General features: G+C 45.2%; 1 protein-coding gene across 1 annotated transcript; it reads left to right on the top strand.

The window, feature by feature from the left end:
• Positions 1–28,681: 28,681 nt before the first annotated feature.
• On the top strand, positions 28,682–97,520 carry KCMF1 (potassium channel modulatory factor 1). The gene is made up of 7 exons (XM_066574118.1): positions 28,682–28,778; positions 66,072–66,239; positions 70,875–71,014; positions 71,306–71,407; positions 73,894–74,068; positions 86,639–86,921; positions 95,158–97,520. Exons 1-7 carry the CDS (start codon positions 28,763–28,765, stop codon positions 95,417–95,419), a joined length of 1,146 nt encoding a protein of 381 aa, XP_066430215.1. The 5' UTR covers positions 28,682–28,762; the 3' UTR covers positions 95,420–97,520.
• Positions 97,521–144,179: the final 46,659 nt, after the last annotated feature.

Here is a 144,179-nt window from a genome sequence, read left to right as displayed (position 1 = left end):
AAGGTGACTGCTCAGGCTCATGGAGGACAATATGGCCAGGCTCAGGCTCACAAAGAACAAGATCATAGAATAGTAGAGTTGAAAGGGATCTCCAGGGTCATCTGGTCCAACCCCCTGCTCAGTGCAGGATTCACTAAATCATCCCAGACAGCCTCTGTTTGAACACTTCCTTTGAAGGAGAACTCACCACCTCCCGTAGTAACTTGTTCCACTCATGGATCAGTCTCGCTATCTGAAAGTTTTTTCTAATGTGTAATTTGTGTCTCATCCCTTTCTGTTTCATCCCATTGCTTCTAGTCTTTCCTTGTGCAGATGAGAAAATGGGTTGATCCCTCTGCAGTCTACCTTCAGATATTTGTAGACAGCTATTAAGTCTTCTCCCAGCCTTCTTTTTTGCAAGCTAAACATTCCCAGATCCTTTAACCGTTCCTCATAGGACATGATTTGCAGACTGCTCACCATCTTGGTAACTCTTCTCTGAACTTGCTCCAGTTTGTCTATGTCTTTTTTAAAGTGGGGTGCCCAGAACTGGACATAGCATTCCAGATAAGGTCTGAATAAGGAAGAGTAGAGGGCAATAATTACCTCACGTGATCTAGACTCTATGTTTCTCTTATTACATCCCAGAATTGTGTTTGCCTTTTTCGCTGCTGCATCACATTGTTGGCTCATGTTCAGTCTATGATCTATTAGTATACACAAGTCTTTTTCACTGGGCTCAGGCTCACGGAGGGCCAAGATGACCAGGCTCAGGCTCACGGAGGACAAGATGACCAAACTCAGGCTCACAGAGGACAAGATGACCAGGCTCAGGCTCACAAAGGACAATATGACCAGACTCAGGTTCACAGAGGACAAGATGACCAGCATCAGGCTCACAGAGGACAAAATGACCGGGCTCAGGCTCACAAAAGGCTAAGATGACTGGGCTTAGGCTCACGGAGGACAATTTGACTGGGCTCAGGCTCATGGAGGACAAGATGACCGGGGTCAGGCTCACGTAGGACAAGATGACTGGGCTCAGGCTCACGGATTTTGGCCATGTTATGCGAGCAGAGTCACTAGAAAAACTATAACCCTAGCGACTATGTTAAAATCATACAGGGTAAAAGACAAAATATGTAAGGGACAGATCAAAATTGCTAAGGAGGAGGCAGAAATACTGATCACCACAGAGAGCAAAAATAACCCTAAACTAATCTTCAATTATATTAACAGCAAAATGATTTTTTACTGAGAGCACTGGCCCTTTAACAAATAATGCAGGAGAAATCATAGAAGACGATGGGGGGGGGGGGGGGGGGCAAAACTATTAAATAGTTCCTTTTCTAGTGTATTCACGAATAAAAAGGAAATGTCACACGAGATGCAGGGGAATAAATTGACCCCCCTGTTAAATATTGCATACCTAACACAGGAGGAAGTACAGAGTCGGTTAAAGAGGATTAAAATCAACAAATCACCGGGCCCAGATGGAATACACCCAAGGGTTCTAAGGGAACTAAGTGATGTGATAACTAGACCGCTATTTCTTATATTTATGGACACTATCAAGACCTGGGTTGTACCACTGGATTGGTGCATTGCCAATGTGGTTCCAATATACAAAAAGGGGTCTAAAAGAGAGCCTGGTAACTACAGGCCGGTAGGTATCACTTCAATAACTGGAAAAATATTCGAGGGGTTTCTGAGAGACGCCATCCTAAAATACCTCAAGGAGAACAACAGTATAACCCCTCATCAGCATGGGTTCATGAGGAATCGATCATGTCAGACCAATCTGATCAGCTTCTATGATGAAGTAAGCTCTAGGCTAGACCTGGAAGAGTCTATTGACCTCGTATATCTTGATTTCTCTAAAGCATGTGACACCGTGCCATATAATAGGCTGATATATAAAATGAGACCGCTCGGTCTGGGCAAAAACGTGTATCTGGGTAAAGAACAGGTACAGAGATAGAAAGCAGAGGGTGGTAATAAATTGTTCGTACTCTGATTGGGCCACCGTCACTAGCGGGGTGCTAATGACCTGATAGAGAGACTACACAGTAAAATATCAATATTTGCAGATGATACAAAATTATGCAAGATAATTAATACAACTGAGGACAATGTATGGCTACAAAAGGACCTAGATAAACTGGGGGCTTGGGCAGAAAAATGGCAAATGAAGTTTAATGTGGATAAATGTAAAGTTATGCACGTGGGCAGGAGAAACGGATGTCACCAATATACACTAAATGGGGTACTGCTCGGGAAAAGTGATATGGAAAAAGACCTGGGGTCCTTAGGGATTGTAAATTTAACTGGAGCAACCAATGCCAGTCAGCTGCTGCAAAAGCTAATAAAGTCTTGGGGTGCATTACAAAAGGTATAGGGGCGAGGGATGAGAACATTATTCTTCCACTATACAAGGCACTTGTCTGTTCCCACATGGAATACTGTGTACAGTTCAGGACTTCGGTGCTCAGGAAAGATGTTGCAGTGCTTGAGGGGGTTCAAAGAAGGGCAACTAAATTAATAAATGGAATGAGAGGACTGGAATACCCAGAGAGGCTATTAAAATTGGGATTATTCACCCTAGAAAAAAGACAGCTAAGGGGCGATCAAATAACTATGTATAAATACATGAGGGTACAATACAAGGATCTCAACCATGATCTGTTTATACCCAGGACTGTGACGGTAACAAGCGGGTATCCGCTATGTCTAGAAGAAAGCAGGTTTCATCACCAACACAGAATGGGATTCTTTACTGTAAGAATAGTGAGACTCTGGAACTCTCTGCCTGAGGATGTGGTGATGGCAAAATCCATTGAGGAGTTTAAGAGGGGACTAGATGTCTTTCTAAAGTGAAAGGATATTACAGGATATAGACATTGGGTGACCAGTGGGGTTGTTGTTCCGGGTCTAATAGGTCAGGTAGGAACTATCAAAGGTTGATCCAGGGATTAGTCTGACTGCCATTATGAAGTCGGGAAGGAATTTTCCCTTAAATGGGCTAATTGGCTTTTGCCTCTTGGGTTTTTTTTGCCTTCCCCTGGATCAACAAGGGGCTTGAAACAGGCTGAACTAGATGGACATTGTCTTCATTCAGCCTAACATACTATGTTACTATGTGGATGATCTAGGTCTGTTCTGTGGGGGAAAGAGTAAGGGAAATAAATAATAGATACCTGTTCCTGGTATATTTGTATTTTCAGCTGCATTATACTCCATAATATATATATATATATATATATATATATATATATATATATATAAATATATATATATATATATACAGGATATCGCCCATTTGTTGGAGGTCTTGAGAGTACCAGCGTCATCTGGATGCCAAACTGCAGAATTCAGCCTTACCTTGGGTACAAACAGTATCTCCTGGTACTCTGATACCACTAGGACTTACAGTAGAGTTGAATAGTGTAAGAACTGGACGTCACAAGAAATATAGGTATGAAGCACGTTTCACACAGTAAAAACACAAATACAGCTACAGTTTCACTATTAAATGTCAGGATACAGGGTGATGGTAATTGGATGCTGATACTAATCATAATAAAACTGGAATTGAAATAACAACCAGAGAAATGTTGAACCTATCACTGGCTCTCCTGACGTCTCTCCTTGACATTGTCCCTCAATATCACGCCCCAGTGTCCCTAAACAGCCCTAAGATGTCCCTGTCTAAAACACTATCCCTGAAAATAAGAAAATAGTAGGGCCCAGAATAATGGCTGAAGACGTAATGCTGAAATGACCAAAGGTCAGAAAACACAGACTGGACTTTTCCTGCAGGTGTGAAACCACCAGCTAATAACAATGCAGAAGGAGAACTGCTGATCGTAACACGGAATTAGGATGTATGATATTTCTTTTTATGTCCGTCAACGCGCCACTCAGCTTAAGCAAAGTCAGTCTCATACACATGAATATGTAGTATTTGAAGGCTTGCAGAAAGATATTTATGGTGTCAATGATGTCTATAATGTACCTGCTAAAATGTTCACTTCTTGCAGGCTAGCAGCAATAAGGTAAATACTGAACACAGAGGTTATAAAACTAGCAGATAGCGCAGTAAGATAAAAAAAACAGCTATTGGCCACGTAAATAGTAGCTAGATCAGCTGGATAACATCATAAAGCACCAACATAGATAATACATGGACTGCCCAGATGAATAGTGGTGTACTCTGTGTAGGCAAATGCTGCCATGCATTGCACTAGTAACCAAAGAAAGAGTTTCTCACCTATGCAGCAGGTTATAACAGCTCCCGTCTTATGTTCCGTCCGTATCCTCTCTTCAGCAGAAGCAACCTTTCATCCTATACCGCTCGATCCCAGCGGTTTTTCAATGTAGACAAAAATGAATGGCAGGAGCTTGGATGATTAAAGGTAAAAATTCTTCTGCTTTTATTTAATTTGTGCTCATAATAACAAAGATACTATATACGCCCAGAGGAATTTTTACCTTTAATCATCCAAGCTCCTGCCATTCATTTTTGTCTACATGCATTGCACTGCTGCACTGATGGTATAGTTGGTGACTGTAGGTGAGGCTTCATGACGATCTATGGCCTATACTATGATTGTGCTTCTATGAGGAGAGTATTGAAGAGGGAGGAGAACTTTGAGATCGAAGAGAGCTGCACTGTAGCTTCAAGGTTCTTCTGGAGCTGCACCAGTTCTCTGCAAGGCGCTACCCCAGACAATCAAGTTAACTCCCAGCACTCACAGTTTTAGGGGAGGCCCTAAGAAGACATATTTTGCGCACATAATAGGCAGTCAATAGAGTTTGTTGATTTCAATGGGTTCATTCACAATACAATAAGCCATTGAAGAGAATAGGCTGGCACAGATACGCAGTGAACACCGAGGAAACCTGTGTATTTGTGCAGAAAATACACGTCCCCGTCTGCGTATTTTCTTGTATGTGTAAAAACGCAGGAGAGGACGAAATATGTGGGAGTAAGTTATTTTCAGTCATGTAAATATGCAGCGTATTTATGCAACCAAAATCTGCTTACGTCCGTGTGAATGAGTCCTTAGACCATGTGGGTTTTGGTGCAGATTTCCACTGTAGCAGATTCTGTTATGTGTTGTGGCCAAATTTCATCTGTCTGAAAGGTCCCATATGCTTCCCCCTTAGGAATGTGCCTGCACATATTACACCTGTGCCATACTGACTTCAATACTGGCAAGTAAATGAGTGAACTGGGGGTCCTGGTATGTCCTTGTCAACAAGTGTGAATAAATGTTCCTATTAATTATACTGTCGCTACAATTTGGAAAAAAATCTATGTTTAGAGAATGGAATATTATTTGAATCAAGTTATTTTGTTACAATATTGTTAAAAGAATTGTGTTTTATATTTAAAATTCCATGTCATTATAATTTTTGGTGGGCAGGTGTCAGGGAGCCAGGTGATCGTCGCTGGCTAAAAATCTGACTCTTAGATGCTCGACCAGCGGTTGGCACCGCAGAATTAAGGGAGGAGGTAAGTATGAAAAATACATCACCCCGCTCCCTGTCACCTCACCTACTGGTACGTTAAGTTCGTTTATGGGTGTTTTAGGCAGGTGATGGGTTCCCTTTAATGCAAACTGTTTTATTATTGAGCTCAATGTATAATCTGTGACAAAGTTACAGCCCAATAATTCCAAACATAGTTATGTTTCAATTTGTACTTTATACTTTCCCAGAGCCAATAATTTCTGTTTCTATTTCTACTAGTGATGAGTACAGTAAATAAAACGGTAATTTCTCTAAGTGTTGTTGACATTGGAAATATTATACATTCTGCATTGACTAGTAATACATCATATTTTAGCTTTATTAGAACTATTACTATCAAAGAAAACAGCAACTATACACAACATATCAATAAAGATAACTTTTCCCCCAGAAACAGATACTGTACATACCATGGGCCAGCTAGATATGGCACATAAGTTGCCCAAGAATTACCCAGAATGGGCATAAAAGGGAGGAGACATAGATTAGGTATTAGAAAAAACTTTCTGACAGTGAGGGTGATCAATGAGTGGAACAGGTTACCACGAGCATTGGTGAATTCTTCTTCATACAAGCTTCGTCAGGTTGCAGCTTAGTATACTGTATCAATTTCTCTAAAATACTTGATATCATTTCAGTGAAATGTGCAGAATTGTGCTTTTCACACTAAAAAAATGCAAACTTGAAAAGCACATTATTTAGTCCACTTATGAGGTACAAAGTATCAAATGCTGCGTGAAGGAAATAATTAGCTTGTGGCATTTGATAGTATGTTGTTTGCTGTCTGAAATCCATTTGGATCAAAGTCATGGTCTTCTAAGCAAACATTTCAGAAAACAGCAACCACTTTGAAGTCAACGTCTCAGTGAGCTGAACTAATGATTGTACAGTATGGGTTTATTTGAAAACTTAAGGGAAGAATGATACATTGTTGTGTTACTGAAGGATATTTGTATCCGTATATACAAACAATCAAAGTGTAAGGCTGCCTGCAGATGGCCGGGTCGGATCCGGCTGCGAGAATTCTCGCAGCTGGACCCGACCCGAGCGCCTGCAGAGAGCAGCGCGGAACTCACCCACTCCCGCAGCCCCGACTCTTTCATGTACCGGCTGCTGGGCAGCCGGCGCATGCGCAGAGCGCAGCCGGTGGCCGGTGAGTGACGTTTCTGTGCGGGGCTCGCAGAGCATGCCGCGGTTCGTTTTCTGCTCGTGATTTTGCGCAGACAAACTGCGGTCGTCAGCATAGGATTGCTCATTGTAATGCAATCCTATGCAGGCGTGTACGGGCGGAAATACACTGCAAATGACAACAAATATGCCAACATTGAATATATACATTTTGAATGACATTACTTTATTTACTATATATCAATTTGAGATTCTTAGCGCACATTTTCATCAATGTGATAGCCTATCTGCCGCGGCAAGGCAACATCTTTGGATGAAACCCTGCACTACCGGACTTACCTCTCCTGGGTCTATACCTAAAAAATGAACAGGGCAGGTAGGAGCTAATTAAAAATTGTGTGGGACAAATAGGAAGGAATGTATGTCCAAAATGGAGGAAGTTACAAATGCACAATGCAAGGAAAAAAAAAAGGGTAGACGGCATATCCCCAAAAACTGTGAAATAAATATATATAGGTACACAAAAACACTCATGTTAGCACAACACATTTGCGCAATGAACGATATTACTGTACTTTTTGCGTTCGCAGGGCTAGTTCTCATGGGTGTGGGACACCTCTTCCCCCACTGCGATTTTAAGGCCCAATGTCCACTTGCGGCTTTGATTTGCGGAATCCGCGCGGGTCACCCATAAATCAAAGCCACCCATAGGAATGCATTAGCATCCGCAAACGATTTAAAAGCATGTGGGTGCCATTTTCTCCTGGCATGAGGACCGAACGCTGCGGGAGAAAAATCGCAGCATGCTCCATTCTTACCGCGGATTCCACATGACGGCTTTCATTGAAGTCAATGGAAGTCATCATAGCTGCAGCACAGCCAAAATAATAGCTGTGGCTGTGCCGCGTATATGATGGATTCCGTGGGAGAGCAGGACAATAAAAAAAAAGCACTGCGCATGCGTCCAGCTCGTCCGGACCCATCCACCATGCTGAAGAAAAAAAAGTCCGGCTGGCGCACAGGAGATCCGTGTGGGAGCCGGAATGGTAAGAAAACCTATTTTTCTCCCAATGTCCGCAGGCACGCAGGGATTCCGCTGTGGGATTCAGCAGTGGAATTTGTGCGTGCAAGTGAACATTGGGACTAAATGTGTTCTCTTTCCCAAGGAATTGCACACCTCCCAAAGATTTCTATGGGGTCCTTTGATGCGCAAATGCGCACAAAAATAGAGCATGCTGTGTTTTTTACTCACGAGCGCAAAAGAGAGCAATTAGAATGAACCCACTGACATCAATGATTTCTATTCTCTGCATATTGCGCATGCAAACATGCTTGTGTGAAGGGACCCTAATTGAAGACATCTGAAAGAAGCAAATTGCAGTGTTAGGCCGCCTGCAGACGGCCGGGTCGGATCCCCTGCGAAAATTCTCACAGCAGGATCCGACCCGCATCCTTGCAGGGACCAGTGTGGCTTTCACCTACTCTCTCGGCTCCGGCTCTCTCATGAACCAGCTGCCACCCAGCCGGCGTGCCGGGAGTGACGTTTCTGTGCGGCCTCTGCGAGACCCGCACAGAAGTAGAACTTGCCGCGATTTGTTTTATGCGTGTATTTTCACGTGGACAAATCGTGGCCATCTGCATAGGATTGCGTTTTGTAATGCAATCCTATGCAGGCTGGCACGGGGGGAAATTCTGCAGGAAATCCCGCTGCGGAATTTCCGCCCGTGTGCAGGGGGTCTTAGTCAGATGTATGCTAAAAAGTGGAAACTGCCAATGCAATCGCTCTAGGATGTGGAGCCTAAGGAATCCTCCTGTTCTGCGCCAGGGACCCTGAAAATGAGGTTTGGACTCAACTAGTTGAATACCCAGGTTGTGGTCCTTGGAATAGTTTTCAGTTGGTTGCGAGACACTTAGGCGGTGAGGCAAAGAAATGCAATCAGGTGGCAGCCGTGGGTCAGAACCGGGTGTTTAACAAGGAACAACAAATCCAGAAGGCAAAGTGGGGACAGAGTCAGCGAAATAAGCGAAAGCTCACAGAGGGAGATAAACAGACAAACACAGGCAGGCTAAAGAATACAATATAGGATAGAGTCAACGTCCAGGAATTTTAACTTATATTCATGCAAAGGTCAGGAGTAGAGATGAGTGAGCGTACTCAGTTTAGGTGTTTTTGCACTCGAACACCGCTTTTTCCGAGTAACTGACTACTCGGACGAAAAGATTCGGGGGGGCGGGGGGCAGCGTGGTGGAGCGAGGGGTAGCAGTAGGGAACAGGGGGGAGCTCTCTCTCTCTCCCACCCCACTCCCCTCTGCAACCCCCCGCTCACCCCCGGCGCCCCCCGAATCTTTTTGTCCGAGTAGTCACTCGGAAAAAGCGGTGCTCGACTGCAAAAACACCCGAACCGAGTACGCTCGCTCATCTCTAGTCAGGAGGCCTTTCCCTGCTTTAGATAGGCTGCCAGGATTGATTTCCATCCAGTTGGCACAGCAATGTGGTGTACTCGCCGACAAGCTATAGAGGAGCATCACTGGAGTGGCTAGCAGTGTGGGTAACATAGTACGCACTAAATGAATGCTCTATGTACTCTGCTATTAATTTAATGTGTCAAATGTTCACTTTACGCTATTCACATAGTGTATTTTAAGTCTGTGAATGGCTTGCTCCAAATAAGGAAGATGGAACAATACCTCTGCAGCGCCACCTATTGGATGGCAGCATTCCTGCAAATTAATACGGGTCTAGGCAACAATGATCAGGAATTCAAAACCAAGCCAGAATCCATAAACAGACAGCTTTTTCAGGGTGTCCTACATCAGACAAGATGTAAAATCCTACATCAGACAAGAATGGGACAACCAACCTCTCTCAAAACTCCAGTGATTGGTCTGCTCACAATGGTAGACATGGCCCTGTCCCAACTTTTGTGAGATGTGTTGCTGCCATCAATTTCTAAATGAGTTAATTTTTAAAAAAATGAAATGAAAGAATGTCTCCCTTTAACCTCCTGATATGTTCTATGGTTTATTGTGAATAAAATATGGTTATATGAGATTTCCAAATCATTGCATTCTTTTTTTCTTTATATTTATTTACATTTTACACATCATCCCAACTTTTTTGGAATTGGGATTGTAGTCTATGGGGATCACTGGCCTATGCAGATGTGAACTAAAGGAACAACGATCTACATGGACGCAAACCCAAATAAGGTCTGGAGAGAGGAAAGGGGAGTAAGGAACGTGCATACACAACTGGACACCAACAACAAACATATACCGGAACGTGCATACAAACAACAAGCAACAGATGCCAAAATACTTACCCATGTACCACAACACCCAGACAGATGGAAATATCTAATAATATAGTATGTACGAGGTATTAGTTTGTATTTTGGACAGAATACGCAAGCTCACAAGCCCACCTCAAGGGCTCTCATTGTCTTGCAAGTTCGTACTCTAACAAGACAACTAAAACCCAAAATGGAGCCCTTCATACAAGCAGGGCAATTCTCCCAATAGGGATGGCCCCATGCTGGAACCTAGGGGCCTAGCTTGCCCTAGATGGTAACAGGCAGGAACACTGGACAAGGAAAAATACAACATACACACTGAACAGAACAGTTCACACCTGATGTCTGAATGCCTACAAACAGAAACAACATATCATTGTTCACACCAACAGAGGAGGAAATCCCACGCAGAACCTCATGCATGCAGCTTACCCCAAAGCAGAACATGCATGACTCCAAGAGAATGAGATAATGGATAAATGACCAGCACCCTCTAGTAAGAGGGGCTGGTATTTATGTGCAGAAGGTGCAGAAGCCTGGCGGTTATTGGCTGGGTGGAGCAATACACACCCAGCCAGCTCAATCATCCGAGACATGTGAAGGTGTGCTCCTGGAAACCTATAAAACTACAGGGCCCAGGAGCACAACAATTGTGCTTTGAGAATCTCATTTTGCAATATTTCCCAACCTTCTTGGACATTTCTGTCCTTAAGAACATCCAGCCATTGGATTCTTCCTATCCTCTTTCTGAGTTCGTTAAAATCTGACTTTCTGCAATCCAACCTTGAGGTCTGAGTTTTCTCAGGTCTTCCTCCTCTTTTTATCCAAAATTCAAGAATAGCATGATCACTGCCTCCTAAGGTCCCAGCCACTCTTACTTCCTCAACCATTTCCTCCCTGTTGGTAAAAATTAGGACCAAGATAGCAGATCCCCTTGTTTTCTCTTCTACCTTTTGGAAGATAAAGTTGTCAGCAAGAGCGGATAAGAATTTGTTGGATCCATTACTTTTACCTGAGAGAGATTCCCAACAAATGTCTGGATAGGTAAAATCTCCCATGATCACTATGTCCTGCTTTTTTGATAGCTTGGCCATCTGATGTAGAAAGAGTTCATCCATATCTGCTGTTTGTCCAGGTGGTCTATAGTAAATGTCTACAATAGTGTCCTTTCTATTGTTCTCTCCTTGTATTGTTACCCAAACAGTTTCTACAGAACTACCATGTTCTGAAGCTTGAATCTCTGTGGAGATGAATGTTTTCCTAACATACAACGCAATACCTCCTCCCCTTTTTTTAGGTCTGTTTCTTATAAATAAGTTGTATCCTTCAAGCCTTGTATTCCAATCATGTGTATCATTCCAGCAAGTTTCTGTGATGCCTATGACATCATATTTCTCTTCCTGTGTTAGAAGCTCCAATTCTCCTTGTTTGTTTCCCATGCTCTGGGCATTTGTGTATAAGAGTGGCTGTGAGTGGGACAATTGCTGGGTCTAGCTGCTAGGAAGACCTCACCAGACCACATGCCTAACGGCATGCAAAGTTTTACAATTAGTAACATCTTGTGTGTTATATATCATCAGAGGAATTTTTGACTTGTAGAAGTTTGGAAGTGTAAATCAAGTGACTATGTAAAACATAAAAGGGGAGAGAAATAATATGTTTACAGACCTACCAGAATAAAAGCAAAACTTCACCTCCCAGAAGCTTGTGTCTCTCTCAGAGCGGTGAGACTAAGGAACTCTCTGACTGAGGATGTGGTGATGGCAAAATCCAGAGAGGAATTTAAGAGAGGACTAGATGTCTTTCTGTGGGGTTGACAATCTCAAATGTTCATCCAGGGATTACTCTAGCTGCTATTATGGAGTCAGGAAGGAATTGCCTTCCTCTGGACCAAGAAGGAAAGCGGTTGAAACAGGCTGAACTGGATGGACATTGTCTTCATTCAGCCTAACATACTATGTTATTATTGGAGGAAAAGATGCAAGGTCTTCAGGAGAGAATAACTGCATAAAAATTCATTAAGGAAGATGAGGCTTTCAAATCAATACAGAAGTAACTCTTCAAAGTGTTGAAGGAAAAGAAATTTTCAGAATCAGGAGTCAGTCGGCACCCATACTGCTCAGGAACCAGTACCAGCCTTTCACACAGGGGAATAACGGAGAGGTACATCAAGAAATGACTTTGCCCACAAAGAACAGTCTAGTAAGCACTCAGAAACCTCTTGGATGGAGAAAAAGAAGTGCTCTTGTGAAGAAGAAAAGGAGAGTGCTGGTTGTGGGGGATTCCCTGTTGAGAGAAACAGAGGTCGCTGTCTGCTGACCTGACATAACCCCATGAGCACTTGTGTAACCATAGGGAATGCAGGGGATGTGGCTGCACCTAGGCCCAGGAGCCTTAGGGGGCCAAATGAGGCCTTTCTTTTTTATATAGGGAGCCCAGTACTATGAATGAAGCATTATAGTTGGGGCTCTCTTACAGGTTTTTCATTGGGGCCCAGGAGTTTCAAGTTACGCCTTTGTGTTAAGGGTTTAAGAGAAGTTAGGGGGCCCCAATATAAACTTTTGCACCTCGGCCCATGAGCCTTTAGCTACGCACCTGCTCATGAGAGGTGTGCTGTCTTCCAGGTGCTCAAATCAAAGATGTACCTGATTAAGACTCTTCAGTTTACCTATTCCTACTAATACATGTAGGTACTAAAGACACTGCAAAAAATGACATTGCAACTAACTGCAGAGGCTTTAAAGACCTTGGCAGGAAATTGAAGGAACTAGGAACATAGGTGAGTCTTCTCAGCCATCCTCCCAGTTGATGGCCATGGGATAAGGAGATGGAACAGGATTCTAGAGGTGAATGGACTCCTTGCTGGAGATGTGTTGTACCTTACGAAGACAGGAAAGCATATATTTGGTAGGCGCCCTGCTACACTTATCAGAAGAGCTTTAAACTAGCCCAAGCAAAGATATACAGCTAATAAATACAATTGAGAACCTATTAGACATGGAAAGAAAGAAGAAAAAAAATCTGAAGGAAAGTAGAGGAGCAAGAGACACCGATTTATGTAACACACATTTTTTCCTTGGCAAGTGAGTATTATTTCCTGCTTTCTTACGTCTATAAACCGGCCATTATACCTTCCAAAGTTTCCTTTTGTGCTCAGGAAAATGAGTTTTATATTTTGCATATCCCCATATACGTAAATGGGTAACAATAACAAATTTAAATTTTTTGAACAGAAAACATCTAGATCAAAAGTAATGTTTATTTATACTTCAAAACACAGACAATATTTAGAAATGTGTGGCTTTTCTAGATTTAGGATTGTACTGCACACCACTTTCCCAAATGAATCCCCTTATGCAGTCTCCCATCATGCTCTCATTGTATTGTCCTTGGTATCGACGTGCAAAGGCCATAATATCTTGGCGGAAGCGTTTGCTATGCTCCTCTCAGTATTCTCCCATGTTTCACTTGAAGTGTTCCAAGTGAGCATCAAGGATATGGAGTTTTAGAGACATCCTGCAACCCCTCTTGCCATAGTTCTTAACCAGAGTTTCAACCGACTTCACATAGTTGTGGGCCTTGTGATTCCCAAGGAAACCTTTAACTACTGCCACAAAGCTGTTCCAAGCTGCATTTTCCTTTCTGGTAGGCTTCTTTGGAAATTCAGTGCACTTGATGAGCTTCTCTACCCGTGGTCCAATGAAAACACCGACCTTGGTTTTGGCCTCAGAGAGCTTTGAAAAGAGGTCTTCTAGGTGTTTGAAGGCTGCTGAGTCAATTTTTGTGATGCTTGTACGGAGTACTTTTTCGCTCTTGTCTTGAGAAATTCACCACAGACATAGTAAAAGGAGTAGAGATGAGCGAGTATACTCGCTAAAGGCAATTGCTCGAGCGAGCATTGCCTTTAGCGGGTACCTGCCCGCTCGAGACGAAAGGTTCGGGTGCCGGCGGCGGGCAGTGAGAGCGAAGCGGAACGGAGGGGAGATCTCTCTCTCCCTCTCTCCCCACTGCTCCCTCCTGCTGACAGCCGCTACTCACCGCTCCCCCGCGCCGGGACCCAAACCTTTCATCTCGAGCAGGCAGGTACTCGATAAAGGCAATGCTCGCTCGAGCAATTGCCTTTACCGAGTATACTCACTCATCTCTAAAAATGAGCCTGCTAGATGTTTGCAGCTTCTTGACGCCATTCTATTTACCTAGGTAAAGTATATATGTATCACAGCATGCAAATGTATAACATAATCTCATACATTTAGTGTGAGAATATGCCAATTCCACATATGAATGTCCTGTCCACAACAGCAAACGTTTTACAGCATAATTGCCATTTTCTAGACATGGGGAAACAGGAAAACACAATTAATGCCCAAGGACAGAAGAAAAGTTAAAATTTGTTACATAGTGTTACAAACTAAAAAATGTTTTTACACAAACGGGAGCATAGGAAACAAATAAGGAGCATTGGAGCTCCTAACACAGGAAGAGAAATGTGATGTCATAGGCATCACGGAAACTTGATGGAATGATACACATGATTGGAATACAACACTTAAGGGATACAACTTATTTATAAGAAACAGACCCAATAAAAGAGGAGGCGTTGTATTGTATGTTAGGAAAACATTAGTCTCGACAGAGATTCAAGCTTCAGACCATGGGAGTTCTGTAGAAACTGTTTGGGTAAGAATACAAGGAGAGAACAACAGAAAGGACACCATTGTAGGCATTTAATATAGGTTACCTGGACAAGCAGAAGATATACATAGTAACATAGTATGCTAGGCTGAATGAAGACAATGTCCATCTAGTTCAGCCTATTTTAACACCCTAGTTGATCCAGAGGAAGGCAAAAACCCCAAGAGGCAGAAGCCAATTAGCCCATTATGGGGAAAATTCCTTCCCGACTCCATAATGGCAGTCAGAATAATCCTTGGATCAACCTTTGACAGTTCCTACCTGACTATAAGACCCAGAACAACAACCTGTTGGTCACCTAATGTCTATATTCTCTAATATCCTTCTGCTCGAGAAAGACGTCTAGTCCCCTCTTAAACTCCTCAATGGATTTAGCCATCACCACGTCCTCAGGCAGAGAGTTCCACAGTCTCACTGATCTTACAGTAAAGAACCCCCTTCTGTGTTGGTGATAAAACCTGCTTTCTTCTAGACGTAGCAGATGCCCTCTTGTTACCGACACAGTCCTGGGTATAAACAGATCCTGGGAGAGATCCTTGTATTGTCCCCTCATGTATTTATACATAGTTATTTGATCGCCCCTTAGCTGTCTTTTTTCCAGGGTGAATAATTCTAATTTGGATAGTCTCTATGGGTATCTCAGTCCTCCCATTCCATTTATTAATTTAGTTGCCCTTCTTTGAACCTCCTCAAGCACTGCAAAATCCTTCTGGAGCACCGATGTCCAGAACTGTATGCAGTATTCCATTCCTGACGAGTGCTTTATATAGTGGGAGAATAATGTTCTCATCCTTCGCCCCTATACCACTTTAAATGCACCCCAAGACTTTATTTGCTTTTGCAGCAGCTGACTGGCATTGGTTGCTCCAGTTAAATCTACAATCCACTAGTACCCCCAGGTCTTTTTCCATATCACTTTTCCCTAGCTGTACCCTATTTAGTGTATATTGGTGACATCCATTTCTCCTACCTATGTGCCTAACCTTACATTTATCAACATTGAACTTCATTTACCATTTTTTTGCCCAAACCCCCAGCTTATCTAGGTCTGTTTGTAGCCGCACATTGTCCTTCGTTGTATTAATTGTCTTATATAATTTTGTATCATCTGCAAATATTGATATTTTACTGTGCGGCCCCTCTATCAGGTCTTTGATAAATATATTGAACAGAATGGGGCCTAGTACTGAACCCTGTGGCACCCCACTAGCGACAGTGGCCCAATCAGAGTATGAACCATTTATTACTACCCTCTGTTTTCTATCTCTGAGCCAGTTCTTTACCCAGATACACACATTTTCACCCAGTCCAAGCTGTCTCATTTTATATATCAACCTATTATGCGGCACGGTGTCAAATGCTTTAGAGATATCTAGATATATCAGATCAATGGACTCTCCCAGGTCCAGCTTAAAACTTACTTCATAGTGGAAGCTGATCAGATTGGTCTGACATGATCGACCCTTTATGAACCCATGCTGTGAGGAGTTATTCTGTTGTTCTCCTTGAGGTATTCTAGGATGGCATCTCTCAGAAATCCCTCAAATATTTTTCCAGTTATTGAAGTGAGACTTACCAGCCTGTAGTTTCCAGGCTCTCTTTTGGTCCCTTTTTAAGTAAATTAGAACCATGTTGGCAATGCGCCAATCCAATGGTACAACCCTGGTCTTGATAGTACCCATAATTTGGTCCAGTTTGTTAGTTAGTACTAAGTCCAGAGTGGCCCTCGCTCTAGTTGGCTCCCGCACAAGTTGGGTAAGGTAGTTATCTTTAATTGTTCTCAAGAACTTTTCACACTTGGGAGATTTACTGGTTTCGTTTTCCCATGTTATATCCGGATAATTAAAGTCCCCCATAATAATTACTTCATTGCGGTTTGACACCTCTCCTATCTGCCTTAACCCCTTCCCGCTCCAGGATGTACATTTACGTCCTGGAGCGCCGGGGTATGTATGTAGACAGGTCGTGCGGCGACCTCTCTGCATACAGTGAGGACGTCAGTTGTTTACTACAGCTTACACCCGCAGGCAATAGCCCCGATCGGATCGTGGCTATTAACCCTTTAAATGCCGCTTCAATTCTGACAGCTAGAGCATTACGTCATACTGCAGGAGCAATCAAAGTATCGCATATTGTAGTATCCCCGGGGGGACTTAAAAGTAAAGTGAAAAAAAGAGCAATAAAGTTTTTTCAATTGTAAAAAAAAGTAATAAAAGTTTAAATCACCCCCTTTTGCATTATCTCTAATTAAAAAATCCAAATAATAAAATAAAAATACATATTTGGTATTTTGCGTCCGTAAAAGTCTGAATTATCAAAGTAGCACATTATTTACCCCGCACGGTGAACGTCGTCTGAAAAAAAAAAAGAACGCCAAAAATGCACTTTTTCAGTCACCCTGTCTCCCAGAAAACACGCAATAAAAAGCGATCAAACAGTTGTATGTATTCCGAATTAGTACTAACGGAAACTACAGGACATCCCGCAAAAAATGAGCCATTGCTCAACTATATTGATGGAAAAATAAAAAAGCTATTGTATGCAGAAGATGACCGCAGAAAATAATTGAAAAAAATTAAATGTCTTTGAAAAAAAAAAAAGGGTAGAAGAGTAAAAAAACCTATACAAGTTTGGTATTGTAGTAATCGTACTGACCCATAGAATAAAGTTATCATTTTAAATCTAACATCATAAATGAGACTGAATCCACTGAAAATCATTGGTTTCAAAATCATGCGTTTTCACTCACTCTCGTATCACAGGAAAATCTATCGCCAGGGAAAAAAATCGTGGCATGTTCTATTTTTTCGCGTTCCTTAGAACACATTGCCAATTGATTTCAGTGGGACCTTAAATACTTTGCATGGCTCTCACATGCTGTGTGATGTGAATGTGAGTGTGATGTTACCCACTGAATTCACTGGGAAACACTTGCGATCCTGTATCGCGTGTGAAACCTGCGCGAGACTATTGGAATTTCACAGAAGTGAGGCATTTTTGCCTGAAAATAGCCTTGCATCCGTGAGTACAACGCACGTTGCCGAGGATTTCGGGTTTTGTGCATTTCGAGACCCACTAAACTCGCACAGAAATACAACCCATTATTTGCAATGGGTGTATTTATATGCACGACTTTTTTCTTGCTGTATGGAAAAATCACAGTAAACAGAACATGCAGGTGTGCGGCTCACGGATGGTGTGTCTGTGTGCTGTGCAATGCGAGTCGTGCCTGAGAATATTGGGCACCCTAAGGCCTCATGTCCACTAGGAAATTCTCCATGCAGAATCTCGCAGCGGGTCCCTCCTTTCCCGGGGATATAAGGCCTGAAAAATGATTTAACTTACCTGTCCGGACGCTGCAGGTTCCCGTCCGTCGCGGCCGGATGTTCTTTCCCTCTGCATGGCGGATGTGCTCGGCACGCCGGCAGCGTGCCGCGCGCATGCGGCGTGCACTCATTTTTTTTTTTGAACCCCTGCTCTCCCGCGCCGGAGAGCAGAAATTCAGCTGTGGGTGTGCCACAGGACCGGACGACTTCCATAGGCTTCTATGGAAGCCTGCGGGAGCCGTCCGCGCGGGACACCCACAGAAAATGGAGCATGCTGCGTTTTTTCTCCCGCAGGTGAGAAAACGCAAATCCATTAAAATGCCATCCACGGGTGCAAATTGCAATTAAATTGACCGCGGATGGTCAATGATTCCCTATGGGCAAAATTGAATGCGGATTCGGCAGCGGAATCCGCAATTCAATTTTGCTAGTGGACATGATGCCTAAGAGAGAACGACTCTATGCATCTTTTTTTCTGTTGGATCTGTACAGAATTACTTTACTATTGTTCTAAAAATACCCTTCACAATTACAGACCTCTTGACATGTACGTCCCGTAAGAGCAGATCATGGATCTATGTTTAGCATTACTACAGACATGCTGTGCATCACAGACTAGAGAGCGGTCAGCGACCTCTTACACGGGAAGGAATTACGCAGCAGGACACAGTCAAATCTGTAACTACGGAATTCCATGCCAAAATCCGCAGGTCTAACTGCAGATTTTGATGCAAATTGCAGCCAGGTTTTAGGCCACTTAAAAAAATAGCCCTGTGGATTTGCGAACGGAATTTATCGCTGCTTACGGTGCGACCTATTCTGTCCGGTGTGAAAGGTCCCAGCGGGACCTTTGAACTACACAGAAAATATAGCATTTTGAGCCAACTCTGTATTTAACCCCTTAACGACCAGCCCATAGTGTTTTTACGTCCTCCCGAAGTGGGCTTTATTCTCTGAGGACGTAAAAACATGTGTCCTGCAGAGAATAAAGCCCCTCGGGCTATGGACGTGACAGCTCCATGCTGTCGGTGTCCGCAGGTAGCCGACAGCATGGAGCGGTCATCCCGGGCTGTACGGACCCCCCCCCAGCATTGCGATCGGCGCTATCCATTGGATAGCGCCGATTGCAAAAAAGTAAATAAAAGTTGAAAAAAAGTTACATATTCAGCTGCCCTGATGGATCGGATCCATCGGGGCAGCTGAAATTACTCACCGAGGTCCGCCGCACTGCTCCCCGCTCTCCCGATGCTCCGGGCCCCGTAGCCGTCCTTTTGCGCATGATCGCCAGGCGGCATTACGTCAGCCGCATGCGCAGAAGGCCCGGCGGCGCGGGAAATTTAAAATCTCCTGGCTCCCAGCTCCTGTAGGTAGCCGGGAGGCAGGAGATGTCAGCGGGGACCGCGGTGAGCGGTCCCCGGTACCGCGATCGGATCCATGAGGGAAGGTGAAAATACTCACCCCGCTTCCTCCATGTCCTCTGGCCGGTCTCCGGACCCCCCGCTGGCTTCTGCGATGTGCCGATGTGGCGCTCATGCGCAGGAGGCTGGCGAGGCCGTCAAATTCAAAATCTCCCTGCACCTGGCTGTCACAGTTAGCCGAGTGCAGGGAGATATGACTGGGGAACGCTGTATGCGGTTTCCAGTCATATGATCACCGTTATCCATTGGATAACGGTGATCATATAAAGTTAAAAAGTAAAAAAAAAAAAAAAAAAAAAAGTTTAACGTTTATAAAGTTAAAGTTTCATCTTCCCTTACAGATCATATCCGTAAGGGGGGATGAAATTACATACCCAAGGTCCCTGGATTTGTTCCCTGATGGGATGTTCATCCGCGGACCTTACCCCAGCTTCTGTGCATGCACCCGTCAGCATGATGGCGGACGCATGCGCAAAAGTGAAATATTGCCCAAGAAATTTAAAATCTCCCTGCTCCTGGCTACCAAAGGTAGCCAAGAGCCTGGAGATGTCACGGGGAGCAACGGTATGCGGTTACTGGTCACGTGATCGCCGTTATCCAATGCATAATGGCGATCACCTGGGATTTATTCAGTTCTGCCCTGAAATCCAGCGGGCATTCCCTCCATTATGGGCCTAGCCATGTGTCCTGTAAGTAGATTAGGGCCATAATGGATATGTTTCTGAACACGGGACAAACAGGGGTATCCATTTTGGGGTGAAAGTCTTCATTCCTATGTACACTGTACAAAAAAAACAGTTTTTAAATTGACAAAATTGCCAAAAAATGAAAATCGTTATTTTTTCCTTCTGCTTTGCTTAGATTCATTTAAATACTGTGGGGTCAAAATACGCAGTACACCCCTAGATGAATTCGTTAAAGGGTCTAGTTTTCAAAATGGGGTCATTTGTGGGGGTTCTCTATTGTTTTGGCCGCTCAATGGCTCTACAAGTGGGCAATGGGGCCTGGAATTTATTCCGTTGTACCCTGAAATCCAACGGGTGCTCCTTCCATTATAGGCCTAGCCATGTTTCCTTTAAATAGATTAGGGCCACAATGGGTATGTTTCTGAACACAGGACAAATGGGGGTATCCATTTTGGGGTGAACGTCTTCATGCCTATGTACACTGGACAAAAAAAACTGTTTTTAAATTGACACAATTGCCAAAAAAATGAAAATCATATTTTTTTCCTTCTACTTGGCTTAGATTCATTCAAAAACTGTGAAGTCAAAAAAGTCATCGTACCCCTAGATAAATTCGTTAAGGGTATACTTTTCATAATGGGGTCACTTGTGGGGGTTCTCCATCGTTTTAGTCACTCAATGGCTCTACAAGTGTGCAATAGGGCCTAAATCTCCTTCTTGCAAAATTTCTGTTCCGAAAGCCACCAGTTGCTCCTTTCATTTTGGGCCACATTGTGCATCCAGACATACGATTAGGGCCACAATGGGTATGTTTCTGAGCACAGAACAAACAGGGGTACCCATTTTGGGGTGCAAGTCTTCATTCATATATGTGCTGTACAAAAAAACTGCTTTTAAAATGACAGATTTACCAAAAAAATGAAAATCATAATTTTTTTCCTTCGGCTTGGATTAGATTCATTCAAAAACTGTGAAGTCAAAAAAGTCATCGTACCCCTAGATAAATTCGTTAAGGGGTATACTTTTCAAAATGGGGTCACTTGTGGGCGTTCTCGATCATTTTGGTCACTCAATGGCTCTACAAGTGTGCAATAGGGCCTAAATCTCCTTCAAGCAAAATTTCTGTTCCGAAAGCCACCGATTGCTCCTTTCATTTTGGGCCCCATTGTGCATACAGACGTAATACTAGGGCCACAGTGGGTATGTTTCTGAGCACGGGACAAACAGGGGTATCCATTCTGGGGTGCAAATCCTCATTTTCATGTGTACTATAGAAAAAATTCCTGTCTTTAAAATGACATATTTGTAAAAATATGAAATTTTAGTTTTTCTCTTCTAAATTGCATTGACTCCTAAAAAAAAACTGTGGGGTTAAAACACTCATGACACCCCTCAGTGAATAAGTTAAGGGGTGTAGTTTTTAAAATAGGGTCATTTGCAGGGGGATCTATCATTTTGATTCCTATGAGCCTTTCCAATCTTGACTTGGTGTAGGAAAACAAAGTGTTCCTCAAAATGCTGAAAAGTAATGTTAAATTTGTACGTCTCCTAAATGGTTAAAAAAAAACAAAGTTTTTCCAATGTGCGCCCAAAATAAAGTAAACGAATGGAAATATAAATCTTAGCAAAAATTTCTATATTATGTATGCACATATTTGAGATATTTTTTCAAAATTTTCCCAATTTCAGCACTTTTAATAAATAAACACGAATTCTATTGGTCTATTTTTTCCGCCTAAATGAAGTACAACATGTGGCAAAAAAACAATGTCAGAATCGCTTGGATATGCAAAACCTTTCTGGTGTTTTTCCATGTTAAAGTGACACATGTCAGATTTGCGTAATTTGGCCTGGTCATTAAGGTGCAAACAGGCTTGGTCACTAAGGGGTTAAGATGCGAAGGTGTCGTAAAACGCTAAGTCCGGCCTTACACGGGCGTAAGCGTATTTGTGCATGCATTTGCACAACGGTTGTTACGTTTTCACGCGTCTGTGCGCAAAAAAACATCCAAGCACGCTCCCCTTGATACCAACGTCCAATTAAGTTTAATATGGGCTAATTGGTTCGTAACGTAATACGCACCAAAATCGAACATGCTGCATTATTTTTGAGCAAACAAAATGCGAACAAAAACCGCACGTTACCAAACCCATTGCAATCAGTGGGTTCTATTCACTGTATATTGCGTGCTCAAATTTTGCATGAGTAAAATGAAGCATACATTATTTAATGTGAATACGCCCTTATAGTCATGGCTCATTTGTGAACATTTTCAGCAAGGATGCCAAATGCATCCCTATGTGGTAACCGCGGCAGACAGACCTTTATTGGGGGGGGGGGGGGGGGGGGTGTGTGTGTGTGTGTGTGTGTGTGTGTGTGTGTGTGCGTGCGTGCGTGCGTGCGTGCGTGTAGAATTTCAAGCGCGTCATTTTAGGCACATAATCCGCCCCAGACCGCAGCCAATATACTCCTATGAGGATCCGCAGTTGTCCCCAGACGGACGGATGTGTATCGCGTTTTTTCACGCGAGTGAAAAAAGACCTGTTCTAATTTTGGTCGGATCATGCACGTGAAGCCTCCAATACAAGTGAATGGGTGCGTTTTTTCACGCAGTACATCCACAGTGCAGCTGCGGATGGAGTCACTGGTTGCTATGATTACAGGAAGTAGGCATGGTAGGAGGCGTCCCAACACACAGCACAGAGCTTCACAGGCACATTTCAACTGCAGATCTGTCCTTTCAGTCCCCTCATCTACCAGAGAGCAGCCAGCAGACACCAGCCAGGGTGCACCCAGTACCTCCTTTTTTTCCTGGGGGGCTCTTCCTCCTCCGTTACCGCAGTACGTCCGAAAAAAGTTACATGGATCAACCATGCCCACAAAGACATCTGCTCACCGGGTGAAAGCATGTTGCCAGAATAATTTAACGGTGCTCACACAAGCAAGAGGGACAGAACGGAGTCTGGGTGTTGGTTTTTAAGCTGTTTTCCAGGGAATGGGCAGTTCTCTAGGGGTTGGGTTTACAATAAGGGTGTCTTCCGGATTTTTCTGCGCGTTTTTTTCCGCAACACATCCGCATATATCCGCGCGTGATTTTTCACGCATCCGCACCTATCCGCAAGCACATTTAGGGCTCATGTCCACGGGCAAAATATGATTTAAGATCCGCAGCGGATCTCCCGCATGCGGATCCGCATCCCATAGGGATGCATTGACCACCCGCGGGTAGATAAATACCCGCGGATCGTCAATAAAAGGGATTTAAAAAAAAATGGAGCATGGAAAAATCCGGACCATGCTCCATTTTCGTGCGGGTCTCCCGCGGGGACGGCTCCCGCGGGCTTCTATTGAAGCCTATGGAAGCCGTCCGGATCCGCGGGAGACCTAAAATAGGAATTTAAAGTATTTACCATCCGGCGCGGGCGGGGAAGGTCAGCTGTTCCTCACGGCCGCATCTTCCTTGCTTCGGCTCGGCGGATGTGCCCGGCGCATGCGCGCGGCACGTCGGCGACGTGCCGGCGACGTGCCGCCGGCGTCAGGAATTCATCCGCCGGCCGAAAATGAAGATCCGGCCGTGAGGAACAGCTGATCTTCTCCGCCCGCGCCGGATGGTAAATACTTTTAAATTCTTATTTTCGGCGCTCATGTCCGCGGGGCAGGAGGGACCCGCTGCAGATTCTACATGTAGAATCTGCAGCGGATCTGATTTTCCCCGTGGACATGAGGCCTTAGGTACCATACGCGCGTGAAAATCCGCGAGTGGAATCCGGAACGCTCGTGTGCAGGCGGCCTTAAGCTGAAAGCCCTCACTGACTCACTGAGTGACTGACTCACTGACTGACTGACTGACTGACTCGCCAAAAGTTCTCCAACTTCCCGATATCGTAGAAACATGAATTTTGGCACGAGCATAGATTATCTCCAAAATAGGAAAAGTAATTGGGTCCCAACTCGATTATTCAATTCTAGCGCAAAAGAATTGGCGTCCAAATTTTACATACGTAATCTAAATCTGTCACTTCCCAATGTCATAGAAACTTAAAATTTGGCACGAGCATTGATTATGACATAAATAGGGAAAGCTAATGGGTCCCAACTCAATTATTCAATTCTATGCGCAAAAGAATTAGCGTCCAAATTTTACGTACGGAATCTAATTTTTTCACTTTCCGGTGTCATAGAAACGTGACATTTGGCACGAGCATTGATTATGTCATAAATAAGAAAAGCTAATGGGTCCCAACTCGATTATTAAATTCTATGCGCAAAAGAATTAGCGTCCAAATTTTACGTGCGGAATGTAATTTTCTCACATAGAAACGTGAAATTTGGCACGGGCATTGATTATGTCATAAATAGGAAAAGCTTATGGGTCCCAACTCGATTATTCAATTCTATGCGCAATAGAATTAGCGTCCAAATTTTATGTACGGAATGTATTTTTCTCACTTTCCGGTGTCATAGAAACGGAAAATTTGGCACGAGCATTGATTATGTCATAAATAGGAAACGCTAATAGGTCCCAACTCGATTATTAAATTCTAGCGCAAAAGAATTGGCGTCGAAATTTTACGTGCGGAATGTAATTTCTTCACTTTCCGTTGTCATAGAAACAGGAAATTTGGCACAAGCATTGATTATGTCATAAATAGGAAACGCTAATGGGTCCCAACTCCATTATTCAATTCTATGCGCAAAAGAATTGGCGTCGAAATTTTACGTGCGGAAGGTAATTTTTTAACTTTCCAGTGTCATAGAAACAGGAAATTTGGCACGAGCATTGATTATGTCATAAATAGGAAAAGCTAATGGGTCCCAACTCAATTATTCAATTTTATGCGCAAAAGAATTAGCGTCCAAATTTTACGTGCGGAATGTAATTTTTTCACTTTCCGGTGTCATAGAAACGTGAAATTTGGCACGGGCATTGATTATGTCATATATAAGAAAAGCTAATGGGTCCCAACTCGATTATTTAATTCTAGTGCAAAAGAATTGGCGTCGAAATTTTACGTACGGAATGTAATTTTTTCACTTTCCGGTGTCATAGAAACGGGAAATTTGGCACGAGCATTGATTATGTTATACATAGGAAAAGCTAATGGGTCCCAACTCGATTATTAAATTCTAGCGCAAAAGAATTGGCGTCGAAATTTTACGTGCGGAATGTAATTTCTTCACTTTCCGGTGTCATAGAAACAGGAAATTTGGCACGAGCATTGATTATGTCATAAATAGGAAAAGCTAATGGGTCCCTACTCGATTATTCAATTCTAGCGCAAAAGAATTGGCGTCGAAGTTTTACGTGCGGAAGGTAATTTTTTCACTTTCCGGTGTCATAGACACAGGACATTTGGCACGAGCATTGATTATGTCATAAATAGGAAAAGCTAATGGGTCCCAACTCCATTATTCAATTTTATGCGCAAAAGAATTAGTGTCCAAATTTTACGTGCGGAATGTAATTTTTTACCTTTCTGGTGTCATAGAAACGTGAAATTTGGCACGAGCATTGATTATGTCATAAATAGGAAACGCTAATGGGTCCCAACTCCATTATTCAATTCTAGCGCAAAAGAATTGGCGTCAAAATTTTACGTGCGGAATGTAATTTTTTCACTTTCCGGTGTCATAGAAATGGGAAATTTAGCACGAGCATTGATTATGTCATAAATAGGAAAAGCTAATTGGTCCCAACTCGATTATTCAATTCTAAGCGCAAAAGAATTAGTGTCCAAATTTTACGTATGTAATCTAATTCTCTCACTTCCTGATGTCATTTTATATAAAGAAAACGTCGCATGGTTGCCTCCCCGTGATATTTCCTGGGTAACGCAGAGAACTATGCAAAATGGTGAACATATTTTTTTTCCTCAGTATCTCTAAAGTAACCACGACTTCATAAGCTTTTCCGTGTGAACACCAGATAAACACCAGTACCAAATTAACTCGGGCGAAGCCGGGTATATCAGCTAGTATATATATATATATATATATATATATATATATATATATATATATATATATATATATATATATATATATATGGGATATACTAATGTGTTATATATATATATATATATATACACACACACACACACATACTAGGTGATATACTGGTGCATTGTGTGTATACTGGTGCATTGTGTGCATGTATGTGTGTATATATATATATATATATACTGTATATATATATATATATGTACTAGGTAATATACTGATGCGTTGTGTGTGCATGTATACATATATATCTATATATATATTAGGAGATATACTCATGCGTTGTGTGTGTGTATGTATGTATGTATGTATGTATGTATGTATGTATGTATGTATGTATATATATATATATATATATATATATATATACACACACACACACACCGGTATATATATCACGCCGGCCGAAGCTTTCCATAGCATTGCTATGGAAAGCGCCAGCCCCGTGTCCACGAGTGAACAATCATTGCGAATTGCCCCGATTCTCCACAGTCAGCATATCTATGAGATTGGGCTGACCGGCGGAGGGTTGTTTGCGGCTCCTGCTCCTGGGCGGCGGCTTCCGTGGCAGTGATCTGCTGCGGGACTTCGCAACGCCCGTGGACAGGGGGCCTTATAGAAGCTGGCCAAAAGAAAATCTGTGTCACTCGTAGCAACTAATCACAACGCAGCTTTTTATTTTACCCCAGCAGAATAAGAAATGGAAGCGGAGCTCTAGAAACCAACTTCACTCCAATCGGACCAGAACTGTGGATTTATATATGACACAAACAGATTTAGCATTTTATATATAAGATTTTATTAAAACCAGTAAGAGGAAAACTGGAGAGATACGCCCTTTCATTTCTCTGAGACCTACTTGGTTGCCATTGGCAGCACTGACATTCCACAGTCAATTCAATTACAAAAGTAGATAGAAAAAATCTATCTATCTATGCACAGGATACAGCTATCACGCATGATATAACATCCCATGTGACACGTATACCATGTATGAACACAGTGCCGATGCGTGAGAATTATATACCATGTATGAACACGGTGCCGCTGACTGAGAATTATATACCATGTATGAACACAGTGCTGGTGCGTGAGGAGAATTATGCACTATGTATGAACACAGTGCCGATGTGTGAGAATTATGTACCATGTATGAACACGGTGCAGGTGCGTGAGAATTATATACCATGTATGAACACGGTGCCAATGCGTGAGCATTACATACCATGTACAAAAACGATGCCGATGCATGAGGAGCATTATATACCGAGTATAGACATGGTGTCGGTGCATGAGAATTATACACCATGTATGAACACGTTCTGCTGCGTGAGAATTATACACCATGCATAAACAGGGAGCCAATGCCGGAGGAGAATTATACACTATATATGAACACTGTGAAGGTGGTGGTGTATGAAGAGAATTATACACCGTGTACGAACACAGTGCAGGTGGGTGAGTAGAATTACACACATATATGTACAGGGTGCTGGTGTGTGAGGAGTATTAAAGACATGTATGTACAAGGTGCCGATGTGTCAGGAGTATTACACACATGTATGTACAGTGTGCTGGTATGTGAGGAGTATTACACACATATATGTACAGGTTGTCGGTGTGTGAGGAGTATTACACACACGTATGTACAGGGTGCCGGTATGTGAGGAGTATTACACACATGTATGTGCAGGGTGCCAGTATGTGAGGAGTATTACACACACATATATGTACAGGGTGCCGGTGTGTCAGGAGTATTACACACATGTATGTACAGTGTGCTGGTATGTGAGGAGTATTACACACATATATGTACAGGGTGCCGGTGTGTCAGGAGTATTACACACATATGTGTACAGGGTGCCGGTGTGTCAGGAGTATTACACACATGTATGTACAGGGTGCCAGTAGTATTATACACATATATGTACAGGTTGCCGGTGTGTCAGGAGTATTACACACATGTATGTACAGTGTGCTGGTATGTGAGGAGTATTACACACATATATGTACAGGGTGCCGGGTGTGTCAGGAGTATTACACACATGTATGTACAGGGTGTCGGTGTGTGAGGAGTATTATACACATGTATGTACAGGGTGCCAGTGTGTTAGGAGTATTACATACATATATGTACAGGGTGCCAGTAGTATTACACACATATGTGTACAGGGTGCCGGTGTGTCAGGAGTATTACACACATATATGTACAGGGTGCCGGTATGTGAGGAGTATTACACACATGTACGAACACAGTGCAGGTGGGTGAGTAGAATTACACACATATATGTACAGGGTGCCGGTGTGTGAGGAGTATTATACACATATATGTACAGGGTGCCGGTGTGTGAGTATTATACACATATATGTACAGGGTGCCGGTGTGTGAGGAGTATTACATACATATATGTACAGGGTGCCAGTAGTATTACACACATATGTGTACAGGGTGCCGGTGTGTCAGGAGTATTACACATATATATGTACAGGGTGCCGGTATGTGAGGAGTATAGTGCCGGGCACAGAGCCGTACATCCGTCACTACAGACAGCCATATGTGCCCTGCGTACAGCCCAGCCGTCGGTGCAGTGTGTCAGGCGGAGGAAGAGGAGGAGAGTGAGGAGGAAGCACACACACTCTCTGCTCTCACCAGGAGGAGGAGTCGGAGCAGCAGCTGCAGCGGCGGCGGCCTGAGCGATAGGATGTCCCGACATGAAGGTGAGAGCCGAGGGGAGGACATTGGCGGGACCCGCTCTCCGTGCCCAGCACCCGGCTGTAGCTCCCCGCCGGCACACACACAGTCGGGCTCCGCTGCCTCCCACGGACAGACCCTGTTCTGCTCCCAGGCCCAGGCCTCCTCCCCCCGGTACAACCGGCTCCTCTCACCATGTCCGGGTGGCCTTGTGATCGCGACATATCGCCACGTCCCGCTCCCTCCCGGCCCTGGCCGTCCCCGCGTCCTGTCCCCACCTCCCCCGGAGCTGCTGTTGTGCTGCCCAGGGCCTTCCTTACTGGCAGGCCGAGGCTTGAGGCCCGGCACCGGAGAGCGGCCGCCCCTGTGCCCGTGTATACACGTGTGTTCCAGCCCGGCTTCCTCCTATACATGCCCGTGTAGACGTCGGTGTGGCCGGCTGCCCGGCGGGGACGCTGCGGGCAGGAGGGAGAGGCCCGGGAGGAGGGATTGCACTGTCATCCGAGGGAGGAGGGGAGCCGTGTACACACCGGAGCCTCCACCATGACTGCTGGCTGCATGTGCTGGCGGCCGCCATGGGACACTGCGGAGGGCCACACTGACCAATCACCGCGCGTCTCTCAGTCTGCGCAGGCACGTTCAGGAATGAAAGCTGGGAAGTGATTGGTTGCTAGGGCTGTCATGGGGCTGTCAGGTTACAGTGTCATGGAGGGGGACAACAACATACTGGCAGCACTGACAGCTTACTAGTCAGATCAGCTGCTTCATAAGGTGTTATTAGAAGCCCTCGCGCCGTCCCCCAGAGGTCGTGGCCTACACTTTATTGGGAGGACCACCACCATCATGGCCGACCATACTAATGGTCCTCCATCCAGTGTAGAGATAAGCGGCCACAGGTCGTGTGAAGGCGGTAGGACAGCTCTCTTGTGGGATATATTATGGTGGACGCTAGTACTGTGGTCTCATCTAGTCGGACCCCTGCAGACGTGGTTGGGGGACACGTACACCGCTGCTCTCAGTCACGCTGATCTCTGTTGGTTCCATCTAATACAGGCGCATGGGTGACATAGTATGTAAGGCCGAAAATGGTCATATGCCCATCCAGTTCAGACTATTACCCCCAATGTTGATCCAGAGGAAGGCAAAAAATCCCAATGAGGTCGAAGCCAATTTCTCACATTTAAGGGGAAAATATCCTTTCTGACTCCAATCTGGTAATCGGAATAATCCTGGATCACCGACTGAGTAATCGTGATATAACGTAATATTGCATCTCTCAAGAAAGATGTCTAGACCGCTCTTATACTCTATAAGGCTGAGGGCCCGCGGGCGGGGCGGAATATCGCGAGAGATATTCCGCCGCGGGGGAGCACTAATGTCGTCACGATTTTACGTGCGGAACCTATCTTAATGACAGGTTCATCGAGGCATGCCGCGATTTTCCGCTCATGGACGTCAGACTGCGCTTTCCATAGTTATCCTATGGAAAGCGTGTCATGCATGCTCCGCGTACAATTTATTGCCGAGGATCACACTATGACAAATCGCCCGTGAACAGCCAGCCTTAGTTAGGCCTCATGTCCACTCGCTAAATGGAATTGCGGATTCCGGAGCGGATTTTGCCCATAGGGAGTCATTGGCCATCCGTGGTCCATTAAATTGATTTTTTTTTTGCACCCGCGGATGGCATTTTAAAAGAATTGCGTTTTTCACGCGCGGGAGAAAAAACGCGACATGCTCCATTCTGCCGCGGATTCCGCAACATTGCTATCACATTGATAGCAATGTGTGCGGATATGTGCATGCAAAAAAAAAAAACAAAACATTTAAAGCAAATCCGCAGCGGAATTTTTCTAGTGGACATGAGGCCTTAGTGAGTTTTTCATCACCACGTCCTCAGGCAGAGAGTTCCACAGTCTCGCTGCTCTTACAGTAAAGAACCCTTTACTATGTCGGTGTAGAAACCTATTTTCCTCTAGACATACAGAGTGCTCCCTTACAGTCCTGGGTATAAATAGATGATGGGAGAGATTTCTGTACCGACCCAAGATATATTTAAACATAGTTATTAGAGCGCCCCCTTGTTACAGTCCTGGGTATAATAGATGATGGGAGAGATCTCTGTACCGACCCATGATATATTTAAACATAGTTATTAGAGCGCCCCCTTGTTACAGTCCTGGGTATAATAGATGATGGGAGAGATCTCTCTACTGACCCGATATATTTCTACATAGTTATTAGGTTGCCCCAGAATGTAATTTTGTTTTTCGTTTTTTTTTTTCCCCCTAAACTAAATATCCCCAATTTTGATAATCTCTCTGGGTATTGTAGTCCGCCCATTCCATTTATTATTTAGTTGCTGCCTTTGTACCCGCTGAACCTCTGATATGCCCTTCTTGAGTACGGGTGCCCAAAACTGTCCACAATATTCCATGTGTGGTCTGACCAGTGACTTGTAAAGAGGAAGTATAATGTTCTCGTCATGTGCCCCTAGACCTCTTCTGATACCCTCCATGATCCTATTTGCCTTGGCAGCAGCTGCCTGACACTGCTTGCTCCAGTTAAGCTTCTAGTAACTAAAATCCCCAAGTCCTTTTCCAAGCCAGTGTTTCTTATTTATGGCTGCCTTCAAAGGCCCATTTCTAATTGTAAGACTACAGTAAGTCTCCTACTTGCGAATGTTTGAGTTACAAGCTTCACTAGATGTAAACAAGCCTATCTGTAAGGGGCCTTCATACTTGTGATTTTTGTGAGATGCGTTTTTAACATTAGAAAGTCCTCTTGACATTTGCGTTTAAAAAAAACAAACAAAAACAGCAATATCGTAATCGCAAGTGTGAAGGCCCCCTAAGTATGATGTAATGCTGTAGCATTACATCATACTGTACAGCAATCGGACAGACATGGCACGGCTTGCCATGGCACGGCTTGATAGGCACTTTGCATAGGTAGGGGCCTTTCGCCTGCAACAGCTCCAGAAAGCCACTCCGCTCATCGTAGCTGTTACCTCCTTAAATACCGCAGCCAACAGCGATATTTAAAGAGTTAAGACACGCCATTCATCGGAACTGTTGCAGGCTTGTAAGAAACGGCCGATACCCAACGTTGTATGGAGCGAGATCCACCCGCGATCCCCCTCCATAGAAGCATTTGTTCGGACATACGAACAAAACGCACTTATGAGCAGCTTCCTGTAATGGAATCTGCCCGTAAGTTGGAGACTTTCTGTATAGTAAGAGCTAGGTGGCGATGGGTAAGTGGCCACCCCAGTAGGTAATTTCCTCCCCCCATTCAGTGCACCTAGAGTAGGTAGGTAACTAGTAGTGCTATGACTAAGGGCGCTGGAAATGTGTATGTGGGGTTAAAGCATTTTCTGGTGCATTATGGTCGTTTTTGGTCTAAACAAACTTCTTTTTTTTTATTTTTAGAAGTATGTCAAATTAAAGATTAGAGTTTTTATAAATCCATTATTTTTTCTGCGCCTAATTAAGCGTGTTTGCGTTCCTGTCCTCTGGCGAGATTGGTTGGGGAGTTGTCTTTTTTTTCTTCTCTTTTGTATGCCCCCAATAGGTAAGTAATTGCCCACCTATTAAGTAGGTGCCCCCAGTAGGTAGGTAATTTCCAGCCTTACTGGATTTTCCTTCCGCAACTGCGGCGCGCAGGTACTACTATCAAACTTAAAGTCCTGCTCCTGTGGCGCCGCTGCATGAAACTACCTGATGCAGGCTTTTACATATAGCGGGCCAAATAAAATGAATTGGCGGCCCAGGCGCCTTGTGTTTGACATGTGCGAGCTAATAGATACATCACGTATAGGCGTTTTCTTTATTTGTGGTAGGATGCGTTTGACAGGTTGTTCCTAAGATGTCTGATGCTACACTGCCACACCCAGTACATGGCTGAGAGCGGTAATGCATCTAGTAGAATGCTGTTGACCACTGCAAGCCCTTCGTTCCTGTGATTAGAGATCACGGATCTTTTAATTTTTCATGTAATTTTTTAAGGTCTAAGCCAGGAGTAGACCCTGAAAACAATATAATGAAAACTTTTAGGTCGGTCTCACACGACTGGATTTGAATTGCGGCTTCCGTGGGCGATCCACTGTAATAGGTGGGCATCAAAAGGCATAAAGTTACAAATTTTCCTTCATATTTGCGGGTATGAATCGCAGCATGCTCTATTTTACTATAGAATCCACAAGCATGGGGCCCATTGTGTTCTGTGGTCATGGATATACCCGCAGCCCATACGTAGTTACGTTGTGTACAGGCTGCGGGTACCCGCATCATTGCTAAGTGACGGCGTGGGTAATACAACCGAACAAACCAAATAATCTATACTGCGCATGACCGCCTCCGTGATCATCCACGATACAATTGCTGTACGCAGGGTCACCGCTGCGAGCCTCTCGCACGTGACCCAGTTGTGTGAGCCCGGCCTTATACTAGCCTTCTATCGCACATCCACTCCAGTATTTGATCAGGATTTTGCATCCATTTAAAGGGGTTGTCCCGCGGCAGCAAGTGGGTCTATACACTTCTGTATGGCCATAATAATGCACTTTGTAATATACATTGTGCATTAATTATGAGCCATACAGAAGTTATAAAAAGTTTTATACTTACCTGCTCCGTTGCTAGCGTCCTCGTCTCCATGGTGCCGACTAATTTTCGCCCTCCGATGGCCAAATTAGCCGCGCTTGCGCAGTCCAGGTCTTCTCCTGTTCTCTATGGGGCTCCGTGTAGCTCCGCCCCGTCACGTGCCGATTCCAGCCAATCAGGAGGCTGGAATCGGCAGTGGACCGCACAGAAGAGCTGCGGTCCACGGAGGCAGAGGATCCCGGCGGCCATCTTCACAGGTAAGTATAGAAGTCACCGGAGCGCGGGGATTAAGGTAAGCACTCCGGTGAGCTTTCTGTACGTCCCTGCATCGGGGTTGTCTCGCGCCGAACGGGGGGGGGGGGGGGGGGGGGGGGTTGAAAAAAAAAAAAACCCGTTTCGGCGCGGGACAACCCCTTTAAGTCAAAACCTGAAGTGTGAACGAGGCTTTAATGGGGCGCTTGGGTAATTTTCTGATGACACATTCGCTCTATTATAGAAATCACATTTTTGCAGATTTTTCTTTTTCCCGCGGTCACAATCTATATTAAAAACCCCCTAAAATCCTGCATTTTTCACATGGATCACAGGGCCTAGTAATACTTCGTCACTTCCTGTTCTGTAGGGAAGACTTTGCAGCAGTCATCTCACTTGACAGCATCTTAAATGCCGTGAGAAATAATTTGCACGAGTTAACGATGGCAGAGTTCGCTTGTACAACCTGTTTATACAGGCAGATAAATAGTTTACATTTATCGCTAGATCCTACAGTCTCTGCGCCAGCGAATGTGAACGACTGATCGCTGTTCACAAGCAATAGGTTGCAAATGATTTCTGTAAATGTAATTTTTTTTCCTAAATTGCTGCATACAAAGTCCTATAACTTTTTAGTTTTTCCATGAACAGAGCTTTGGGAGGGCTTGTTTTTTGCGTAACGAGCGGTAGTTTTTATGAGTACCATTTTGGGGTACATATGGCTTTTTTGTTCACTTTTATTGTGTTTTTAGGGAGGCAAAATTAAAAAAAATAAGCATTTTGCCTCAGTTTTGTAGGTTTTTTTTTTTCTTTCTTACACTTTTTGCCATGCAAGATAAAAAGTGTGTTCAATTTGCTGTACGAGGTGTTACGGATACGACGATACCAAAAATGTGGGATTTTAATTTTTAAGAATTTTTAAAATATTTATAGGGGAAAAAGCACAAAAAGGTGTGGGTGTTTTTTTTTTTTTTTTTTTACATTTTTATTTTATTTCCTACACTATTTATGTTCCTGTAGGGGACTTGTACCATAATGCTTATGATCGTTATGATCGCTTGTAATAGCGATCAAAGGCAACGGCAAAGCAGGACGCCTGTATCTCGCATCCTGTTGCCATGCCCCGATTACATTGCGGGGGTCCGATGACTTCACAGACGGCGCGCGCTCCCTCTGTGAGCCCTTTACACGCCGCAAGCTACATAGATCGTGCTGTCCCCATGCACCCCCGCTGTTGCAGCCGGAGGTCAGCTGTTGGTGACAGTTGGCTCCTGCTGCTGGATGGCGCGGAATCTTTTCTGATCTTGCACTATCCACAGGGCGTAAGTGTACGTCCTGTTGCATTACGTACCGTGCAGCCAGGACATACAGTTACGCCCTGTGGCATTAAGGGGTTAAATGTAATGAGAAGTGAAAAAGCCAATGGTTGAAACTGAACGACCGACGAGAAGTGCACAACTCTCGTTAGTCATTCACTCGTTGGCTCACCTTTTAGACATTATGATAACTGCTCACTTTTGTTCGTTTGAGCGACAATCGTTACGTGTAAATGGGCCCTAACACAGGATCCACCATTCACGATAGGCATAAGCTGTGACTATTTACTCACACTCTCTGCATGATGACCCCTGAAGGTCACAGGACTGGGCTAGAACAGTCTCCAATGCAAGTCAATGGGTCACTCCTGCCCATTGTGTGGATGGCCCATAAGGCTGCTGCAAAATGCAGCTCAGGAAAGATGGCTGCCCCCATAGTCCTGGATAGACATCATAATAAAAAAAATTCTACAATCAGAAAATAAAAGCAGATTAGAAAAATACAATATTTTTCTCTGTTATTTTTAAAAAAATTAAATCAAATTGGTGCTCTAGTGCCTTTAATGATCACCCCCCCAGATCCTTTGACAAACAGGACGGTCTGCATACGTATGGTTGAGTCTTTGCCGATTCCTGTAGTGTTTTATACCCATCACCCGCCTAGCCTGACACTAATGTACTTCATGTGGCGCCATCGCCCAGTGTCAGGTGAACATCCCTTCAGCCGTTGACAGCAAAAATAAAAACCCTTAAGAATTCGTCTGGGAGATGGCTGAAAACGTTCACAGCTCGTCAGAGAGGGATGGCAATTAGGCACAACAGAAGATATCAGTAGACCTTGTCCTGTGAGCCCATGGATGGGGCAACACATGGCTGCATCACTCTTGTGCCCCTTCGGCTTACTACTTTGGAGATCTCCGGAGTCTTGAATTCCTGATCGTTCCTGACGGCGCGTGTTACCGGAGAACTTTTATTAGTAGGAAGGTGGCTAGGTACGGTAGACTATGGGCCTACGGTAGACGTGGGGTGATGGGACATGTCTCACTAGTACAAGAGGGGGTATATCGTCACCCTTCATGTACATATTTCATATAGTTTATCTTCATATAAGGGAATCCTAAGTACTGAATAGGAGAAATACCCCATTCATTTCTACATCCTTAGTATATATTAACCCTTTGCAATCCAATTTTGGATTCAGGGTTTCCTAGTGGGCTTTCTCTTTCTGTCATTATACAATGGCACCATCTGCTGGCTAGACCAGTACTGCGGTATGGGACATGCTGGAGAGGCCCCCAACAACAGAGCGGCCAGTAATTTACAGTAAGAATACCCTGCCGGACGTCTTCCGACATCGGAGCTGTACAGCCTTCAATCAGAATGTCTTCAGACATCAGACAGTGGATTGGAAAGGGCTAAAGGGGTTTTCCAGGCAGTACCAGGATACAGCGGGGTCGGAGTGAAAATTGCTGCGCCGGCCCCTTTGTAGAGGGCGGTGCAGCTCCCACTGACTTCATCGAGACTGCAGCCTGCAATTACAGTGGTTTCTGCTCTGACTCCAGTGTATCCCGGCACTGACAGTGCAGCCTGGAAAATTCCCTTAAGGAATTACTGTGTATGCAATTCTCTTATGTGAAAAAAAAAGGTCTTAGCATTTTTAGCTTGTTTTAACAAAAAAAAGAAAATCTATATTAAAATTTAGAAAAGACTAGAAGAAAAGTCTAGCTTTTAGACTAAGGCTGCCTGTCCACGGGCGTTGCGGGAGCCGCTGCCCGGGAGCAGGAGCCGGCAGATTGATCTTCGCTGTCAGCCTATCTGACAGAGAGGCTCACATGCTGCAAATTGCCGGCTGCGAGTGGAGAATCGCAGTGATTCTCCGCTCGTGGGCAGGGGGCCGGCGCTTTCCATAGCAACGCTATGGAAAGCTTCAGACAGCATGATTCGCCGGCGATTTACCGCCAGCAGAGTCACGCCTGTGAACAGGGGGCCTAAATCACCCGGCCGTAACTGCAGGTAATTGGAAAGAGGCAGCAGTCCTGTTCACGTGACATCAGATCTTCACGGCCTTACATGGGCATATGTGCAAAAATGCTCACATAATCACAGCTACCCTTGTGCCATGAACAACGCTTATTGGGCATATTAGGGGAGGAGACTTCTATGGGGCTTTTGGTGTATGGTGCAGTGGAGGGGACACTCCATTTGCTTCAATGGGACCAACTGAGATGGCCAAGTTGGCTACCTCTGGCAGTCCTAATGCACCACACTTCGGACCGGCTGGACTCGCGTGACAGGTAAAACCTGTTGAGACAATCCTTTAACCCCTTAACACCGCTGACCAAATCGAGGGGCGATTCCTCCCTACTGATCCTCCTCGACCTCTCCGCAGCATTTGACACTGTTGACCACAATCTCCTCAGTATGCTACGCTCCATTGACCTAAAGGACACTGCCCACTCCTGGTTCTCTTCCTACCTATCTGACCGCTCTTTCAGTGTCTCCTTTGCTGGCTCTACCTCCCCTCCTCTTTCCCTTGCTGTTGGGGTCCCCCAGGGCTCTGTCCTCTGCCCCCTTTTTTCTCTATCTACACAGCCCCTATTGGTCAAACCATCAGGAGATTTGGCCTCCAATACCACCTGTATGCAGATGACACCCAGCTATACACCTCTTCCCGTGACATCTCTGCACCTTTACTCCAAAACATCACTGACTGTCTGTCCGCTGTCTCTAACACCATGTCCTCTCTCTACCTAAAACTAAACCTCTCTAAAACTGACCTGCTGGTATTTCCACCCTCCACTAACCGCCCTCATCCTGACATCTCCATCTCAGTGTGTGGCACCACCATAACTCCTAGACAACATGCCCGCTGCCTTGGAGTCATATTTGATTCTGATCTCTTTTACCCCCTACATCCAATCTCTGGCCCGAACATGTCAGCTGCACCTCAAGAACATCGCAAGAATCCGCTCTTTTCTCACTGTGGACACGCTAAAAACGCTTACTGTTGCCCTCATCCACTCCCGGCTCGATTTATTGCAACTCGTTGCTGATCGGCCTCCCCTGCACCAGACTCTACCCTCTCCAATCCATCCTGAATGCGGCAGCCAGGCTCATCTTCCTGTCCAGCCGCTACTCGGATGCCTCTGGCCTGTGCCGGTCACTGCACTGGCTGCCCGTTCAATACAGAATTCAATTTAAACTCGCCACCTTCATCCACAAAGCCCTCCACAGTGCAGCGCCCCCCTATATCGCTTCCCTCATCTCAATCCATCAACCAGCCTGGGCTCTCCGCTCTGCTAACGAAACCAGATTGAGCGCCCCTTTAATTCGAACTTCTCATTCCCGCCTCCAAGACTTCTCCAGAGCAGCACCGGTCCTCTGGAACGCACTACCAAAGGCTACCCGAGCAATCCAGGACTCGCAGAACTTCAGGCGTGCTCTAAAAACGCCCCTCTTCAGGGAGGCATACCGAATTCCCTAAATAAAGCCCTCTGTACTCCGCCTGATAACATGCTCCCTGACCTACTGACTGCAATCCCTGCTAGCCATCATAAACCGCTCCTGCAGTCATACTGTTTCTGCCGTCACACGGCTAAATGTCTGACCATTGTCTATGTGTATATCACCCCTCACTCTCCACCTCGCCATACCGTGCACATCTCCAGCCCCTTTACCTTCTGTATCACCCCATTACTTCTAGTATGTAAGCTCGTTGGAGCAGGACCCTCACCCCTATTGTTTCCATCAATTGATTACTATGTAACCGTGGTTCTGTAATCTTTGTACTTTTGTCTTTCTGTATCCCCTGTCTATGTAAGCGCTGCGGAATATGTTGACGCTATACAAAGAAAGTTTATTATTATTATTATTATTTATGTCCTGGGTGTGCAGGGTTTATATGGAGCCGGATCGCAAGCTTATCCCACTCTATACACATCCGGTGCGGCCTGTCTTTGATAGCAGACACCCTCCTGCAAGAGCTGCAATCTGCAGCAACGCTGATCGCTGCTGTAAACCTTCTATATGCCTCTGTCAATTCTGACAACTGCATGTTAATGCCCCGATCGTTCAGCGATCGTCAGGTGCTGTTCTGTTGCCAAGACAGCCGGGGGGCTTTCTGAAGGCCCCCAGGGCTGCCCTGAATAAATGCCTGTGACGTGTGTTCATAGACTGCCTGTCAAAATGCAATTTAATGTAATACTGTGATATTACATTTTACTGTATGAGCGATCAATTGCAAGTTTAAGCCCCTTTTAAAGACTAAAAGTAGTAAAAATAGAAAAAAAATAATTACTGGAAAAAAAAGTAAGTAAAAGTTTAAAAATCCCCCTTATTATTGAAAAAAATAAATACATTCAGTGGGGGAAAAAGTATTTGGTCAGATACCAATTGTACAAGTTCTCCCACTTACAAAGATGAGAGGCCTGTAATTGACATCATAGGTAGACCTCAACTATGAGAGACAACATGAGAAAACACATCCAGAAAATCATTGTCTGATTTTTAACGAATTTTTTCGCAAATTATGGTGGAAAATAAGTATTTGGTCACCTACAAACAAGCAAGATTTCTGGGTCTCACAGACCTGTAACTTCTTCTTTAACCCCTTAGTGACCACCCTATAGTGTTTTTACGTCCTGCAGCTGCAGGACGTGTATGGAGGGAGGTAGCGCCGCTATCTCCCTCCATACAGCGCCGGCGTCAGCTGCTTATTACAGCTGACACCCGCGGGCAATAGCCGCGCTCGGCCGTTCGCGGCTATTAACCCTTTAAATACCGCTGTCAATTCTGACAGCGGCATTTAAATCCCCCGAACGCTGTTTGGGGGTCCCGCACGCCCCCCCCCGCGGTGAGATCGGGGGATCCGTGCAGGTGTCATTGCAGGTGTCATTGCCTAATGAATGGCCCCAGGGCTGCCTTAGCAGACTGCCTATCAAGCCATCCACACAGGGTGGCTTCATAGACTGCCTGTAAAAAAAAAAAGCAGTATGACGTAATGCTATAGCATTACGTCATACTGCAGGAGCGATCAAAGCATCACATGTTAAAGACCCCCAGGGGGACTTCAAAGTAAAGTAAAAAAAAAGATCAATAAAGTTTTTTAAATTGTAAAAAAAAAAAAAAAAGTTATAAAAGTTTAAATCACCCCCCTTTTGCCTTATCTATTATTAAAAAATCTAAATCATAAAATAAAAATATGTATTTGATATCACCGCGTCCGTAAAAGTCCGATCTATCAAAGTAGTGCATTATTTTTTCTGCACGGTGAACGTCGTCCGAAAAAAAAACCCAAAAAAACCCGCCAGAAATGCATTTTTCCCTTCGTCATCATGACAGCATACGCTTGGAGGTTGCTCACCTGCTGACCTGATGGGACAGGAAAAGGCAGAGCATAAAAGAAACCTCCCCTCCACCAAACACCAGTGTTTTTCCTGTCCCTTCAGGACAGCAGCGGCAGAGCTCCAGCGATGCTGTCCCATGCCGGAGGTTCCAGGGCTTACCGGTGAGCGGCGGCATCTCTCCTGGCAACCCCGGCGCCCCAGTGGGAAGGACCTCATCTGGGAGCTTACCGGGGACTGCGTGGGCCTGGGTCCAAGTACGGGCTTTCCGGCACCACTGCGGCCGTCATTTCGGCGGCGGCCGCCATCTCTGGGTCCAGGGCCGAGCAGCAGCGTTCCTCAAGGGGGCGTGGCCTCAGCGGAGCTCCGAGAGTGACGCAGTGACTTCAGACGCTCTGCAAGGGGGCGTGGCCTAGCGCGAAAGTGGGCGTGGCTTAGTGCGGCTGGCGCCGGATTCAAATTTTTAAAGCTCCTCTACACCAGGGAAGCAGCTGGTGTTTCTTCACGCCGGGAATCGATCCTAAGTACAGGAGTTGATCCCATAAGCAAGCGCAGGATGTCGGCCAGAGAGGACCCAGAGAATCTCCAAACTGTAAGTGGTCCAGTGGGCCAACCTACAGACACCTGCACTACATACACTTCCTTACTAACAGAGTTCCCCCTTGTCATTTCGGGACAGGGATACTCAAAAACCTAGGGAGGCTAGGAGGAGGAGTAAAAAGTGTCCAGTGTGCTTGGCAAACTCGACGACTCCTATACCAAAACATTATGTGCCGTTTGTTCTGCAAAAGTTCTGCAGGAGGAAAAATCTTCCCTCATGTCCGAAATTCGGTCGGTCGTCCGGGAAAAAGTTCAGTCCTCCCTCTCGGACCTCCAACCTGGGCCCTCAGGGGTTACACGAAGGTCTGCTCCGGCTGTGTCAGAGTCCGACTCTGACATGGCGGAAGATTTGGAGTATGATAATCTTGGGGAAGTGTTGCAGGAGGAGAAAAAGTACCTTTTTTCCACCGCTGACATGGATCAACTTTTAAAAGCTGTACGTAGAACCATGCAGGTGGAGGAAGATGTGCAGCAACCCCGCACAACACAAGACGATATGTTTGCGGGATTGCTTCCACAACGGAAATCTTCGTTTCCTGTAAATGCCACACTCAAACAACTAATCCTGAACGAGTGGGATTGGGTGGATCAGACTCCACTAATCCCTAGGGAGTTCAAGGAGCGCCTTTTATTTGTGGGAGACGAGGTGGCGTTTCTGGATGAAATGCCGAAAGTAGATGCGGCTATCGCTATGGTGTCCAGGAAGTCGGGATTACCATTTGAAGATATGTCCCACTTAAAGGACTTCTTGGATAATAAAGTGGACATGACCATGCGCAAGGCCTGGTCCACGTCCAGCCTTATTATAAATTCCAATATCGCGGCCACTTCTGTGGCTCGCTCCATGGCGGTCTGGCTGGACCAGCTTATGTCCCTAATCGACCAAAAAGCCTCCAGGCCGCCAGAAGGGCAGTCTGGGTAAAGGAGTGGTCGGGGGACTTAACATCCAAAACAAGCTGTGTGCCCTACCCTTTCGGGGTGCACGCATTTTTGGACCGGACCTGGATCGCCTGCTGGAAAAAACAGCTGACAAGAACCAGGGACTGCCAGCCATCAGACCGCCCAAAAGACCCTTCACTCCACGTCCCTCGTCTACATACGCTGGGAAAGGGAAGACCGGAAGATGGTCTTATCCGAAGGGTGGAAGGGGTAAGACTCTTATTATCATCCCTCAGCCCGCATCTTCGTGCCCGGTGGGCGGTAGACTGGCTAGTTTTTCCACTAGTTGGCGTAACATAACGACTAACGAGTGGGTGCTACACCTGGTGGCGGAGGGGTACAAGATCGAACTGGAATCTCGCCCCCCTGACAGATTTATTGTAACCCCAATCCAGTCTCCAGCCCTAGAGCAGGCTCTGTTGAGAGGTGTACAGAACCTGCTGGATCTCGGCGCGGTTATCCCCGTCCCCAAAAAGGAACAGGGGAAGGGATTTTATTCCCCCCTTTTTCTGGTTCCCAAACCAGACGGCTCCCACCGCACAATAATTAACCTCAAAGAACTGAATAAATTCATTGAGTATAGAAAATTTAAAATGGAGACTATCAGAACTGCAACTCCCCTAATTGCCAGGGATAATGTAATGGCTACAATTGACCTAAAGGATGCTTACTTTCACATCCCTATTTACACCAACACGCAAAAGTTCCTGAGGTTTGCGCTGAGAATGGAAGGGGAAATCTGTCACTTTCAGTTTATTTGCCTCCCATTTGGAATTTCCTCCGCTCCGCGAATTTTTTCCAAGGTGGTGATAGAAATGGTTGCCTTTTTGCGCAATCGTGGGATTATTATCGTCCCCTACTTGGACGACTTCCTGTTGGTGGCAGATTCCCCGACTATTCTGAGGTCACACTTGGGTTCCACACTTCAACTGTTTAAGGACCTGGGTTGGATTATTAATGATCTAAAATCCAACATGGAACCAGAAACCAGGAAAAAATTCCTGGGAGTCATTCTGGATTCCAGTCTCCAAAATTCATCCCTTCCTCCTCTAAGGAAACAGCATATTTTAGAGGAATGCTCCACTCTCTATAAAAAATCTAGAGTAACAGTAAGAGACGCAATGCGGATCCTGGTGCTAATGACTTCGTGTATTGGCGTGGTTCCCTGGGCTCAGTTCCATAGTCACGGTCTCCAGTCACTAATCCTTCAGAATTGGGACAAGTTACAGTCCTCACTCGACCAGACAATCTCTATTTCTGCTAAAGCCAGATCTTCACTCCGCTGGTGGTTGTCATCAGACAACCTGTCACGGGCATCTGAATGGTTCCTGGACCCTGCAATAATAATCACAACGGATGCCAGCGCCAAAGGGTGGGGGGCCCACTTTGAAGGCGGTTATATACAGGGTACTTGGGACGCTCATGAGAGATCTGATTCGTCTAATTTTAGAGAGCTTAATGCGGTGTGGAAATCCCTACGTAGCCTGCAATCGCTCTTAGGGATGAAGCATGTGAGGATCTTTTCAGATAATATGACGACAGTGTCACTCATTCGCCACCAGGGTACCACCAGGAATCCTCTACTGCAGCAGTTGGCGGGAAGGATCCTTCAGTGGGCGGAACTCACAACCAAGTCACTGTCGGCCTTTCACATAAAAGGAGCCGAGAATTCAGCCGCGGACTTTCTAAGCAGGAAAAAAGTGGACCCAGGAGAGTGGGAACTCCATCCCGAGGTGTTCAGCCTGCTCGTGACGAAATGGGGGGTACCGGAAATAGACCTATTTGCGTCAAGCGCAAATACCAAGTGCCGGTTTCTCTTTTCCCGAGGCGCGGAGAAACAGGCCTTGGGCACAGACGCTCTCTCTCACCCCTGGGTTTGGGACTTGGCGTACGCTTTTCCCCCTTTACCATTAATTCCGCTCCTACTAAGGAAATTACTGCGGTCAAGCATGTCAGTAATTCTGGTAGCACCTTATTGGCCCAAAAGACCTTGGTTTCCCCTCCTGAGATCTCTGTCAGTAGGAGAGCCTTTCCACCTTCCACCAAGACCCGACCTATTGCTGCAGGGCCCTCTTCTTTACCCGGAAGTTCACAAGTTCAGGCTTACGGCCTGGATCTTGAACGGGTAAAATTCTTGGGGAAGGGTCTTTCTCCTAACGTAATTTCCACTATTAGTGAAAGCCTTAAACCCTCGACAAAAAAGATCTATTCCAAAGTCTGGGAAAAATTCTCAGAGTGGATAGGCCAGGACATCCAGCAGTTAGATCAGCCAGACATCCGTAAAATCCTAGATTTTCTCCAGGCGGGCCTGGATAAAGGGTTGAGTCCGAATACCCTCAAAGTCCAAGTTGCGGCTTTGGGGGCATTTTTTGATCTCGCGCTTGCGGAGCACAGGTGGATTAGGAGATTTCTTAGAGGGGCAAGTAGATTGCATCCATTTACAAGGCTTACGGCACCCCCCTGGGATCTGACCATAGTCCTTCAGGCCTTCTGCGATCCCCCTTTTGAACCTGTTAGAGATCTATCCATCGCCTTGCTGACGTATAAGGTAGCCCTCCTTGTGGCAGTCACGTCGGCTAGACGCGTGGGTGAAATCCAGGCCCTCTCACGAAGGGCCCCATATATGACTATTCACCCAGACAAAATAGTATTTTCTTTAGACCCGTCCTTTCAGCCTAAAGTCTTGTCAGATTTCCACAGAGGCCAGCCAATAGTCATTCCAGCCTTCTGCCAAGATTTAAAAAACGAAAAGGAGCAGAAGCTCCATAATCTAGATGTCAAAAGACCTGTACTAGCGTACCTTGAGGCAACGGAAAGTTTCAGAAAGACCGATAAACTTTTCGTTCAATTTCAGGGGCAAGCCAAAGGAAGGGCCGCTTCTAAAGATGCGATCGCCCGGTGGCTCAGGAGAGCGGTCCAGGAAGCTTACAAGGCCAAGGGCATCCCTCCTCCAGAAGGATTGAAGGCCCACTCGACGAGAGCGGTGGCGGCATCTTGGGCAGAAAGAGCGCACGCGTCAATCGAGCAGATTTGTAACGCAGCCACGTGGACTTCTGGCCATACTTTTATTAAACATTACAGGCTGGACTTTAAATGTAGTCAGGACGCAACCTTCGGTAGGAAGGTGCTCCAAGCGGTAATCCCTCCCTGAAAAAGCCCATGCCAGTTATTTGGTATTCCTCCAAGCGTATGCTGTCATGATGACGAAGGGAAAACGGGAATTTTTCTTACCGATAATTCCCTTTCTTGAAGGCATCATGACAGCATACGGGCTTTTTCCCCCCCTACCGACATGGTTACCCTTATTTTGTCCAACACATGAGGTAATGTGTATGCTTATGTTTCTTTGTCTGAGGTGTGTGATGTCAACAAAAACACACCTGCTTAAGTATTCTGTCACTGGTTATTTGGAACACACTGGTGTTTGGTGGAGGGGAGGTTTCTTTTATGCTCTGCCTTTTCCTGTCCCATCAGGTCAGCAGGTGAGCAACCTCCAAGCGTATGCTGTCATGATGCCTTCAAGAAAGGGAATTATCGGTAAGAAAAATTCCTTTTTTTTAGTTACCCTGTCTCCCAGAAAAAACGCAATATAAAAAGCGATCAAAAATTCGTATGTATTCCAAATTGATACTATCGGAACCTACAGTACATCCCGCAAAAATTGAGCCCTTGCTCAACTACGTCGACGGAAAAATAAAAGTTATCGCGCGCACAAAATGACCGCAGAAAATAATTGAAAAAAATTAAATATCTTAAAAAAAAAAAAAAAAAAAATACTATATAAGTTTAGTATCGTAGTAATCGTACTGACCCATAGAATAAAAATATCAGGTCGTTTTTGTTGCAGTTTGTGCGCCGTAGAAACAGGACGCACCGAAAGATGGTGGAATGTCGTTTTTTTTCCATTTCTCTCCGCTAAGAATTTTTAACGTTTTTCAGTACATTATATGGTACAATAAATAGTGCCATTGAAAAATACAACTCGTCCTGCAAAAAATAAGCCCTCATACAGCGACGTCGATGGATAAATAAAGGAGCTACGATTTTTTAAAAGGGAGTAGGAAAAAACAAAAATGGAAAAAAGCAAAAAAGCCCGGTCACTAAGGGGTTAAGAGGCTCCTCTGTCCTCCACTCATTACCTGTAGTAATGGCACCTGTTTGAACTTGTTATCAGTATAAAAGACACCTGTCCACAACCTCAAGCAGTCACACTCTAAACTCCACTATGGTGAAGACCAAAGAGCTGTCAAAGGACACCAGAAACAAAATTGTGGCCCTGCACCAGACTGGGAAGACTGAATCTGCAATAGGCAAGCAGCTTGATGTGAAGAAATCCACTGTGGGAGCAATAATTAGAAAATGGAAGAGATACAAAACCACTGATGATCTCCCTCGATCTGGGGCTCCACGCAAGATCTCACCGCGTGGGGTCAAAATGATCACAAGAACGGTGAGCAAAAATCCCAGAACCACACGGGGGGACCTAGTGAATGACCTGCATAAAGCTGGGACCAACGTAACAAAGGCTACCATTAGTAACACACTACGCCGCCAGGGACTCAGATCCTGCAGTGCCAGACGTGTCCCCCTGCTTAAGCCAGAACATGTCCGAGGCCGACTGAAGTTTGCTAGAGAGCATTAGGATGATCCAGAAGAATATTGGGAGAATGTCATATTGTCAGATGAAACCAAAGTAGAACTGTTTGGTAGAAACAAAACTCGGCGTGTTTGGAGGAGAAAGAATGCTGAGTTGGATCCAAAGAACACCATACCTACTGTGAAGCATGGGGGTGGCAACATCATGCTTTGGGGCTGTTACTCTGCAAAGGGACCAGGATGACTGATCCGTATACATGAAAGAATGAATGGGGCCATCTGTTGTGAGATTTTGAGTTCAAACCTCTTTCCATCAGCAAGGGCACTGAAGATGAGACATGGCTGGATCTTTCAGCATGACAATGATCTCAAGCACACCGCAAGGGCAACAAAGGAGTGGCTTCGTGAGAAGCATTTCAAGGTCCTGGAGTGGCCTAGCCAGTCTCCAGATCTCAACCCTAAAGAAAACCTTTGGAGGGAGTTAAAAGTCCGTGTTGCCCAGCAACAGCCCCAAAACATCACTGCTCTTGAGATCATCTGCATGAAGGAATGGGCCAACATAACGGCAACAGTGTGTGTGTGCCAACCTTGTAAGGACTTACAGAAAACGTTTGACCTCGGTCATTGCCAATAAAGGATATATAACAAAGTATTGAGATGAACTTTTATTATTGACCAAATACTTATTTTCCACCATAATTTGCAGATTGGTTAAAAATCAGACAATGATTTTCTGGATGTGTTTTCTCATGTTGTCTCTCATAGTTGAGGTCTACCTATGATGTCAATTACAGGCCTCTCATCTTTGTAAGTGGGAGAACTTGTACAATTGGTATCTGACTAAATACTTTTTTCCCACTGTATTTGGTATCACTGCATACATAAGTCTGATTCTATCAAAGTAACACATTATTTATTTCACACGGTGAACGTCCCGGGAAGGGGAGGGGGAGGGGAACAAAAAAACGCCACAATTGCACTTTTTTGGTCACCCTGTCTCCCAAGAAAAAATGTCTCATGTACTCCAAAATGGTACCAGTACAAACTACAGTATGTCCTCCCACAACTGTGTTGCTGGAAAAATACAGTTATGGTGGCAGAAAATAACTTGGGAAAATAAATCTTTGGAAAAAAAGTAGCACTGCAGTAATCGTACTGACCCACAGAATAAAGTTGTCCTATCATTTTTGCTGTAGAAACAGGACAAGCGGGGTGGTATGCATCATGGATGCGGGCTGAGAAGTTCACGTTGCTGCACTATGATAGGCACGTCGGTGTGCGGAAGGTCTTGTTACAGTAAAACACAGGCCGGCTGCACACACACAGATTTGCATTGCCCAATCAATCCGCGGTCGGCGAGTGCAGCGTGGATCCACAGCAAATACCGTTCGTAACAAGCTATGCAAAAGCGCTTTTTCCTGCACACTCGCAGAAATTAATTGCGATTTCCGAAAGTGAAGGAAAAATCGCAGCATGTTCTATTTTAGTGCGGATCCCGCACAGACGGCTTCCGTTAAAGTGAATGGAAGCGGTCTGACCTGCGGCCCTTCCACAATTGACATTGCAGATAAGTTGTGGGTACCCGCATCCTCGCCTAGTGACGGCGTGGGAAAAACAAACCTTTAAAAAAAAAATCTGTGTTGCGCATGTCCAACGGCGAGCTGTGCAGATCATCCGCAATACAGATAAACGAAAAGCGACAGGTACGCGGGGTCGCCAGGCTGTGGTCAGGGCCGGATTCCACTGCTGGCTCCTGCATGCAGAATCCAAGTTGTTCATGTGCAGCTCTAAGATCTGTATGTGCCTGGTCATCCCACGCATTTTACACAGATGTACCGTACCCTAGCAGACTAATAGTGGGTATCGCAGCCTGCGCCCAGTGTCATAGAAGAAGCACTCAGACTGTGCAGTGCGGCCTTGTCAGTATGTTTAGGGTCCTTCACCCTATCTGACCAGCGAGCTTCTTCCGTCCTAGTTGGTGCGTGATGTTTTTCTGGCCGCTCTTCCATAAAGCCGCACTCTGTGGACTGTACTGGTTATAGTGCTACCATGGACTGATACTTCTGCAGTGGATCTTGGCGCTCCTTCAGAGTGCTCGTTGGTGTCTTGGAGTCTCCTTCCCCGACTCGAGAGTTTTGGTGGCGACCCTCTCTTGTCAGACTTGCAGTTCTCCCATATCAGTACTATAGTGCTACAATGGATGTAATGGAGCTCTGTGGGATGCTCAAAGTTTGGGATATTTTTATACACCCCATCCTGATTTCTGCTCCTTCACAACTTTGTCTCTGACCGGTTGGAGGGCTCCTTGGTCTTCATGTTGTTGCCGACTCAGGGCCTTTCAGAACAGGTGAATTTATACTGACGTGACGGATCACGTGACACTCTTTATTTAACTAATTGAGTACCGTTTATAGTTAATTGGTTGGATCGGACCTTAGTCTTGTGTCATGGGCGTATTTTTGCATGCGCAATAAGCTGTGAAGGGAGCCAATTGATTTTAATGGATTCATTGACTTGTGTGCGTAGTTTTCCTGTGCACTTCAGTTGTGCGTTAGGAGAAAAAAAAAAAAGCCCAAAACGCAGTGTGCTCTATTTTCCTGCTAGGAAATGAGTGAAACGCAGCGTAATTGCGCAGGAAAAATAACACACCTGCAGTTCATTGGCCTAATTGGTCATTTCAGTTCATGCATTTTTCTTTCCCGCCTTAAGTGTGCAAAAGGACAGTAAAATACATCTATGCATGTGTAAACCCCCCCTCCCCCCCCAAAAAACACATAGTTTATTCCGCAAAAAATGCTATGCTTATGCGCAAATATGCATATGCTTGTATGACGCCAGCCTTATTTAGGGGTTTCGTAACAAAGGTGGGGAATACTTATTGCACACACAAGTTTTTGGTTTTTATTCATTTTTCATTGACTATTCTTGTCCCTTTACATATAAAATCCAAAACTAAAATCCAACAAAGCGAGAAAACCGAATGGGGGTGGGGTGAGGGGTGAATACTTCTGCAAGTCACTGTAATGTGCAGCAACTTTACAAAAGGTATTAACCCTTTGCAATCCAATTTTGGATTCAGAGTTTCCTAGGGGGTTTTCTCTTTCTGCCATTATATAATGGTGCCACCTGCTGGCTAGAGCCAGTACTGCGGTATGTGACATGCTGGAGAGGCCCCCAACAACAGAGCGGCCAGTAATCTACAGTAAGAATACCCTGCCGGACGTCTTCTGACATTGGAGCTGTACAGCCTTCAATCAAAATGTCTTCAGACGTCAGACAGTGGATTTGAAAGGGTTAATCATAAATTTCCTACCATTCTATTCTGTTTCCTCAGCGACTATGCATTTCTATGGTAACGGACAACAAACTAGTTTGATTCTGAAGCCATACTGTCTTCCACCTGTCTTTTTTGGTTCCGGCTCACCTTTCTCCAAGTGTTTGTCAGGGGCTCTTAGACAGAACGATTATCCTACAAATGAGCGAATGATAATCGCTCAGTCTAAACCGGCTGCCCAAGAGGGAACGCGATAGCGATGACATCACACGCTCGCTCAAACGAGAATCGGCCCGTCTACGAGGACTCTTAATAGGACCTGAAGGGAACAATGGAAGGATCTATGAGCCCGCAGGATTACGCCGCACAGAAGTAGTCGGCTTTTTGTTACTATGGAGATAGTCAGGGAAGGGGCTGCAGAAATAAAACTAGGGGAGATTTTTAATTTAAAACATCATGTAACATTTTTATTTTTCGGTTTGTGGACATGAACTTTTTAAGGAATCCAATAAACTGCTCCTAGTGCCAAACGGAGGAGAAAACCCTTCTGGTTCTGTGGAAGTCGCATAGTTGATCCATGGATCCTCAATACTATTAGACAGTCCTACCGTGGGATTATCTTATTGGTCTGTCCTCATTCTTAAGTCTTTATGCTCTAATATAGTGATTGAATGTACTTAGTGCCTCCTGCAGGAACCAGCAAGTTGCTGCACCTAGAAATTTGCTGTTGGTTTGGCCTTTCCTACAATGAAGGCTGTCCGCGCGTATTCCTGCGGCAAATAGGACATGCCGCGGTTTATTTCCCGCTGCATAATTCCGCAGCATAAGCATTAGGTTCAATAGAACATAATAGCTGCGGTGAAATCCGGCCGTGGGCATTGGCCCTTAAACATTTCTTCAGGGGAAGATTGAAAAACTGTGCAGAAATTCCGCTGTTCTTAGTTTGGGTTTTGTTTTTACACTGTTCAGAATCAGTAAAAATAACATCACTTTATCTGGATCGGCACAATTACGATGATACCAAGTTTACAGAGGGTTTTTGTTTTTGATTTTTACAACTTTTGCACAATAAAACCACATATTTATAGAAAAACAATTGACTCAGCATCGCCGCATTCTGAGTCCCATAACATTATTATTTTTCCAGTAACGGAGCTCTGTGAGGACGTGATTTTTGCAGGGAAAGTTGTAGTTTTATTGGTACTCGTTTCAGGTACTTGGGACTTTTGGATTGCTTTTTATTGTGTTTTATTGGAGGCAAAAAATGAAAAATAGCAATTCTGGTGTTACTAGTTGATATTATTTTTGCTTTGTTCACCATGTTTGATGAAATATTTTCGTTGTCTGGGTTGTTACGAACACGGTAATGCCTATTATGTGCTGCTTTTTAAAATTTTCATTGTAATTTTTTTTTTCTATTGAAAGGGTTTTTGTGGGAAAAACATTTATTTTTTTAATTTTTTTTCTTTAAACTTTATTGAACTTTTTTGATGCTATTTTTGAAGATGTGATCCTTCGATCGCTAGGATAGTACACTCCAATACTTATGTAATGCATTCTACTAAGTCTGTGATAGCAACCTATTAGACTATATTGGAAGTGCAGCCTGATAGGCTGATTTGCATGGCAGACATGGAGGCCTTTTATTAGGCGTCTGGCTGCCATAGGAACCCATTTGTATCTTGTAATCGCACTGCGGGGAGCCAATGGGTTACAGAAACAACCCCAATGCCCCTGTCGTCGCCCTTTTTTTTTTTTTTTGCATACCACAGTTGCTATTGATTATGGTTTGTAAGGAGATAAACTGCCAAGATCAGAGAAGCCTCCATTACTGGCGGTTGGAGCAGGATCCTGGCTGTCAGTAGTCAACCAACCCACTGCCTTAAAAATATGTTTGTGCAGTTTTAAAGCCCATAAGTGAGGTCAGTATTGGCCGTCACTAAGGGGTTAAGTTATGTTTCTAGAATAGTCATACGGGCTTTCAATATCCAGCAGCGTTCAGAGTCTTTTATGTCATTCTGATGGTAAAAATAGAGCTGCACGCCGTGCTACAGCATATTGAGCCGAGCCCGATATCTCCTATTTTCCTCGGCTACTGTATTGTATGGATGATGTAGGTGTCAGAAACAAAAACACTTGAAAATGTTTTTTGTCTCATGACTTTGGGGACTTTTTGACTTCAGCCAGCAGGCGAGGTGTGTGCTGCTTTCCATACTGAGTTTACAAAAAGTCTAACATTGACTTGCAGGAATGCTGCCTTCTGATAGGTGGCGCTGTAGACGTATTGTTCATCTCCGTTATTTGCATATTACCCAGAGGAGCATGAATGGCCTTATAAGTCTCCTCACTCACCAAGTACTCTTCCTAAGGAGAAAAGATAGCATTCCTGGCCTCCATGCTGGAACTATCACATAGAAGATACGGGTACATATGATTTTGGGACATTCATTATCTACCGATGAAAAAAGTTTATAACTGTTGAAAGGTTTCATCAAACAACAATTGGTTTAAATGTCTATGTTCACAGCGGTTCTTGGTGGGATTCGCGCGTTTGTTGTATAGCATTGCTATTCTCTACAGTGCATATCTATGAACGGTGTCACACGGCTTGAAGGGAAGCGCAAAACAACTTTGTGTGTTATACATCATGGCTAGATTTGGTGCCGGGCCTAGTTGTAAGCTCCCATAGTCACCTGTATGTGGCGTGCAGCATGAGTCACAGCTTCTAGTCCCGTCCTGTCTCACATTTCCTGCTTTCTCCTTCTTCCTCTGTAAAGGGTTTCTTAGTCACTATACTGTTCTTGAGACTGTGGCTGTCCCCACTGCGCTGCCATTAGGCAACATAAATGTATACTTTGATAAGTCCTGTATTGTAAAGGCACCCTACATTGCTTGATGCTGAGGGTAGTGGTCCGTCTACACAGCGTTGGACTCCATTATACATATCCGTTTCTTGAATTCTGTTTTTATTCCTGTTTCTCCGCTCCTCAAATAGTTCCGTTTTGTCCCCCCCCCCCCCCCCCATTGATTTTAATGTGTTGTCATGAAAAAGGGAATATTTCTGTTGATTTCTGTTTAATTCACTTTGTGCTATTTTATTTCAGTTTTTCAAATGGAGCAGTCGGCTAAAAAACAGAAATGAAACAGAAGGGAATTTTAAATTGCTTTCTGTCACCATTTTTGACCCCAATTACTGTATGTACTTAAGTATTAGCCGACCCGAGTATAAGCCGAGTCAATAAGTTTTACCTCAAAAAACTGGTAAAACTTATTGACTCGCTTATAAGCCGAGGTATACTCGAGTATATACTAGGTAAAGAAAAAATGCAATACTTCCCTCCCAGCCGGCGTCTGTCTCCCCGGCGCAATGGTCTCTCCTCACTGTCATCCCCCTGCTCAGCTTTAAATTCCCTTGCCGTCAGCGCTGTGATTGTATCGAGCGCCAGCCAATCACAGCCGGCGGTCGATGAATCAATCACAGCCATTTAGTGATGTCATCCACTGAATGGCTGTAAATGATCGAGCGCCGGCTGTGATTGGCTGGTGCTTGATCCAATCACAGCGCTTACCTACACAGCGCTGGCAGCGGGGGAACTCAAAGCTGAGCAAGGATATGACAGCGGGGAGAATTGTCAAGCAGCCTGCCGCACCGCCGGGGAGACCATCACGCCGGGAACACTGGCTAGGAGGGGGAGTATTGTGGGTTTTTTGTTGTTGTGTTTTGTTTTTTTTTTTTTTAACCTCACGCGAGCATAAGCCGAGGGGGGCTTTTTCAGCAGAAAAAAATGTGCTGAAAAACTAGGCTTATACTCAAGTCTATATGGTTCTTTTTTCATTTTTCTATTGATGTAGATCTGTAAAGGCCCATTTAGACAACGATTACCGCTCAAAATTCGTTGAAAAGCAATCTTTTGAGCGATAATCTTTGCGTGTAAATGTGCCCATATTTCAGTTTTCTGCCTAACAATGGATTTCAGTTTGGCATGGAAGAACAGCTGATAAGCAGGACCGCACGCTGTGTTCTGCCTGGGGAGCGCTGATTACATTGTTTCAGCTGTCAGCCCCAGGGCAGAACAAAGGGAATATATTCAGAGAATGGTGGTTTGTTTCCTGATTCCAACTCCCGGAGTCATTAGTACCAAGTAGTAGTTTATGCAAAATGATCACTTAAAGGGGTTGTCCCGCGAAAGCAAGTGGGGTTCAGCACTTCTGTATGGCCATATTAATGCACTTTGTAATGTACATTGTGCATTAATTATGAGCCATACAGAAGTTATTCACTTACCTGTTCCGTTGCTAGCGTCCTTGTCTCCATGGTGCCGTCTAATTTCAGAGTCTAATCGCCGGATTAGACGCGCTTGCGCAGTCCGGTCTTCTCCCTTCTGAATGGGGCCGCTCGTGCCGGAGAGCTGCTCCTCGTAGCTCCGCCCTGTCACGTGTGCCGATTCCAGCCAATCAGGAGGCTGGAATCGGCAATGGAACGCACAGAGCCCACGGTGCACCATGGGAGAAGACCTGCGGTCCACCGTGGGTGAAGATCCCGGCGGCCATCTTCGCAAGGTAAGTAAGAAGTCACCGGAGCGCGGGGATTCGGGTAAGTACTATCCGTTTTTTTTTTTTTTTAAACCCCTGCATCGGGTTTGTCTCGCGCCGAACGGGGAGCTATTGAAAAAAAAAAAAAACCCGTTTCGGCGCGGGACAACCCCTTTAAAACCATCTTTTGAGCAATTAATCTTTTGTCTAAATGCACCCTTAGGGTGGATTCAGACGACCGTATATCGGCTCTGTTTTCACGCTGAGGCAATATACGGTGTCCTTGTCTGCAGGGGGGGGGGGGGGGGAGGATGGAAGAGCCAGGAGCAGGAACTGAGCTCCCGCCCCCTCTCCGCCCCTTGCCACTATTTGCAATGGGAGGGGGTGAGACGGGAGCGGAACTAAGTTCTGGCGCTTACCTCCGCCCCCGCCCTGCCCCTCCCATTGCAAATAGTGGCGAGGGGCAGGAGCTCAGTTCCTGCTTCTGGCTCTTCCATCCCCCCCCCCCCCCCCCTGCAGACAAGGACACCATATATCGGCTCGGCGTGAAAACTGAGCCGATATACGGTTGTCTGAATCCACCCTTAAGGGTTTGTTTTTTTTTCAAGGTTACCTGTAATTTTTATTGGTGCCATTTTGGAGTACAAAGACGTTTTGATCGCTTTTTTAATTTAATCTTTTTCTTGAAGACAGGGTGACCAAAAAAGCGCAATTTTAGCATTGTGTATTTTTTTCCTGATAGCATTCTCTGTGGAAGATTAATAAAGTAATATTTTAATAAACTGAATTTTTACGAACTCAGCGATGCCACAATTATGAAAAGATTTTCTTTTTAAACTTTTAGTACTTTTTTTTTTTTGCAATAAAATATTTTACTTTATTTTTTCCACCACCTCCACCCTCTTAGGCCGCTTTCACATGGTTGAGAAACTCGCGAGCCATTGTTGTGTTGCGGGGACTCGCAAATCTCGTGTGATTATGAGCCCCATTCTTTTGAATGGTGTCATACACACGAGTGATGCAGTACGGGAAATGTCCTAGCTCTGGGCGTTTCTTGGGAGTGCATTTACTCATTGATTTCAATGCATCACATGGCTCTCGTATGCCATGTGATGTGCAATGCGAGGTTTCCCACTGAAATCTATAAGAAAACTCTTCCAACACTCACGTTACAGAATCAGAATTTCACAGATGCGTTGTGAGGTGTTTTTGCCTGAAAATTGCCTTGCATCTAGGGTAAATCACACGTTCACTAGCGTGATATCCTGCTCCCCCGTGTGTAGGCAGCCATAAAGGACTTGCAATTGTTTAATCAATTATATACTGCAATATTATGGTATTTCATTATACGGTATTTCAACAGGCATTCTATTTAGACCTCTAAATATACAATCAATCATGGCAGCCCTGGAGGAGGCCTTCAGAAGTTCCCAGGCTGTCATGACACCCGGACAGCACATTTAAATGCTGCTGTCAGAATTCACAGCTGTATTTAACGGGTTAAATAAAATCTCTGATCATAGCTGCTGCAAGCGGGTGTCAGCCATCAAAGACAGCCAACACCATGCAACCGTTTATGCCGCCAGTCTATATACATCCTAATTGCATGGGGCATAGGCATTAAGGTTGTATATAAGCCTTTGGAGGTTGGGAGGGGGTTTGTGGGCTCCGAGGAGCTGACTGATTTTTTTTTTTTCTCTCACAGCGGTATGCAGACCCGTGCCCCTACAGAGACCTGCGGCTCACCCTCTCCTCTTTTCTGTGATGTGCTGGCTGCCGCCCAGCCGGCGCATGCGCAATGCGGAGTCGGCGGGTCTTTACTGACATATCTGTGCGGGCCTCTGCGAGACCCGCACAGAAATAGAATTTTCACGCAGACAAATCGCAGCTGTGTGCATAGACTTGCGCATGCAATCCTATGGCAGCGGGCACGGGCGGAAATTCTGCAGAAAATCCCGCTGTGGAATTTCCGCCCGTGTGCAGAGGGCCTTAATGTGAAGAACTATAGAAAAAAAAAAACACGCTTTGTAGTGAATCATCCTGACGAGTCGGTGCACCTACTAGCACTCGGGACATGCTGTGTATACCGTCCTTGCTGATTGAACAGCCAACTGCGCTGCCTATGTACAACCTGCTTCTGCCGTGCAGGTTAAGCCTTTTCACACGGGACGATTTTCACACACACTAGTTCTATCCAAGATGGACAGGACTCGCACAGAAAGTGAACCCATTCATTTGAGTGGGTTAACTCACACATACAATTTTTCACTCAGACCAATAGTCTAAAAAATAGCTGCATGTCTTATTTTTTTTGAGACCCTGGTTCAAGAATCGCCCATTCTTTGCAATCTGAACGTTAAAAAAATGGATTGGAGTTGACACATATTTCGGTATGCACAGTAACAGGCAGTCAGCTGTCAATCAGTGATGGGTGGGCGGGGCTAGTTGCAGCTCATGAATATCTAGGAATGGTCCTCTGTGTGGCTGCTACTAATAAAATACAAGTATCTCCCAACCTCCTGCACAGATTCACACAACAAATCTATCACTGTAATCAGTGAGCCTGTCACTGTTGTTCTGCTATCAGAGAGGACTGCAAAAAGATGGCGACAGAGTCCCTTTAAAAGAGACAAAAGTAAACCAAACTATTTAAAAAGCTATTTTTGCAAGGATGGTTGGGTTTTAGGACATTTTTCCTGGTCCACATGCCAGCGGGCATTATAGGGTGGTGCTGGCAGAGGGAGACAATAGCTCTTTCATGCCCTGCAAGCTTTCATTCTGGAAGGAGGTGCAGGGTCTGCTAGAACATACATGTTGAGAATGGCCAACATGTGCGCCGGTTGGGATGTTGACGCCAATGATGGTGTGCGAGATGAAAGTGCAGAATCGGAGCGCCTTGATGGGTAGATCCTGCTGTGAAATGCACATAAGAGCTATTTACAGCGGGATCTGGTCAGACCGAGCCACAAGTGGGGGGCTTATTAGTTGTTCCCTGTATGTGCATTGTGGTACAGCACATATACACAGTGCGCCATCTTACTAGCAGTCCTAATAGACCTGGCTGACTTTTATGATCCAACTATAACTGAAGATGGGTAATATTATGTCTCTGGTTATAATTAGTGACAAAATTGAAATGAGTATGAATGTTGGTTCCAATGTTCCTTGGCGTGATGCACAACGTGTGCCCGGAGCCCGTTCTGTTGCCTCATGTGCCATGGGTATTAGAAGAAATGGTGTCAATGAATCAATAAACCTCCTCCAACGTATACTTTTTCTCCAAGGAATTTGTTGCAGATTTTGCAATTGATTGTTTTGTGTATTTCACCATATAACTTTGGCTTGAAGGAATGGTGCATTCCAATAGGTGGCATTCCATCTCCCTTATTTGCATATTACCCAGAGGAGCAGGAATGGCCCTTTTGAGTCTCCTCACTCATCGTTTAGGTGCTCTCCCTAAGGAGAAAAGATAGCACTTCTGACTACATGTATTGAAAGAGGGAAATTTGCTGGAGAAATCTGAGGTTTCCGCATAAGAATGAGCTTGTTGTGGATTTGAAAACCCACATATTTCCAAGTGGAATTTTTTTGCTACATATGGAGTTTTGAAGACTTTATTCACATCTTAGGCCGGGCTCACGGGACCGTGTGGGTGTAGTGTACTCCGCGAGCGGCTTTTGCGTGCAGAATACATCGTAGCAATCTCCCATAGGCGGCCATGATCCACTCACTCAAATTGCGCAAAAAATATGCGCAAGAAAAATTGCAGCATGTTCTATCTTGGCGCGTATTACACGCATGCACGCACACACCAAGATGGTAATGGCAATGGGTGGCATACAGCAAGCTTACAATAGGAAATGCCAGCTTAGCACTCCCGTGCCACGGGGACATGTGGGCTAATATGCCTGGGGAGGGCATTAAACGCAAATGCATCTGTGTGAAGCCAGCCTAACAAATTTGGTATCCCCGAATGGACGTGAGGGCTCATTCACATCAACACTCGGGCTTCCATTTACCTGCTTCCCAATAGGCACCCTCGGGCTCAATTAATCTGTTTTATGACTGAACTAAATAGACTCCATTGACTATAACGAGGTCCAATCGGTTTGCGTACGCGCTTGCTGCGCTATTTAGACCTGTTTTGAATTGGAGGTTCCTACGCTAACGTGAATGAGCCCTTAGATTGCCCATCCTGCCAAAAGCGACTTGTTTGTTTGACTTTCATGAATACGGCAGCCATACTTTATTTTCTTCTACTAACTTTGAGCTCCCTGGTATTTTGCATTCTTGCAGACCAAAGCAGCAGTTCTGCGAGTTCCTTTGAGGAGTCTGCAGGTTATTTGTGCTCCTTGGACAGGCAAATGCTTATTTCTGGAAGTCTGATATATGTGATCTCTGGGAAACCAGCAGAACGGAGTTGTGAATTAATAAAAAAAAAATTATATAGATTTCAATAAATATGTAGTTTACCGTAGAATTCGCCCTTTATGGTGGAAAATGTGTCTTGTCTACAACATAACGAGCGCGCTGCAGATTTGAGGACCCGTAGGGTGCTAGATGTTCTCATGCAGATTTATATTACATATGAGTACGTTCTTGTGCTGTTAATATGCAGTGTGGAATCTGCCATGAAATGCTGCAGTGCGAGTTGGGGCTTGGGGCTCATTCACACAGGCGTGTCTATGCTTCTTATTACACATGTAATACGGAGTGCTGAATCCCCATTGATTTGCATTGGGGTATTTAGCTCTGCAGGGAATATGCAGTGTTTTGTTCCCTGAAAACTCTGCATATTCACAGACCGAAAACTGCATGTGCCCGTGTGAATGAGCCCTTACTAAGCAGCATTGAAGATGACTTGCGTAAAAGTGGAGTGTTCCCATTACTGAGCTAGTGATTTGAAGTTGCCTTATATGGTCTTCTTGATGAACAAATGCTACTTATTTGTTGTACTTCGTCCCCCTCGTCTGTAATTTAGATAATAAAGTGCAGGTTTCCCCATCCCATTCAGATTCTAAAAAGCGGTCTACATTTCCTTAGCTAAGGTGTCATAAAAAAATGACCTAATGTTGTCTTTGTGTTTTAAACATTTTTTTTCTGCAATATTTTGGCATTATTATTATTTCATGTCTCTATTGATATAAAAAAAAAAAGCAAAAACAAAAAAAAATCTTGAACTCTTGCAGTTTTCCCACTGACCATAATAAGGCCACGGAAAATGCGCTGCGGATCTCAGTGCAATTTTTTTCCCCATACATGTGAAGAGGTGAAATCTGTTGCAAATCAGTGGCAAAATCCACACCCTTTGGTGCGGGTTTACTGCAGTGGAAAACTGCCATATGCGACATTCCGGATAGACTGCGGGTCGGACAGCTTCCAGTGACTTAAAGGGGTTGTCTCGCGGCAAACCTCAAAATTTTACCTTACCCCATTCCCCCGTCACCCCCCCCCCCCCCGGCATAAAATAGCAAATTAAAGCGGTTTTTAAACCGCTTGCTACTCACCGATCCGACGAAATAAGGACTTTAAAAAATCTCCCAAAGATGGCCGCCGGTCCTTTCCCAGGGATGCACTGCGGTTTTCTCCCATGGTGCACCGCGGGTCTTCTCCCATGGTGCACCATGGGCTCTGTGCGTTCCATTGCCTATTCCAGCCTCCTGATTGGCTGGAATCGGCACACGTGACGGGGCGGAGCTACGATGACGCGGTGACCAGCTGTCCGGCACGAGCGGCCCCATTCACCAGGCAGAAGACCGCACAGCGCAAGCACGTCTAAAAAAGCAAGAAGACATCAGAATTAGACGGATCCATGGCGACGGGGACGCTAGCAACGGAGCAGGAATAACTTCTGTATGGCTCATATTTAATGCACGATGTATATTACAAAGTGCATTAATATGGCCATACAGAAGTGTATAACCCTACCTGCTTTCGCGAGACAACCCCTTTAAATGGAAGCCATCCGTGCAGAGTATGCTGCCATTGTTTTTTTTAAATGTATTTATTTTTATCCGCGAGCGGAAACCGCAATTGGTTTCCGCTCGTCTCCAGGAAGAATCACTTTTGCATTGCATGCTATGGGCGGTATTTGCTGCAGAATCCAGAGGCGGTCACCTGCTGAGGATTCCGCAATTAAATCTGCCGGTGTGCAGCCGACCTTATTGTGAGCATGCACTATACTTTCAGCATTACAGAAAGTATAGTGCATACTCCCCCCAATAGTCACATTAAAATTGGAAAAACCAATTTTTTTTTTTTTATTTTTTTTTAAATATAGAATTTCTCACATAAATATATTTGACACACAACTTAGTCGCCTTAAGTGCATTTTTTAACTCTAAATTTTAGCCTTTAGAGGCAGTAAATTTTATCTCATTTTGTGTTCCAGTGGTCATAACTTAGTAACATAGTATGTTAGGCCGAATGAAGGCTATGTCCATCTAGTTCAGCCTGCTGTAAGACCCGGATCAACAACCCTGCTGGTCACCTAAAATTTATATCCTGTAATATCGTAGCGCTCTAGAAAGACATCTAGTCCCCTCTTAAACCCCTCTATGGATTTTGCCATCACGTCCTCAGGCAGAGAGTTCCACAGTCACTGCTCTTACAGTAAAGAACTCAAGAAAATTGTAGATCAATGTATCAGTTAATTGTCCTTTTATTGGATTGTAGACTAGAAAGCTATAGCATGATGCTAGTATCAGTAGTGAAGGGGTTAAACGAAACCTTTTCTATACCATTAGGGGGTAGACAGACAAGATAAGAGCCTCCAGACTGCCTCCCTTGCATTCCTTTTCACTGAATTCATAACTGTTTCATTGTATGTTATAGTTACACCTTAAAAGGTGTAACTTATGTTAAACATTTTAGTTTCAGCCTATCATGTATTATTATTAATCTTGGAGGTATATACTTTTCCTGTGATGTCATTTATGGTATAAAAACCACACACACCTTTAGAATAAATTAGAAATCATTGGATACTGCAACAGGCTGGTGTGATTTGTATTTCTCCTGGGTCCCAGACTTCTATATGAAATCTGGGAGTGTCTTCTCTTTGATAAACAAATACATTCTCCTTACAAGAACCCTTTTCTGTTTTGGTGATGAAACCTGCTTTCTTCTAGACGTAGCAGATGCCCTCTTGTTACCATCGCGATCCTGGGTGTAAACAGATCATGGGAGAGATCCTTGTATTGTCCCCTAATGTATTAATACATAGTTATTTGATCGCCCCTTAGCCGACTTTTTTCCAGGGTAAATCCCAATTTTGATAGCCTCTCTGGGTATTCCAGTCCTCCCACTCCCTGTATTAATTTAGTTGCCCTAATTGGACCCCCCTGAAGCACTGTAACATCTTTCCTGAGTAGCGGAGTCCAGAAATGTACACAGTATTCCATGTGAGGTCTGACAAGTGCCTTATATAGTGGGAGGATAATGTTCTCGTCCCTCGCTCCCTATACCTCTTTTAATGCACCCCAAGACATTATTTGCTTTTGCTGTAGCTGACTGGCATTGGTTGCTCCAGTTTAGTCTACAATCCACTAGTACCCCCAGGACTTTTTCCATGTCACATACTTTTCCATGTACAGAACTTCATTTGCCATTTTTCTGCCCAAGCCCCTAGCTTATCTAGGTCTGTTTGTAGCCGTACATTGTCCTCCGTTGCATTGATTATATTGTATAATTTTGTGTCATCTGCAAATATTGATATTTTACTGTGCAGCCCCTCTATCAGGTCTTTGATAAATATACTGAACCCTGTGGCACCCCGCTAGTGACTGTGCCCAATCAGAGTACGAACCATTTATTACCACCCTCTGCTTTCTTTCTCTGAGCCAGTTCCTTACTCTGATACACACGTTTTCACCCAGTCCAAGCTGTCTCATTTTATATATCAACCTATTATGCGGCACCGTGTCAAATGCTTTAGAGAAATCCAGATGTATGAGATCAGTGGACTCTCCCGGGTCTATAGACTCTTTCAGGTCTAGCCTAGAACTTACTTCATCAAAGTAAGATTGGTCTGACATGATCGACCCCTCATGAACCCATGCTGGTGAGAAGTCATTCCGTTGTTCTCCTTGAGGTATTCTAGAGTGGCGTCTCTCAGAAACCCCTGGGGGATGTCGCTATTACACTGGGGGCCGCTGGGGATGGGGGGGGGGGGGGTTTCACTATTACGCTGTGGCCGCTGGGGGGGTTACTATTATCACTGGTGGGTCACTATTACCGCTGGGGTATGTTTACATGTGGCGGAAATGGACAGGGCTGCTTCAAAATAAAGAGCGTGCAGATTTTGACTGCTTTTTGGATGCGGAAATGCTGCAGAATTCTCTACAGTATTTTCCACTGAGGACATTCTGCAGTATTTCCGCATCCAGAAAGCAGTCAAAATCTGCACCCTGTCTATTTTGAAGCGGCCCTGTCCTTTTTAGATTGATGGGGGTAAAATCATACGTCATGATAAGCCCCGCCCCCTGACGTTTTGACACTGCGATAAATAAGTGGGTTTTGGGTTGCAGTTTGGGCACCCGGTCTCTAAAAGATTCGCCATCACTGCTCCTAGTATATAGAAGCGGGCTAGTGTTATATTGGTTAGTTCTTTCTGTCTGAAACGCCTGGCCTCTTTTTCCTCAGATGGTCATGTGTACTGAATTCTGACTGGCTCAGATCTATTTAGGGTTATGTATTCATTTTCTAGTCCATTTCACATGGACCCTACAACAGAAACTGCCCACAGGGGGGACACAGACACTCCTGTCACAGTTACTGATGATCACACCGCTCCTGTCACACAGTTATAGTAAAGGCGATCACAGCTCCTCCCCCTGACTGTACACTTATAGTCTGTAGCTTATTTAGATCAACATAGAAAGTGTAGATATTTAAACTGGCCCCCAGCAGGCAAAATGGTATAACCTTAGATAATTCTGTTCTGATGCATCATGGGATTGATATGAAACTGAAAGCAAAAGAATCTCACCATCAGGATGGTGCATGATGAGCACCAGACAGGGGACTGCACTGCAGGAAGTGACTGGAATAGTCAGTGGAGACCTGCAGAGTGTGGCAGACAATTGGGTGCAGGGGGCAGGGATGGAAAAATTGTGTTTTTTGCAGGAAAAAAACAAAAAAAAAAACACTACTTGAAACCGAGAAATGATCAAAAAGTTTGCATCTTTGCAGGCCAAGTACGGACTTAACAGTAGCAGACAGGACTTAAGCAATAGTTTCACTGGCAGTTGGAGAATAATTGTAGTAGAGGAATGGAGAGTCGTGACTGTGCTGGCTGCTAGGCAGCTGCCCCGGGCTCCTTCTAGAAGTCGCTGCAGGTATCATTATGTAGCAGGCTTTCTCGTCTGTTACCGGCTGCTAGTTTCCATGCTGATAGAGACTCTACTTAGTCTACCTGTTGGTCCAGGTGCACCTCAGATACCTCACCTACAGCATAGGAGGACATACAGAAGTTGCTGATATTCTCCAGAATGCACATATTAGTTAGTTTGTAGCTATTTTTGTAGTATTTAGTTATGTTTTTTTACTTTGTGTAAGTTGTTGGTGTTATCGTTCCCAGGAAAAAGAGAGATTATTTTTTGGTTTTGGGATATATGGCATAATTGGGCACTCTCCAAGCTGCTGACTACTTCCAGTAGTAACGCCATATGCCATTTACCGTCCCTGTTTCTAGCAGAGCTGCTGTTTTGTTTAACAAGGCCATCGTATAAATACACATATTCATTACCACGGTGGTGGCGATGCCAGGTGGCAGGCGTTCAGCTTGATAATTTTTGCTTCACAAAGTTCTGGGTATGGAAACTTCAAGTTGACTAGATGAGCAATAGGGCATCCATTAATAAAAAAAAATAAGGTTTAACATATAAAAGGTGCAGGAAAACTTGACCCCATGAGCTGCAGTTATGGGGGACACATCAAAGAGCACGTCCAGGATCCAGAATATAATAGATAATTGCATACCTGTGATATCCCCCCGTGGTTCCTAAAGGGTTTTGCTTGCTGCAGCGATGATGTTCCGTGCAACCCCGTTATGACTGCAGCCAATTATTTGCGTCCTGCTATGGTGTCATATATGGTATAGAATTACTGCTGAGGCCTGTGAATTACTGCTAAAGGAGTTTTGGAGAAACTTGTGTTTTATTAGCAGCGAAAGACAGAAGTAGTCCTACATATTCATGAGCTGCAGGCTAGCCACACCCATCCCACCCTCCAGCCAATGATTGGCCACTCTCTATGTGCAGTAATAGGCAGACAGATGGCAATCAATGGCTGGAGAGTGGTGTGGGTGTGGCCAGCCTGCGGCTCAGGAATATCCAGGACTACTTTAAAGTAGTCCTCTATGCTACTGCTACTTTAAAAGACCACTTTCTCCAAAACTATGGCACAGATCTGCAGAGCAGCCATATCACTGTAATCAATGTAGAAAATAATGATCAGGAGGGCGCTCCAGCCGAAAACCAATACACAATAATAAGGGTGGGTAAATCGGTGAATATATGCGACTTACCCGGTGATAAGTGAGGACTGGACTGGCCCCACTATCTGAAGGACGTGTGCGTCCTAATAAAGAATCCTTTTTTGTTATTGCTACTCGGTGGATTCTTTGTGCGATTACAGACCCCTGTAAGCAGCGCTGATGCATTTTTTTGCACTCACGTGCAACCTCTCTGACTGTAATCAATGTGACGGGCACTACCTTATTGTGCCCTCAGAGAAGGGGCAAAACGTGGTGACAGGTGAGTAATAGCTTTATTTTACCACAGTCCCTGCTGCTAGGCAATCAAGTTTTTTAACTCTTGAACAACCCTTATTTTTTTTATTTTATTTTTTTTAAACAGGATCAGTCGGTTCGCTGCCCCAGTGAATGAACCATCGCTGTTTAAACTGAACAAGTAGCGAATGAGTAAACAATGATTTTCATGCCTGCATGGAATGAACGATAAGCAAATGAATCATCATTCAGTTGTTTGCTGTGTTTACACTGAACAATTATCGTACCAATTCAATCTCCCATCCTAAACCTACGGAGCCTGCAAATAGGTTGTCCATAGCTGATTGGTTGGGACTGCTGTCACGATGTCTGAGCAGGAAGCAAATGGCTCAGTCTGTTGTGCAGTGGCCCGGCATGGTATTGCAGTCACAGCTCCCACAAGTTTTATTGTATCTCCAATACCAGACTGAGCAGTGGACCCCCTGCCAATTGGCGATTGATGACTTGTTCTTAGCATAGCACATCAAATTTTTATTTTTTTTTTAAATTTTTTCCTGGAAAACTCCCTTTACCCTTTGCAATCCAATTTTGCAATCCAATTTGGGATTCAGGGTTTCCTAGGGGGTTTCATCTTCTCTTATACAATGGTGCCACCTGCTGGCTAAAGCCAGTAATGCACTATGTCATGCACTGGAGAGGCTCCAACAGCTTAGCGGACGGTAATGGACAGTAAGAATGCCCTGCCGGATATCTTCTGACATCGGCGCTGTACAGGCTTCAATGAGAATGTTGAAAGACATGCAACGGGATTGGAAGGAGATAAGGCTCGTAGTGGACATGGGTACAAAAAAAGCATTAAGCTAAAATTGTCTGGTTTGCATTAGATAGCTCCTTTCCATACACCCGATTTAGAAACGTGCAGTATGAATGTTATACATTGGAAGCCGTTCTATGTGCTTATGGGAGAATAGCCCTTGATCAGGAGGGTCCCAACAGCAGCACTCTGTGAAAAGCTGATTGTCCCTTTTTAATATGAAAACCCCCCAAAACAATCTGATGGCATTTTGTTTTTTTTTCCATATACATTTTTATGCTCTTAATTTTCTAAACCTAATTCTCTGTTTTTCGCAGGTGTCAGCTGCGATGCATGTTTAAAAGGAAACTTCAGAGGCCGACGATACAAGTGCTTAATTTGCTACGACTACGACTTGTGTGCATCTTGCTATGAAAGTGGCGCAACAACGACAAGGCACACAACTGACCATCCAATGCAGTGCATATTGACAAGGGTAGACTTTGGTAAGAGTCATTTTCTTTCATTCATGCGTTTCATAGAATCACATGGGTTTCCTAGATATATCTGCAGGTCCTATATTTGAAATGTTCAGTAAATTGGTTTTCCTAGATTTATTTAAAAAAAAAAAGAAATGCGCCCACGATTGTGAAAAAAAAAATAAAATAAAAAACAGTACTTGCCCTTTAAGTGCCGCTGCTTCGGTCCTGGAGGCTCTTACAGTAGTCCTCTCACAGTTCCTGTGACCACTGCAGCCAATCGCTGGTCTCAGTAGTTACCTGCTATTATATGTACACATGACCCTTCACAGATATAGATTAAAATATAATGACATTTATTGAAAATTTCTAAAATTGTGGGCTCACATATAACACTTATAGACAATACATAAAAAGGACAGGTAACCTATAAGCAAAGAATAGGCCCTTATGGATATATGTAAGACAACGTATCTCTCGGATAGATTTTTAGAGATAGCTGCCGCTCATACAAATGGTGCCGCAGGCGCTACCTCTCTTGCTCTGTCCCTGCCTCTTACCCCTGTCTAATCCAGCTAGGACTGACACTGTAGGGGTTCTGTCTTTCCTGAACTTTGAATGGGGTATTATCCCCCAGGTCTAGCCGAAACAACCCTCTATTCTCTGAAGCTAACTCTATCTGAGACTTATATTGCTACTTACCTGAGCTTCATCTGTGTAGGCAGTGCCCTCATCACACACAGCCGGGATAACTACCAGCTGTGTGAGAAGGGTCGGCCATAGATCCTGGAGAAGCATTTGCTTTAACAAACACTGAGAGACAGAACAATTTCCATCTGGGTATTGCATTAATCCACACTGGTCACAGAAATCTACAGACCAATGCAAGTACCCTAATGGATATTGCAGGAATTCTCTAGGAGGGTATCACCTGGCCTTGCCGTAGTAGCCGATGACTAAGCCTGATTAAAGGGCGCCATCTGCTACACGGAAGTGCTATCTGAGGCATTCAAATACTGGCACATACCATCTTATATGCCAGATGGGATGAATGACCCTCTCCCTCTCTGAATATTCAAATAGAGAGCCCGATAGCGGTACCAACACAGATACCGCACGGGAAGTGACAAGCAAGAAGAGGTGACTATCGAACAGGTGGCATCACCTTAGCAGTATCAAACTGCAGCAGGACTATGTCCTGACGCACTAATCCTGTTGCTCTATTATCTTTACGTACTTTTCGGGCAATAATTACCCGCGCTCCTGAGGAACTGCCCCCTACATGGGTAGGGAAACGCGTCGAGCGAGCTTTCCGAAACGTTCTGGTCAGCATCACTGACACACAATGAGCCCATGTGTTTAGCACCTGTATACACAATAACTGTGCTACCAATGGGAAGTTATTAAATAAAGTGTTCTAGCAACAAGAGTACACATAAGAATACTGTGCCCTAGTACAGGCACCAATTCCTGTACCATATCAACATCTAAGTACAAATTATCCTTAGACGTGGATATCACTCTTTCACCTTCTGGAGTTCTATCCTCTCTCATTTGTATGAGCGGCAGCTATCTCTAAAAATCTATCCGAGAGATACGTTGTCTTACATATATCCATAAGGGCCTATTCTTTGCTTATATGTTACCTGTCCTTTTTATGTATTGTCTATAAGTGTTATATGTGAGCCCACAATTTTAGAAATTTTCAATAAATGTCATTATATTTTAATCTATATCTGTGAAGGGTTTCAGTTAAATTTATATAGATCTCTATACCACTGTGATATGTACACATGACCAATGATTGGCTGCAGTGGTCACCTGAACGATCAACAGTAGCTTCCAGGACCAGAGTAAAGGACCGATGCGGCGGCACCAGAGCTTGTGGGAAAGTTTAGTTAGTGTATTGTTCTTCACCTGGTCCTTGGCCCTCTGCCTCTCAGAAAACCCCTTTATGGCCAGAATTTTAATGTGGATTCTGCCTGATCTTGCGCTGACTTATAGCGCAATTCTGGCACACTAATGTGAGTGGAACGGCATACGGAAATGTAAATGATTGCCTGCGAGTTACCACTTATCACACGGGCATTACAACGTTAGCTGCAGACCTGCACGTTGTGAAGTTTAGGCCCCCATGGATCAGACTTGTTTCTCCAGCACATCCCAAATCTGGGAATTTGGAAGGCCGAGTCAAGAACTAGAACTCTGTTGTTCTGCTGAAAGAGGGGTCTGCCACTGGTGCATATGGTTGCCCAGAAGGGGTATACTTGGTCTGCAACAATGTTCAGCTAGGTGGTACACGTCAAAGGAGCATCTACATGAATGCCAGGACCAAAGCTTTATGGTAGGACACTGAGTATCACATTGCTTCCACCAACTAGTTGTCTTTCTGCAGTTCCCTCTGGTGCAATCTCCCTCTTACATACGCGACGCACATGGTCGTCTACATGATGTAAATGAAAATGTGAAACGCTCAAGCCACCTGCTTCACAATCTCACTTGCAACAAACTGAGGTGCCGGTGTCTTCTGACACCCTTCTGTCATGGTTGCACTAACCATTTCAGCAATTTGTGCTACAATAAGTAGCGGGATTTGACCACGTGGAGTAGTCTTTGCTCTCCATTAGCGAGCTGCGGTCGCACATGACCTCCTCACTAGTTAACTGGTTGACCTTCCTTTGATTGTTTTTAGTAGGTACTAACCAATGCATTCTGGGAACACATCACAAGATGCCATTTTGCAGATGGTTTGACCACTAAGTCATCATAATTTGGTCCTTGTCAGTTGCTCAGTTCCTTACAAGTGCGCACATTTTTTTTTTTTTTGCTTCCAACATATAAACTTTAGGTAGCAAATAGTCCGTACTTAAAGGCCCTTTTACACCGAACGATTAAATGACAATGCTTTTCCTTCATTCTATGCAGGCATAAAAATCGTTGTTGGCTCTTTCACGGAGTTTCAGTTCAAATGCCGATCGCTCACTCCTTCTCACTTAGGCCGCCTGCACACGGGCGGAAATCCTGCGGCGGGATTATCCTCGGGATTTCTGCCACTGAAAGCCTGCATAGGAGTGCATTACAATACGCACTCCTATGCAGACGGCCACGCGAAATGTCGCGCGGCAAACAAACCGTGGCACGTCCTATTTCTGTGCGGGGCTCGCAGAGCCTCGCACAGAAACGGCACTCACCCGGCCGCCAGCTCCGGTCTGCGCATGCGCCGGCACATGAAAGAGCCGGGTCCGCCAGGCGCGGGTGAGTACGCGCTCCTCCCTGCAGGCGCTGGGGTCGGGTCCCGTGGCGAGAAATCTCGCCGCCGGATTCGACCCGCCCGTCTGCAGGCCGCCTTATACAGCAAATATGAACAGCTGAACAGTTTCTCATTTGAACGAGCCAACGATGTATCTGTTTGTAAAAGAGAGCGAATGCTGACGTTATTCACTCGTTCAAATGATATATAGTTTGGTGTAGACGGACTCGCACTTTGACAGCTGCAGTTGTCATGAGATAATCAATGTTATTCTCTTGACCTGTTAGTGCTTTATGGCCGGGCTCACACATAAGGGCCTGATTACACATGTGGATTTCCACAGCGGAAGACCTGCGATCCATTGCAGGAAGTGATTGCGAATGTTTGCGGAAGATCACGGACGTCATCATTTTTCTGTGCAGTTGCAGGTGTATGCACAGCGTACTGTCCGCATGGAAGACAGATCTCTTTCTCCCCTCCAGTTGGCGTTCTGGCTTTTCTATCTATTTTCCTACCCCGTTGCGGGCGTTTCCGCCGCTTATAGGCAATGTTAATTGTGTTTGGGCGACGGACCACTTGCATCCATAGACACCTATTGAGGCCATCTGCGCTAAAATAGAGCATGCTCTGATTTCTTTTGTCCACTCGCGGAATCCACAATTCGTCTTAGTGAACTGGCAAAAGTTCATGCCTTTCATTGGCCGCGTATCATCCGCACGGACTCCGATTGCGGAATCTCCAATTCAAATCCGCCCGTGTGAGCCTGGCCTTAAAGGGGTTGTCCCGCGCCGAAACGGGTTTCTTTTTTTTTCAACAGCCCCCCCGTTTGGCGCGAGACAAACCCGATGCAGGGACTTAAAAAAAAACCCGCACAGCGCTTACCTGAATCCCCGCGGTCCGGCGTCTTCATACTTACCTTGTGAAGATGGCCGCCGGGATCTTCTCCCTCGGTGGACCGCAGGGCTTCTGTGCGGTCCATTGCGAATTCCAGCCTCCTGATTGGCTGGAATCGGCACGTGACGGGGCGGAGCTACAAGGAGCCGCTCTCCGGCACGAGCGGCCCCATTCAGAAAAGAAGAAGACCCGGACTGCGCAAGCGCGTCTAATCTGGCGATTAGACGCTGAAAATTAGACGGCACCATGGAGACGAGGACGCTAGCAACGGAACAGGTAAGTGAATAACTTCTGATAACTTCTGTATGGCTCATAATTAATGCACAATGTACATTACAAAGTGCATTAATATGGCCATACAGAAGTGTATAGACCCACTTGCTTTCGCGGGACAACCCCTTTAATCTCCTGCCTGATTGCTGTATATACATGGGTTGGGAAACCCAACAAATGTGACTAGAAGACATTCTGTAAATGATAGCTGCATCCTGTGTTTACTTTCTATGTTTTCTTGACAGATTTGTACTATGGTGGGGAAGCTTTCTCCGTCGAGCAGCCACAGTCTTTTACTTGTCCTTATTGTGGTAAAATGGGTTATACTGAGACCTCTCTACAGGAGCACGTGACTTCAGAGCACGCAGAGACCTCAACAGAAGTAGTAAGTCAATGCAGTCAGAACACTGCTTCCAATTAGCAGGTACCCTCTTTGTAAACTTCTCCGCCTTCATTTCTTCAAGCTAGTAAAGGAAGCCAGTAAGTAAATTGCTATGAAAAATGTAGCAAACACTGTTATTAGAACGGAAGTGGAGAACTGCCTCCTGTGGTTCCAGTACCCGCGGATGCTTATCAGCCAACAGCCTTTATAGTATATGCAGTGGCCCAATAGTATAAGCTTATTATAGATCTGTTATCTGTAAAGTCTCCGCTTATATCCTTGTGTCTCTTACAGATTTGCCCAATTTGTGCAGCATTACCAGGGGGGGATCCAAATCACGTCACAGATGATTTCGCTGCCCATCTTACACTTGAACACAGAGCTCCCAGGGATCTAATATCCTTTTTAGCTTTTTTTTATTTGCGTTATTTTTATTATGAAACTTGCCACTTGTGTTTTACTGTTTGTACCATAAATCCAGAATGCTGCCGGCGTTCGTACATTACGAAGTTATTCTTTGTAGTCTCAGTACTTGTAAGGTTTGAGCTGAGCAGTAGAAGCCACAAGAGTGAAGAACAAGCAGTAATATGATGTTTTTTTCACCTTCCCTTTTAAAGTGTAATCATCGTGGATCATCAAGATAAAGAATTGTTTAATAAGTTTTACAACTTATACTTTTTTGTTTTCAGTTTCTCTGCATTTGCAAGGTCTTCACTTGCTGTCCGAATGAGCGCAGTCATTTTTTACATCCAGACGTTGATCCTGGGAAGGTATATTTTGAACATAAAGAAGGGTACTTTTAGACGAGCGAGAGGCCCGGGATCCAGCAGTAAACGCTCAGCATGAGCAATGATGACCTCAGCTGTGACATCAGCGCTCGTGCAGTCGTTTAGCTGACTGTCGGCCCGTGTAAAAGGGCCATAACTCTCCTCAATTTAACTAAACAGGCTCTTTGGTCCAGCGCCTGGCGCTGCCAATGTGTCAAGTGACTGGTCCCTATAACCGGCTGCCTGAATTTTTTTTAAAGCTTGGAAAACCCATTTTTGCGTCGAGGACGCAACAATTTTTGGTAGATTTTCATCACTTTTCAGAAACCATAGCTTTTTATCTTCCATATCGACATGGACATATGAGAGCGAACTATAGTGTTAATTGGTACCAATTTTGGTTGCATATAATGTATTGTAAACCTTTTTTTTTTTTTCTTTTTTTTGAGAGCAGGGAGAGAAAGCGCATCCATTCTGCAATTTGTTGGGTTTTTTTGTTTTTTTTTTACAGCGTCAATCATACAGCATAAATGACACAATACATTTTTTTTCTGTGGGTCAGTACGATTGCAACAATGCCATAAATTTTATAACTTTTTTTTTAGATTTTTTTCCACTTTTTTGCACAGAACCAGCCCCCCCCCCCCCCCCTTTTTTTTTTTTTTGAGACTATAATTATTTTTACGTCCCGGCATTCAGAGTCCTATAACTTTTTTTATTTTTTCCATGGACTGAGCTCTGTGAGGGCTTATTGTTTGCATCACAAGCTCTAGTTTTTATTTATACTATTTTGGGGTACGTATGGCTTTTTGATCACTTTTATTGCGCTTTTTGGGAGGTAAAACGAACAAGGTAAGCATTTTGCCTCAATTTTTCACGTTTTTTGCTGTGGCGGACTAATAGTGTGCACATATTATAGTACAGGTCGTTAGGGACACGATGATACCAAATATGTGGGGGCTTTATTAAATTTAAAATTTTTGGGACCTGAACCATAGCAGCGATGATCGCTGTTATTCGGTATTGCAGGACTTCTTTATTGCAATTCCTTATCGCTTGTAGTAACGATCATAGACAATGCCAAAGCAGGACGCCTGTAGCTGGTGTCCTGTTGCCATGGAAACCCATCGGCCCTCTGTGATTACATTGTGGTCCGATGAAGTCACAGAGGAAGTGCCCTCCCTTTATGAATCCTTTTACATGCCGCGAGCTACATAGATTGCGGCATGTAGGGGGTCAACAGCGGGGGTCGCTGTCCTCATGTACCCCAGCTGTAGCTCGGCTATGAGTAACAGCTGGATCACTTCTGATCTCACCGCATCCACATGACTTAAGGTTACGTCATGTCGCGTTAAGTACTACGCTGCCATGACATAACCTTATGTCCTGTGGCGTTAAGGGGTAAACATTCTCAATTTACCATGGGAGAATGTTTATAATAAAAAATGAATACACTAATGTTGTCATGTAGTACAGAGCGATCTGACACTTCACGCTTGAAGCTTCCTTGTCTGAAAATTGGACACGTGACCCGGAATGCAGCTTAAGGGCTTCTTTAGTTGGCCGTGTTTTCGGAACGTTTTAATTTGATTTTAGTTGTTTACTTTTCACGACCGTGTTTCTCTCGCGATAGTCCTACACACGAGTACAAATAGGCCCTGCCCTGACGTTTTTATGTGTGCAAGAAAAGATATGGCAGGATCTAGCTTGCTTTTTTTTTTTTACCCACTCAATAGCGCAACGTTTACGTGGCTAAAAAAAATAAAATTTGGACTGGTTCAGGTTAAAATGCACCATGTAGCGGGCGAGTGTATTCGCGCATGCGCTCGTCTGAAGCTAGAACAAGTGAACACGTCTTCTCTGGGTTAGTTTTGGTATGAATTCCGCTATCTGAGCAACTTCAAACGAGACATGGCCATCACTGCTAGACTAGCCGGAGTCCATATTCCTGCAAAATGATTTCACTACCTACTGAGATCTGTGCCACCGTGAGTTGCCGCCGGTTTGCAGTCCAATGTGCTACGAGGTGGGTGTCTGTGATATAATGGCCATTCAGTATATATTTATATATTTTCAACTGTCATTTTGATATTGTTTCTCTTAACTGGTGCTTATGATGAATCCAGTGGAGTTCGACATGTACGAAGGATGTTTCACCCCGGCCGAGGGTTGGGTGGTCCACGAGCTCGCAGATCAAACATGCACTTTACTAGCAGTTCCACTGGAGGGCTTTCATCCTCGCAGAGCTCCTACTCGCCAAGCAATAGGGAAGCCATGGATCCTATAGCTGGTAGGTCACCTATGGTACAAATGTAACAGATCATTAAAACCTCTCTTGTTTGACTCGGAATACTCCAAGACTCAGAGAGCTTTCTTCTATCTTCTGCTGTTTTCTTCCCTTGATTTATTTTAGGGGTTATTCTGTTTTCCTCAAATACATTTTTTTTTATAATTAAAAGCTACACAATTCTCAAATATATTTTGTAAAACTTTTTCGCAGCTTTCAAGACGTCTGTTTGCTGTTTTTTTTTTTTTGTTTTTTTTTAACTTTGTCTTAATTGGACAAATCAGGGTAAACACTTAGCAATACAATAAATTTGCTAGATTCCTTCTCCATATATATCTATATGTGTCTATCTTAACCTGCATTTTTTATTCTTTTTGTTTTAACTATATGGAACATAACAAACTAAACATTGAAACATACAAATTACATACATTAAATTAAACTCTTGATCCAATGTGACCACAAATGTTTTTTGGTCTACTGACCTGTACGTTGAAGATCTTCAGGATTGTGGAAGTCCCACGCGGCCACGGCACGACTCATATATCACCCTAAATAGGTGTGTCCCCTGCTGCCATTTGTTCCTGGAACCAGCCAGTGTAATAGAAGCAGTCTCTGTTTGTCTTTTACCCTTTGTGGTAGTAATTGAATAAAGCTCCCCCAGGTTTCAAAGAAGGCTTGTGTCTTCTTTTCCTTGAATAATGATATTTCCGTCCAGTCCATCTGGAACAGGAATGCTAATTTGTCCAGGAACAACCTAAATGGGGGCCCTGTTGGTTGGATCCATGTCTGTAAGATGGCTTTCAGTCCCGCTGCTGCTAGGAAATGTAGTAGTTTCCTTACGCCTCTTGAGCAGTGGTATATTTCCGGGTCTAAATACCCAAATATTGCCCATGTTGGCTCTTGTGGGCAAAAGTTCGTCAGGTGTGCTTTTGTGTATTCTCCTATTCGTGTCCAGAAAGCCTGTTGTTTGCTGTTTTTTAATAAGAACTTTCATTATTTAACCCTTTACGGACCAAATGTGGATATATTTACGGGCACTTGGTCCTGGGCTTTAATCCCGGGCCGATGGCAGAAATACAGCGCGGAATTAAAGCTCCTGCAATCGAGCAGGAGCAGGTCGGGTGTTCAGCTGTTAGTGACAGCCAAGGACTCGGAGGAGAAGGTAGACGTGGTTTTTAACTACGTCTGCCTTCTCTTTTGTGGGCTACCTAGTGCTCAATGAGTGCGATGTAGAGAATAGAGAAAGTGGAAGTGTCACTTTCGCTATTTGATCCAGCGATCACGTGACCACTGGGTGCCTCCCGGCTTTACTGTCTCTACAGGGGAATGTCTTCAACTGTAACTGGATGCTGCTCCTATGGATGCCCCAGCTACAGTGGAAAAGTGTGAAATTAGAAAAAAAAACTATGTAAATAACCCCCAGAGGTACATAAAAAGAAAAATGATTACAAACAAAAAATATAGGAAAATGACCTACTGCTGACGCCAACCAAAACTGTCGCCATGTGTGCCCTGTTACACAAGACTCTACAAATTATATATTAAAACGTCCGAAACAAAATGAGGAACCCATTTCCCTACTTTATTTTAGTAATTTTAAAAAAATCTGTTTTTTACACGCTCTGAATTGAGGCAATGAAAGTCAATGGACTTTTATTCTTCCGTTCACACCAACATGTGAACTGTGAGGGAGAGTCTGTGTATAAAATGCAGGAGAAATAAATCGCAGCATGCTCTATTCTCTGCGTATCATACACAGTATTAAATGCTGTCCATTTCCAGGCATTGCCAAGGGGCACAGTTTCCATACGCAGCCCCGCTCTGCACAGAGTGGGGTAAAAAGTCACACTGCACATGTCCATGATGTCAGAATCCCTGGCATGCACAGTGCCAATTGCAGCCCATACGCGATCTTTGCCGGCAGGGCGAATGGGCTGCAATGGTGCCCATACGCCCACGTGACTGGTGCCCATACGCCCACGTGACTGGTGCCCATACGCCCACATGAATGAGCCTTATATGTCATGGGAAAAGAAATTGCAGCAAAAATTATTTTGGTAGATGAAGAAAAAAAAATTGGTCAGTAACCACTACATGGGTCTGGTCCTTTTATGGGGTTAATTCCAGTGAATAAAAATCTGCTGGTCATGTGGTTATCCCAATAGCGTAACATGCAATACATGCATTGCCCATCACATGACCAATGCAGGTTTGTGTCCACAGGAATTACGCCATGAAGATTACTATCTGTGATGTGTTGTAATGAATATATTGGAACTCTGCATAACTTTTCAATGACTTTATTTGCGGAGACCACAATACTCTTTTACCCCTTTAATGACCAAGCAATGAATTTTGACTTTCACTCACTTTCCAAGAGCCATAACCTTGTAACATTGATCTCGTCGCATGTGTTCTGGACTTTCTCTCCTGCGAATCGATGCTGATTCCACAGCAGAGCCCACATGTGAAGCATACAGGTTGGCTGCAGATCCACCATGGACTTCACCTCTGTGCATGAAATCTGCGGCATTTCAGCAACCCAATAAGTTTTATGCACAGAGAGTTTGGCCACATGTGGATGGCATTTTCAAAACGAAATTCCCACGAGTTGCACTGTAATTGGCTGTGGGTTGGGGTCCGAAAGGGCACATTTTGCATACCTTTCTGTGGATTTGTCACATCTGAATTTAACCCCTTAGTGACCAAGCCTGTTTGCGCCTTAATGACCAGGCCAAATTTTGCAAATCTGACACGTGTCAATTTAGCATGGAAAAACACCAGAAAGGTTTTGCATATCCCAGCGATTCTGACATTGTTTTTCCGCCACATGTTGTACTTCATTTAGACGGAAAAAAAAGACCGATAGAATTTGTGTTTATTTATTAAAAGTGCCAAAATTGGGAACATCTTGAAAAAAATCGTCATTTTTTCACATTTCCAACTGCAATATCTCAAATATGTGCAAACATAATATAGAAATTTTTGCTAAGATATATATTTCCATCCGTTTACTTTAATTTGGGCGCACATTGGAAAAACTTTCGTGTTTTTTTTTTTTTTTTTAAACCATTTAGGAGACGTACAAATTTAACATTACTTTTCAGCATTTCAGCTCGATCCGACATCCCCGGACATCAATGCGTCCTCCTCAGAGCCCCGACGTAGAGTGTATCCCCCGGGTCCGGCATGACGTCAGCGCGGCCGCATCACGGGGGGGCGGGGCCTCGAGAAAAAGGCGCCAAATTTGAAAATCCCCAAAAAAACAAAAAAAAAAAAAGAGGAGAAAAGCAGGATATTCCCCACGTCTTTGGTCTGCACCTTAGTAAAGATGTCGGCCAGAGAAGACACGGAGAGCAGCCTGTTGGTGAGTAGACCTCCGGGGGTCTCACATCAGGGGTAAGAAAGGGATCAGGTGCTGGAAAACCCCCCTTTTTGCTGTCTCCGTCTTAGGACAGAGAAGCACAAAAGGGCAGAGAGGCCAAGAAGCGCGTGCGCAAGTGTCCGGTCTGCCTGCGGCGACTGGACAAGGGACACACCAAACCCTTATGCGCAGACTGCACGGAGAAGGTGGTCCGTGAGGAAGGCTCCTCGGGCATATCGGACATCCGAGCTATGATCCGCGAGGAGATCGAGGCCTCTCTCTCGTCTCTTTCCGTTCCGCCCCCCACGAAAAGGGTAAGGCGGTCACGGATAGAAGAATCAGACTCTGAGGAAGGGCTCTTAGAAGATTTCCCCTCAGAATGCATACCGCCCATGGAAGACTCGAGGAAGTACTTCTTCTCATCGGCGGATCTGGGACAGCTACTAACAGCGGTCCGTCACACCATGCAGGTGGAGGAACAGACGCCGCAGCAGCCATCCTTTCAGGATAGCCTGTTCCGGGGGCTCCTACCACAGCCCAAACCATCATTCCCGGTCAATGATATCCTAAAACAGCTTATCTTGACCGAGTGGAAACAGGCAGAACATAAGTTTTTCCTGTCTAAGGAATTTAAAGAGCGCATGGTCTTCACCCCGGAAGACATTGAGTTCCTGGACACCTCCCGAAAGTGGATTTGGCGGTTGCCAGGGTCTCAAAGAAGGCTGCCCTCCCCTTTTGAGGACATCTCCCAATTGCGGGACCCACTGGATACACGAGTGGATTCGGCAATGAAGAGGGCCTGGGAGTCGGAGGCCCTCACCATGAAAACCAACATTACGGCCACGTCGGTAGCGAGATACATGACGGTCTGGTTAGACCAACTCCAGACACTGGTCTCGCAAAGGGGTTCGAGGGAAGATATCTCCAACTGCCTTCCCCTCCTCCAACAGGCCACCGGCTTCCTGGCGGAGCCTCGATGGAGTCAGTAAGGTTCGGGGCTTGTTTCGCGGCACTTTCGAACACAGCCAGGAGGGCCGTCTGGGTAAAAGCCTGGACAGGGGACAATGCCTCAAAGAACAGGCTTTGCTCCTTGCCCTTCCAAGGACGCCGCATCTTCGGGCCTTCCCTGGATACACTCCTGGAGAAGGCTTCAGACAAAAGTCAGGGACTACCAGCAGAGAGACCCGTCAAGCGGCCTTCCTCCTCCTACCCTCCTCCCTTTGTTCCCCCGAGAACATACAGGGGGAAGGGGAAAACCGGACGCTGGTCTTACCCCAAAGGCGGAAAGGGTGAGAATCCGCCCATCGGGATCCGGCAGGTGGGGGGCAGACTTAGGGGGTTCGCCAATAAATGGAGCGAAATAACCTCCAATCCCTGGGCCTTACGCCTGGTCTCAGAGGGCTATAGAATTGAATTTTCCGCCCCTCCTCCCCGGAGGTTCGTGGTTACCCCCTGCCAGTCACCCGCGTCGGCCCGGGCCCTCCAGTCGGGGGTACGGGACCTACTGTCCCTGGGGGCCATTATCCCGGTTCCCGCAGAAGAACGGTTCAAAGGGTGCTACTCCCCCTTGTTTCTCATTAAGAAGCCTAACAGGGCCTACAGAATCATAATCAACCTGAAATACCTGAATAAATCTATAGCATACCAAAGATTTAAAATGGAATCAGTAAGATCAGCGATCCCCCTAATCGCACCAGATAGCGTCATGGCCACGGTGGACTTAAGACGCCCATTATCATATTCCCATACACTCAGACTCCCAACAGTTTCTTCGATTCGCCCTGGTGATAGAGGGGTCAGTCTCGCATTACCAATTCACATGCCTGCCGTTCGGGATTTCCTCCGCACCTCGGGTATTCTCCAAACTAGTATTGGAGATGGTGGCAGCACTAAGGACGGACAAAGTACTGCTTATAGCAGGATCATCTTCGGAACTCCAGCACCGGGTCAACCTCACCCTCCACCTGTTCGAGTCGTTAGGTTGGATCATTAACTTCGACAAATCCAGTCTTCGGCCCGAACAAAGGAAAAAGTTCCTGGGGGTTATCCTGGACTCACACCACCAGTGCTCTTCCCTTCCGCTAGAAAAGCAAAAAATGATCCAAGACGAGAGCCGGGCACTTTCGTTAGCCTCCCAAGTCTCCCTTAGGAGAGGCATGAAGGTCTTCGGTCTCATGACAGCCTGTATTGGAGTAGTCCCGTGGGCCCAGTTACATGGTAGAACTCTCCAGGACTTTATCCTGAGCAACTGGGACAAATCACCAGCTTCCCTGGATAAGAAAGTCACCCTTACTCACAAAGTAAGGTCTTCCTTGGGGTGGTGGACGTCTATCTCCAACCTCGCCAGGTCCACAAGTTGGGACCCGGCATCCCCAGTATCCATCTTCACAGACGCGAGCGCAACTGGCTGGGGGGCCCACTTAGGCTGTCATTATGTCCAGGGGGGCTGGAACCAGAAAGAAGCCACTGAATCCTCCAATTACAAGGAGCTTTGCGCGGTCTGGAGGGCCATCCGTGGCCTCGAGACAGAGATCGGGGGTAGACCCATTAAGATATTTTCGGATAACATAACAACTGTGTCCCTCATTCGCCACCAGGGATCCACGCTGAACCCCCGACTACAAGACCTGGCGGCGAAAGTGCTCGAGTGGATAGAGCAGCGGATACTTTCCGTTTCAGCGTTCCACGTAAGGGGCCCAGAGAATTCCATGGCAGACTACCTCAGCCGCAGGAGGATAGACCCTGGGGAGTGGGCGCTACATCCAGACGCATTCCAATTAATTACGGAAAGATGGGGGACTCCAAAGGTGGACTTGTTTGCCTCTCGGGAGAACAACAAGTGTCCCCGGTTTTTTTCCAGGGGGGCAGACGGGGGCTCCCTGGGAATAGACGCACTATCCCAAGCGTGGGAATGGGACCTGGCATACGCCTTCCCACCTATCCCCCTGATCCCTCGGGTTCTAAAGAAGATCCAGGGGTCCCCGGGCTCCATTATCCTGGTGGCCACGTTCTGGCCCAAGAGACCTTGGTTCCTGCTCCTGGCCGCTTTATCAACGCTGGAGCCCCTACATCTGCCGTGGAGAGACGACCTCCTACAACAGGGTCCCCTGATTTGCCCAAAAGCCCGACAGTTCAGACTAGCGGCCTGGAGGCTGTGCGGGTAAAATACCTGAACCAGGGCCTATCAGGGAGGGTGACTACCACCTTATGTGAGAGCCTCAAAGAGTCCACCAGGAACATATACACCAGGGTGTGGGACGCCTTCTCTAGGTGGTTGGGGCACAGTATTCACGACCTCCAACAACCAGACATTCATAAGATTCTGGAGTTCCTTCAGGATGGACTGGACATGGGGCTAAAACCTGGTACCCTTAAGGTCCAGGTGGCTGCCCTGGGAGCCTTCTTTGACTTCCCTTTAGGCGACCATAGGCTAGTCAAAAAATACCTTAAAGGAGCAGTCATACTCCACCCCTTTATAAGAAAAACCATGCCCCCATGGGACCTGAATCTTGTTTTGCAGGCCCTTTGCGCACACCCCTTCGAGCCCCTGGAAGAACTCTCAGTTAAGACCCTCTCATATAAGGTTGCCTTCCTAGTGGCCATTACATCCGCCAGGCGGATCGGGGAATCCAAGCCCTCTCTATAAAAAACCCCTATATGACCATCTTCCCGGACAAGATAGAGTTTAGGCCCGACCCCTTCTTTCAACCGAAAGTCCTCAAAGACTTTCACAGAGAGCAAAGAATAGTACTTCTCTCCTTCTGCCAGGAACCCCGTGACACTACGGAACAGAGGTTCCATAACCTAGACGTGAGACGAGCAGTCCTGAAGTACTTAGAGGTCTCACATACCTTCAGGAAATCTAATAACCTCTTTATTCAATTTCAGGGTCCACGCAGAGAGAGGAGGGGCCGCTACTAAGGACTCCCTAGCGCGGTGGGTCAGGAGGGCCATAGAAGAGGCATACAGATCCCAAGGGATCCCACTCCCGGGCGGAGTTAGAGCCCATTCTACTAGGGCGGTCGCCTGTTCCTGGGCGGAGAGAGCCTAGGCGACAACCGACCAGATCTGCAGAGCCGCCACATGGTCAAGCACCCATACTTTTGTAAAACACTATCGTCTGGACGTGGGGGCCAGCTGGGACACGGCCTTTGGGCGGAAAGTTCTGCAGGCAGTGGTCCCTCCCTAAAGCCCTTGGTTGTTGGTATTCCTCCATGTGTATGCTGTCAGGATGATGAGGGGAAGACAGGAATTAGGTTTACCTGTTAATTCCTTTTCTTGAAGTCATCCTCACAGCATAATAGCTTTTCCCTCCCCTTCAGTTATTCTTCTCTACGTGAAGTAACGTATTGTACTATGGTTTCGGTATTAAAAATGAGTGATTAAGCAGAGCCGGGTCACTGTAGTTATTTGGTACACACTGGTGAGCCGGTGGCGGGAGGTGCCTTTTGTATGTTTTTCCGCTTCCTGTCCCAACAGGGGTCCAGCGGACATCCTCCATGTGTATGCTGTCAGGATGACTTCAAGAAAAGGAATTAACAGGTAAACCTAATTCCTGTCTTTTGCAAATATGTCATTTTAAAGACAGGAATTTATCTATAGTACACATGAAAATGAGGATTTGCACCCCAGAATGGATAAGCCTGTTTGTCCCGTGCTCAGAAACCTACCCACTGTGACCCTAGTATTACGTCTGTATGCACAATGGGGCCCAAAATGAAAGGAGCAACCGGTGGCTTTCGGAACAGAAATTTTGCTTGAAGGAGATTTAGGCCCTATTGCACACTTGTAGAGCCATTGAGTGACCAAAACGTTGGAGAACACCCACAAGTGACCCCATTTTGAAAAGTAGACCCCTTAACGAATTTATCTAGGGGTACGATGACTTTTTTGACTTCACAGTTTTTGAATGAATCTAAGCCAAGCCGAAGGAAAAAAATTACGATTTTCATTTTTTTGGCAATTCTATCTTTTTAAAAGCAGTTTTTTTGTACAGCACATATATGAATGAAGACTTGCACCCCAAAATGGGTACCCCTGTTTGTGCTGTGCTCAGAAACATACCCACTGTGGTCCTAGTATTACGTCTGTATGCACAATGTAGCCCAAAATGAAAGGAGCAACCGGTGGCTTTCGGAACAGAAATTTTGCTTGAAGGAGATTTAGTCCCCATTGCCCACTTGTAGAGCCATTGAGTGACCAAAACGATGGAGAACCCCCACAAGTGACCCCATTTTGAAAAGTAGACCCCTTTACGAATTTATCTAGGGGTACGATGACTTTTTTGACTTCACAGTTTTTGAATGAATCTAAGCCAAGCAGAAGGAAAACATGATGATTTTCATTTTTTGGCAATTGTGTCAATTTAAAAACAGTTTTTTTTGTCCAGTGTACATAGGAATGAAGACGTTCACCCCAAAATGGATACCCCAGTTTGTCCTGTGTTCAGAAATATACCCATTGTGGCCCTAATCTACTTAAAGGACACATGGCTAGGCCTATAATGGAAGGAGCACCCGTTGGATTTCAGGGTACAACGGAATAAATTCGAGGCCCCATTGCCCACTTGTAGAGCCATTGAGCGGCCAAAACGATAGAGAACCCCCACAAATGACCCCATTTTGAGAACTAGACCCCTTAACGAATTCATCTAGGGGTGTACTGCGTATTTTGACCCCACAGTATTTGAATGAATCTAAGCAAAGCAGAAGGAAAAAATTACGATTTTCATTTTTTTTTGGCAATTTTGTCAATTTAAAAACTGTTTTTTTTGTACAGTGTACATAGGAATTAAGACTTTCACCCCAAAATGGATACCCCCGTTTGTCCCGTGTTCAGAAACATATCCATTGTGGCCCTAATCTACTTACAGGACACATGGTTAGGCCCATAATGGAGGGAATGCCCGCTGGATTTCAGGGCAGAACTGAATAAATTCCAGGCCCCATACGGAAAAAAAATTGACTTCCTAAAAATAATCCCCCCCCCCACCCACCCACCGCCATCCCCATTTTTTGGCATTCCCTAAATATTAGATAAAGGTAATAATATAAACTGCGTTTTATGTCCGAAAATGGGTAATTACGGAGGCTGGTTGGGTTGGACTCATGCTTTTTGGGGGGTATTTCGTAACCTCAGTGGCAGGTATGGGGTGTAAAAAGTGGCGCTCTGTGAGGCTTTGGAATCTTGCTGCGGTGCAGCGGTCTCACAGAGAAGGCGCTCAACAAGCTGCTCCTGGAAGTGCATGAAGGCGAGCGTTCCAGGGGCTTCTTGTAAAATGCGTATTACAGGTAGCGGTCTGAATAACGCCGGGCTCACACGGCCATATGTAGAATCCGCTTGTGGAGGCCCGCAGCGGATTCCAGCTGTGAGCCCGGTTGTGACCCTGCGTACGGCCGCGTAATGTACTGCGCATAACTGTCTACTCACACAGGCGGTCATGCGCAGTACAACGTTGTTTGTTTTTATTTCCCGCGCCGTCGCTTAGAGATGACCCGGGTACCCGCAGCCCGTACACAATGTGTTTGCATATGGGCTGCGGGTATATCCGCGGTCATAGAGCACAATGGGCTCTAGGTCGCGGATATCCGCGGTAAAATATAGCATGCCGTGTTCTGTTTCTGTGAGTGGATTCCGTAATTCCGACCCACTAATTGGGGGGAATTGTGTAATCCAATGCATGCGATTGATCCGTGGATTACCGCTGATCAAGCGCATGCAGAACCCGTAATTCCTCTCCGGTCATGTGTGACCGGCCTAATGTTAGATCGCTACTGTATCACATGACTGGGGACCGCTCAGCGAGACCACCGGTCACTGCTCCAAGCACTCAGCGACCGTTGGTCGCTGGGAGCACGGAGATTTAAAATTTCCTGGGCTCCCCGGCTCCTGCGAATGTGTCCGGCATTTTGCCAGCGGGCGCATGCGCAGCAGCCGGAAGGGTCCATGGAGGATAATCGCAACTGGATTCAAATGCGGAAGCCTCCGAGAAGATGTTTCATCTCCCCCCCCCACCGATCGCATCGGTGAGGGGTGATGAAACTTCCACTTTTTAAAGAACTTTTACGTGATCGCCATTATGCATTGGATAACGGCGATCACGTGTCCAGTAACTGCATACCGCGGCACCCCCCTCCCCCGTGACATCTCCAGGCTCTTGGCTACCTTTGGTAGTCAGGAGCAGGGAGATTTTGTATTTCTTGGGCAATATTTCACTTTTGCGCATGCGTCCACCATCATGCTGACGGGCGCATGCGCAGAAGCTGGGGTAAGCTCCGTGCATGAACATCCCATCAGTGAACAAATCCGGGGACCTTGGGTACGTAATTTCATCCCCCCCTTACGGATACGATCTGTAAGGGGAGATGAAACTTTAACTTTATAAACGTTTAACTTTTTTTTTTTTTACTTTTTAACTTTATATGATCACCGTTATCCGATGGATAACAGTGATCATATCACTGGAAACCGCATACAGCGGTCCCCAGTCATATCTCCCTGCACTAGGCTAATTGTGACAGCCGGGTGCAGGGAGATTTTGAATTTGCCGGGCTTCTGTACATGCGCGGCACATCGCAGAAGCCAGTGGGGGGTCGGAGGCTACGAGGACGGCTACGGGGCCCGGAGCATCAGGAGAGTGGGGAGCAGTGCGGCGGACCTCGGTGAGTAATTTCAGCTGCCCCGATGGATCCAATCCATCAGGACAGCTGAATATGTAACTTTTTTTCAACTTTTATTTACTTTTTTGCGATCGGCGCAATTGCCGGGGGCGGGGGGGGGGGAGGGGGTGTCCATACAGCCCGGTATGACAGCTCCATGCTGTCGGCGACCTGCGGACACCGACAGCATGGAGCTGTCACGTCCATAGCCCAAGGGGCTTTATTCTCTGCAGGACACGTTTTTACGTCCTCAGAGAATAAAGCCCACTTTGGGAGGACGTAAAAACACTATGGGCTGGTCGTTAAGGGGTTAATTAAGAAAATTAACTGAATAGGACCCTCCTATTAATATAATAATCTTTATTTGTATAGCGCCAACTTATTTTGCAGCGCTAGCCATTTCTCCTTGAGCAGGGATTGAGTGATGCAATAACCTACTTTTTTATTTATTTTTATTTTTTTCAGTTTGACATTTTTCTACTAAAACTTCCCATGGAATTTGGATAATTGTCCAAAGCCAACAATTTTGACACTATTCTTTCGACAGTTGATCGAACACCTTCATTATAAGGCTGTTTTCACACGCTCCAGAAAATCGCGCAAGATGTGTGCATTGAGATGCACGACTATGAACACCATTCTTTTGAATGGGGTCATGCACATCCGCAATCTTTATTCCCACCCCGATTCAGGAAACCAATCACAGCATGCCCTATCTTGGGGCGTGCCCTGACATTGCCCATTGTTTTCAATGGGGCTGGCGGCAGCATCGCACCGCATGCTAGGTGCACACAAGTGTGATGCGACGTCTCTTCATTGAAAGCAATCGCTTCTTCACCGAAGTGATGTTTTCGATATAAAAACGCCTCACATCCATGGGGAAAGTTTATGTTGGCGAACGTGATATTGGGCTGTGATTCACGGACCGATATCGCGCTCACCCGTGTGAAAATAGCCTAAAGAATGCTGTTACCTGTTGCCCCAATCCAGGGAAGATATTTGGAACAAAAAACAGAATTCGAGTGGTTTAACAATCAATATCTGATTGCAGGTTTCTGAGTTTTAAGGGTTCGTCTAATGAAAGCATGTTAGCCACCCCTCTCAGTGTTGATGAATTTTTGGTTATTTTATTCTTGGTATCTAGATTTTAAAAATCCAAAGTGTGTTAGAGAGTGGACGTTCACTTTGTACCTTTTATATGCCAATGTTCCCAAATGGGATCTTTACGTTTTGAAATTTTTTTTTTCTTTTTTATTGGTCCAATTTTTTTTACCACTTTTGTTAAAAGAAAAAGGAGGAAAAAAAAAAAAAAAGAATCGGCCTGTAAAAGGTTTGAGTCTATAATGCGCTGCTTCATCACTGGCCTATACAATTCTGTTGTATCTGTAACATGACTAGTTTAGTTTTCTCACTATGGTAAGCAATTGTAAGCTCGGTATTCAGATTCTACATTTTGCTAAGTTGTTAGAAACTGTGAAATCTTCTTCTATATATTTGTATTAAACATGATAAGATTACATGTTCCTGTTTTATTTCCTTTCTCTGCAGAGCTATTATCCCAGTTATCAGGGGTGAGGCGCTCAACGGGTGGTCAGTTAAACTCCTCGGGTCCTTCGGCCTCTCAGTTGCAACAGCTTCAGATGCAGTTACAGCTAGAAAGGCAGCAGGCGCAGGCAGCACGGCAACAACTAGAAACCGCACGCAACGCCACCCGGCGCAACAATGCAAGTAGTGTCACCACCACCATCACCCAATCCACAGCAGCAACCAACACATCAAACACGGAAAACAATCAGCAAACAATACAGAATTCACAGTTTCTTCTTACAAGGTATGGCTTCTTTATAGAGAGCATATCTATTGTGCCACGCGACCATATTTAAAAACGGTTCTGTCTTGGTGACACATTCTCTCTTTAATGCCATTGTAAATGATTTTATTTTAGCTTTGCACTCTTTCCATATGTCCATTGTCATTCCATCACATGTCCAATTGGGTAATATGGCACACACAAGGAAAAACCAAAATCTTTCAAGTTGAAGACCACCTTTCCTGCACAGTTACGCAATACCTGTTTCAGTCATTGAAAGTAACTTACCTATTTTTTTTTTTTATTTTTTTTTAGTGTGCGTATAAAACAATCCAACAAGAAATGCACCCAGCCTTAAGCTAATCATTAACTATACCTCGCAAGCAGGATCACGGGTTTCATTTTTGTTAACTTATCTTTAAGAAACTCTCAACTTTGATCAATTTCTACTTGTTAGAAGGGTCTATTTAATTAGGTACTCAGTGTCCCACTACTAGGATCCACCACTATGACTTATCTATGTGGAAGCCTATCAAAAAGACCAGAGCTACACAGCGACTTTGTCTGTGATAAATGAGCGACATTTCAAACTAATGGGAGTGGATGCAACTTGGAAGTTAATGCCACCCCTCTTAGTAGATTTCTCGCGATCATCAGAATGTGATGGCATTCACTTACGTTAGTTTGCTATGCCGCAGAGACATACTGCGATTTTTGGCTGCATGCCCCCTAGTCCTTGCCTAAAAGGGTTCTCACATGGACAAATTCTAATTGCGGAATCCACAATCCCTGTCCACACTGAGTATCAGTGGCAAAATGCAGGCATTGAAAGGCATGTACTTTTGCTTTTTCCTTCATACTGATGGATATGAATTGCGTATTCCACAAGCGTATCACAGAAGGGAAAATATAAAATCAATCACTGAAAACAGCCAGATGCTTACTGATACAAGAGGGCAGATAGCTGCATCCCCTGAACATGCAGGCTGCTAAACTGCCAAATGAGGAAGCCAATTACACCTTTGCTGACATGGATGAGACAGCCACTCACACAACCTCTTAATATAGAGTGGGTGGCTGCTTGGTGTATACTCCTGCACAGAATAGATACAAAGGGCCAAACCTTCTGATACATGTAGTCCACCATGCAGACTAACATCCTATTAATGACACCATAATAGTTCGGCGGGCTGCTTTGCACTTCAAAAAGTGAATCACATTGGTACTGCCACCCTGGGCTTCCTCGGCATTTAAAAGCTGCACTGCATGTGAATAATACGTAATAAATGCAAGGTGGATTTTGGCCAAAAACCTGAGCTTGCAAGCCGATCGTCAAGGCTCCTCGCGTCTTGTGAGTCCCTACAACAATATAAATGTGTTTATTCCACAAGCAGAAGAAAAATTTACAGCATGCTCTATTTTGCCACAGACTCCATGCAGACTACCTCCACTGAAGTCAATGGAGGCTGTCCAATCCACAGCCCTTTTGCAATTAACATTGCGTATGGGTTGCGGGTACTTGCGCTGGAAATACAAACCTTGAAGAAAAACAAAACTGTATTGCACATGACCGATGGTGAGCCGCCGCGGTCATCCACAATACACCTAAATCAGGTATGCAGGGTGACCGACTGGGCTCACAGCCGGAATCAACTGCGGGCCTCCCGCATAGTAACATAGTATGTAAGGCCGAATGAAGACATTGTCCATCTAGTCCAGCCTGTCTATCCTACTGTGTTGATCCAGAGGAAGGCAAAAAAACCCAAGGCCAGAAGTCAATTGGCCCTTTTGGGGAAAAAATTCCTTCCCGACTCCCTAATGGCAATCAGACTGTTCCCTGGATCAACCCCTAATAGTTCCTACCTGCCTATATACCAGGATTGACACTTAAACTAAAATTTATATCCTGTAATATCCTTCTCCAGAAAGACATCAAGTCCCCTTTTAAACTTCTCTATGGATTTTGCCATCACCACTTCCTCCGGTAGAGAGTTCCACAGTCTAACTGCTCTTACAGTAAAGAACCCCTTTCTGTGTTGGTGATGAAACCTACTTTCCTCTAATCGTAGCGGATGTCCTCTTGTTACCGTCGTGGTCCTGGGTGTAAACAGATCGCGGGAGAGATCCATGTGTTGTCCCCTCATGTACTTATACATGGTTATTTGGTCGCCTCTTAACCTTCTTTTTTCTAGAGTAAATAGTCCCAATTTGGACAGCCTCTCTGGGTATTCCAGTCCCGTCATTCCATGTATTAGTTTAGTCGCTCTTCTTTGAACCCCCTCAAGCACTGTGACATCTTTCCTGAGCACCGGTGTCCAGAATTGTACGCAGTATTCCATGTGAGGTCTGACAAGTGCCTTATATAATGGAAGGATAATGTTCTCGTCCTTCGCCCCTATACCTCTTTTGATGCACCCCAAGACTTTATTTGCCTTTGCAGCGGCTGACTTGCATTGGTTACTCCAGTTTAGTCTATTATCCACTAGTACCCCCAGATCCTTTTCCATATCACTTTTCCCTAGTGGTACCCCATTAAGTGAATATTGGTGACATCCATTTCTCCTGCCCATGTGCATAGTCTTACATTTTTCAACATTGAACTTCATTTGCCATTTTTCTGCCCAAGCCCCCAGCTTATCCAGGTCCGTTTGTAGCCGCACATTGTCCTCCGTTGCATTAATTATATTGTATAATTTTGTGTCATCTGCAAATATTGATATTTTGCTGTGCAGCCCCTCTATCAGGTCATTGATAAATATGTTGAACAGAGTGGGGCCTAATACTGAACCCTGTGGCACCCCGCTAGCGACTGTGGTCCAATCAGAGTACGAACCATTTATTACCACCCTCTGCTTTCTATCGTTGAGCCAATTTTTTACCCACTTACACACGTTTTCGCCCAGTCCGAGCTGCCTCATTTTGTATATTAGCCTATTATGTGGCACGGTGTCAAAGGCTTTAGAGAAGTCCAGATATACAAGATCAATAGATTCTCCCTGGTCCAGCTTAGAGCTTACTTCATCGTAGAAACTGATCAGATTTGTCTGACATGAGCGACCCTTCATGAATCCATGTTGGTGAGGAGTTATTCCCTTAATCTCCTTGAGGTACTCATCGATTGCGTCTCTCAGAATCCCCTCGAAAATTTTTCCTGTTACTGAAGTGAGACTTACTGGCCTGTAGTTACCAGGCTCACTTTTGCTCCCTTTTTTGTAAATTGGGACCACGTTGGCAATGCGCCAGTCCAATGGTACTACTCCGGTCTTGATAGTGTCTAGAAATATTAGGTATAGCGGCCTAGCTATCTCGTCACTTAGTTCCTTTAGTATCCTTGGGTGTAATCCATCTGGGCCCGGTGATTTATCAATTTTAGTTTTCTTTAGACGCTTCCGCACCTCCTCCTGCGTTAGGTATGAGATATTTTGTGAGGGGTTCGTTTTATTCCCCTGCATCTCGTATGGCATTTCATTTTCTTTGGTGAACACACTTGAGAAGAAACTGTTTAGTAGATTTGCTTTCCCTTCGTCATCATCAATGATTTCTCCTGCATTGTTTTTTAAAGGGCCAGCGCTCTCCCTGCAAATCCTTTTGCTGTTTATGTAGTTGAAAAATAGCTTCGGGTTGTTTCTGCTCTCTTTTGCAATCCGTCTTTCTGCTTCCTCCTTGGCAGTTTTGATCGTATCTTTGCATATTTTGTTTTTTTCCCTGTATGATTTTAGCGCTTTTTCGCTGCCTTGTTGCTTTAGTAGTTTGAACGCTTTCTTCTTTTCGTTTATTGCCCCTCGTACCGTCTTGTCGAGCCACATTGGTTTCCTTTTAGTTGAGTTTCTTTTATTTTTAAAGGGAATAAACTGCTCACATGAGGCGATTAGGATCCTTTTGAACTTTTCCCATTTTTCCTCCGTACTGATATTTTTGAGGATGTTGTCCCAATTAATGTTACCGATAGTAGTTCTAAGCTCATCAAATTTTGCTTTACTAAAGTTTAGTTTCTTTGTCACTCCCTGATAAGGCTTCCTATTGATTGACAGCTGGAAGTTGATTATATTGTGGTCGCTGTTCCCCAAGTGCCCCTCAACCTGCACCCCCTTTATACGTTCCGGTTTGTTAGTTAGCACTAGGTCCAGAATGGCTCTCCCTCTTGTTGGTTCCTGCACAAGTTGGTTCAGGTAATTGTCTTTAATTACTCTCAAGAACTTATCACCCCTGTGAGATTTGCAGGTTTCGTTCTCCCATGTTATATCTGGGTAATTAAAGTCCCCCATGATAATTACTTTGTTTCGTTTTGACACCTCTTCTATCTGCCTTAGTAGTAAGTCTTCAGTTTCTTCTGTTGCTTTTGGTGGTCGATAGAAGACCCCCATCAGGATTTTGTTATTTTTTCCTCCCTGTATTTCTACCCACAGAGATTCCACCTGTTCGTCTCCTACCCCTATATCCTCCCGTAGCCTCGGCTTCAAGTTCGATTTGACGTACAGACATACCCCTCCCCCTTTCTGGTTCCTTCGGTCTCTTCTGAAGAGATTGTACCCCTGCAAATTCACCGCCCAATCGCACTTATCATCAAGCCATGTTTCAGTAATTCCGACCATATCATAACTTTCATCAGTCATTCTTGCTTCAAGCTCACCCACTTTACCGATCTGACTTCGTGCATTCGTGATCATACAATTTATTTCATTTTTTTTGTTTTTTAAATTTGTTTTGTTGCTATTCGTACTATTGGCTGATCTATCAGTTCTAACTGTACTAACCCCACCCCCTGCTCGTCCCCCATTCCCTTTGCTTGGACCCAGATAGCTAATTACACTGGCTACCCCACTATTTCTCATTTTACCCTCCCCCCCAGTCCCTAGTTTAAACACTCCTCCAGCCTTCTAGCCATCTTTTCCCCCAGCACAGCTGCACCCTCCCCATTTAGATGCAGCCCGTCCCTACGGTAGAGCCTGTAGCCGACCGCAAAGTCAGCCCAGTTCTCCAGGAACCCAAATCCCTCCTTCTTGCACCAACTCCGGAGCCACTTGTTTACCTCCCTAAGATCCTGCTGCCTTTCTAGTGTGGCTTTAGGTACAGGTAGTATTTCCGAGAAAACTACCCTGGAGGTCCGCGCCCTGAGCTTGGACCCTAAGTCCCTGAAATCATTTTTGAGGGCCCTCCATTGACCTCTAATTTGTTCATTGGTGCCAACGTGCACCATGACCGCTGGATCCTCACCAGCCCCTCCCAGTAATCTGTCAATCCGATCCGCGATGTGTCGAACTCGAGCGCCAGGAAGACAACACACCGTTCGACGATCCCGGTCTTTATGGCAGATTGCCCTCTCTGTCCCCCTAATAATTGAGTCCCCCACCACTAGAACCTGTCTAGCCTGCCCTGCGCTCCCCGTCCCCGTCTCACTGGAGCAGTCATCCCCCTGGCGTTCAGAGGGCGTGTCGTGCTGCAGCGGTGCTGGCTCTGTAATGGCATCCCCCTCATCTGCCAATCGTGCAAACTTGTTGGGTTGTGCCAGTTCAGGACTAGCCTCCCTGGTTCTCTTCCCTCTATCCCTCCTTCTTTCTGTCACCCAGCTGACTGCCTGCTCCCCCTGCACTTCCGTACTACCATCCGCCCCCGCCTCTACCCCAGCGAGTGCCTGCTCAGTGAGCACCAAACTCCTTTCCATGATGTCAATGGCTCTCAGTGTTGCCAGTTGCCCATTTAGATCCAGAATTTGGGCTTCTAAATTTGCAACGTGCATGCATCTTGCGCAACAGTATGCACCCTCGATCGGCTGATCAAGGACCGCATACATTGCACAAGTAGCACACTGGATGACATTGCCAGGCATGGAGCTCATCCTAATGGGGATCTACAATTTACTTGTGGAAGTAGTGAAGATAGACTTGCTCACACTCCGCTGACCCGCTGCCGCGACCGCTGACCCGCTGCCGCGACCGCTGCCGCGACCGCTGACCCGCTGCCGCGACCGCTGACCCGCGACCGCTGACCCGCTGCCGCAACCGCTGACCCGCTGCCGCGACCCCTCTCCCGCTGCCGCGACCCCTCTCCCGCTGCCGCGGCCCCTCTCCCGCTGCCGCGGCCCCTCTCCCGCTGCCGCGGCCCCTCTCCCGCTGCCGCGGCCCCTCTCCCGCAACCTCTTACCCGCTGACACTTATGCGCAAGTAGTCAAAAAAAATTCCCCCCCCCCCCCCCTCACAAACACTTAGACCCCCAGACACACACACACACAGAACACACAACTAACCTGATACACAGAAGACACACAACTCACAAACACACACAGAGGTAGATACTCAGCTCCTCCGCTCCTCCTGGTGACGTCACCCGCTGTCCCGGCGGCCGCTCACTCTGCCCTCCTGTCTCAGCTGCTCCGCTGAACTCCTGGTGACCGCTTGGCGCCAGCTGCTGCGCTCCGGTCCCACTGGTCACTCCTGCCCCCGCACCTGCTTCGGCTGCCGCTGCCCCCGCACCTGCTTCGGCTGCCGCTGCCCCCGCACCTGCTTCGGCTGCCGCTGCCCCCGCACCTGCTTCGGCTGCCGCTGCCCCCGCACCTGCTTCGGCTGCCGCTGCCCCCGCACCTGCTTCGGCTGCCGCTGCCCCCGCACCTGCTTCGGCTGCCGCTGCCCCCGCACCTGCTTCGGCTGCCGAGCTGCTCCGCTGTCCCCTTCAGCTCCCCGCTCGCTCGTGCCTCCGTCTCGTGCCGCTACTCCTGGCGTCATGGGTAATCTAACCAGTTTGTGTGAGCTCGGTCTAAGTGTTTAAATTCCCTGCAGCGCCATCTCAAGGAAAATGAAGGTTTACACCGTGCTTATTCGAATCGGTGGGTTTTCAGTTCAACTCCTACCCACTCCAGGACCTACATTTACGTCCTGGAGCGTCAGGGTATGTATCAAGAGAGGTCGTGGGGTGACCTCTCTTCATACAGCGCAGGCGTCAGCTGTTTATCACAGCTGACACCCGTGGGCAATATCTGCAATCGGCTGCACGGGCGATCGCCGCTATCAACCCTTTAAATGCCCTGAACGATGTCCCGTACCCCCCCACCCCCCGCTGTGAGATCATGGTAGCTGTGCGGGTATCATGGCAGCTAGGGGCCTTATGAAGCCATCGTGGGGTGGCTTGATAGACTGCCTGTCAAATCGCAGTAGGACGTAATGCTATAGAATTACATCATACTGCAGGAGCGATCAAAGCATCGCATGTTGTTGTTCCCCAGGGGGGCTTAACCCCTTGAGTGGCACGCCCGAAAAATTTCCGGGGACGAGCTCCGCTGCTCATAGCAACATAGCCCAGAAGATTTCCACGCTATGTATCACTATGGGAGCTGCAGAGCACAATGCCACAAGCTGTGACATTGTGCTCTGCCTGCACAGACCCACACAGAGCAGTGCAAGGGCTTGGAAAAACCAGCAGAAGATATTGCCGACATGTCGGCAATGTCCTGCTTTGTTTACAAGTTGCCATAGAGACCATCGGCTTGTCAGAAGCAAGCCGATGGTCTCTGTGGCAGGGAGAGCTGGTTGTTAGCTGTCAGAGGACAGCTAGGTACTAGCTCTTACAGCAGAGATCAGAGAAAACCTCCGATCTCTGCTGTGTTAACCCTTTACATGCTGCAGTCTATGTGACTGCAGCATGTAAAGGGCTGTCACTGCAGCATGTAAAGGGCTGTCACCATCGGACCCCCGGAATGTGATCAGGGGTCCTGATGGGTCCCTGTGAAAGTCCCCTAAAGGGACAAAAAATTTAAAAAAAAAAAAAATAATAAAAAAAAATTAAAAAAACACTTGTCTCCCTTTACTTTGTAAAAAATCAAAAATACAATCACACGTGGTATCCATGCGTCGTAATGACCCAGAGAAGGAAGTTAATACATTATTTAACCCCTTAATGACATGGCCCCTTTTTTTCTTTTTTCCCTATTTCTTTTTTTCCTCCCCCCTGTTTAAAAAATCACAACTTGTCCCGCAAAAAACAAGCCCTCATATGGCCATGTCAATGGAAAAATGAAAAAGTTATGGCTCTTGAGACGCAACTGCAAAACTAGTTGAAATTCAATGATTAGACCATTTTAAAAAACCTGCCCTGGTGGCCACGACAGGGTGGTAGGAAACCTGCCACTCAAGGGGTTAAAAGAAAAGTGAAAATAATAATGTGAACTGGCCTATATTCTTCACGTTGCCGATATGCAATCAGAAATTGTGAGTTTTTTTTTCACCTCTTATTTGACTGAATCCTTGTGATTTAACCCACTTTTTAGGTTGAACGACCCTAAGATGACAGAAGCTGAGCGACAGTCATTAGAAAGTGAAAGGGCTGATCGTAGCCTATTCGTCCAAGAGCTGCTGCTTTCTACATTGATGCAGGAAGAAAGCTCCTCCTCAGATGAGGACGAGCGGGGGGAAATAGCTGATTTTGGGGCAATGGGTTGTGTAGATATAATGCCTTTAGATGTTGCTTTAGAAAACTTAAATCTGAAAGAGAGCAATAAAGGAAATGAGCCTCCGCCACCTCCTCTTTGATGACATCCCCCTTTGCAGACAATGTCCTCTGTGCTGTAACTGCCAATGAAAGTGGACAAACAACTATCTTTGGGTTTGTTTTGGTGATTGTAATTTCCGGTCTGTCACTCTTGTTACATTGTGTACATTCAAAAAAAAAAAATTGAGAAGAGACAGAGGCAAATATATATGACAAAATCACTTAAGTAATTTTTACTTCTAGCAGATATACATAGGTAGCAGTAACAGAGGCAGCTGTCTGCTTCCTGTACCTTGCCGTAAACAAAAAAAATAAAGCTCTCCTAATCTCCCACATTCATTGAAAAAAAAGGAAAACAAAAGTATATGGAAAAATCTCTAATGAAGCTGCTGTGTGTATTTATGAATATTAATTAATAAAACTGCTTGGATGGTTTACCATAACTACTGCATGAGGTTTTTTGCAGCGTGCATGAGGTTTTAGTGACATTGTCATTAAGAAAACAAAGAAAAACAAAAAATAAAACTGGCTTAAATTTTAAGACTATGTATTAAGCCATAAATCCCAAAGCTTTCCTAAACATTATTCAAAAGGTTACAGCACCTGACGACATGCAACGTTACCCAAAACCTAGTGCGTTTGTGGCTTTGGATCTTTTGAATAATGTGTGATATTTTTTTTCCCCCTTATTTTATGCAAGTTCTTCAGTGGCATTAACTAAAAATGTTTGTGTCCCATCAGGCAAAATATTGCGCACTTTCAAATTATAGAAAAACTTTTTTTTTTTTTTTTTTTAAGGCACTTGTACTATAGAAAAAATATGTTACTTACTGCCTCATATTTGTTCCATTTCTTTAAGAAATTTCATTGGCTTATGTAAACCAAATATTTTGTCGGGTCTGAAAGGACTTTATGGAAAGTAAAGGATATCAAAAAGGAATAAATGCAAAAAAAAAATCCTTCTAAATTGTTGTAGTCTTAACAATTTCTATAAAATGGCATTTACAGTTAACCCCACTGTTCGAAATTGCACAATGTTTTGTGATTCCTCAAATCAATCCTGTTCTGTGTTTAAAAGTTTTTGTTTGCTTATTTTCTTTTTTATGTGGTTGTTTATTAAAAAAAATACAAAAGCAAAGCTTAAAACTGTTAACCTTGTTTTATCCAGGTGTAGATTTGATTCATTTAAATGCTGTTTAAAAATAAGTTAGCCCAGATTATGCTGTCTTTTACTTTTAAAGAAGCCTTTTTTCACATTCTAAATTGTTTTTCTGAATTCTCTTATTTATGTACTTGCTTAATAGTTTGCAGAGACTTGTCCGCAAAAGGAGAGCTTGAGGATCCCTCACTTTCACCCAGATTTGTCAGTATACTATACGTAATTCCTAATGCTAATGTTAGCACTTTTTTATTTATTGTTACATTATGATTTTTTTTTCCCTTTTGGCAGCCTTTGATTAAAAAAATCATGCCACCTACATGCCTATACTATTAATCCTATTTGTAAAAATATGTACAGTGTTCTCTTTGTGCATAGACTTTCATAAAGGGCCTGACACGGTGGGTAGCAGATGTCCGACCGCCCCCCCCCCCGCCCCCCCCGTTTGTTTTGCAATGTAAAGTTAGAATATAAAGACAATAAAAAAAAGAAGAGTACGCACAGCTTTCTGATGACTTTACAGATATACTCTCACTTGATCGTGTATACATTTTTGCTCCTCTCCATCCCTGTCCCTCATTTTAATTTTGAATTAGTCAGTTGTTTGCAGCATCACATTGTGTACAATGAAAAAAATAGTGTATGTAAAACCACAGTAACACAGTAAGAGTGTTGGCGCTCTTCCCCTCCCTCACTTTTTCCCTTCCGTATTTTTGCTCATTCTAGCACTTGAATGTTTTGTCCAATCCATATATGAAAGGCTTATGGTGCTACAAGGGTTAAGAGGAAAACGCCGCTTAGTTATTGTAGCCGTTTAGCAGGGGGTATTTTTTTTATAGTTTGTTGAGGATTTCTGAGGAAAAAAAATGAGAAAAATGAATCCACCACGTCTCTTCAAGCTATAGTTTTTTCTTTTTTTTTCCAAACACATACTGCACATTACAGCTATTCATTCAGTTCAATAAAGTATTTTCAAGACTGTTGCCCACTTGAGTTTCATTTCGATCCTTTTAATAGAAAATGTGGCGGTTGCAGATTTTTTTTTTTTTTTTTTTTTAGCTGACTGGAAAAGCAATTTGTTAGTAAGTATATACTAGAGGAATTCTTTATTAATGGTTCTGCGATAGTCTAATCTTCAGTTTACAGCTTGTTAGTAAATTACAACTTAAATCCTTTTAAGTGCTCCTTCATTTTCATATTTACACATCAATGGAAGAATTGAATTTCTTATAAAGAATATATAGGCTTGTTTGACCAAAGTAATAACTGCTGCTTTTATTTACTTGCGGCCTATGGGTGGTTTTGACAGCCGAGCTATTAGAAAGGACCGTACATCGAAGGAATAAGTAATACTACTTGAATCAAACAGTTTGGGGAATTGTTTCCCTTTTTTGTAGGAGAATTTAAGGTAGCAGGAGTCATTGTGATATTGAGAATTTGGAGAGACTCAAATAATACATTTTAAAACCTATTCTATTGTTTAGCATCACCTTAAGAAGACCACTTTTAGCATGTGTAGTCTCTGCTGAATGAGAATTTAGAGGTGTGTAAGCATAAAGAGTGTCCCATTTGAACAACCCACTTTCTATATACCCTTTTAAGGACAAATGGACATAAGTTGAGCGGTCCTCTTCTCCAGGAACCCCTTTATTTTGAGGCTCTAGAAAGAATGGCTCCTATTCTGGCAGACTTTAAGACCAAGTATTTTGTGGTTGCCTATTCATTGCACTGATTAATATTACATGGGAATTGGGTGATTGTACATAGATCACCCGGGAACAGACAGTCTGGACAGTCAGATGATTGCTAGGGTTGGCCTCAGGCAGAGAAAAGTTTGGAAAGTTGGCACAAGTTTGACTGATGCTGTATTTGCTGCTTTGCTGAACTTGGATTTTCTAAGTTAACTAAAGTCAAATCTGTTTCTGTACATGCATACATTCATCAAGGTACTGTTAAGCAGAATGTCCCTTTTATACTTGCTTCAAGGTTTTATATTTATTACTCTGTAAAATACAAAGGTGACATGCGTTTGTACAGAATTAAAGGAGCAGGGTTGAAGTAAAATAATACATTCTTTTGTCCACATCTAAGCAAGGAGATACGTCATCCCAAACCAAGGCTGTGCACACTAGGACACAATTTCTTGGAAGTCTTTGCTGTCAGTTATAGAACTATTCATAAAGATTAACCTTTGGTTCCACTAAGGGTGTTGTGATTTAGGATGGCTAGCATTCTGTTTGTCATCTTGATCCTTTTCATGCTTTGTCCAATGCTTTTAAGCAGAGTATTTCAGAATTCAGACGCCATGATTTCCGATACTTGGCTGATTTATGCTAGAGCCAACTTTTATCTCCAGCAAGGAATCCATATAGAAGAGTGGGTTCATTAGAAGTTAAATTGCATGTAAGTGGGGGAATTTTCTTTTATCCTGTGTTCAAAAGCACCATTTATATGCGTGACAAGTAAGTGGAAAAATGTCTGATATAGACATGGTAATTTTAATTACTGTCCCCAAATAGCATAAATAAATAGAAAAAACTGCTAGTCTGTCACAGGTAAAGTTCATAACTCTTGCAGAAGTAGAGTTAAATTATTTTTGCATGCTTATTGCTGGGTTACTTTCTACCTTTTAACATTTAGTTGTGTTTTGTTTCTAAGCTTCACAAAATAAAACCAAATCGGCAAAGAAATGAAGATTAAATTCATTTTTGTTCACCGTATAACCAGTGTTGGGTCTCAGGCATACTTACTGTATTATGGCCTCTGAGCTGTAATAGAGCTCCCATAGAAGCTTATATGGAGCCATGCCCTAGCTTATGTGAAATTGCGAAGCTATTCTAAGCATTCTGATGCTGCATGGTGGCACACAGTGTGCCTAAGGCTCCGCACCCCATGTGTTCATACAAGCTGTGTGCATGATGCCTAATGGAGTTGCTCTACAGCCATGTATGAAGATATGCTTATATGTATGGCCAGCAAACTGTATAAAATCTAAAACGTGTGTATGAAGTTAAGCATAGACATCTATTATGTATTACAGGGGTTTTCAGAGCAATTTCTGATGACCTACGCTCGATAGGTCATCAATACAATAGTTGATCGTCCCCAACTAATCAGATATTCTGGCGCCCACTGTCGATTCCACAACACGGTGTACAGAGCAGACGTAGATCGCTTTGACTTCTGTGTGTAGCGGCCGGCACTGGTAGCTGCAGGTGCAGCTTACTGATATTAATAGGAGTTGCACCTGTAAATACTAGAACCAGCGACTACACAAGGGTCGGAGGACTTTGTACGCTGTCTTGTGGTACAGACAGCAGGTGCCCAAATAGCTGGGGTCCTTAGCGGCAGATTTCAGATGATTAACTATTGATGAACTATCCTGAAGAGAGGTCTCCAGTAAAAACTGCCCGGAAAACCCTTTTAAAGAGGATTTCTGGGACATTAAAATAAATTAGGGTTAAAATAAAGATAAAATGAATAGTCCTCCCTATTCAGTGTTGTGCCCACTGCACGGAACATGGAAGAAGCGGCAGGCAGTCCCGTGCTATTCGTTGTGCATTAGCGGCCATAAAAGAATCATCGCTAGTTGAGAGTGGCAGTCACGTGTGCAATGAACAACACGTGACAGCTCGCTGCTTCTTCCGGAGTCTGTGTAGAAGGTATCGGGGCTGTTTGGGGAGTCACCTGGGTAGGCTAGAATTCAATTTCTTTATTTAAACCCTTTTTTATAATATTTTTTTTTCTAATGTCCCAGAAAACCTCTCTTAATGCATTAGATAATTGATGGGCAAGTTTGAGAAAATCTGCTGTTAGTTCAGTGTACATCCTCCCATAAAGAAGGATGGGGCATGTTAGATTTCGGCATGCTTTCTATTTTAGCTTCCATGAGTTATGACTTTTTTTCTTCCCCTAAAACAGGAAAGGATAACCTCAAATACAATCCTGATGTATATAGTCTTAATGCCAATAACTAGAAAGCTAGGATGCTGTCAGGATTACAGTTCAGGTTACCACAGAATAACATTAATTTAAAAAGAACACAAACTTAATTTTATAAACTTGTGCTATGACTTCTATAGCCTTGCCATACACACTTCCACTTACAGCATAGGAGTAACCTCATGACAGTCCTAAGCCATGAAACACCAAAGCTTTCAGCAATATTTTTCTTTTCGATCAAATCTTTTGTGGGTTCGTTGTCTTGGTTAAACCTCAGAATCTTGTTTGCTATAGAGCGGTCTGCATTCGAAACTAGCTTAAAGGGGATTGTTCACCATGTGGCAGCTTTCCTTTGAAAACAGTGCCACGCTTTAAATATAGTATTGACTGCTGTTTATAGGATAATTGGAAGATTTCTAGTTTCTCACTTATGATTGGAGTCAGTCTACGAATAATTATCCCTATCTGCTGCCACTATTTTGGCCTGGCATAGCCTCCAAGAGTGAGTAGAGCCTGGGGATCCTTCACACCTCATGACAGAGATAATCGACTTGTACACCCCACACCAGTGCATGAAAAGTTCAGCCACCTCCTATCCTTTCATGTTTTCCTGTCTTGTTGTGAGACCTCTATGTCCCCTTGATCTGCCATCTTCGTCATACATACATTTTAGATGTCCTATTTGAAATGGTATGTGCATCCTGTATTGTATATGGGAGTCCGAATAAAGCTGATCTAGATTGGCAAGAACGGGACTTGCGTTGAGTGAAGTACCAGGGTGTATACATGACGTATAGGGAGACTAGGTGTACCGGGGCATGACGTATGGGGAGACTAGGTGTATGTTGTCAACGGGGTATTTACTCATATTTTTTCTTTCACCTTCCCAAACTAATCCTATAATACATGTATTCGACTTTTTCAGTTGGAATACAGCTCTATTTTCTAAAGTGTATTATATGTACAGCTCCAGGAGTCACACTTTTATTCTCACATGCTTTATTTCTAACCCACTTACCTCAATCACTCGAATGGCTTTTCTGTATAGAATTCTGAACTAATGTGTTTGTTGTTCATATACCTGTATAGACTGTAAGCTCCCTGGGGCAGGGGAACTCTGCCTTATGTATCTTCAGTTTTCTGTGAATATACTTGTACTTACTTCCTTATCTGTACATTACTCCCTTTACTGTATTCCTGTAAATTTTGCTATATAAATAAACTTGTACATACACACGCACACATATATATATATATATATATATATATATATATATATATATATATATATATATATATACACAACATAAAATATATTTATTAAAAGTAAATGACTTTCCCCTGTGGCTTCGTCCTCAGGTGGGGTGTTAACAATTGGTATTTGCGGTTGATTTTATTAGTCCATGTATGGTGGGACAATAAACTATAGTAAATCCTGGCTACATGTGCAGTTAAATACAATGTATCATTCTTTGGAAGCATTCATTTCAGTCTGAGGAGAGAATAAATGTTCTTGGGTGAAAGTATCTCTAGTTATCGATAGGGCTGTGGCTTCTGCCAGTAGGCAATAGACTGCCAAAGTCTCAAGCCATCACTTTTATTCTGGTGGGAGACCTATCGTAACTGGGGGTACTCTTTAAGTTGTTGGGAGGTGCAAAAAAAAAATATCCCTGCTTCCATGAACATTACTTTCCTCACATATGTCTAGTTCTGACATATCCTTAAATATGCATATTAAAGTGCATTTCTGAACCAAAAAGCTCTTTTTCCGTGTTTTCGGAGCAATCCTAAGTATATTCTGTACTGTTGTTTCATCCAGTAGTTCACTCTGCAGCTCTCCAGAACTTTTATGTATCTCTACAAACTGACTGCTCAAAAGTAGTCGCAATGGGTTCTAGCGTTGTTCAGCCTTCTCTCAAGTGGCTGATAGCTCAATCACGTTACTTGGCAGACTCAGACGAGTTTGATTAGTCAAACCCCTATCTGCTCCTTCAGGCCTTTTAGAGCTCCTTATCTCGGATGTATATGTACGTGCAATACGCAGTGAATAGAACCCATTAAGACTTTGCATGCATATGCAGCCACACACACAAAAAAAACATGCTCTATCTTTCTGCACATTTGGGCACCAAAGGTCCCCATTACCTCAATCACATAGAAATCAAGGCGGGTGCCAATACGTAAGGAGATGTGTGATGCCCAGCGTAATTCCATTGGAAAAACGCATCTGGAACTAATTAGCCATTTCAATCAGTGCCGTAGGCAAATGGACATGCCCTGCAGGCAAAAAAAGTACAGTAAAATATGCTGACGCATGTAAAAAGGCCTCAATAGAGCAAAAAGGTTGCGCTGTGGCGTGCGCAATTGTGTTTATGCTTGTGTGAAGGCGGCCTTAGACTCAAAGTGAAAGTAACAGAAATGAGACCGACACGAAAAAAAAAGAAAAGGGAATTATATAATTTGCCTGAAAGTTCATAAATTAATAGACTACACCAAAATTGGTGACATGTACCATTTTAATAATATTGTAATATTAGCCTTATCTTTATAGACGTGGCATTTTCCATTTTAGTGGCCTTTTAATTTCCTGTACAGCCTTATTGAATATACAGTTAGGGCCAGAAATATTTGGACAGTGACACAAGTTTTGTTATTTTAGCTGTTTACAAAAACATGTTCAGAAATACAATTTTATATATAATATGGGCTGAAAGTGCACACTCCCAGCTGCAATATGAGAGTTTCCACATCCAAATCGGAGAAAGGGTTTAGGAATCATACCTCTGTAATGCATAGCCTCCTCTTTTTCAAGGGACCAAAAGTAATTGGACAATGGAATCTAAGGGCTGCAATTAACTCAGAAGGCGTCTCCCTCGTTAACCTGTAATCAATTAAGTAGTTAAAAGGTCTGGGGTTGATTCCAGGTGTGTGGGTTTGCATTTGGAAGCTGTTGCTGTGACCAGACAACATGCGGTCAAAGGAACTCTCAATTGAGGTGAAGCAGAACATCCTGAGGCTGAAAAAAAAGAAAAAATCCATCAGAGAGATAGCAGACATGCTTGGAGTAGCAAAATCAACAGTCGGGTACATTCTGAGAAAAAAGGAATTCACTGGTGGGCTTGGGAATTTAAAAAGGCCTGGGCGTCCACGGAAGACAACGGTGGTGGATGATCGCCGCATACTTTCTTTGGTGAAGAAGAACCCGTTCACATCAACTGAAGTCCAGAACACTCTCAGGGAAGTAGGTGTATCTGTCTCTAAGTCAACAGTAAAGAGAAGACTCCATGAAAGTAAATACAAAGGGTTCACATCTAGATGCAAACCATTCATCAATTCCAAAAATAGACAGGCCAGAGTTAAATTTGCCGAACAACACCTCAAGAAGCCAGCCCAGTTCTGGAAAAGTATTCTATGGACAGATGAGACAAAGATCAACCTGTACCAGAATGATGGGAAGAAAAAAGTTTGGAGAAGAAAGGGAACGGCACATAATCCAAGGCACACCACATCCTCTGTAAAACATGGTGGAGGCAACGTGATGGCATGGGCATGCATGGATTTCAATGGCACTGGGTCACTTGTGTTTATTGATGACATAACAGCAGACAAGAGTAGCCGGATGAATTCTGAAGTGTACCGGGATATACTTTCAGCCCAGATTCAGCCAAATGCTGCAAAGTTGATCGGACGGCGCTTCACAGTACAGATGGACAATGACCCCAAGCATACAGCCAAAGCTACCCAGGAGTTCATGAGTGCAAAAAAGTGGAACATTCTGCAATGGCCAAGTCAATCACCAGATCTTAACCCAATTGAGCATGCATTTCACTTGCTCAAATCCAGACTTCAGACGGAAAGACCCACAAACAAGCAAGACCTGAAGGCTGCGGCTGTAAAGGCCTGGCAAAGCATTAAGAAGGAGGAAACCCAGCGTTTGGTGATGTCCATGGGTTCCAGACTTAAGGCAGTGATTGCCTCCAAAGGATTCGCAACAAAATATTGAACCAAAAAATATTTTGTTTGGGTTATGTTTATTTGTCCAATTACTTTTGAGCTCCTTAAATGTGGAGTGTTTGTAAAGAAATGTGTACAATTCCCACATTTTCTATCAAATATTTTTGCTCAACCCTTTAAATTAAACGTTACAATCTGCACTTGAATTCTGTTGTAGAGGTTTCATTTCAAATCCAATGCGGTGGCATGCAGAGCCCAACTCGCGAAAATTGTGTTACTGTCCAAATATTTCTGGCCCTAACTGTATATGCTAGTTAAACTATTTAAAAAGACTAATTAAGGACATTTTCCAATAAATTAATATTTAACTATAAGTTACATTGCTTTGATCATTCTAGAGTTGTTGCAAGAAATTCCTATTAGTAAACAATTCTTGCCAGTTAACGCATATGAAGCTTTTGAACTGGTGAAGACTGGCCTCACCTCCCATAATGGAGTCCTGTAGAAAGTAATTGGATAAGTGAGTATACAGAGCTTTGTTTATAAGAAAACTTGCAACACTATTGGAAGTCATAGCTTGGCCCAAGGTTTCTCCTTAGAATCAGCGTTTCATTGCTTTCTAGGGAATAATCTTAGCCCAAGACATGGCATCCAACGTGAAATTATTGTGGGCTGCACATGGTTCTGTGCATGATGACTTATAGCATTATATGTTCACTTATGGGGACCACTTGGGTCAGGAATATGTATTAACGTGATGACCATCCATTGTGAGGTGAAGTGAATCTGCCTTGACCTGCCAAAAATACAAGACTTGGCAAAAGAGGGCTCTTCATGGGACTATATTGGTCCCCCACACCTCCAAAGAAAATAAAGGGTGTAAGTGCCAAACTCACCTGACTTGATGCTGCTTAGGCATTCATGTAAGGCATCTGAATGAAACTCCTATAAAATCTAGGTGTTTGCTAAATGTTCAGTAACGTCCTGAAGGGTCATTCCACATCATAAATACAACAAAAAAACAAAAACAAAAAAACTTCAGAAGGATACTCCTAATGCATTATACCATGGAGGCCACAATGTATTATAACTCCGTTGGGCTCATTTGGATTTTTATCAAATAGATTTCTAAACACATACATGTTTTGACCATTTGGAATTTCAAAGCGGTTTGGCAAGTGAGTACTTACAGTCCAGAGCTGCATGCTGGTGCTAAAGGTGGGACAGGCACTTGATGTGTATCACTTCCGGTTCCTTTTGTGTGTCCTGGGAAATTTAAGGGGGGGGGGGGGTGCGTGGGATGGCCTTAGTGCTGTCCAGGGCCGGAAGCATATTTGGGCAGAAACTCTACAGCTCTCCTTCAATTCCCTAGCAAGATGTCTGAAGCAAAAGAAGCAGGACACCAGCATATTTGGATTCTCCAGCTCAGCATATGTACAGAACTTGCGGTGATCATTGCTCTTCTGGTAGGACAATAGCTTACTGATTTTTATTTTCAACTTACCTGTTCTTTTTAGGCTAAGGAGGTTCTAAAGAAAACTTCTACGATATAGTAATAATTGTGCGATATGCAAAAGGAAGCTATCCCCTTCATATACTTAATCACTTTGCACAGTGTGTATAGACAATGTAGTGAGTAATTTTCTTCTGTAGCTAAAGTAAACATTCTGAAAGAGAAAGTTAAAAATTCCCTGAAGTTTTAAAAAACAGTATCAGGGCCCAAGTACCTCTTCGGGTTGCACAGACCAGTTTGACCCTTCTAGTGAAGATGATATACACTATAAAGAACTTTTTTTTTTTTTTTTTTTAGATTCCTCTCATGATGATATAGGAATTCGAATGTTATTCCAGGCTGAAGATGTTGACCCATTATTTAGAGGCTAGATCAGCAATGAATATTGAAGAGAATAAAGAGTACAACAAACCGTAGTGGATTCTATATTTGAGAGTCTGGGTCCTACAATATCAAGAACTCTTTCTATTCATAAAAATATTAGAAACTTCCTTTAAAACATCAGGCAGAAAGTTCTTCTGAGAACTAGAAGAAGGCAATATCCCTTTGGAATAGGTACAGAAGAAGAAATTAGTGGAGCAATCCAGTAATAAAGATAGGGCCTAAAATATTGTAAAAAGGCTGGTATGGAGGTGCTGCTAATCAGGTAACACTCTAATAAGTGGGCTTGAGAAGATTCAAGTGGTTGCTTCAAAGTAAAGAGAAGTTGGATACTACTTTTCCTCGGCTTATAGTCTTCGGAAGGTTTGTGCTGTGTCGCCAGGTTTTTTTTTTTTTTTGTTGCTTGTTGCAACCAATATCTCTTTGGAGAAAAGGACTGGGACAGAGCACCCAAGATTGATGTCCTGATCGAAGAGATGCTAATGAAAAATACACTGCTGTTTGAGGATCTGGGGACCTTCCCTGAAACTTTGAAATGTAAATTGGATCGATTTCCTTAGAAACACTTCGGAATCATCTTCAACTGCGTTCAAAACAACTTCAGCAGTTACCTTTTTAGCTACGTCCATTAGGGTTTGGTTGGCCCAAGTAGAAAACCATGTTTACACTTTCTGGGACCAAACTCTCTCGTTCTTTCTGGTATTGTCCAGAGCACTGCACTTTTTGGCAGATGCTTCTGTCGATTCGCTTAGGCTTTCTGCTAGGCCCACTGTCCTTTCAATTTAAGCCAGAAGGGCCTTAAAGTTAGTAATGGAAGAGGGAAGTATCATTCAAAAGTGAACTTTGTGATGTGTTTTTCGGGCCTCCTCTTGATTTGTTTAGGGAATGCATCTCATAAAAAGAAAGTGTTCGCTACAGCAGGGTGATGTGCCTGATTCCTTCCATTCTCACAGTTTCAATAAAAAGCAAGAAGAGGGGAACTCCAATCCTAAAAGATTGAAGGTTTACTGAAAAACCAAAGGATTCCTTTTTAGTTCTCAGAATGGTGCAAAAAATAAAGACTCCCTAGCAGGGACACCAGGCCGCTTAACTTTATCATCAGGCTTGGCAAGATATTTCCCCAAGCACCTGGGTCTTAAATACAATAAAGAAAGGCCCTTAAAATTAGAGTTCTGTTTTCTTCCCTTAGACTGGTTGGTTCCTAGAAGATTCTTAAAAATGCAAACAACTAGCTGTGGAGTTGAAAGTACTTTCCTTGATAAAGAAAAAGGTTTTAAAAGATAAAATAGCTGAAACTCCACTATGTAATAATCTTTTGGCTCACTATCTTTTGGATTTACAAGATTCACACTTCTGGTTGGACCAGTTGGGTGCACTGACATTGTTTGTAGATATTCAAATTTCATACCCTATCCCTAGAACTGCTTTTAATAAATTTCTTTAGCTTTTAATAAATTTCTTTAGCTAAGACATGCCACTGAATAGTCAATTTGGCGTAGCTAACCTATTTATCCTTTTAATAAGTATACTAAGAAGTCAGGGACCTATAGGATTTATCTCCGTTTTATATACTCTGCTTACAAATGTTTGATGGGCTTCAGTGCCCCAGAAGCTGCTGATTGGTGGAGGCAAAACTTCCAACATCTTCTGAAAAAAAATGTACAGGAAGCGATGGAATTGCACCTTCACATATCACCACGAGCAAATAATAAGATGGTTCGATTGTATATCTTCCAACAATGCTATCTAACTCTCATTAGATTGTTCTGTATGGGACAGCTGCCCCATGTAGGTTGTCATAGGTTCCTGAAGCAAAGGGCAAGGGCAGATTTTATATATCTAATATGGTACTGTCCTGCGGTAACAGCATTTTTGGAGGAAGCGATAGAGTTGCTGTCGAGGTGTTAGGCATGCAGGTTCTGGGTACTCCTGAGGTGTGTCTTGTAGGCCTTCTTGAGGAGCAGGTCTGATCTCATTACCAAAGAATCTTTTTGTAAATGTCTTATCAGAAACGGTCATGAAAAATTTAGGTATGTGTGGGATAGTTGGTGTGACTCTCATTTAACAACATTTACACCATGGGCTGAAGCACATTAGTGCATGTTTAACTAGAGCCGACTTATAAAATGTCGATTATAAATCTATACCTAACAGATCCTTTATTTATGATGGTGTGTGAGACTATATATACATTGCGATATAAATGTTATTTTGTGTACCATAATTTGTTTGATTCTGCAATTACTTGCAGAATTACTAACTCTGTTTTAGACAATTGTTTCAATAAAACGAGTTTGAGAAAGTTTTTTAAGTGAAGTCCTAATAGAAGACAAGGGATTTTATTCTCTCTTTTCAGTAAAAGCCAATTGGCTACTTCAGAGTCATTATAAACCACGGGGACACTGAATCATTTTTCGCTAATATGAAAAATTCAGGATGGACAAATTTATTCTCAACAATAAATCTTCCATTTCCAAAGATGTCAGAGGGCATCATTACGTTTGGGGGATGCCTATTACCATGCTCCAGCCTATTCACCCCATCAGAGAGTTTCAGTAACTATTCAGAACTCTATAAAACATTTCCTAAACACTCTCATTTAGGTTTTCTCAAGCTCCAAAGCATTTACAGAAGTAGTGGCTGAAAAAACCTCATTCATTCAAAGATATAAAGTTCATTCCATGCTTGAACGACTAATTGTCCTAGAGACTGAAAGATCTCCTTTTCCATTTGCAGACGGTTGCTCAATCTTGTCCTCCTTAGGCTGCATTCCCACGAACGTATATTGGCTCGGTTTTCACGCCGAGCCGATATACGTTCTCTTCATCTGCGGGGTGGGGGGGGGGGGGATGGAAGAGCCAGGAGCAGGAACTGAGCTCCCGCCCCCTCTCCGCCCCTCTGCACTATTTGCAATGAAAGGAGGCGGGATGGGGGCAGAGCTAAGTTTTGAGAATTAGCCCCACCCCATCCCGCCTCTCCCCATTGCAAATAGTGCAGAGGGGCGGAGAGGAGGCAGAGAGGGGACAGGAGCTCAGCTCCTGCTCCTGGCTCTTCCATCCCCCCCCCCTGAACATGAGGAGGACGTATATCGGCTCAGCGTGAAAACCGAGCCGATATACGTTCATGGGAATGCAGCCTTAGTGTGGAACGTAAATCGCAAGAAGTCCAGTTTGATACTTTTGAACTGTTGCCTCTTTCTAGGTATAGAGTCGGATTCTACTCTTTAGAGATCCTTCTTCTAAGCAAGAAAATGTTACAGATCATACATGTACGAGTAACAGGCCTGTTTTTATCTTATACCCATTCTTTCAGAAGAGTGAATCATTAATAGAGACACGCATTCCGGCTGTTAGATGGTTACAGACCCCTCCAGTGGGATACCATATAGAAATGGGATGGGTGGAAAACTCTGGAGCACCAATTTATTTTTTTTTCCCTCAATAGCCTGCTTTTCTCTACTACAATTGCAGAATCAGTCAAACCATAAATCAGGGAGTCTTATTTAACAGTTCCCCAGTGATAGATATCGCCATAAATAGAAGTCCATGGGGATGAGGAGCTCACTTACTAGCTTCAAGGTCAATGGGGCAACTGGACAAAGCAAACGTTAAATTACAAGGAACATTATATTAGGTCCTTTATTCATCTCTACCTTAAATTCATGGCCAGAATGTTAATTCCTGTACAGACAATTTCACTGCACTAGTCCTTACAGGGAAAACAAAAGATCTCAGCAGCACACCTTCAGCCCAATAGGCTCACAAATAGGGAGAGAAGGATAGAATATGGCGTCAAGCCAGTAGATGTGCGCTCACTTAGGGGATCCGGACCTCATACTGTAGATCCCAATGCAGCATAGAGAAAATGTGTATGAAGAGCAGCATCAAGTAGAAGCTATTTCAAAAAGACATCCTGGAATCTTCAGGGAATCCAAATCCAATTATCATCTTTATTGAGTTAAAAACTCCATCAGCATGAACAACAAAACTTGCGACATTTCGTCCTATGCAAAGGACTTTGTCAAGCATGTTAACAAAGACAGAGACAGGAATATAAATGAACCCCCACCAATCATACAAAGCCAGAGGGTACAGCCCCTGACTGTGGTGAAAACAGGATTGGACAAAAGAAGGGAGGTTCCCAGCACATCAGGTGTAATGCATAGAGGCCAAGATTACCTGAAACAAAAATGTCAGTGATGAGACAGAGGTGCAGCAGCATTGCCGGAAGTGCTATGTCCGGCATCTAAATGGGTCCGGTAGAACACAGCCATAGAGGCCTCACCACATCCTCTAATCATTGTAACTGGATGAGTGGGGAAGCAATTAAGGTGCGGGACACCCATATATACTAGATGTACAAGTATAGTGCATCACGAAACGTCACTTCCGGTCAAAACCGAAAGTGATGCGGCGGAGCTATACAACATGTATAATGGGTAACACCAAAGAAGCAGAGGATACAGTAGTGATCTATAACGTCCAAAGGGGCGAAATGAAAGCGCATAGAGCGCATGTTATGATGGTATTCAGTTGGAAAAGGACAGTAATCCATGCGCTACATCACTTCCGGTATCAACCGGAAGGGGCGTGTCCAGGCCGCAGGCAAGTGCTTGTTGTCATGGAGACCAATATAATCACCGCAAAAGCAGAGAATTGAGAGAGTGGAAAAATTCCTGCAAGTATCACCAATAGGTGAACAGCATAAGGAATAAAGAACCTATTGTGTAGAAAAGTATCTATATATACACATATATACATGTGCACATGTGCATATATATATACACATACATAGTAACCTATGCTGGCATAGATCGTAGCATCTCCATAGCAGTATACAAAACCATAAGTATGCAGAAAGATATTTTAGGACAAACGCCATTTGAATGCATATTAAGTGTTTATTGAAAAGAGATGGAGACCCTCTAGCCGGGTATACAAAGATATGGCAAGATCTGGAAAGCAAATATATTGGCGCCATTAGTGCAATAATAGAGAGCAAAAAAGGGGGGAGAAGGCCTCATGCAGAAAATCCACCCGGAATGTATGGAAAAGGGGAACCTCCTTCTGTTAACCTGTGTACAAGACAAAACAAACCAAAATGAGCAAACAACATATAATTGAAAATATAAATGTTTAAAATGTTTAAATATATACAAAAATCAATTCTTACAGGTATGGGGTCACATTGTATTCAATATTAAGGCCCTTAGGCTGTAGGGCATCTAGCTGGTAAATCCACATGAGTTCACGGTATTTTAATAAGTGTTCACGATTGCCGCCACGTTTCGACTTTGGTATACTGTTGATGACGCGGAAACGCAGCTGGCTAGGCGTGTGGCCAGCCCCATTGAAATGTATGGACACAGGTAAATCAATGAGGAAAATGTCATCTATATACCTCCACCAGACCTGGACCGAGGTCCAGGCTGGGGAGGTATATACATGCATTTGTTCAAACGTATCCATGTATAGGTTCGCATAAGTGGGGGCCACATTGGTCCCCATAGCGGTACCCTGTTTTTGCAAATAGAAGTCCCCATCATAGAGAAACACATTTTTTATAAACGAGATCAGGAAGCGGATATCTCAACATAAAAGTTCAATCAGGACCAAAAACATGGATTTACCTGTGTCCAGACATTTCAATGGGGCTGGCCACACGCCTAGCCAGCTGCGTTTCCGCGTCATCGACAGTATACCAAAGTCGAAACGTAGTGGCAATCGTGAACACTTATTAAAATACCGTGAACTTATGTGGATTTACCAGCTAGATGCCCTACAGCCTAAGGGCCTTAATATTGAATACAATGTGACCCCATACCTGTAAGAATTGATTTTTGTATATATTTAAACATTTTAAAAATATATATTTTCAATTATATGTTGTTTGCTCATTTTGGTTTGTTTTGTCTTGTACACAGGTTAACAGAAGAAGGAGGTTCCCCTTTTCCATACATTCCGGGTGGATTTTCTGCATGAGGCCTTCTCCCCCCTTTTTTGCTCTCTTTATTATTGCACTAATGGCGCCAATATATTTGCTTTCAAGTTCTTGCCATATCTTTGCATACCCGGCTAGAGGGTCTCCATCTCTTTTCAATAAACACTTAATATGCATTTAAATGGCGTTTGTCCTAAAATATCTTTCTGCATACTTATGGTTTTGTATACTGCTATGGAGATGCTACTATCTATGCCAGCATAGGTTACTATGTATGTGTATATATATATATATATATATGCACATGTGCACATGTATATATGTGTATATATAGATACTTTTCTACACAATAGGTTCTTTATTCCTTATGCTGTTCACCTATTGGTGATACTTGCAGGAATTTTTCCACTCTGGCTCAATTCTCTGCTTTTGCGGTGATTATATTGGTCTCCATGACAACAAGCACTTGCCTGCGGCCTGGACACGCCCCTTCCGGTTGATACCGGAAGTGATGTAGCGCATGGATTACTGTCCTTTTCCAACTGAATACCATCATAACATGCGCTCTATGCGCTTTCATTTCGCCCCTTTGGACGTTATAGATCACTACTGTATCCTCTGCTTCTTTGGTGTTACCCATTATACATGTTGTATAGCTCCGCCGCATCACTTTCGGTTTTGACCGGAAGTGACGTTTCGTGATGCACTATACTTGTACATCTAGTATATATGGGTGTCCCGCACCTTAATTGCTTCCCCACTCATCCAGTTACAATGATTAGAGGATGTGGTGAGGCCTCTATGGCTGTGTTCTACCGGACCCATTTAGATGCCGGACATAGCACTTCCGGCAATGCTGCTGCACCTCTGTCTCATCACTGACATTTTTGTTTCAGGTAATCTTGGCCTCTATGCATTACACCTGATGTGCTGGGAACCTCCCTTATTTTGTCCAATCCTGTTTACACCACAGTCAGGGGCTGTACCCTCTGGCTTTGTATGATTGGTGGGGGTTCATTTATATTCCTGTCTCTGTCTTTGTTAACATGCTTGACAAAGTCCTTTGCATAGGACGAAATGTCGCAAGTGTTGTTGTTCATGCTGATGGAGTTTTTAACTCAATAAAGATGATAATTGGATTTGGATTCCCTGAAGATTCCAGGATGTCTTTTTGAAATAGCTTCTACTTGATGCTGCTCTTCATACGCATTTTCTCTATACTGCACTAGTCCTTATAAACAAATGGGGCACCTGGTCAGAGACTGGTGGCTCTGACCAGCAGAACATTTCTAATCCTGGAGAAATGCTTTCAATATCAGCAGTTCATCTGAAGGGGAAAAACAATAGATTCGCTGCTTATTTTAGCAGAGGTGAGACTAAGGGTACTTTTGCACGGTATGACTGTCAGGTGCTTGAGCGCCTGACAGTGGTTCCAATAATATTAATAAACTTTCTTTGTATAGCGCCAACATATTCCGCAGCGCTTACATAGACAGGGGGAATACAGTAAGACAACAAGTACAAAAATTACAGAACCATGGTTGCATAGTAATCAGTTGATGGAAACAATAGGGGTGAGGGTCCTGCTCCACAGAGCTTACATACTACAAGTAATGGGGTGATACAGAAGGTAAAGGGGCTGGAGATGTGCACGGTATGGCGAGGTGGAAAGTGAGGGATTGTATACACATAGACAATGGTCAGATATTTGGCCGTGTGACGGCAGAAACGGTATGACTGCAGGAGCGGTTTATGATGGCTAGCAGAGATTGCAGTTAATAGGTCAGGGAGCATGTTATCAGGCGGAGTACAGAGGGGTTTGTTTAGGGAATGCATTATGCCTCCCTGAAGAGGTACATTTTTAGAGCACGCCTGAAGTTCTGCGAGGCCTGGATTGCTCGGATATCCTTTGGTAATGCATTCCAGGGAACCGGCGCTGCTCCGGAGAAGTCTTGGAGGCGGGAATGAGAAGTTCGAATTAAAGGGGTGCTCAGTCTGGTTTCGTTAGCAGAGCGGAGAGCCCGGGCTGGGTGATGGATTGAGATGAGGGAGGCAATGTATGGCGGCTTTGCGCTGTGGAGGGCTTTGTGGATGAAGGTAGCGAGTTTAAATTGAATTCTGTATTGAACGGGCAGCCAGTGCAGTGACCGGCACAGGGCAGAGGCGTCCGAGCAGCGGCTGGACAGGAAGATGAGCCTGGCTGCCACATTCAGGATGGATTGGAGAGCCCTGAGTTCAGCCCTGAGCTGAACTTTTGCACCCGGGCCCTTGAGCCTTTAGGTACGCCCCTGACCCTAAGGGTGTTTCTCACCTCATCTTTCTGCGTTTTACATACAAAAATGACAGGAAAGGGTTGTGACCCGGTGGCCGTCGCAGGCAGAAGATGACCATCGCCACTGTATGCCACGGAAAGGGGTGAACGCGCGTGTGAACTGGCATTTCAAGCGCAACCCGATTACTGTAAACCTTGTTTATGCACAAATACGCTCCACTGCGACAATAGTCTTGGCGCGTACATTCGTCTGCCGAAGCCCTAGGGCCTCTTTCACACGGCGTGCTAAATTTAGCAGAAAAGCGGTCGCAGAAACCGCAATGATTTTTACGTGCATTTGCGCTCCCGATATTCCATTAGAGTCTAAGGGGGTAAGCAAATGCGCTCTCATATGCATAAAATTGCGCCGAGGGCTCCTTCACACGAATGTACTTTAGTCCCCTTATAATCACAAGCATATAAAAAGGGAAAAAAAACGAAACCGCGGATCTCTATGGGATTTCAGTGGTTTCGTTTTCACCACCTCCTTTCCTGTCTGTGATTTCTACGCATGATTTGCCCGTGCCGCCGAGCGTAGTTTCGCCTGTGCCAGTCTGAATAAGCCTTAGGCCTTATTCACACGACGAATTATACATCAGTATTTTGTGAGCCAAACCAGGAACGGGCGCAAAATACGGAAGAAATGAAAATCTTCCCAATTAGACTTTCTCTACACTTCTGGTTTTGGCTCACAAAATACTGATGAAAAATATGCCCGTGTGAATAAGCCCCTAATTCTGTGCATTGGGGGAAGGGGGGAGAAAAAAACCCCGCAGCTTTAGGCCTCTTTCATACAAGCGTTGCATTCACACGCAAAGGCATCGCGTGGAAGAATTGCGGCAGCGCAGCATTGCTGCAATCTAATCCCTTTTGGAATTAGCGCTGTCTCGTCCATTCACAGGGCTGCATCGCGTGAATGGACTCCGCTGTCGCGGTCGGCAGAATGGCTTTTGTTAAGCCTTAATAGCTAAATAGAAGCCCGCTGTCTTCTGCAACAAGTGCTGGTAAACTCCCTCCCCCTCTCTGCGGTTTTTGTCAAAAAATAGGTCATGGCTCATATTTTGATGCTGTGCGGGAGGGGAGGGGGGGGGGGTAATAATCGCCCGTGTGAATGAATGCATTGGAGTCCAATGCTTTACATGGCGACGATTTGTGGGCGACATTTATCTGCGAGAAAACATTTGTATGAAAGCAGCTTTATGAGTGCGATATCAGTCTGATTTTCTTGTAGCGATATTGCGCTTGCCCGCGTATGTGTATTCGCATCTGCAGATATTTTGCTGGCTTTTGTGCATTCAGAAAGATACCCACCGCTGATCCCAGCTATTGAAATTAGTCTAACGAGTTCTGGGTGTGTTCCTCTCCTGCGCAATTACGCAGCCAGCTCCCTCATTTGCATATTACCCAGAGGAGCGTGCATGGCCAGGTGCGTCTACTTACTCAGTTTGCAGTTGCTCTCCGTTAGGGGGATTCATGACAGTTCCCTTATTTGTATATTACCCAGAGGAGCGTGCATGGCCAGGTTCGTCTCCTTACTCAGTTTGTAGGTGCTCTCCCTAAGGAGGATTCATGCCAGCTCCTTCATTTGCATATTACCCAGAGGAGCGTGCACAGCCAGGTGCGTCTACTTACTCAATTTGTACTTGCTCTCCCTAAGGAGGATTTATGCCAGCTCCCTTATTTGCATATTACCCAGAGGAGCGTGCATGGCCAGGTGCATCTGCTTACTCAGTTTGTAGTTGCTCTCCCTAAGGAGGATTCATGCCAGCTCCCTTATTTGCATATTACCCAGAGCAGGGGCGTAGATAGAGGCTCATGGGCTCGGGTGCATAAGTTTAGCTTGGGGCCCTCTACAGACCCCTCCAACCTCCACTCCTTTTCACGGCTACTACTTCTACATCACTTTTAGCTCCATTACTGGTTTTTTTTTAAATTGCCCACCAATAGATCATTGGTAATCAGTGGTTTTAGCAGAGTTTTAAAACATCCAGAACACAAGCCTCAAGGCATGCTTCGCTTCCTCAGGAAAGAAAAAGAAAAAATATATATATATATACATACACACACACACACACATATACAGACATATACACATATGGAGACAGCATAATAACAATCTATACAATAGAGACAACATTATATGGATGAGATTTCTTTAAACGTGTGACTACTTCTCCATTCACTTCTGTGGAGCTGACGGAGATGGTCAAGCACTGAGCTCCCATGAACGGCGGAGTCGTAGTCATGCAATGAGACTAGTGCTACGCGACCAAGATTGCTGTATAGCCCTGCGACCTCACACTCTCGGGCCGGCTTCACACCACCGGTTTCCTATTGTTCAATCCGCAGTTGTCGTCCACACGGAGGATCTGCAGCAAATCACATGCATTGAAAGATACATACTACTGCTACTTCCTTCACACTCGCGGTCATCCGCATTACAGATTCTGCAGGAACGCAGGGTCGCCGGCTGGGGTAACGGCCAGATTCCGCTGTGGTATCCCGCTTTCGGAATGTGAAGCGGTTGTGTGCAGCTGGCCTTACTGAAGACAATGGAGTTGCGATACAACTCACAAGTAGCTGCGACCAATATATTGCAAAAATCCAACCTCGGTGAGGTTTTAGCAATCTATAGGTTGTGGGAACTTGCGCGACCCCATTGATATATTTGAGAATGCAAGTTCACAGGGCTGCACAGCGATCTTTGGTCACATGACCCATGTCATGGCGAAAGACTCCATAGAGCTCCAGCCTTAGGGCTCACGTCCACAATTGTGTTCTCACCGCAGAGACGCAGCGTTTTACGCATACCACCGTGGGCTCTTTGGCCAGATTCACACAGATATATTTGCGCAGCATATTACTCATGAAAAATATACAAGCTAAATACACGTCAGTAGAACCCGCTGATTGCAGCGAGTTCCTTCACATAAGTGTATTTTGCATGCGCATTTTGTCCAAAAAAAAAGCAGTCCCCTTTATTTTCTCGTGCATTTCTGCAGGGGAAGAACATGTATTATTCTAATTACACTAATTGCCCATTTCAATAAATGGCGGCATGGTTGCGTGTTTTTTTGCGCTTGCAAATGTGCTTGATTCATGCTAACAAAAGTACAGTAAGGGCCGCTTCACACAAACATATTTGTTTCAATGGGTGCCTTCATAATTCTCTTTACAACGTAGTTGCGTATGGGCTGCGGGTATATCCGCGACCACGGAGCACAATAGGCTCTATGCTGCGGATATCCGCGGTAAAATAGAACCTGCTGCGTTCTCTTTTCTGCGAGTGGGGCCGCCGTGACGGGCTCCGCGTCGGAATTCCATGGCGGAGCCCGTCACAGCCATGTGCAGCCGGCTTTACAGCGTGGGTAATCAGGAGTTAAAACATAAATAAGGTAAAACAAAAAAACAAATTCAAATCACGTTTTATTATTTATTAAAAATGTGGATTTTACACCAAGTGTCATTCCCTGATAAACCAAAGGCCGCTGTGTTTGGGTATCTTTTCTGTTTACCCAATCGGTGTAAAATATTGCGCAGTTTTTCAGGATCCTCCGTCATAATTCTTTGAAAGAAAAAGCTTATAAAAAAAAAAAAAAGGTGAGTCACAGGCAAAAAGCAGTCCATAAAACGAAGGGTTTCAAGATTGCTGAACGTCGAGGGTCTCTTCACTGTCGGACAGCCTTCCCATTCTCAAGGACGTCAGATCTGCAGGAAATGATGAAAAATCAGCAGGTTAACAGTCACATCACACCAGTATTACTGATCCCTAGATCCGTGCCACCCACTTACATTGACCACTACTCCCCCAACCTGGTCAGAACAATCATATATAATAAATATATATACATACGTACACGTACGGCAATGCCTCATCAATTACAGTAGTGATCATAGGTAATGGCAAGCAGGGACACCTGTTGTCATGGCAACCCATCGGCCCGCCATGATTACAAGGGCCAGACGACATAACATAGGGAGCACGCTCCCTCGGGGAATCCTTTACTTGCTGCCATCTCAAAACTTTGCAGGACAACCTATGGTTTCTCTTGGTATCATTTTGGACTACATGCCACTTTTTCATCGTTTTTTTATGATATTTTGAGGGGGGGGGGGGGATTGAATGACCCAAAAAGTACAATTCTGACATTTTGGCTTTTTTTCTGACAATATAAATGATGCTGATTTTTTGAGAGTTCAAATTGCTATGGACACGAAGATACCAAATAGATTTTAGATGTTCTTATTTCATCACCGGTGCTCAGGAAAGATGTTACAGTATTGGAGGGGGTTCAAAGAAGAGCGACTAAACTAATACAGGGGACTCAGGCTAGCTGTGGTCCAGTCGCAAGGGCTGTGAAAAACCCTGTGGTAGACCCGGAGAGCTTGCCTTAGCTTGCTCGATGGGCCTGCCTCGATCTGGGAGGTCGAGGAGGGTCAACCGTTGAGGGCTGCGGGGTAGTGTAGGGACAGTTAGTAAAACAGACAGTTTCATTACTGCTAACCGTCATCAGAATATGCAGCATGATAGAAACACACGCTCATAACCTCAGGACACATTTTACCTGCACATAACCCTCAGGCGTCATTTGACGACACATTGCTCATTCTCGCCCCTGCCCTCTCCATCAAACTCGGAGAGATGGCGCTGATTTTGTACCTGAAACCACGTGATGTCGGACGTCCATGACTACAGCAACTCACGCAGGACCGGATGGAAAAATACCATATTTGGACCACCCAATCCCATGCTTTGATTCCCAACCACGTATTGCTTCCTGCTGCCCATAAAGAGCAATTAACTCATCATGCTATATAAGATGCTATACGCCTACTACTAATAAACAGTCAGGAAGACTTTCTACACTGACAGTCTTGTCTCCGTGTGATCTCTTACATTGTGCGCACAATCTCTGAACATAAATCTGGAAGGGTACAAACATTCCTATTGATTACGCCGTAGACCCCAAAATAAATCCACATCACTGAGAAGCTCCACTGAAATCAATGGAGGTGTTTTACAGTGTTTACCGTGGCTTTTTAAACGCCGAGCTAAATGCTGTAAAAACTGTCTGTGTGAGAGCGGCCCTAGTGATGAAGTCTGTTTGCTCCTTAACCCCTTAGTGACTTCCTGCCTAAGTGGGCTTTAATCTCCAGGGCCGTAAAAAGACACTTGCTCTGGGGATTAAAGCCCTGGGGGCTGTGGACATGACAGCTCCCTGCTGTTGGCGCGACCACCAGTCACCCTTAAAAGTAAACAGAAAGTTAAAAAATGGTAAAATGTAATCTTCGCTCATATTCGTGAGGGGAGATGTAATTACATACCTAAGGCCCCCGGATTTACCCTTGGACCTCACCTCGGCTTCTGCGCACGCGCCCGTCGTCAACGTTGGCCGATGCAAGAGCCGCAGTTTCCTGAGTAATTTAAGATATCCCTGCTCCTGGCTACCAAACATAGCCGAGAGCCTGGAGATTTCATGGTGGGCCGCAGTACATGGTCCCCAGTCACGTGATTGCCGTTAGCCAATGGATATCTATTCCGTAACGAATCCAATCCGTAAAGGAAGGTGAAAATATTTCTATAGGCCTCCGGCGATGTCCCCCGGGATCCTTATCCTCGGTTGGATAACGGCGATCATGTAAAAGTTAAGAAAAAGTTGAAGTTTAATCTCCCCTCTTCGATCGGTGAGAGGAGATGAAACTTCTTACCGGAGGCCTCCGTATTTGAACCTCAATGTGATCCTCCTCCGTGGACCTTCTCCGGCTTCTGCGCATGAACCTGCCTTAAAATGCCAGACACATGCGCAGCAGCTGGGGAGCCCGGTAAATTTTAAATCTCTGTGCTCCCGGCTACCAAAGGTCACCGAGAGCCTGGAGCAGTGATCGGTGGTCTCGTTGAGCTGTCCCTGGTCACGTGATAAAAAGGTAGTGATCTACCAAAGGCCGGTCTCACACGACTGGATATGTTATACAGGCAGCCGCGGCGAAGGGAAGATCCGGAGCAGGTGAGTAAATTCCGATTTTGGTCTCCCGCACGAAAATGGAGCATGGTCCAGATTTTTTCATGCTCCATTTAAAAAAAAATCACTTGTATAATTATATAATTTATATATTTATATTATATATTTATATAATGGGCCTTTTTTGATATGTCATTAGAGATGAGCGAACGCGTTCGTCCGAGCTTGATATTCGTGCGAATATTAGGGTGTTCGGGATGTTCGTTATTCGTAACGAACACCATGCGGTGTTCTGGTTACTTTCACTTCCTTCCCTGAGACGTTAGCGCGCTTTTCTGGCCAATTGAAAGACAGGGAAGGCATTACAACTTCCCCCTGCAACGTTTAAGCCCTATACCACCCCCCTGCTGTGAGTGGCTGGGGAGATCAGGTGTTCGCCTAATATAAAAGTCGGCCCCTCCCGCGGCTCGCCTCAGATGCGGTGTGAGTTAGATGAGGGACAGTGCTGTTTATACCGGAGCTGCTGTAGGGAAAGAATTGGTAGTTAGTGTAGGCTTCAAGACCCCCCAAAGGTCCTTATTAGGGCCACTGATAGCTGTGTGTTGGCTGCTGTTAGCAGTGGCATTTTTTTTTTTCTCAAAATCGCCTCTGCAGACCGTTGCACCTGGCATTAGGGACAGAAGTGCTGCATAGGCAGGGAGAGTGTTAGGAGTGAGTGTAGCCTTCAAGAACCTCAACGGTCCTTTCTAGGGCCATATTTATCCGTGTGCAGTACTGTCCAGGCTGCTGTTGGCTGTGCTGCATTTTTTTTGGGCTTCTCAAAATCGCCTCTGCAGAGCATTCCACCCTCCATTGATACTGCAGGGAAAGAATTGTATAGGCAGGGCCACAACACAGTTATTATTCATAGAATATACGCAGTGCTGCCTTTTGGTGGGAAAAAACTGAAAACAAATCTATTTGTCCAGCCTCTGTCCGTCCTAACGCCTGTGGACACGTGTGAGCTGCGTGAAAAACATTGCTAAATCATACGCACCCAGCTACGCTTTACTGCTGGCTTCGCCATTTGCTTTCCTTAATTGGGAAAAAAAATACCTGCTCTGCCAGAGTTATAATAACTCTGCTACCCTCACGTTCTGTGACACATAAGCAGGGACACAGCACAGTTATTACACTTCTCATGTTCATTGAATATACGCAGTGCTGCCTTTTGGTGGAAAAAAACTGAAAACAAATCTATTTGTCCAGCCTCTGTCCGTCCTAACGCCTGTGGACACGTGTGAGCTGCGTGAAAAACATTGCTAAATCATACGCACCCAGCTACGCTTTACTGCTGGCTTCGCCATTTGCTTTCCTTAATTGGGAAAAAAAAATTCCTGCTCTGCCAGAGTTATAATAACTCTGCTACCCTCACGTTCTGTGACACATAAGCAGGGACACAGCACAGTTATTAAACTTCTCATGTTCATTGAATATACGCAGTGCTGCCTTTTGGTGGGAAAAAACTGAAAACAAATCTATTTGTCCAGCCTCTGTCCGTCCTAACGCCTGTGGACACGTGTGAGCTGCGTGAAAAACATTGCTAAATCATACGCACCCAGCTACGCTTTACTGCTGGCTTCGCCATTTGCTTTCCTTAATTGGGAAAAAAAATTCCTGCTCTGCCAGAGTTATAATAACTCTGCTACCCTCACGTTCTGTGACACATAAGCAGGGACACAGCACAGTTATTAAACTTCTCATGTTCATTGAATATACGCAGTGCTGCCTTTTGGTGGGAAAAAACTGAAAACAAATCTATTTGTCCAGCCTCTGTCCGTCCTAAGGGCGGTGGAGACGTGTGAGCTGCGTGAAGAACAGTGCTAAATCATACGCACCCAGCTACGCTTTACTGCTGGCTTCGCCATTTGCTTTCCTTAATTGGGAAAAAAAATACCTGCTCTGCCAGAGTTATAATAACTCTGCTACCCTCACGTTCAGTGACACATTAGCAGGGACACAGCACAGTTATTAAACTTCTCATGTTCATAGAATATACGCAGTGCTGCCTTTTGGTGGGAAAAAACTGAAAACAAATCTATTTGTCCAGCCTCTGTCCGTCCTAAGGGCTGTGGACACGTGTGAGCTGCGTGAAAAACATTGCTAAATCATACGCACCCATCTACGCTTTACTGCTGGCTTCGCCATTTGCTTTCCTTAATTGGGAAAAAAAATACCTGCTCTGCCAGAGTTATAATAACTCTGCTACCCTCACGTTCAGTGACACATTAGCAGGGACACAGCACAGTTATTAAACTTAGATTATTCATTCACTAAAGGCAGTGGGGCCGTTCGTTTTCCAAAAAGTGCAAAAATTATATTTGGCCTGCAGTCTTGCGCCAATTTATTTCCTGCCTGTGAAATCAAATCACTGGTAATACAGCATGCTGAGGGGTAGGGGTAGGCCTAGAGGACGTGGACGCGGCCGAGGACGCGGAGGGCCAAGTCAGGGTGTGGGCACAGGCCGAGCTCCTGATCCCGGTGTGTCGCAGCCGACTGCTGCGCGATTAGGAGAGAGGCACGTTTCTGGCGTCCCCACATTCATCGCCCAATTAATGGGTCCACGCGGGAGACGGTTATTAGAAAATGAGCAGTGTGAGCAGGTCCTGTCCTGGATGGCAGAAAGTGCTTCGAGCAAGCTATCGTCAACACGCAGTTCTGCGCCGTCCACTGCTGCAAATCCGAATCCTCTGTCTGCTGCTCCTCCTTCCTCCCAGCCTCCTCACTCCACTACAATGACACCTGCTCAGGAGCGGGAACACTCCCAGGAACTGTTCTCGGGCCCCTGCTCAGATTGGGCAGCAGCGGTTCCTCTCCCACCAGAGGAGTTTATAGTCACTGATGCCCAACCATTCGAAAGTTCCCGGGGTCCGGGGGATGAGGCTGGGGACTTCCGCCAACTGTCTCAAGAACTTTCTGTGGGTGAGGAGGACGATGACGATCAGACACAGTTGTCTTGCAGTGAGGTAGTAGTAAGGGCAGTAAGTCCGAGGGAGCAGCGCACAGAGGATTCGGAGGAAGAGCAGCAGGACGATGAGGTGACTGACCCCACCTGGTCTGCAACGCTTACTCAGGAGGACAGGTCTTCAGAGGGGGAGTCAAGGGCATCAGCAGGGCAGGTTGCAAGAGGCAGTGCGGTGGCCAGGGCCAGGGGTAGAGGCAGGGCCAGACCGAATAATCCACCAAGTGTTTCCCAAAGCGCCCCCTCGCGCCATGCCACCCTGCAGAGGCCGAGGTGCTCTAAGGTCTGGCAGTTTTTCACAGAGACGCCTGACGACCGACGAACAGTGGTGTGCAACCTTTGTTACGCAAAGCTCAGCCGGGGAGCCAACACCAACAGCCTCACCACCACCACCATGCGCAGGCATATGATGGCCAAGCACCCCACAAGGTGGGACGAAGGCCGTTCAGCGCCTCCGGTTTGCACCCCTGCCTCTCCCCCTGTGCCCCAACCTGCCACTGAGATGCAACCCCCCTCTCAGGACACAGGCACTACCGCCTCATGGCCTGCACCCACACCCTCATCTCCGCTGTCCTCGGCCCCATCCAGCAGTGTAGTTCAGCGCACCGTCCAGCCATCGCTTGCGCAAGTGTTCGAGCGCAAGTACGCCGCCACGCACCCGCACGCTCAAACGTTAACCGTCCGCATCGCAAAATTCATCAGCCTTGAGATGCTGCCGTATAGGGTTGTGGAAACGGAGTCCTTCAAAAGTATCATGGAGGCGGCGGCCCCGCGCTACTCAGTTCCCAGTCGCCACTACTTTTCCCGATGTGCCGTCCCAGCCCTGCACGACCACGTCTCCCGCAACATTGTACGCGCCCTCACCAACGCGGTTACTGCCACGGTCCACTTAACTACGGACACGTGGACAAGCACAGGCGGGCAGGGCCACTACATCTCCCTGACGGCACATTGGGTGAATTTAGTGGAGGCTGGGACAGAGTCAGAGCCTGGGACCGCTCACGTCCTACCCACCCCCAGAATTGCGGGCCCCAGCTCGGTGCTGGTATCTGCGGAGGTGTATGCTTCCTCCACTAAAGCACCCTCCTCCTCCTCCTCTGTCTCGCAATCAAGATGTGTTAGCAGCAGCATGTCGCCAGCAGTCGGTGTCGCGCGGTGTGGCAGCACAGCGGTGGGCAAGCGTCAGCAGGCCGTGCTGAAACTACTCAGCTTAGGCGATAAGAGGCACACGGCCCACGAACTGCTGCAGGGTCTGACACAGCAGACCGACCGCTGGCTTGCGCCGCTGAGCCTCCAACCGGGCATGGTCGTGTGTGACAACGGCCGTAACCTGGTGGCGGCTCTGCAGCTCGGCAGCCTCACGCACGTGCCATGCCTGGCCCACGTCTTTAATTTGGTGGTTCAGCGCTTTCTGAAAAGCTACCCACGCTTGTCAGACCTGCTCGTAAAGGCGCGCCGGCTCTGCGCACATTTCCGCAAGTCCCACACGGACGCTGCCACCCTGCGCACCCTGCAACATCACTTTAAGCTGCCAGTGCACCGACTGCTGTGCGACGTGCCCACACGGTGGAACTCTACGCTCCACATGTTGGCCAGGCTCTATGAACAACGGAGAGCTATAGTCGAATACCAACTCCAACATGGGCGGCGCAGTGGGAGTCAGCCTCCTCAATTCCTTTCAGAAGAGTGGGCCTGGTTGGCAGACATCTGCCATGTCCTTGGTAATTTTGAGGAGTCTACCCAGGTGGTGAGCGGCGATGCTACAATCATTAGCGTCACCATTCCTCTGCTATGCATCTTGAGAAATTCCCTGCAAACCATAAAGGCAGCTGCTTTGCGCTCGGAAACGGGGGCGGGGGAAGACAGTATGCCGCTGGATAGTCAGGGCACCCTCCTGTCTATTTCTCAGCGCGTACAGGAGGAGGAGGAGGAGCATGAGGAGGATGAGGAGGAGGGGGAAGAGACAGCTTGGGCCGCTGCTGACGGTACAGCGTCTGATTGCCTGTCATCCTTTCAGCGTGTATGGCCTGAGGAGGAGGAGGAGGAGGAGGAGGAGGAGGATCCTGAAAGTGATCTTCCTAGTGAGGACAGCCATGTGTTGCGTACAGGTACCCTGGCACACATGGCTGACTTCATGTTAGGATGCCTTTCTCGTGACCCTCGCGTTGCACGCATTCTGGCCACGACGTATTACTGGGTGTACACACTGCTCGATCCACGGTATAAGGAGAACCTGCCCACTCTGATTCCCGAAGAGGAAAGGGGTTCTAGAGTGTTGCTATACCACAGGACCCTTGCGGACAAGCTGATGGTAAAATTCCCAGCCGACAGCGCTAGTGGCAGAAGGCGCAGTACCGAGGGCAAGGTAGCAGGGGATGTGCGTAGATCGAGCAGCATGTACATCCCAGGCAGTGCAACAGTCTTTAAGGGCCTGGCCAGCTTTATGGCTCCCCACCAAGACTGTGTCACCGCTCCCCAGTCACGGCTGAGTCGGCGGGAGCACTGTAAAAGGATGGTGAGGGAGTACGTAGCGGATCGCACGACCATCCTTGGTGACGCCTCTGCCCCCTACAACTACTGGGTGTCGAAGCTGGACACGTGGCCTGAACTAGCCCTGTATGCCCTGGAGGTGCTTGCTTGTCCTGCGGCTAGCGTCTTGTCGGAAAGGGTGTTTAGTGCGGCTGGGGGAATCATCACAGATAAGCGTAGCCGCTTGTCAACCGACAGTGCCGACAGGCTAACACTCATCAAGATGAACAAAGGCTGGATTTCCCCAGACTTCTGTTCTCCACCAGCGGACAGCAGCGATACGTAAGCAATACGTAGGCTGCACCCGCGGATGGAAGCTACGTTCTCTCTCACCATCCAAAACGGGGACATTTCTGCTTCATCAATCTGTGTCTAATATTCCTCCTCCTCCTCCTCCTGCTCCTCCTCCTGAAACCTCACGTAATCACGCTGAACGGGCAATTTTTCTTAGGGCCACAAGGCTCACTCAAATAATTTTTCTTAACAATTTTTATAAGTTTCAATGCGCTTAAAAGCGTTGAAACTTTAACTTGAACCAATTTTTCGTTACACTGGGCTGCCTACAGGCCTAGTTACCACTTAAGCCACATTAACCATTGCTTACATGGAACGAAGACTGCGCTCCCGCTATACTGCTGCTTCAGAATTGTTACTGGGGCCTGTCTTGAGTGCTACTATTGCTTACATGGAACGAAGACTGCGCTCCCGCTATACTGCTGCTTCAGAATTGTTACTGGGGCCTGTCTTGAGTGCTACTATTGCTTACATGGAACGAAGACTGCGCTCCCGCTATACTGCTGCTTCAGAATTGTTACTGGGGCCTGTCTTGAGTGCTACTATTGCTTACATGGAACGAAGACTGCGCTCCCGCTATACTGCTGCTTCAGAATTGTTACTGGGGCCTGTCTTGAGTGCTACTATTGCTTACATGGAACGAAGACTGCGCTCCCGCTATACTGCTGCTTCAGAATTGTTACTGGGGCCTGTCTTGAGTGCTACTATTGCTTACATGGAACGAAGACTGCGCTCCCGCTATACTGCTGCTTCAGAATTGTTACTGGGGCCTGTCTTGAGTGCTACTATTGCTTACATGGAACGAAGACTGCGCTCCCGCTATACTGCTGCTTCAGAATTGTTACTGGGGCCTGTCTTGAGTGCTACTATTGCTTACATGGAACGAAGACTGCGCTCCCGCTATACTGCTGCTTCAGAATTGTTACTGGGGCCTGTCTTGAGTGCTACTATTGCTTACATGGAACGAAGACTGCGCTCCCGCTATACTGCTGCTTCAGAATTGTTACTGGGGCCTGTCTTGAGTGCTACTATTGCTTACATGGAACGAAGACTGCGCTCCCGCTATACTGCTGCTTCAGAATTGTTACTGGGGCCTGTCTTGAGTGCTACTATTGCTTACATGGAACGAAGACTGCGCTCCCGCTATACTGCTGCTTCAGAATTGTTACTGGGGCCTGTCTTGAGTGCTACTATTGCTTACATGGAACGAAGACTGCGCTCCCGCTATACTGCTGCTTCAGAATTGTTACTGGGGCCTGTCTTGAGTGCTACTATTGCTTACATGGAACGAAGACTGCGCTCCCGCTATACTGCTGCTTCAGAATTGTTACTGGGGCCTGTCTTGAGTGCTACTATTGCTTACATGGAACGGACACGTGGAGAGGACACATAGTGCCTCAAAAACATCCCCCTCCTCCTCCAACAGGGAAAACATTGTTGGCAAATGCCTTTGCATTGGTTCGTCTGGTGGCAGTCCAAGAATTTCACCTTTACCGACACTACAAGAGAGCCCCCCCACCATCCCCCCGCCACGGCCCACTTAATCCTGGCCACATTCCGAAAACCAACAAAATACAACCGTGGTACTAGGTCCGCAGTCACCACCACATTACCACCAACGCGGTTACTGTTAAGGTGCATATAACCACGGACACGTGGAGAGGACACGTAGTGCCTCAAAAACATCCCCCTCCTCCTCCAACAGGGAAAACATTGTTGGCAAATGCCTTTGCATTGGTTCGTCTGGTGGCAGTCCAAGAATTTCACCTTTACCGACACTACAAGAGAGCCCCCCCACCATCCCCCCGCCACGGCCCACTTAATCCTGGCCACATTCCGAAAACCAACAAAATACAACCGTGGTACTAGGTCCGCAGTCACCACCACATTACCACCAACGCGGTTACTGTTAAGGTGCATATAACCACGGACACGTGGAGAGGACACGTAGTGCCTCAAAAACATCCCCCTCCTCCTCCAACAGGGAAAACATTGTTGGCAAATGCCTTTGCATTGGTTCGTCTGGTGGCAGTCCAAGAATTTCACCTTTACCGACACTACAAGAGAGCCCCCCCACCATCCCCCCGCCACGGCCCACTTAATCCTGGACACATTCCGAAAACCAACAAAATACAACCGTGGTACTAGGTCCGCAGTCACCACCACATTACCACCAACGCGGTTACTGTTAAGGTGCATATAACCAGTCTGACTGGGGCATGCAGACACCTTGACAGAATGAATAGTGTGTGGCACATAGGTTCCCCATTGCTATGCCCACGTGTGCAGCTCCTGATGGCGGTGGCACAGGATTATATTTCTCATTGCTTCTGTACAGCATTGTGGGCTATCGCCCCGCCCCTATTAAAGAGGGTCGCTACCTAGCCGTGCCAACCCTGTGCAGTGTGTGCCTGCGGTCCCTCGTCGTGGCAGACGCACTTCTAAATAGACATGAGGGTGGTGTGGCATGAGGGCAGCTGAAGGCTGCGCAGGGACAGTTTGGTGTGCGCTGTGGGGGGGAGGGGGTGCGGTTGGGCAGCATGTAACACAGGAGAAGTGTCAGTGGAGTGTCATGCAGGCAGTGATTGTGCTTTGTTGGAGGTAGTGTGGTGCTTAGCAAAGGTATGCCATGCTAATGAGGGCTTTTCAGAAGTAAAAGTTGTTGGGGGGGGGGCCCACTCTTGCCGCTATTGTGGCTTAATAGTGGGACCTGTGAACTTGAGATGCAGCCCAACATGTAGCCCCTCGCCTGCCCTATCCGTCACTGTGTCATTCCCATCACTTTCCTGAATTGCCCAGATTTTCACACATGAAAACCTTAGCGAGCATCGGCGAAATACAAAAATGTTCTGGTCGCCCATTGACTTCAATGGGGTTCGTTGTTCGAAACGAACCCTCGAGCATCACGGGAAGTTCGTTACGAATAACGAACACCCGAACATTTTGGTGTTCGCTCATCTCTATATGTCATGGTGTATCACATTATAGGATGCCCATCATGTGATTACATGGGAAGGAGCTTTACATGTCAGCCGGGATAATAGGTGACGGTTAGCCCACCCCTCCCGCTGTGAACCCCATACGTAATGTGACGTGTCTGTGCCGGTCACATGACAGTGCCGGTCACGTGACCTCCTCACTGTCAATTCCATCTGCGGTGTCACATGACATTGCCAGTCATGTGACCGCTTGCTCCGCCCACTTTTCGGCATCATCACAGGTCCTCCAGCAGCGTTATTATGACGCGTGAGCCGGTGGCAATGCAGGGACGCACGCCAGGATGTATACTTCGCCCGATACAACGTGGCTCTTCCAGGTTATTGAATTGTATGTCTAGGTCTAGTAGTTTTATATTTAAGTTAGCTATCTATGAGTGGCAGGATATACTTGAAAAAGGCTTCCAACAGCCGAAACGCGTTGTATGTATATGCCGGGTCCCCTCAAAAAGGGACCTATTTGTGTTTGTTTAATAATAAAAACTATTTCCTGATATTGGATCGTGAGGAAGCAACTTTCGATTCTGGTGGAGGTAGTCTTCGGAGTTAACAATTGTTTAGAGCCATCTCGGACTCCTGAGGGGGGAGGCTGACACTCCCCTCTCCTAAGTGAGTATACATCATCTATCCTGTGTGTTCGCAGCGCAGCTTTATTGTGACCGTTACACAACTGGATATGTTATACAGCCAGCCGCGGCGAAGGGAAGATCCGGAGCAGGTGAGTAAATTCCGATTTTGGTCTCCCGCACGAAAATGGAGCATGGTCCATGTGAGCGCATGTGCCCATCAGCAAGATGGTGGACGCAAGCGCAGAAGCTGCAGAGGGCCTGGTAAATTTAAAGTCTCCTTGCTCCTGGCTACTAAAGGTAGCCGAGAGCCTGGAGCAGTGACTGAGGGCCGCAGTGAGCGGTCCCCGGTCATGTGATCGCCGTTATCCGATGGATAATGGCGATTACGTAAATGTTAAGACACAGTTGACGTTTGATGCGCCTTTCGGTTTGGGCCCTGTTGTGCATACGGTCATAATATTAGGGCCACAATGGGTAAAAGAAGAATTAAAATCCGCAGCGGATCACCCGCACGCGGATCCGCACCCCATAGGGATGCATTGACCACCCGCGGGTAGATAAATATCTGCGGATGGTCAATAAAAGTGAATTAAGAAAAATGTGGACATGCTCCATTTAGGTGCGGGTCTCCCGCGGGGACGGCTCCCGCAGGCTTCTATTGAAGCCTATAGAAGCCGTCCGGATCCGCGGGAGACCTAAAATAAGAATAACTTACCCGTAGCGGACCGGGCAGATCTTCTCTTCTTTGCGGCCAGATCTTCTTTCTTCGTCCCGGCGGATGTGCCCGGCGCACGCGCGCGGCACGCCTATAGCAGTTTGTCTCCTCACCAACCATATGTATCAGTGTTATGGTGGATGGTCTATATTGCATCTATTACTCCTAGTTCTAGCTGGTTGTCATCCCTTTGATGAGTAGTCGGTGGCTTTCAGAACTGAAATTTAGCATGAAGGGGATTTCGGCCCCATAGCACGCTTGTAGAGCCCTTGAGCGGCCAAAACGACAGAGAACCCCTACAAATGACCCCATTTTGAAAACTAGACCCCTTAACGAATTCATCTAGTGGTGTACTGCGTATTTTTACCCTACAATTTTTTAATAAATCTAAGCAGTAGGAAAAATTTCAATTTTCATTATTTTGGCAGTTGTATCAATTTAATCGGACGTAAAAACACTATGGGCTGGTCGTTAAGGGGTTAAACCATCGGATGGTTGGCTCTGAGCCAGTCATATATGTATCTCATGGGCTAGAGATGTACCTTGAAGCTTCTAGGGCCCTAACAGGGCTTTCCCCACCATGTGCCATTTATAATACTAGTGTGGCAGGAGAGTGACTGCCACCTCTGTACACCTTATTTCTCTATCAAGGAGTACAGTCATTGCCTCTAGGGAGTACTTAGTCTGTCCTGGTATTGTGATGAAGGTAGGTACAACACATAGTGCGATGATAACCTTTGCTGAATTTTTAAGTAATTTATTTGAGAAGGGAATACTTGGCCAAAGAATGTTGGAAAACCCTATTCTAGATGCTCATGGTCTGCTTGCATCTTGTGCGCACTCTTCTCTGAACACACACCCTTAGGGCTAATTCACATGGACATATGTCTCCCAATGTGAAAAATACATGCGTCAGTCTGCTATCGGCACTCCTCTATTACTGTCTGCATTAGACAGAACAAGCCGAGAGCAGACTGACTACTGACAGCAGCACGGAGGAGTGAGGGAACTTACTGCATAGGCGGCGGGCCGGATTCGGCCCGCGGGCATTGTTTGACACCTGTGCTCTAGATCATACAAACTTCTAGGCCGTGGGAGTTGCCGTCCTAAATGCGCAGACCGGTGCCAGCGGCCGGCGAGTGACATTTCTGTGCGGGGCTCTGCGATCCCCGCACAGAAATAGAGCATGCCGCGGTTTGTTTTCCACGTGTGATTTCGTGCGGACAAACCGCGGCCGTCTGCCTAGGATTGCGTTTTCTAACGCAATCCTATGGCAGCTTCCATGGGTGGAAATTCTGCGGGAAATCCGGCAGCGGAATTTCTGCCCATGTGCACGGGGCCTAAGGCTGCTCTAAGACGTGCATTCAGAAAACACAGCTTAAAATCGTGGGTTTTTTACCTCAATTTTGAGCAGCACTTTTGAACGCATGGTAAAGCGGTTTTAATGCACCCCACAATTGTGATGGGTGGGGAGGTGCGTTAGAAAACGCAAATACAGTCAATCCCACGAGAAAAATAACACACCTGGAACTCATTAGGCCTCATGTCCACGGGGAAAATCAGGCCCGCTACGGATTCGCCATGGAGGTAGTAAAATATCTGCGGATGTCATTTATCCCTGCAGGCGCGGGTCCCGTGTGCAGGAAAAAAATCCACTTTGGCTGAAATAACAGTTGAATTGTGTTACCACGTTACTACTGACAGTCCTCACCTCTTTAGTAACCGGTGGCATGGCTGAAGCCTCATCACAGTATTTCAGTGCCAGAGCTTTCTGTCCTCGGTCTTTGTAGCACTGGGATGAAAGATAAAAAACACCAAAAAAAGCAAAAACCAGTAAAGCAATAGAATCTTACAGTAACTTTGGGGCATTACAGCAGCACACAATGTCCCTGCAGGTTGGATTACAGATGAGTGCTGCTGTATGGTGCCTTCATACCTCTAGAGCAGGATACCTACCTGATATGTATTGTCATGGGGCGCACCAAGATCTTGTCTCAGGCTTTGCTTGCAGTCCTACCATATCGCACTAAATGCAGAAGTGCAGTCAATGCAGCTTTTTACCTAAAATAGTAAAAATTGGTCAAAGCCTCATGCAGTGTATTACCTGACCCTGGAATAACATCAATGGCAATTATAAGAATAATGCTGATAATAATACAAATTCTGTATGTCTGTTTTCAGCCTTACAAAACTATAACTATAGAAGTTTAAATTTATACGTAAAGCTAGATATTTTTAGAAATATCTATATTGATATATAACTATCTATTTTTATAGCTAGATATATATCTATGCAGTAAGATACATTAGATCGATGGTGACACACGCACCCGAAACAAGGACCACAGGTTGTAAGCAGCCATTTTTCCGTCAGTCTCCACTGGAGTCTCTCCCAGGCCCAAACTGAACCTACCTACCTGAATTGTAAGTACCTACCTTCTTGTTCTCTATGAAAGAACTGAGCGTACCTTTTAAAAAAATGGCGTCGGCAGCAGCAACCAATCAGATTTTGTATAGTTTATGTATAGCTACCTGCCATGCTGTCCATTGGTTTCTACAGTAACATTGCAGCGCCCTCTGTTGGTTTTACAGAAACGTGTTGCACCACCTATTGGATTTACCCAAACTTACAGCACCATAGAGATTAGCGGGTCACCTCCCAGTTCTCCATCTTTTTGCCCTATTTTTCTCTAGGGTGGTTTCAAACCGGCGGGTAAAATCGCGCCATTTTTAACCGATGCGTTGGTTATTGAAAAAAAAAAAAGCAGATTTCGCAGCCAATGATTCCCGACGGTTCCCTTCCCTTCAGCAAGGTTTTCACTGATGTGATGTTGAGAGAGAAAATCGCAGCCTGCTGTGTCCTTCTGCGCAGTGCGTTTTTTAAAATCTCCCATGTAATCCTATGGAGGCTGCGTTTTATCGCATCACAAGGCGACAAATATGCGCTGCAATGTTAACATTGGAAAGTCCTACCGACTTGCGCGTTAAACAAAAACATGCGGTTTTTAATGTGCGCGGCAGCGATGCGATTTAATCCTCTAAAAAAAAGCATCGCTGGTGATGGTCACGGCCGTATATTGGGACAAAACTAAGCCTAAGATTTCTGTGGTTTCGTTTTCACCAGCAGTATTCTCTCCCGTTAATACTTGACCGAGAAAATATAGGACCTCCCCTATGAATACTATGTGCGTGAAAGATCAGGCGGCCGCCATATTCCCACCATTTATTTTGTTTCTTACAGTTGCTCATACAGCGGTGTGTGTGTGTTTGTTTATGTATGTGTATATATTTTACACACATACACACATCGCAATGCATTGTTCTTACAAGGCGCACTGCACTGCCAGACACACTCGCATATTTGCCACTAATGCCCACTAGAGATATGATAGCCTCACCTGCTGGATGTGCAGCTCTGCCTGCAGGAACTGAAGCCCGGCCACCGCACCCACCCCAAAAGACATGAAGTTCAGAACTGCTGCGTTAAAAAACTAGACCCCTTAACGAATTCTTCTAGGGCTGTGCTGCGTATTTTGACCCACAGTATTTGAATGAATCTGAGCAAAGCAAAAGGAAAAAATTACAATTTTAATTTTTTGGGCAATTGTGTCATTTTAAAAGCATTTTTTTGTACAGTGTACATAGGAATGAAGACTTTCACTCCAAAATGGATCCCCGTTTGTCCCGTGTTCAGAAACCTACCCATTGTGGCCCTAATATTATGACCGTATGCACAACAGGGCCCAAACCGAAAGGCGCATCAAACGTCAACTGTGTCTTAACATTTACGTAATCGCCATTATCCATCGGATAACAGCGATCACATGACCGGGGACCGCTCACTGCGGCCCTCAGTCACTGCTCCAGGCTCTCGGCTACCTTTAGTAGCCAGGAGTAAGGAGACTTTAAATTTACCAGGCCCTCTGCAGCTTCTGCGCTTGCGTCCACCATCTTGCTGATGGGCACATGCGTTCACATGGACCATGCTCCATTTTCGTGCGGGAGACCAAAATCGGAATTTACTCACCTGCTCCGGATCTTCCCTTCGCCGCGGCTGGCTGTATAACATATCCAGTCGTGTAACGATCACAATAAAGCTGCGCTGCGAACACACAGGATAGATGATGTGTACTCACTTAGGAGAGGGGAGTGTCAGCCTCCCCCCTCAGGAGTCCGAGATAGCTCTAAACAATTGTTAACTCCGAAGACTACCTCCACCAGAATCGAAAGTTGCTTCCTCACGATCCAATATCAGGAAATAGTTTTTATTATTAAACAAACACAAATAGGTCCCTTTTTGAGGGGACCCGGCCTATACATACAACGCGTTTCGGCTGTTGGAAGCCTTTTTCAAGTATATCCTGCCACTCATAGATAGCTAACTTAAATATAAAACTACTAGACATACAATTCAATCACCTGGAAGAGCCACGTTGTATCGGGCGAAGTATACATCCTGGCGTGCGTCCCTGCATTGCCACCGGCTCACGCGTCATAATAACGCTGCTGGAGGACCTGTGATGATGCCGAAAAGTGGGCGGAGCAAGCGGTCACATGACTGGCAATGTCATGTGACACCGCAGATGGAATTGACCGTGAGGTCACGTGACTGGCACTGTCATGTGACCGGCACAGACACGTCACATTACGTATGGGGTTCACAGCGGGAGAGGTGGGCTAGCCGTCACCTATTATCCCGGCTGACATGTAAAGCTCCTTCCCATGTAATAACATGATAGGCATCCTATAATGTGATACACCATGACATATCAAAAAAGGCCCATTATATAAATATATATATATATTATATAAATATATAAATTATATAAGTGATTTTTTTTAAAATGGAGCATGAAAAAATCTGGACCATGCTCCATTTTCGTGCGGGAGACCAAAATCGGAATTCACCTGCTCCGGATCTTCCCTTTGCCGCGGCTGGCTGTATAACATATCCAGTCGTGTAACGGTCACAATAAAGCTGCGCTGCGAACACACAGGATAGATGATGTATACTCACTTAGGAGAGGGGAGTGTCAGCCTCCCCCCTCAGGAGTCCGAGATGGCTCTAAACAATTGTTAACTCCGAAGACTACCTCCACCAGAATCGAAAGTTGCTTCCTCACGATCCAATATCAGGAAATAGTTTTTATTATTAAACAAACACAAATAGGTCCCTTTTTGAGGGGACCCGGCATATACATACAACGCGTTTCGGCTGTTGGAAGCCTTTTTCAAGTATATCCTGCCACTCATAGATAGCTAACTTAAATATAAAACTACTAGACATACAATTCAATCACCTGGAAGAGCCACGTTGTATCGGGCGAAGTATACATCCTGGCGTGCGTCCCTGCATTGCCACCGGCTCACGCGTCATAATAACGCTGCTGGAGGACCTGTGATGATGCCGAAAAGTGGGCGGAGCAAGCGGTCACATGACTGGCAATGTCATGTGACACCGCAGATGGAATTGACAGTGAGGTCACGTGACTGGCACTGTCATGTGACCGGCACAGACACGTCACATTACGTATGGGGTTCACAGCGGGAGAGGTGGGCTAGCCGTCACCTATTATCCCGGCTGACATGTAAAGCTCCTTCCCATGTAATAACATGATAGGCATCCTATAATGTGATACACCATGACATATCAAAAAAGGCCCATTATATAAATATATATATATATATATTATATAAATATATAAATTATATAAGTGATTTTTTTTTAAATGGAGCATGAAAAAATCTGGACCATGCTCCATTTTCGTGCGGGAGACCAAAATCGGAATTTACCTGCTCCGGATCTTCCCTTCGCCGCGGCTGGCTGTATAACATATCCAGTCGTGTGAGACCGGCCTTCAGTAGATCACTACCTTTTTATCACGTGACCAGGGACAGCTCAACGAGACCACCGATCACTGCTCCAGGCTCTCGGTGACCTTTGGTAGCCGGGAGCACAGAGATTTAAAATTTACCGGGCTCCCCAGCTGCTGCGCATGTGTCTGGCATTTTAAGGCAGGTTCATGCGCAGAAGCCGGAGAAGGTCCACGGAGGAGGATCACATTGAGGTTCAAATACGGAGGCCTCCGGTAAGAAGTTTCATCTCCTCTCACCAATCTAAGAGGGGAGATTAAACTTCAACTTTTTCTTAACTTTTACATGATCGCCGCTATCCAACCGAGGATAAGGATCCCGGGGGACATCGCCGGAGGCCTATAGAAATATTTTCACCTTCCTTTACGGATTGGATTCGTTACGGAATGGATATCCATTGGCTAACGGCAATCACGTGACTGGGGACCATGTACTGCGGCCCACCATGAAATCTCCAGGCTCTCGGCTATGCTCGGTAGCCAGGAGCAGGGATATCTTAAATTACTCAGGCAAACTGCGGCTCTTTCATCGGCCAACGTTGACGACGGGCGCGTGCGCAGAAGCCGAGGTGAGGTCCAAGGGTAAATCCGGGGGCCTTAGGTATGTAATTACATCTCCCCTCACGAATATGAGCGAAGATTACATTTTACCATTTTTTAACTTTCTGTTTACTTTTAAGGGTGACTGGTGGTCGCGCCAACAGCAGGGAGCTGTCATGTCCACAGCCCCCAGGGCTTTAATCCCCAGAGCAAGTGTCTTTTTACGGCCCTGGAGATTAAAGCCCGCTTAGGCAGGAAGTCACTAAGGGGTTAAGGAGCAAACAGACTTCGTCACTAGGGCCGCTCTCACACAGACAGTTTTTACAGCGTTTAGCTCGGCGTTTGAAAAGCCACGGTAAACACTGTAAAACACCTCCATTGATTTCAGTGGAGCTTCTCAGTGATGTGGATTTATTTTGGGGTCTACGGCGTAATCAATAGGAATGTTTGTACCCTTCCAGATTTATGTTCAGAGATTGTGCGCACAATGTAAGAGATCACACGGAGACAAGACTGTCAGTGTAGAAAGTCTTCCTGACTGTTTATTAGTAGGCGTATAGCATCTTATATAGCATGATGAGTTAATTGCCCTTTATGGGCAGCAGGAAGCAATACGTGGTTGGGAATCAAAGCATGGGATTGGGTGGTCCAAATATGGTCTTTTTCCATGCGGTCCTGCGTGAGTTGCTGTAGTCATGGACGTCCGACATCACGTGGTTTCAGGTACAAAATCAGCGCCATCTCTCCGAGTTTGATGGAGAGGGCAGGGGCGAGAATGAGCAATGTGTCTTCAAATGACGCCGGAGGGTTATGTGCAGGTAAAATGTGTCCTGAGTAATGAAACTGTCTGTTTTACTAACTGTCCCTACACTACCCCGCAGCCCTCAACGGTTGACCCTCCTCAACCTCCCAGATCGAAGCAGGCCCATCGAGCAAGCTAAGGCAAGCTCTCCGGGTCTACCACAGGGTTTTTCACAGCCCTTGCGACTGGACCACAGCTAGCCTGAGTCCCCTGTATTAGTTTAGTCGCTCTTTTTTGAACCCCCTCCAATACTGTAACATCTTTCCTGAGCACCGGTGATGAAATAAGAACATCTAAAATCTATTTGGTATCTTCGTGTCCATAACAATTTGAACTCTCAAAAAATCAGCATCATTTATGTTGTCAGAAAAAAAGCCAAAATGTCAGAATTGTACTTTTTGGGTCATTCAATTCCCCCCCCCCAAAAAAAATATCATAAAAAACGATGAAAAAGTGGCATGTAGTCCAAAATGATACCAAGAGAAACCATAGGTTGTCCTGCAAAGTTTTGAGATGGCAGCAAGTAAAGGATTCCCCGAGGGAGCGTGCTCCCTATGTTATGTCGTCTGGCCCTTGTAATCATGGCGGGCCGATGGGTTGCCATGACAACAGGTGTCCCTGCTTGCCATTACCTATGATCACTACTGTAACTGATGAGGCATTACCGTACGTGTACGTATGTATATATATTTATTATATATGATTGTTCTGACCAGGTTGGGGGAGTAGTGGTCAATGTAAGTGGGTGGAGCGGATCTAGGGATCAGTAATACTGGTGTGATGTGACTGTTAACCTGCTGATTTTTCATCATTTCCTGCAGATCTGACGTCCTTGAGAATGGGAAGGCTGTCCGACAGTGAAGAGACCCTCAACGTTCAGCAATCTTGAAACCCTTCGTTTTATGGACTGCTTTTTGCCTGTGACTCACCTTTTTTTTTTTTTATAAGCTTTTTCTTTCAAAGAATTATGACGGAGGATCCTGAAAAACTGCGCAATATTTTACACCGATTGAGTAAACAGAAAAGATACCCAAACACAGCGGCCTTTGGTTTATCAGGGAATGACACTTGGTGTAAAATCCACATTTTTAGTAAATAATAAAACGTGATTTGAATTTGTTTTTTTGTTTTACCTTATTTATGTTTTTAACTCCTGATTACCCACGCTGTAAGGCCGGCTGCACATGGCTGTGACGGGCTCCGCCATGGAATTCCGGGGCGGAGCCCGTCACGGCGGCCCCAAGAGACCCCAATACTTACCTCCAGTTTCGGAGTCCCGCATGACGCCTCAGCGCGCATGGGCAATCGAGCGCGTGACGCACCGCAGCGGCATGTGACGCGGTAGGCGTAGAGGCAGTTTCACGCTATCTTCCGCTGTGCTACAGCGGAAGATAGCGTGAATGGACGGCTTCCACAGGCTGTAATGGAAGCCGTCCACGCGTACACCCGCGGCAAATAGAGCATGCCGTGGGTGAGGACGGGTGATTTTACGGTGCGGAATTCCGCTGTGGATTCCGCACCGTAAGCATTGAGCTATTAGGTTGAATAGATCCGTCTGTGGGAAGGAGCCTTAAGGCCTCATGTCCACTAGCAAAATGGAATTGCGGTTTCCGCAGCGGATTTGCCCCTAGGGAATCATTGGCCATCCGTGGTCCATTAAACTGATTTTTGCACCCGCGGATGGAATTTTAATAGAATTGCGTTTTTCACGCGTGGGAGAAAAAAACCCGGCATGCTCTGAGGGAGCTGGAAGACCTTTGCATAGCCCCACCCAACGCTTTCTCAACCGCGCCCTCCCCCTCACATCCTCCTCAGTCCTTCCTCTTGCACCGTGCTCACGCATCCTAGGCTTGCAGAGCCTGCAGGACTCGTCACCTCCCTACGCAGGATGGTTAAGCAGACGATGACACTAGAAGCAAGCACTAGTTTGCCTCTGAAGGTGCGTCCGTTGGTCGTTTTGAGAGATCTCTTTTGGTGGACGCATTTCGAGTGGGGACGGACGGAAACTTTTTCCCAAAAAAAGGAAAATTGGCTTCGAGCCCATAGGGCTTTATTGGCTTCCCCTGGGCTGGCATTAGTAGACCCTAGTAAGAATAAGAATAGATCAGCATGGTCATCTGAAGAAGTTAAAATGTACAGCAGGCCTTTTTTTTTCCCCGCCATACATAAATAAATTCATCCATCCATCCATAACTATAGATTATATAGAGAAATAAATCTTGCTATTTGTATAGCGATAGATAGATAGATAGATAGATAGATAGATAGATAGATAGATAGATAGATAGATAGATAGATAGATAGATAGATAGAGTGAGTAGATAGAGTGAGTAGATTATAGACATACATTATATCCAGATGATAGATTTTAGATTATTTATATCTGTGTAGATTTTATCATCTATATTAATTAGATAATCCATAGATCTATTATCTATCTATCAATCAATAGATCTATTATATAATCAACATACATTATAGAATCTACATATATACATAATACAGCTTTATGTGTTTGTGTATGTATGTAGATATATAAATATATATATCATCTAAAATCTATCTTTAATCTATATGCACAAAATCTATAATTCAGATATAATCTATATCTACATAATTAATAAATAAATAGATAGATTCATTCATTCTCATTCATTCATACATACATACATACATACATACACACTGTATGCAAATGAGCCAGGTGTCTGGCAGGCTGATGTCACTGCATTGTGATGTCATCAATTTAGAAGTATAAATACCGGACTTGGCAGCCATGTTAGTCAGTCTCCGCTGCAGCTCGTGGACGGGAGGTGGGGGATCCCCTATCTCCTCCGAGAAGCCACAGAACTGGACCCTTTTTATTTTTAGCAGAGTGCATTTTTAATGCAGCACACAAGGGGGAGACAGCGGCCTACTAAAATCTACTGGGTCATATGACGTGGCTGGCGGTGGGCGGGGAAGCGGTTTTTACTCACTCTGAGGAGTAAAGCCCTGGGGGCTGTGGACATGACAGCTCCTGGCGGAAGATGATGATTGGTATTTGTTTCGGGGGTGGGGGGAGAAATTTCCGGAATACTCATTGGGTGTCTCGTCTGAAGTTTGTGCTACAGCGGAAGATAGCGTGACGCACTGCTTCCATTGACTAGAATTGACAAAGAAATAACACGCAACGATTATCTCAGCTAGTGAAATAGACAATTAGTATAATATGCGTTCTTTCCCTATGAGAATGTGCGAGAAAATATAGTATGCTGCGTATTTTTTTGTGCGATCGAAATGCACATGGAAAATACGCGCCTGTGAACAAACCCATTGAAATCAATCATTTCTATTTTCTGTGACTTTCATAGGTGCAACTGCCCCAGAACAAATGGAATCCTGTCCCCTTCACCAGCAGTTTACACTCCGTGCCAGTGCGCGGAAGTTTGGAAATTGCTACGGGATGACAGGCGCCGCCCGATCTTCACCACCTAAATCAAGTACAACATGTGGCAAAAAAACAATATCAGAATCACTTGGATATGCAGAGCCTTTAGGCCTCATGTCCACGGGGAAAAGAAGAATTAAAATCCGCAGCAGATCACCCGCACGCGGATCCGCACCCCATAGGGATGCAATGACCACCCGCGGGTAGATAAATACCTGCGGATGGTCAATAAAAGTGAATTAATAAAAATGTGGACATGCTCCATTTAGGTGCGGGTCTCCCGCGGGGACGGCTCCCGCAGGCTTCTATTGAAGCCTACAGAAGCCGTCCGGATCCGCGGGAGACCTAAAATAAGAATAACTTACCCGTAGCGGACCGGGCAGATCTTCTTTCTTCGGCCCGGCGGATGTGCCCGGCGCACGCGCGTGGCACGCCTATAGCAGTTTGTCTCCTCACCAACCATATGTATCAGTGTTATGGTGGATGGTCTATATTGCATCTATTACTCCTAGTTCTAGCTGGTTGTCATCCCTTTGATGACTGTCAGGATCCAGCAGCCCCCCACCCATCCTTCCCCTCTGAAGGTAATATGGAGCTCACTAGCTCCACAAGACTAGATTGGAGCGGCTCCTCTCTTCAGTAGCTCCACTCTAGCGACTTCACTGATCTGCTGGCTAGAATGTATTGGCTGGTGGTAGGATCTCCCAGCAGCCACTACACTCCAGACGCACCATCCAATCAGTGAGCGTGGGGCGGGGCTAGTGGGCGGCAGCGCTGGGGAGGACGCAGCAGTTCTGAACTTCATGTCTTTTGGGGTGGGTGCGGTGGCCGGGCTTCAGTTCCTGCAGGCAGAGCTGCACATCCAGCAGGTGAGGCCATCATATCTCTAGTGGGCATTAGTGTTTACAGCTGCTTTAACCAGGGCATTGTGGGTAATGGGCGGGGCCATAGTCTCCGCTGGGGCATTGTGGGTAATTGGGGGGGGCTCTCTAGTCTTCGCTGGGACTAGTGGGGTCATAAATGGAGAGGTTTATGCGCACAACAGAAGCATCTGCACAGCGCAGGCCGAGTCTTCATGCATGGCTGCTGCCGCACAGGAGGCTGGAGGGGCGGGTGAATAACAGCACCTAGCGGACATGGCGCGGCCCCAACTGCACCCCTCTGCGCCATCTGCGTGCAGCGCGGGGACTTCTTACAGATGCGACACCATTGTACCCTTTACATTCCACGGTCAGCATAGATTGCTGTCAGTCCCAACCAGCTCCCTCTGTAAACCCTTTACATGCCACGGTCAGCATAGATTGCTGTCAGCTCCAGCCAGCTCTCACTGTGAACCCTTTACATTCCACGGTCAGCATAGATTGCTGGCAGCTCCAGCCAGCTCCCACTGTGAACCCTTTACATTCCACGGTCAGCATAGATTGCTGTCAGTCCCAGCCAGCTCCCACTGTGCTCCCTCTATATGCCGCGGTCAGCATAGATTGCTGTCAGCCCAAGCCAGCTCCCTCTGTAAACCTTTTACATGCCACGGTCAGCATAGATTGCTGTCAGCCCCAGCCAGCTCCCTCTGTGAACCCTTTACATGTCACGGTCAGCATAGATTGCTGTCAGCCCAAGCCAGCTCCCTCTGTAAACCCTTTACATGCCGTGGTCAGCATTTATTGCTTTCAATCCCAGCCAGCTCCCACTGTGAACCCTTTACATGCCGCGGTCAGCAAAGATGGCTGTCAGTCGCAGCCAGCTCCCTCTGCGAACCCTTTACATGCCGCGGTCAGCATAGATTGCTATCAGCCCCAGCCAGCTCCCTCTGTAAACCCTTTACATGTCGCGATCAGCGTAGATGGCTGTCAGTCCCAGCCAGCTCCCTCTGTAAACCTTTTACATGCCCAGTCAGCATAGATTGCTGTCAGCCCCAGCCAGCTTCCTCTGTGAACCCTTTACATGCCGCGGTAAGCATAGATTGCTGTCAGTCCCAGCCAGCTCCCTCTGCGAACCCTTTACATGCCACGGTCAGCATAGATTGCTGTCAGTCCCAACCAGCTCCCTCTATAAACCCTTTACATGCCACGGTCAGCATAGATTGCTGTCAGCCCCAGCCAGCTCCCTCTGTGACCACTTTACTTGCCGCGGTCAGCATAGATTGCTGTCAGTCCCAGCCAGCTCCCTCTGTGAACCCTTTACATGCCACGATCAGCATAGATTGCTGTCAGTCCCAGCCAGCTCCCACTGTGGGATAGTACAATCTCAGATTCTGCTCCCACGAGTTTACAGCAAGTACCAGCCACCCAGGACATAAGTTATCTCTTAAGTGGTTAAACCCTTAATGCCACCGGATGTACGTCTGTCCTGGCTGTGTGGTACTTGCCACAACAGGACACAAACGTACATCATGTGGATGGCGTGGGATCAGAAGCTGAGCTCACACCATCCGATAGCGGGCTTCCCACTGCTACAGCAGGGTACATAAGGATAGCGATCCCTACTATTAAACTCCTACATTCTGTTGAGATGGCAGCAAGTAGAGGATTCCCCGAGGGAGCATGCTCCCTATGTTATGTCGTCTGGCCCTTGTAATCGTGGCGGGCCGATTGGTTGCCATGACAACAGGTGTCCCTGCTTGCCATTACCTATGATCACTACTGTAACTGATGAGGCATTGCGGTACAGAAGCCTCTTGTATAATCATGGCTGTTGTGGCCCCTATAGAGAGAGATATAGATATTCAAGTATATTTCTGTGCATTTTCCTCTATTTCATATGGGGGGGGGGGTTAAGACCCCCATATTTGGTATCACCATATCCGTAATGGCCTGTACAATACACTGAATACACTATCAAACACAGAAAAACTGGAGAAAGACAAACCTCTAATAAATGGAGGCAAAATACTAA

This window comes from Eleutherodactylus coqui, chromosome 7 (genome assembly GCF_035609145.1).
Source record: "Eleutherodactylus coqui strain aEleCoq1 chromosome 7, aEleCoq1.hap1, whole genome shotgun sequence".
In the NCBI taxonomy this organism is placed as follows: Eukaryota; Metazoa; Chordata; class Amphibia; order Anura; family Eleutherodactylidae; genus Eleutherodactylus; species Eleutherodactylus coqui.
Note: the sequence above shows the minus strand (reverse complement) of the source record. Positions and strands in the feature narration are given on the sequence as shown.

Coding starts and splice junctions, on each gene's coding strand:
- KCMF1 (XM_066574118.1), top strand. Junction 66,240..70,874: donor ATTGACAAGGGTAGACTTTG/GTAAGAGTCATT, acceptor TTTTCTTGACAG/ATTTGTACTATGGTGGGGAA. Junction 74,069..86,638: donor AGCCATGGATCCTATAGCTG/GTAGGTCACCTA, acceptor CTTTCTCTGCAG/AGCTATTATCCCAGTTATCA.